This window comes from Elgaria multicarinata, chromosome 2 (genome assembly GCF_023053635.1).
Source record: "Elgaria multicarinata webbii isolate HBS135686 ecotype San Diego chromosome 2, rElgMul1.1.pri, whole genome shotgun sequence".
In the NCBI taxonomy this organism is placed as follows: Eukaryota; Metazoa; Chordata; class Lepidosauria; order Squamata; family Anguidae; genus Elgaria; species Elgaria multicarinata.
The window spans coordinates 77,906,590-78,047,343 of NC_086172.1; the positions used below are offsets into that span (position 1 = coordinate 77,906,590).

General features: G+C 46.9%; 7 protein-coding genes across 8 annotated transcripts in view; 4 read left to right on the top strand and 3 right to left on the bottom strand.

The window, feature by feature from the left end:
• The first annotated feature begins 2,566 nt into the window (after positions 1-2,566).
• Positions 2,567-33,030, top strand: TCIRG1 (T cell immune regulator 1, ATPase H+ transporting V0 subunit a3). 2 transcript variants are annotated; one of them, XM_063116848.1, is made up of 21 exons: positions 2,567-2,646; positions 5,575-5,965; positions 6,429-6,549; positions 7,489-7,567; positions 10,168-10,397; positions 13,356-13,453; positions 13,870-13,996; positions 14,251-14,333; positions 15,241-15,334; positions 17,983-18,195; positions 19,418-19,568; positions 20,557-20,696; positions 21,159-21,316; positions 21,419-21,509; positions 23,763-23,881; positions 24,310-24,523; positions 25,050-25,163; positions 25,786-25,902; positions 28,485-28,602; positions 30,820-30,991; positions 31,838-33,030. In XM_063116848.1, the coding sequence occupies exons 3-21, from the start codon at positions 6,433-6,435 to the stop codon at positions 31,917-31,919; spliced, it is 2,517 nt and encodes an 838-aa protein (XP_062972918.1). In that variant the 5' UTR covers positions 2,567-2,646; positions 5,575-5,965; positions 6,429-6,432; the 3' UTR covers positions 31,920-33,030. The 2 variants fall into 2 exon arrangements, with proteins under 2 accessions (XP_062972918.1, XP_062972919.1); XM_063116849.1 differs by lacking the exon at positions 2,567-2,646 and having other exon boundaries at positions 5,306-5,965; positions 13,359-13,453.
• An 899-nt stretch (positions 33,031-33,929) lies between these two features.
• Positions 33,930-64,164, bottom strand: TBX10 (T-box transcription factor 10). Its single transcript, XM_063118342.1, has 8 exons — positions 64,131-64,164; positions 43,860-44,121; positions 42,344-42,445; positions 38,330-38,501; positions 37,182-37,337; positions 36,538-36,605; positions 35,334-35,422; positions 33,930-34,218 (listed from the first exon to the last, which is right to left on the bottom strand). The coding sequence occupies exons 1-8, from the start codon at positions 64,162-64,164 to the stop codon at positions 33,941-33,943; spliced, it is 1,161 nt and encodes a 386-aa protein (XP_062974412.1). The 3' UTR covers positions 33,930-33,940.
• Positions 62,857-77,580, top strand: ACY3 (aminoacylase 3). The gene is made up of 7 exons (XM_063118683.1): positions 62,857-62,959; positions 72,599-72,848; positions 73,537-73,726; positions 73,812-73,908; positions 75,005-75,112; positions 76,569-76,678; positions 77,270-77,580. Exons 2-7 carry the CDS (start codon positions 72,616-72,618, stop codon positions 77,462-77,464), a joined length of 933 nt encoding a protein of 310 aa, XP_062974753.1. The 5' UTR covers positions 62,857-62,959; positions 72,599-72,615; the 3' UTR covers positions 77,465-77,580.
• Positions 77,581-79,857: 2,277 nt separating this feature from the next.
• Positions 79,858-93,495, bottom strand: CABP4 (calcium binding protein 4). The gene is made up of 6 exons (XM_063118343.1): positions 93,262-93,495; positions 85,854-85,884; positions 84,184-84,327; positions 80,934-81,043; positions 80,471-80,618; positions 79,858-79,886 (listed from the first exon to the last, which is right to left on the bottom strand). The coding sequence occupies exons 1-6, from the start codon at positions 93,493-93,495 to the stop codon at positions 79,858-79,860; spliced, it is 696 nt and encodes a 231-aa protein (XP_062974413.1).
• Positions 93,496-101,334: 7,839 nt separating this feature from the next.
• CORO1B (coronin 1B) lies at positions 101,335-118,214 on the top strand. Its single transcript, XM_063116850.1, has 11 exons — positions 101,335-101,481; positions 104,683-104,885; positions 105,557-105,679; positions 106,429-106,558; positions 106,728-106,909; positions 110,419-110,538; positions 111,647-111,751; positions 113,050-113,195; positions 113,332-113,389; positions 116,015-116,296; positions 117,287-118,214. The coding sequence occupies exons 2-11, from the start codon at positions 104,685-104,687 to the stop codon at positions 117,413-117,415; spliced, it is 1,476 nt and encodes a 491-aa protein (XP_062972920.1). The 5' UTR covers positions 101,335-101,481; positions 104,683-104,684; the 3' UTR covers positions 117,416-118,214.
• Positions 118,215-125,094: 6,880 nt separating this feature from the next.
• Positions 125,095-130,242, top strand: PTPRCAP (protein tyrosine phosphatase receptor type C associated protein). Its single transcript, XM_063116852.1, has 2 exons — positions 125,095-125,141; positions 129,370-130,242. Exons 1-2 carry the CDS (start codon positions 125,136-125,138, stop codon positions 129,970-129,972), a joined length of 609 nt encoding a protein of 202 aa, XP_062972922.1. The 5' UTR covers positions 125,095-125,135; the 3' UTR covers positions 129,973-130,242.
• The window catches only part of RPS6KB2 (ribosomal protein S6 kinase B2), a 15,547-nt gene continuing 4,990 nt past the window's right edge, over positions 130,198-140,754 (bottom strand). The window contains exons 4-15 of the mRNA XM_063116851.1: positions 139,471-139,539; positions 139,247-139,394; positions 139,038-139,095; positions 137,116-137,216; positions 136,893-136,983; positions 136,671-136,761; positions 136,010-136,117; positions 134,925-134,987; positions 133,990-134,067; positions 132,983-133,090; positions 131,510-131,622; positions 130,198-131,259 (exon numbers count right to left, since the gene is read on the bottom strand). Of these exons, the coding sequence (XP_062972921.1) occupies positions 131,088-131,259; positions 131,510-131,622; positions 132,983-133,090; positions 133,990-134,067; positions 134,925-134,987; positions 136,010-136,117; positions 136,671-136,761; positions 136,893-136,983; positions 137,116-137,216; positions 139,038-139,095; positions 139,247-139,394; positions 139,471-139,539 (1,200 nt within the window). The 3' untranslated portion in view covers positions 130,198-131,087. The remainder of the gene's footprint in view (positions 131,260-131,509; positions 131,623-132,982; positions 133,091-133,989; positions 134,068-134,924; positions 134,988-136,009; positions 136,118-136,670; positions 136,762-136,892; positions 136,984-137,115; positions 137,217-139,037; positions 139,096-139,246; positions 139,395-139,470; positions 139,540-140,754) is intronic.

Here is a 140,754-nt window from a genome sequence, read left to right on the forward strand (position 1 = left end):
GTTCATATAGGTTAATACTGCCATCAAAGCACTTTTGTGGCCTACCTATCAAATTTGTTTCCAGAGATAGTCTTGTCACACTGGTATTCTCCATTTTATGTCCATTAAATCTATATTCTCTTTTGAAACCAAGCATTTCAACTTCTCCATCTTGTCTTGGAGGCTTCTAGCATTAGCACAGAAACGCATAAACATGCTATCCTTCTCCAAATGTCTTTGGGGTGTACACTTTCCTGCAATAGCTGGAACTGATCCCAAGGGAACAAGATAGAGCATTGGACACCAACAGGACCTGTAATAATAGTACTGTTAAAATCTTTACGAAAGCAAGTATTCCCACCCCCCACCACCTCAAAGTGCCTTGCAAAATTGTTACAGTGGGCCTCGAACATAACACCATTCACAGGGTAATTGTTAATAATCCCCAAACCACCTGGAATAACTGATGGGCAGCTACTCAAAGATGTAAGCTTATTTTGCTGCCCCCACTGCCACAAGGCAGGTGTGATTATGCACTCTTGTGTTCAACCAGCTTTTCAGCAAGTCTTACACCACTAGCATTCTAGCAGTAGTCCAGCCTGTTTCATTGCTTTGAGTTCTGAAAACCAAGTGGCCACCTGAATTCCACAGTGTCAGGGAAGGCACTTAGGAGCATCTCCTCAATCTAACAGTCAACAGCTCTAGTTACTGTAAAATCCCCCAGAGCATTCAGGAATCTATGAAGATTCCACAAGTCACAGAGAGTGGACCATTTCAGTGGGTCTCCTACTTCTGCAGGGAGGAACAAATGCCATGAGACCAAACTGTCACAATGTGGTTATTACTACCCTTCCTAAATCCAGACACACACCCCAGCCTTGGGCAAAGACCAAGTTGAGGATATGTCTTGTTCATGGGTGTCTACAGGAAGGCGCAAAGGGATGCATTTGCCTGCCCATCACTGGATGAGCCATAATCTCCAGATTCCTAGCTCTTGTTTTTTCAAAAAACAAGTCTCTAGCCCTTACAGAACCCAAAATATGAGGCAAAAATGTGCAGCTGCTCCCATTCATTTGTGAGGAACTAGCCTGCCTCTGCCTTTCAGTGTTTTTAGTCAATGAATGAAGTCATAGCAATGGTTAACACACCCACTATCTGGGTATGTTAATCTTTCTGGGTGTCTTCCCTGTTAGGAAATAATTGCAGCCTCATAAAGAACAATTTAGAAATTCAGGTAGTCTACTGAGTATGGGCAGTAGTCTACCCAAAAACAAAATGTAGCAGCAATCAAGTTCATGTTCTTTCTAATTCAGGTCTACAGTGTGTATACATGTTTTTTAAAAATGCCCTGACAATATGTACAGCTAAGGTTCATCATTATTATATCCCTATTGTAAGAGGCAGGGCTGTGGCTGAGAAAGTGTGGGTTTCACCAGTCTTGCAAACCCGTGGTGTTGTTGTTCTCATTTTGTGGGAGTGGTGCGGGGGTTAGAGTAATGTAAGACAGTTTGCAGTGTAGTCCAGTATTATCCAGACTTCTGGTTTGGTGTTTTGGGGAAATGCAGATGGGCTTGTGAAGTTGATTGTAGCAGCAGTACATTGTATCACATAGCTTTAAAGAGAGACTGACATTTTTAGTTCTTTGCAGTAACTTTGCAGCGCCTACTAGGCAGACAGAAAAGCCTATAGGCCTCACATGATGCCAGTCAAGCCTGCAAGCACTCCAGTCCTGGCAGGCCACACATTTCTGCTGCCTGCATCCATTGTAGTAGCGGTGCTGCAGACTGACCATCCCTGGGGCATGGTAACCTAATCAGTAGAGACTGGTGGTGCCCAATGGGGCAGAGGGCAGGGCTAGTACTCAATTCTACTGAGATTGTCAGAGGAAGACAGAAAAAGATCATGCGTGGCAATCAGCAGCTGCATGCCATGCATGGGAACAAATGAATCTGAGGTGGGATTTCTCTGTTACAGGTGGGTGGGGAAGAAGCAGAGGGTCGCAGCTCCATTCATTCCAAATATAGAGCCACCTCTGAACCGAACCAAACCCGTGGCAAAGAGTGGGCATCCCACTTTGGTGCCATATTAATCCCATGCGTGGGGTGGCATCCTAGTCAGACCATCTCCCACCCCCAAACGCTGTACTTCCTTATATTGTAACGACATCCTGATGGTATTGCTTGTCCAGCCAAGGAAAGCTCATGATCCGTTGGGAACCACCCTGAAAACTTACTCGGGAGTAAAACGGGCCTTCCATCCCGACCAAGCATGTATAGGTTCGCGCCGTACGTGGGACAACTAATGGAAGAGGGAAGACCAGCCTGCATTCTGTGAAAAGGTAGCGAATAGGTTGTATCCAATGTTAATCCTACTTTGAAAAAACCCATTGAAACGGATGGGACTGAAGTTCGACCAACTCTGGACACGTTTCCCTCCGTCTCTGACCAGGCAGGTAAGATCCCCGGGGCCTCTCCCACTGTCGCTCTCCCAGCCGCCGGCCTCGCTGGGACGAGCAGGAAGTGCCTCGGAGCGGCGCGCGGGGAATTCTCTCGGGGCGGGACAGCTCAGCCCTCTTTTCGACTAGGCTCTTCCTGGCAAAGAGGAAGCCACTGCTCTGCGCTCAGAGCCCCGCGCCGAGACAGGCGCCGGCTGCGGCGGTATCGCAAGGTCGGTACACGTTTCACCCGCCCGCGCCCTCATTCCGCCATCCGTCCGAGCCCCAGCCTCGGCGCCCTCCGCTTTGGCGCCGGCTCCTCCCAAGATCCCCAGTCCTCTTTTCCTTTTTGCGGCACTCTGCACTTCGCTGCGGGGCTCGGCTCTTCGCTTTTCTCTTCGCGTCCAGGCTCCGCGCTTCCCTCCCTCCTCGCAAGGCACCTGAGAACTGGCGGCCGGACCCCCTCGTCTGCTGCTCTAGTTGCGCCTCCTTTCCCCGCGGCTAACCCCTCCTCCCTGCGTTAGGCGAAAGCGGGTGGCCGGGAAGGAACGCTCTGTTTGGGGGGGGCTTCCCTGCATGGATCCGACTCGTGCACCCCGAGCCCGGATCTGGAGCTAATGGCGCTGCAGTCTGCTCGCTTGTTTGCAGTGATTGCAGAGCGGAGAGGGGCGCGTGTCCATTGGTTGTTGCTGTTGATACCGGGGTGGGGGATGGGGGACGGGGAGGGTTGCTGCTGCAAAGCGAGTTTATGGATGCTGCTGGAGGCGATCGCTTGGCCTGCTCCTGCGATGCTTTGAACGAGTTCCGGGGGGGCCGTTTTCTTTCTGCTTCCTGGAGCGTAATTGTGGCGCTCGTTTTACAGCCGGGCTTTCCCGGACGCCCCACGTGCCTTTACACTTCTGGACAGGAGACGGTGCTCTTCCCGGAATGCAGTCTTGCCTTCAGAATAATGGCCGTACTTGAGAGGCTGCGTTAAACGTGTGGAGGCATGGGTGCTGCTCACATGAGCGGTGGTGGGCGATCCCCTCTGCCACTTACTTGTAAATAAAAGGACTGCTGTCGCTGCATTGAGGAGCTTCCAGGCCCTCTCCCCCACCCGTTCCTTAGCGCTCGAGATTGAACCTGGAGTGTAATCTACGGTGATATTGGTTGGCTGGATCAGCTCGGTGGAGATTAGAAGCACAACTCAGAGGTGTCAGACAGCAAGACATCCCCGCCCTCCCCATGCAACCATGACCGCTACAACCACCTCCCCCACAAGGAGTAGGTAAAGGGTGCATGGGAGAACGTTGTAGGACTTTTTTCTGTCTAAACATACGCAGGATTGTGCCCGAGGTGTCTTTTATTTAGACTAATTTCTGCTGGTGCTAAGGGTGTGTTAACATTCCACTTAGCAACGGTGATAGAGTCTTACTCCGTTTTATGGAACACACTCTCCCAGGAGGAAGATCATAATAAAGATATGACCAAAAAAGATTGCTGCTATTTTAATCCCTTCCCCTCTTTTTTCCCCTGGTGCCGGTAGAACTTTTAATGTACTTACTACTTGGAGAAAAACCTTGTCCACTTCCATATTAGTCTAATAAAATACATCATTTTTGTTGTATCTGAAGGTTTGGTTTGGTAGTCGTATCTGCTGTGATGTCCCCTCACTTTATCCCCTTCATACAGGAGACACACTATTAATTAAACTGACAGGATGCTGGCTTTTTTTCCTTTTCAGGACAACTGGGAAAAGTTTTTTAACACTTAAAATGTGCACCACCATTTTGAGGGTGGAACAGGTAGGGATTTATAGCTCCCCTCTTTCTCAGTCACTGATCAGTATCATGGCTGAACACTTGGCTAAGTGCCAAGCAAACCTCTCTAGGGAGCTCTTTCCATAGCCTGGGTGCCACAGCAGAAAAGGCCCTCCTCCTGGTAGCCTCCAGGTGTGTTGGGCTGCAGATATGTTGGACTTCAACTTTCAGCATCCCAGCTGGCATAGCCATTGGCCATACTGGTTGGGGATAATGGGAGTTGTCGTACAACACATCTGGAGGCCAACAGATTGGGGAAGGCTGCATTACAACATTGATCTTGGTGCTTTCTGCATACTCATGATGATGCATATCCAGAGTCTGTCTTAGTAGACAATTTTGGTTTGAGTTATTTTTCTCATTGAAAATCTTGGGGTTTGGGAGTTCCATTGAATTTACCTTACTCGAGTGTTGCCTATTTTCAGACTGTCAGTAAGAGAAATGTTTTGTAGGCAGGGAAGGAATCAACAATCTGAGATCTCCTATTAGGATTTTAGCGAAGCCATTTGGCTTTTGCGGACTAAAATTCCATTATTTTAACTCGTGATTTGTGCCACAGTGTTGCATTTCTGTTTTTCAGCACAGTGTGAGATCCCAGTGTTCGCATTAAGAGAGACAAAAGTGTTCTTTGGACAGTTCTGGGCATTCAGTACAAGACCTCAGGGCCCATTCCACAGCAGGAAAGTGTTCAGCTACTCTGCCAGTGTATTAATTGATCCCCTGTGGGACAGGAGTTTTGTCATTTTGACAGCTCTGAAGCAAGGCATCAGGTGTGTTCTCCATTGTCACTCCAGAATTGTGATGAGAGAAGTGCACCTATGGCACTTCAACCTCGTTCAGTCCTTGTCAAGGAACAGAAGCCCTGTTCTGAATGGGATATGGCAAGCCCTAATCTAGGGTGTCTCCGCTTTGGCATCTGCCCAGGAATCACATCAGGGTGATCCTTGAAGTAGCAGCTGTGTGCTTGGAGCTAGACCTGCACACGTTGGAGGCGGTCTTTTGATAGGGTGGCAGGGTGTCCTTCTCCTCATGTGTAATTTCTGCAACAGAAAATGGCCTGCAGAGCTATGGTAATCTGGAAAATCAGGTGTTATCTGTAAGAGTCAACTTGCAGCCATGCCTGTCTAGTCCAGATTCATGACTTTGTTTGTGTGATCTCTGTGGTTCTTGTGGCTGTTTCTAAGATGCGGAGGTTTTCCCAGTCTAGCAGAGAGCTGTGAGAGGGGCCCCTCTTGAGCTATTCATGCCTCTTTGCCCCTGGATCTCTACCACTGAGTTGCAAGTAAGGCACCTTTTGCATTGTGGAGGGGAGTGATTTGGGAGAGGAAGTAGATCTGAGAATTTGTTTTCTGTTTTTGACAGATTGCTGGGCCTTGCCTGTCTCTCTCCTTGGTCTGCTTCCTCTTAACCTGACGAGCTGAGGGCCGCAAGAACCTCTTCGTTGCTGGGTCCGACCCGGGTCTTCCAATCTGCCACCTCAGGACATTTTTTTAAATCCCATGGCGAGCGACAAGGAGCCCTGAGTCAGGCGCATGTTGTGAAACGGGTGGTCGTGGCTCAGCCTGGAAACTCTGTTGCAATCCCAGAGCTAAGGGGGGAAAAAACCCTACCCCACGTGAGTCAGCAGAGCCTGAGCACCAGTTGTGGGAAGCTGTTAGAGCAGCACAGACGCTGCTTTGGGGCTGCGTCTTGGCCAGCACCTGCAAGATAAAGCCCTCCTTCCTGCTTCCTTGCACTTTGAGGGGCACCAGAGGTAAGTGTGAACCTCCTTTGATAACTAGACCTAACGGGCCAGTGCAGCCACTAAATCTCAAGTTGATGCAACGTTAAAGTGATGTGTAGCATTCCTGTTTTGGGGATGTCCCAGTCCTCTTTGCCCAGGGATTTTTCTTAGCAATGAGTCTTCCAAAGTTAGCAGGAACATACACAGAAGACCTGTTTGCTCTTCCTTTCAGCCTATTGCTGCCCCTCCAATGGGCAGTCTGTCCCCTGCCTCTGCATGTTGCCACTTATTTTCTCTGCATATCCCAGTTCCTGATGGAGATCAGGAACAGATTCATCATCTTCCTCATGTCGGATTGTCTTAGCAGGACAGCAGTCAGCAAAAAACACCTCCTCCCTGCCCCATATGAATTATTGCTGGCCTGTCGTTGAGTTGTTGCATACTTGGGGCTCCCCAACCTCCCCAACTGATTCTCTCTCTTTGTCTCCACTAGCAACATGGGTTCCTTGTTCCGCAGCGAAGAGATTTGCCTGGCCCAACTCTTCATGCAGACAGCTTCAGCCTACGCTTGTGTCAGCGAATTAGGCGAGCGGGCACTTGTGGAGTTCCGTGATGTACGTGCAGTGGGGGCATGGGGGGAACCACTCTGCGGGGAGACCAAAACAAGCCTGTTGTGGTGGCTGTGTATCTTTGCATAGGACAAGACCTTGCCCAAAGATACGCAGAAGATGTGATTTTATATGTGGTGGTGATTTGGTAGGTGAGCGGCTATAACTGATGGCTGTAGCTGTTCTCTTCCTCATACGATTGCCCTCTATTTTAAACGTTAAGTATATCATTCCACTACAACCATGAGGACTAGCAACTTGAACAAAATTTGCCTACTGTATATTGTATAAGGATTTGTGTATGCAGGGGCAGAAAAGAATGGCTAATTATAGGGCCACTGTAATGGCTCTATGTTAAGGGCAAGTCAGCTGAATCAGAATTATGACCAGAATTCCAGGTGTGGGGGAAGGGGGGAGTGGGTTCTATAGTGTATAGTGAAAAAAATGGCTCAAGAAACTGATCTGAAACTTGGCAGTCTAGGCGAAGTGGGTTTGAGGATGGTCCATGCCAATTTTGAGGAAGAAAGGGCAAGGAATTACTTTTTTGATGAGTGCCCACCAGCAGTTTGACAGGTATTGTCTTTTTTCCTCATAGATATTTTCATATGCTTGAGTACAAAGAACATTTCTGACTATAGAGATGATTTCCCCCCTGACCACCACACACCACCATGTTTTGAAAAAAGTTTGGTGTGGAACAACACTTATGCCTCATTTATATTAGGCCCTGGCAAAATGAGCAAGGACGTTCAGAGGAGAGGATAGCATTGGGTGAGGTACAAAAGCTGGTGTCTTATTCCTGCAGAATGGGCCACCCTAAAAGGAAAAGGGTATGGGGTGAACAAGCAGTGGGGAGTGCCGGGTTTCCAGGGTGAAAGCAGGGCAGTATTATCTGTTCCATCCTTGGTAGGCCCTTCACTAGCCATGTGCTCCTTTTACTTTCAGTTGAACCCCCATGTCAATGCCTTCCAACGACGTTTTGTGGGGGAGGTGCGACGATGTGAAGATATGGAGAAGACCTTCAGTGAGTGGCACTTGTGCATGGGGGAAGTGGGCGGAGGAGGGGCGCTGCCCTTCTGCCATGGTGATTTGAATGTTGGGATTCCCATGGGGTTGGCAATTAAACCTCCTGAGCTCAGCATACTGGCCCTGTTACCATAACCTGTTTTGAACATCCAAGAGCAGTTAGAAGGCCATGCAAGATTTCCAGACTCCAACTGTTTGAAATTTGGAGTCAGGCCCTCCCTCATAACAAAACTGCATTAGTAAATCGTGAGACTTTTTTTTTTTAATGAACAATGCCACATTTTAGAGTCTTGATGAAATTTTTGGTTTATGGCTAATGGTAGTTGCACTTCCTCACACAGCCTGCTTTTTATTGTCCTTCAAAATGAAGCATCTCAATAAATGTGGAAGGGGTTAGGCAATTGGTACATTAGCCATCGAAGTTGCTGGCTGCTGTAATTAATACTTCCTGTCTTGAAGTTTCTTGTTTCCTCTTCCCTTATCATTCAACTGTAATTTTTAAGGATATCTTCAGAGTGCACATTTTCTTGGCGGCGGGGGGTGGGGGGTGGAATCTAGTGCCTTGAGTTCTTTGAATCTCGTTTAGCATGCTTGGGATCTCATTTAGCATGTGACGTATATTTGGTTATTGAAACCTTTTCTTTTATAAAAACTGCTGTGTTACTTTGACTTGATGACTCAAGTTTTTCAAATAGTCAAAAGAAGTTGCCATGACATATTTGATTAGGACAGCCTTCCCGTACCCTGCAGATGTTTTGGACTACTATTATCTCAGACCACTGACCATGTTGACCATATAATAATAATAATAATAATAATAATAATAATAATAATAATAATAATAATTCCTTTTGTATGGCACTTTCAAGTGTTCAAAGGACCTCAAATGCACCATCTAGCTGTAATTCCGACAACAACCCTGTAAATCCCAGTAAGTATTATCCCTCACTTTTGCAGTTGAAAGGACTGAGGCTGAGAGAGTAGCTAAGCCACTTAGTGAGTTCATAACAGAGGCAAGATTCAAGTTGGGAACTTTCTGATTTGGACCTCAGTCCCTTTGCTGCTGTGCTACACCAGCTGCAGTGTAGTTTAAATATATTGAAACAACTCCAAACTTTACCTAGGAATTATTTTATTGGAAAATCAAGTCTTACAGCACCTTAAAGCGGGTGGGCAGAAAGTGGAATGTCAGATGTTTTGGGCTTCAACTAGCATCGTTGACCATTGGCCATGTGTCAAGGGCTTCTGGGAGTTGAAATCCAAAACATCTGGAGATTTACCTTCTGCCTCGCCCTGCCTTAAAGATGAACACATGTCTTATGACATAAGCTTTTATGGACTACTGAAGTCCATGAAAGTTTACGCAACAATAATTTGCTAGTCGTTGTTGTTTTTGCTGCACAAACTAATGCAGCTACCTCTCTGGAATCTGATGAAGATGATTCTAGTCCATAAAAATGTATGTTGTTATAAATGTGTTAGTATTTAAAGTGCTGCCATGCTCTCGTTTTTTTTTCTGCAACAGACTAACACACCTACCTCTCTATAAATTATTTTTATTGGAATACTTGTAAGTATATTAAGACATGACAAGTTAATAGCACCCACTTCCCTACATTGGAATTTAAGGTGATGCAACCTATGATCAGTGTTTCAGGGATAGTAATTAAATTACAACTTTTGAAACTGGCAATTTGGCCTGGTATTGTATCTATTTATTCTGTTACTTACTGTTTTGGCAATCTGTTTTTAGCTATTCCTTTTTAGCAATGAAAATCTACTAGTGGAAACATTTTTCTTTTGCAAAAACATTTGGCCCCACACCACTGAGTAGAGAATACTGTACTTGTTCTTTGTAGTGTTAAAAGTAGATGCTCTGGTCCCCTGCAGAGGTTCCTAGATTCAGTTACAGCCAACAGAAAGGATAGTGATTCTTTCTGAACTTTGCTACTCAATTTAGAAGAGGTAGAAATGGACTACTTTCTTGCAAAGGGAAGCTTTCATAATTTCGTAATGTTGTAATTCTTGGAATTTTTAGAAGCTTTTAAGAAATCCTTAACTTTCACAATCCTTGCAAAAGCCTAAGAATATTTTCTGTTGTGACTTTGACAGGCCTGTCTATCCTCCTGTTTGCTGCTGAAATTCAGCAAACTGCTTTGTAGTGCTTGGTAGCACTAAAAGGGTTAAATGTAGCCAGTCTGCAAGCTAAATTTGACCCTTTTAGCTTCCATAGAGGCTGTGGAGGACTACAATGGACAAATGTATCCTGAAAACAAATAAAATTTGACCCTCTTAGAATTCCCATGCCACTGTAGAGTGCCATTTTGTTTGTTTTTTATTTTAAAAAAATCAGTACGGGGGCACATGCAGCCCACACACAATTTATGAAGTTTAGCTTCCTGGATGCCCAACAAGGTCCCCCTGTTTGTGCAGTCCCATGCAGTCAGCAAGAATGGGAGGTTTGCAAAGCCTCTTTGGGGCTGCCATACGTGCCCGGTGAGCTTGCTGAATGGCAAATGATGTGACCCTGATCTTCTGTGACCTTCAAAGGAGGCGGCAATCTCAGGTGCTCCTCACTGCTCACTTCTCCCTCTTCAGCTTACTTGGCACAGGAAGTGCGGAAGGCCGGACTTTCGCTGACGCCCCCCCAGGAGAACCTGCCAGCTCCACAGTCCCGCGATGCCCTGCGTATCCAGGATGAGTCGGAGACGCTGGCGCAGGAGCTGCGGGAGGTGAGCCACAACCGGGAGAAGCTGGTTGGTCGGCTGCAGGAGATGCGGGAGCATATTCAGGTGTTGCAGCAGGGGCAGCACTTCACTGGGCAACTGGTAAGTGACCCCACAACCCGCCCCATTTCTGATTTCTTGTCCAATTCTCTGGCTGTCCAGAGTCGTCGTCATGCTTGGGGGAGAAAGGGATTTAACTGTGGCTCTGGGTGAAGCAGAAGCATCTACTTCAAAGAGCGACCTTGAAAGCTTTGAGGGTAGAAAGCATTCTGCCACTGAGTGCCCAGGGAGGCTTGGTATAGAGGGGAAGAAGTCCTATGTAACATGGTGAAAGAGGGCACTGCAGGGGTGGCGGTGAAGGAGGATAAGAGCACTATGAAGAAGAACCATGCAAGAAAGGGCAACTAAAATGATCAAGGCCTGGGGCATCTCCCCTATGAAGGAAGGTTACAATAGCTGGGATTGTTTAGCTTGGAAAAAAGGAGGCTAAAGGGAGACATGTTAGAAGTGTACAAAATTAAGCATGGTGTGGAGAATGGGTTTAGGGAGACATTTTTCTCCCTCTTCCATAACACTAGAACCCAGGGTCATCCCATGAAACTAATTGGTGGGAGATTCAGGACAGATAAAAGGAAGTACCTTCTCAAAATCCAAAAGCTTGTTTGAATAAAAATGTATTTGTCTGTTGGCAGATGGACAATAGCGATGCAGCTAACTTGGCCTCCCCCAGTAGGGAGTTCCAGAGCCTGGGGGAAAAGGAAAGGAACCTCTCGTGCAAGCACTGAGTCATTACTGACTCTTGGAGGGATGCCAGCTTTCGCTGACGTTTTCTTGGCAGGCCTTATAGTGGGGTGGTTTGCCATTGCCTTCCCCAGTCGCAGTTACCTTTCCGCCAGCTAGCTGGGTACTCATTTTACCAACCTCGGAAGGATGGAAGGCTGGGTCGACCCGAGCTGGCTGCCTGAAACCAGCTTCCGCTGGGATTGAACTCAGGCCATGGGGAGAGTTTTGGCTGCAGTAACTGCTGCTTTACCGCTCTGCGCCACACGAGTCCAGAGCCTGAGAGCAACTACCAAAAAGTTCCTCTCTTGCATTCCTGTCAGATGTCAGAAGAATGAGCCACAGCAAACCTTGGGCTCAAGTACTTTCCCACTTCCACTTTCCTCCAGCACAGCCATGTGAAGAAGACAGGAAGCATTTGCTTCTGATTTCAATTAACCGTAGTATAGTATGTTGTCCAAACAAGCCAGTTTTGTAATCCATGGTTTGAAGTTCACTTGTTCCAAACAACCCATAGTTAAGATAACCAGACTTTGTCAGGTTTGGATGACATGATAATCCATGGTTAATCAAAGCCATTTATTTATTAATAATATTTATATACAGCCTTATTTGCTAAAAAGCCATCAAGGTGGTTCACAGCAACTTAAAACAGAAAAACAGAACACAATAAAAATAACACCAAAAATAAATAAGCGAAAGCTTCTGGATAGCTTCTCGTGGCCATGCTGCAGCTTGTTCTTTTCACAATAAACTGGTTTAGTGCAATTTCTGAACACAGCCAGGGTGTTGTGATGAATCTTAAAAGTAAACATTAAGTATGTCAAGGGCAGCTGGGTTTGTTTGTGTATCTTCCCAGTTCATATCTTAAAGCAAAGTGTATGGGAATCTTATTTTGCAACAAAAAGTGTGCATCGGTGAGGGGAATGGAACGCTATTTGGGGTTGGCACACTGGTCAATTAACGGGTCAGATGTTATCAACTGATTGCCTGTTACTTTGACCGCAGTCAAATATTGTCAGATATTCCAAGAATGCCACTGTGTAGGTGTGAGCATATCATTTTTATTTCATTATAGTGGCATTTCTTAGGAAGGACAGGAATGAGGGCAGGTTGTCCCCAGCCCTGCAGTATTCAGGGGCTAATAAGGAGCATGGCAAAACTGCTTCCCTTGAAGATACCTGAAATTGTAGCAGGTGCTCAACAAGAACACAAGTAGTTCTCAGTGGCAACGTGGATAGAGTGTTGTAGGATGAGGGAGGCCGTGGGTTCAAATACTCAGCCTTGAAGTTTGTTAAGTGTATGTTAGACTAGTTGCACACTGCACCAGTTTGCATGACCAAAATAAGCTATCTTTGTTTGCCTCTCCAACAAGCTAGGCCACGTAGGTTCGGAAGACATAACCAGCTGCACCCGGGTGCTGATTATTCAAATTGCGCCTTGCACAGACCACAATTTAAATAAGCCTTGAGCTTCTTGGGGGCGGCGTAGAATAAAAATGAAAGCAAAAATTAATTACAGTCGACAGCTGCCCTTAATGAAAGAAAAAGTTTATTACAGTACAGCTGTAATTGGCACTGTAATTATCACTTGCAGTTGATACCTGTGCTGATAACAGTTGTTGTGATTGGCATAGGTATCAAACCTGGGGTTTATTACCTAAGGGTTGGATTCAGTGTCTGTCTTGCACAAGAGGAAGCTCATGGAAGGTGCCCTCCCCCAATTTTTAGGGGTTTCCCCCTCCCTGCAACACTACAGCTCACTCAGCAGCTTCTCCTGACCCTCTGTGTGGCATTGGGGGGGGGGGGCAGAGTGGCTGCTGTAGGAAGAAAGGGATGAGGAAGTCCACTTCCACTAGGGTGGTTGATTCAGCATAAACCTGGATCCAACCTTTTTTATTGTTCTCCTAATGTTAAAGCTTTCAGCAGTTTTCTCCCAGCTTAGATCTGGTAACAAGAGCTGAACTAAAAAATGTTTGAAGTGTGGTTCGATACAGCTGGGGAGCAGAGGCAAATCCTTCGGCTCCTGTCAGCTGCATGAACATTTTCTTGCAAAAATTAGACTCCTCCACCCCGCCATCAGTGGCGGAGACACATGAACAGCAAATCTCACTGCCCCTGCGACATCTGAGTTGACCCTAGGAAATTCTTTCCCCCTGACGTTTTCCTATTGCAGGCTGCCAGCTGTAAGCAAAAGATGATGATGAATGAAGGTAGGGGGCCCTGGGACTTGGAAGTGGGAATTCCTGAGTCCTTCTCTGACCGACTCTCTTCCTGCCAGCAGGTGCCGTTAGGATCGCCCGCCCGCCCACGGGCCTTCTCTGACAGAGAACCCCTGCTTGACCCATCCATGGCACAGAGACTGGACCTCAAAATAAAGTGAGCTGTGAGGAAGTGCACATTGGAGTAGGCAGGGTAATGTTTCTGTGGGAGATACAAAGCTTGCAGGGCAAACCAAAGCCACTGCCCCTGGATGGGAGGTGGTATAGCCTAGTGGTTAAGCACGGGAGGTGAGGAATCTGCAGTTCATCTCTCTCCTCAGCCATGAACTCTCTATGTGGCTTTAGGAAAGCCACTACTCTTCCAGCCCCCATCAGCTATGTGGGGATCATGCTTGCCTACCGTCATAAGGGTTACTGTAGTAATGTATGTGACAGCCATTTGTACACTTAAAATGTACTGTATACCTGCTAAGTGTTGGCTTCGTTGCCATAGGCTACGGTGTACCCAGCCTGCCTTGTGCAGTCTCAATGTACATTTTGTGTTTTTCTCCCCTACACCCTCCCCTCCCCAAGCTTTGTGGCTGGTGTGATCCACCCGTCTCGGGTGAATTCCTTTGAACGGCTGCTGTGGCGCGCGTGCCGTGGCTATCTTGTGGCCCACTTCATAGAGATGGCAGAGCCGATGGAAAACCCGTCCACGGTGAGATGGAATAAAGAAGATACATAGGGGGCAGGGAGGGAAGATGAGGGGTTATAGGGTGAGGGGTGGCAGACAGCACAGAGGGCCTGGCTGAGGGTGGGATTCAAGACTGTGTGTGGATGGAGCAGGGTGAGATGCAGCTCAGGAGGCTGCAAGGATCTTCTTTGGTCTGGCTCAGGAAGAAGGCCCCAAGGCTGCTTCTCCTGTACCTCTCAATGCAGAGGCCTCTGGGCAACCTCTCCTTTCCTCTGTAGGGTGAGAGTGTCACCTGGGTCATCTTCCTCATCTCCTACTGGGGTGAACAGATTGGGCAGAAAATCCGCAAGATTGCCAACTGGTGAGTGTTGTGGGTACTGCATCTTCCCTCTGATGTCTGTTGACATTGAACATTGCCCTCCTCTCTTGCTGTGGTCTCCTTTGGCACTGTGCTTCTCTTTCTGTGCAAGGTGCTTCTCCTCCTGTGGTGCTGTCCCCAGCCCAAAGACAACTCCCCTCCCTCACCCTACTCATGAGTCCTTCACGCTCACTTTTCCCCTTGTTTGACACATGAGGTGCCTTCTTTCCTACTCAAGGGGCCCCAGTCTCAAGTAGTTCCTGTGGTGTGCTGCTCCATTGATATGTGACAAGGGCTCGGGTGGTAGTGCAACACTAACTCTCTTCCATAAAGTTCACATCAGCTTCTCCCATCTTCATACAACTGGCCAAGCTAGTGGCTCTTCTTCAAGAAAATGCCCTGTCTGGGCCTCTGCCTTCTCCTTCCCCATCTTTACTTTGTGACTGGGTTTGTACAACATGCTAATCCACACTCAGTGGTTGAGAGTGGGTTGTTTATTGAACTGCAGTTTAGCGTGTTGTCTGAACCCAGGACATTTTCCACCGGGTGGCTTGTTGACCATGCAGTGTGGTTTATTTTTCTTGATCAAACCACCTTGCTGTTGTTGTTCAGGGTGGTTAATAGGCCGCACCACATGGTTAACAAGACACCCTACGGAAAATGTCCTAGGTTCAGACACGGCTAACCCACAGTTCAACAACAGCTCCCACTCCACCATTGAGTGTGGGCTAGCGTGTTGTGTAAACAGCCCCTGTATGAACAGCTCCTGCAGAAAATGTCCTAGGTTCAGACAACACGCTAACCCATGGTTCAACAGTGCCCACTCAACCGTTGAGTGTGAGTTGCTGTGTTGTGTGAATAGCCCCTGTGTGGTGCATCGGTGTTCATTCTGTGTTGTGTCCCTCCCCAGCTTTCACTGCCACCTGTATCCATATGCCGATTCAGAGGCTGAGCGCGGGGAGACACTGCATAAGCTGGGCACTCAGATTGAAGATCTGACCACGGTAAGAGAATGGGATCTGCTTGGGGTTGTGCGCTGTAGAAATTTAGAGTAAAGGGAAACTCAGCCTATCCCCTTCCAGATGTGTTGGAATGCAACTCATGTCATTCCCAGCCAACATGGGAGTTGCAGCCCAACACATCTCCGGGGCTGCGATGTAAGGTAACCCGTGTTACCTGAGCCCCCCTGCAATCCCAGTGCACCAGCATCCGTCCTGCCGAGGAAGGAAGGGGGTGAAGATTCCGAGGGAGCTGGTGGAGGAAGAGAGTTCCGTGGGAGTGAAAAGTAACAAGCATCGTTACACGGATGGGGGATTAACGTTGTATATGGTTGTAAATGTTGCATTTTTCTTTGGTTGGTGTTGCCTTGAGAATCTCGACCTTCCATCCAACCCCAGATCCTGTGTCCCCCAGGGTCTGAGCTGGTGGGGCCCAGTGTCTCTTCCCTTGCCAAGGATATTTTATTTTATTTTATTACATTTATATACCGCCCCACAGCCGTAGCTCCCTGGGCGGTTTACAACAATTAAAAATAGTAAACATTAAAAGTATACAAAAATTTAAAAAACATAAAAACAATATAAAAACAACAGTATCCATTAAAAAACAACAATTCTGGGGTCCATTAAAAACAAACTTAACGTTGTTAAATGCTGTTAAAATGCCTGGGAGAAGAGAAAAGTCTTGACCTGGCGCCAAAAAGATAACAATGTTGGTGCCAGGCGAGCCTCATCGGGGAGATCATTCCACAGTTGGGGGGCCACCACTGAAAAGGCCCTCTCCCTTGTTGCCACACTCCGAGCTTCCCTTGGAGTAGGCACTCGGAGGAGGACCTTAGATGTTGAGCGTAGTGTACGGGTAGGTTCATGTCGGGAGAGGCATTCCATCAGGTATTGTGGTCCCAAGCCATGTAGGGCTTTATAGGTTAAGACCAGCACCTTGAATTGGGCTCGGAAACATATAGGCAGCCAATGCAAGCAGGCCAGAATCGGTGTTATATGCTCAAACCTCCCTGTTCCAGCTATCAATCTGGCCGCTGCATTTTGCACAAGCTGCAGCTTCCGGACCGTCTTCAAAGGCTGCCCCATGTAGAGGGCATTGCAGTAATCTAATTTGGAAGTTACCAGAGTATGGACAACTGAAGCTAGGTTATCCCTGTCCAGATAGGGGCGTAGCTGGGCCACCAACCGAAGTTGGTAGAAAGCACTCCGTGCCACCGAGGCCACCTGAGCCTCAAGTGACAAAGATGGTTCTAGGAGAACCCCCAAGCTATGAACCTGCTCCTTCAGGGAGAGTGCAACCCCATTCAGAACCGGTTGAACACCCCCCATCCAATCAGAGGAACCACCCACCAACAGCATCTCAGTCTTGTCTGGATTGAGTTTCAGTTTATTAGCCCTCATCCAGTCCATTGTCGCAGCCAAGCACCAGTTCAGCACATCCAGAGCCACACCTGATGAGGATGAAAAGGAGCAGTAGAGCTGCGTGTCGTCAGCGTACTGATGACAGCGCACTCCAAAACTCTGGATGACTGCACCCAACGGTTTCATGTACATGTTAAACAGCATGGGGGGACAAGACTGACCCCTGCAGAACCCCATACTGGAGAGTCCACGGGGCCGAGCAATGTCCCCCAAGCACCACCTTCTGGAGCCATCCTGCTAAGTAGGAGCGGAACCACTGCAATGCAGTGCCCCCCACTCCCAACTCAGCCAGACGTTCCAGAAGGATACCATGGTCGATGGTATCGAAAGCCGCTGAGAGATCAAGGAGAATCAACAGAGTCACACTCCCCGTGTCTTTCTCCCGACATAGGTCATCATACAGGGCGACCAAGGCTGTTTCCGTGCCAAAACCAGGCCTGAAACCCAACTGAAATGGATCCAGATAATCAGTCTCATCCAAGAGTGTCTGGAGCTGGCCCGCCACCACCCGCTCAAGGACCTTGCCCAGGAATGGAACATTTGCTACCGGCCTGTAGTTACTAAGATTTTCCGGGTTCAAGGAAGTTTTCTTCAGGAGTGGTCTCACTACTGCCTCTTTCAGACGGTCTGGGACCACTCCCTCTCATAGAGAGGCATTAATCACCTCCTTGGCCCAGCCGGCTGTTCCATCCCTACTAGCTTTTATTAGCCAAGAGGGGCAAGGATCCAGTACGGAGGTGGTCGCGCGGACCTGTCCAAGCACCTTGTCCACATCCTCGAGCTGTACCAACTGATATCCTTGTGCGTGTTCTTTTGACATGCAGAGAAAGCACTTAGGACATTTTCAAGGGGAAGAGTTACCCACCCACCCCACACCCTGTGCTTCTGACTTATGTGGAAGAAAAGGAGGAGGTGTCAGTGAGAAAAAACACCCTTTTGATGCCATGATCGAAAATATTTTGCTGCAAGTCTTCCCCACCTCAATGCTTTTTAAAATTGTAATTATACAAAAACAAAAACTCAGGTTTTTTTAGAACTACACCCTCTGTGCATGTTCTGTGACCCCAGGCCCAGCCATATCCACAGACCTATTTGAGAACCATTCTTAGCACCTCGTTCCATTGCTAAGCTGCTCTTTTTATAGCAAGAAATTGTATAACCCTAAATCTCCCTTTTTCTTGATGTCCTTGATCTCACTCCGTTCTGTCCCAAATCCCTCCTGCACATAGGTATTAGGCAAGACGGAGCAATATCTGAACCAGGTGCTGCAAAAAGTGCTGATGGTGTTGCCTGCTTGGCAAGTGCGGATACAGAAGATGAAGGCCATCTTCTTCATCCTCAACCAGTGCAGCTTCAACATCACGGACAAGTGCCTCATTGGTGAAGTCTGGTGCCCTGTCCGCGATCTTCCTGCTGTGCAGCAGGCCCTGCGCGAGGGATCGGTAGGTGCCACAGAATCGCTCCCCTTCACCCCGTAACTCCTTATTCAGCACTGCCCGTCTCTCTGACTAAAGGATGACTGGCTTTGGATTACAGATTGACAAGCAGGACCTGCAACAGAATGTTGCAGTGGGAGAGGTCCTGTTCATGGCTGGCTGGAACTCTGTCCTCTTTCAGGAAATTCCCTACCACCACCACCACCACCAGTCAGTATTCCACGACCTCTGGGCATGCTCAGTCATTAGGGTGTTTCAGAGGGGTGTTGGTGTTGTCTCCATGAGGGTTTTTTCCTAAAGATTTTTTGTACTTCTGCAAACCTTTGGGATCCCCCCCCCCCCCGAGCTGGCTGATAGCTCCCTCTTGTGTGTGGAGGGTGCCACTTTGGATATATAAGGACTGGCACTTGAATAATGGAGTTCACCTTATCTCAGGGATAGGCAGCCTGGTGCCCTCCAGATGTTGTGGACTGCAACTAGGGATGTCTGCTGCTGGGAAATCCTGCCCTTTTGGGGTTCAGCGGACTTCGGTGGCGTGGCTGACTTCTGCGGCGTGCCTGGCTGGGCTCGCGTTGGCGAGCTGAGCCATGTGTTTTCCCCCAAATCCAGGGACTTTTAATATTTTAAAAAAATAATTGGAGAAATATATATATATATGTTCAAATTGTCATCGGAATTTGCATAATTATGCAGTTTGCAACCACAATTTGCACAGCAAATAGTAATAATGGAAGGATAGAGCTGTGCAGGGCTTTGTAATGCCGTTCCCGGCAACTGGAATTTTTTTGGTTTGTGAGACTTCAACAGGCATATCCTGCCCATTTCTCTTTGTAATCATGGAGATTAGAAATTCTGTTTTAAAAGACCTAAGGCTGAGCTAGAAGCTTCTAAAAAGAGGGAGCTGATTTCATATGGTGTCATGTCAGTCTTGCAGGTCTGGGATCGCACCCTTTCATTATCCAAGGCTTGTAGTTTACTATTTGCCTATCCGCCTGGGGCGGGTAGCCATTGCCCATGGGCGAGTACTTGAATGGAAAACTGCACTGCATTCTGGGAGCTGAGAGGCTCCCATAGCCTGCTAGGCACCTCTGAGAGTGGAAGAGAGAAAAATACCCCGTGCCATGTCAGACTGGAATGTGTGTCTGTGTGTCTTTTTAAGGGCTACTGGGCTTATCAGGGGGCTTCAAGCTCCTAAACGGCCCGGCCCGATCCCCTTTTGCCCTTGTAGCACCGCAGTGGTTCTGCAGTGGAGTGCTTTGCCCATCGGATCTCCTGCACTGAGCCCCCACCCACCCTCATCCGCACCAACAAGTTCACTGCCGGCTTCCAGAACATTGTCGATGCCTACGGGGTGGCCAGCTACCAGGAGGTGAACCCAGGTGAGGAGAGTCGTAGCGCTGACTTCTTGACTTCCCCTCAGAGGCCAGCCTGATGGCACAGGGGAATATCCTTGTCATGACGAGGGGAGTGCATGGAAGAGAAGGCCGTAGGTGGCTATTAGTCATGATGGCTATATATTACCTCCAGCATGGGAGGCAGTCTGCCTCTCAATGCCAGTTGCTGGGGAACACAAGTGGGAAGGTGCTGTTGAGCTCACGTCCTGCTTGTGCGCTTCCCATAGGTATCTGCTTGGCCAGCATGAGCAGTGGTGCAGAGAGGTAACTTTAGACCCCAGACTTGATCTTATGGGGTGTCCCCCCTTTTGATGGCCATGTGTATTACTGCTGTGATGAAGCACCCACATTTCTCTCCTGACACGTCCCACCCCACTGCAGTTGCTACTCCGTGCTTTACAGCTGCTTCTATATTCCTGATACGTTAGAACAATAACAACACCAAAACTGTTTGCCGAGCCTTAACAAGAATAAATAAATACCTGGGCAAGTGCAGTTTTGCATTTTGGGACTCCCTTAAGTCGAAGCAGCAGCATGGCTGCAGGAGTAAAGTCGAGGTCACTTCTGCTGCCCTCATCTCCAAATTATCACCTCATGCCCCTCTCTGGGTGATAATTTGGAGGACCCAGGGCTGCCAGAGTTCAGCCCCCAGGTCTAAGCATAGCTGCACCACTGAGCATGCGGACAGGATGTTGGGACTGGGGAGGCCCTTGGTCTGATCTAGCTGGGCTCAGAGACAGAGGAGAAAGTAGAGGAAAACTGGGATGGCTATTTTAGGTGGCATTATGTTTGCTACGAGCTAAGCAGAGAGGAGATGTGACCTGGTAGTCCATTGGAATTATATCCTACCTGATCTCCAGATCCTTTACAGTTCCAAAGAAAGGGAAAGGTGGGGTTGAAGTGGGTCTCGGTGAGGTGAAAGGGCGGGGTCGTTTCCCTGGGCTCCCTGCCTGAGGCTAGCTCTGTTTTGCAGCTCCCTACACCATCATCACCTTCCCATTCCTCTTTGCCGTCATGTTTGGGGATGTGGGCCATGGACTGCTGATGTTCCTCTTCGCCCTTTGGATGGTGCTGGCTGAGAACCGCCCGGCCATGAAGAAGGTGGAAAACGAGGTGAGCCCCAGGTGGAGGAAGGGGCCCTTCCAGAGGAGTGGGGAAGGAGGATCCCCTACCTCTGCAGCCTCCCTTGAGATCACATAGAACAGAGGTGTGGGGAAACATGTGGCCCTCCAGATGTGGTTGAACTGGAACTCCCATCAGCCCTAGCCGCATAGCCGATGGGGAGGAAAGATGGGGGTTGTAGTCCAACAACATCTAGAGGGCCATATGTTTGGGATATGTTCCTCCAAGGATATGTTCCTCCAACTCCACCTTATCCTCACAAGAACCTTGTAAGATGTGTTAGGCTGAGAGGCGGTGAATGGCCCCATATCATTTTGAGCTTCAAGACTGAGTGGAGATTCCAGGTCTCAATCAGACCCTCTAACCACTCCATCATGCTGACTCTCAGAGATCTTGCACACAGACACCCCACAGACACATTTGTATTCATTTCTTGCTCCCCCGTCCCCGCAGATCTGGCAGACTTTCTTTGAGGGCCGCTACCTCATCCTCCTGATGGGTGCCTTCTCGATATACACCGGCTTCATCTACAACGAATGCTTCAGCAAGGCCACCAACATCTTCCCATCTGCCTGGAGCGTCGCCGCCATGGCCAACTCCTCTGAATGGAGGTACTAACCAGCCCAACGCCCCAAACCAGGGCCGGCCTCTTCTTCCTTTCTGCCCTCGTCCTGTGCTGCATTCATACACTGAAGCCCTCCTTCTTCTTACAGCCCGGAGGATATAAATCATAACCCTGTTCTCACCATGAACCCCAACATCACAGGAGTCTTTAAGGGCCCCTACCCTTTTGGGATCGACCCGGTAAGTGCTGAAGGAACAAATCAGTGCTGAAATAAGCTAATTTAATAGTTTGAGGAACCTTGGTCATTGCTGTGAGATGTGCAAGTGATGTATAAGGCTAAGATGAGTCATTCTGAGCAAAAATGCAGTTCTTTCTATTTCTTGTGGGAAGCCATTGCCTTTCAACTGGCTTAAAAGCAGCAATTCAGAAAAGTTTGGACTGGGAAAAACTTTTGATGTGCCAAATAGAGCATGATCTATTTTACAGTGTTCATTTAGCCTATATTTAATAAACAATGCTTAAAAAATCAATCATTCAGGTAACGTATGTTATGTCCCAAAAGCCTTTGAAGGGAAATATTTGCTTGGGGAAAATATTAAATAAAGCAAACAGTGTGGTTTAAAGTTGCATTCAAACAAATTCAAAATACTATGTGGACATGTTCTTGTTCTTTTTTTTTTTTGCTTTTAATGCTCGTTTAAAAATAAATGACAATAGCATATCGTTCCTTTATGTTGTTAGTTTAAATTTAAGAAAAATGAAGGCACTGAAGACTGTTGACATGGTAATTCTGGCACACCCAAAGAACTGTGCATGCTGAGATGGCACTGCTGTCCACTCACTGCTTTCAACAGAGTTGAACTCACTTCCATTAAGATAATTGGGGCACCTCCAGTTTCACTGTCACTGTCTGTTAAACCACTTGCACTGCTTCTTTGATCCATTTCAGATTGAGGCGGATCTGATTCACAACCAGGGCCATTTCCTTGGTTTCCTCCTCAGCTAGGGGGACTGTGCATGGAGTGGTGAGCGAGTGCATGCTCTGAGGGGTTTTCAGAGTGAGGCATTGGCCTGCCTGGTGCTTCAGAGAGCTGAGCCAAGCACTCTCCTGCTGGACAATGCCTGGCACAATGCTCTGGAGCACCACCAGCGTCCTCCCTAACTCTTGAGAATCCCTCAGTGTGAGACATGGTGGGATAGGCTCTCTGGGAAGTCCAACCAGCTGCTTCCCTGCTGAGGCAAATTCTGTAGCAGAAAAGCGGTTCGCGAGGTTCTTCAAAAGCCCACTTGGTGGCAGCAGCCCAAATGCCTCACTGTGAGGGGTCCTTCCTCATAGTGAGGCATTGAAATGGCCTTGGAGATTGCCTGTGCCATGGCTAACAAACAGACTCCAGGGCCACCTCACCCAGAATTCCTTGTTAGGAAGGACCATTCACAGTGAGTGAGACAGTAGGTGGCAGTGGCTGGGGGGGGGGGGGTGAGTGGAAAAGCTGAGGACGGTTGTTGCCAAAGCAGATGGGGAGAAAGGAAAGAAACGAAGAGGAGGAGGCCAAGGGGTAGGTGGGTGGGTGGTGGCAGCAGCTGGTGGGGAGAAGGGAGAAGGGTAGTGGTGGCGGCAGTGGTGGCAGCTGCACTAAGGGAGGTGGGGGAGAAAAACAGAAGATACTACCTTGCCCAGGGTGCCAAAATACATTGAGATGGTACATTGTTCAGAACTACCTGAACCTATTACCCTTTGCTAAAGGACAGTTTCGTCATTGAATCTATGGCCAAGTGCAACTTATCACATTTAATCTTTTCACTTATTGTGCTTGCAACTCATTCTCTAGAAAAGGGGTGAGCTACTTCTAGTCCTCCCGATGTTTTTGCCTACAACTCCCATCAGCCCTAGCCAGCATAGCCAGTGGTGAGGGATCATGGGAGTTGTATGCCCAAAAAAAATCTGGCAGGCTGCAAGTTGCCCACGCCTGTTCTAGAAACAAGAGATTTGAGAAATAGGAATAAGTCTAGTGGTGCATTCATTTGTTTATCTATTGTGTCCACCTGAAAAACATGAATTGTAGATAATATGGTATTGTATCTGTTCGTTGTTACTAATGAATTTTATGGACCAGGTTTTTTTAGAAAATTTTCTGCGGGAAAGTAAAGCACCAGAAAAGAAATCCATTTTGGAAAATGTTCTGCCCCGCTTCACTTTTTAAAGCAGCCTTTCCCAACCTGGTGCCTTCCAGATATGTTGGACTGGGGATTTATAGGAGTTGTAGTCCAACACTTCTGGAGAGCACCCAGTTGGAAAAAGCTGCCTTAAAAATACAGGCGTGTAGATGTGTTCAGATGTGTTTTAGGACAAGGCTCCTCTCATCTTATCAGGTTTAAAGCATGTGGGTTTCCCTCTTGCTTGCGTTTTTGTTCTCTTCCTCCTCCGCTTCCGAAAGAGTTTCACACTCTTGCCTATTTTATGTGTGTCATTCCTCTCCACTCTTGTGAGTCAGATCTGGAGCCTGGCCGTCAACCATCTCACCTTCTTAAACTCCTTCAAGATGAAGATGTCTGTGATCTTGGGCATTGTGCACATGAGCATTGGCGTGTGCCTTGGCATCTTCAACCACATGTAAGTGCCCAGCTCATCCCCCGCCTGCTGTTCCTGTGGAAGGGGTGGTGGTGGTGGCTAGAGAACCCCCTGGCTCCACTCCAGCCTGGTTATACGCTACTGGGAGAATCCCATCTCTCTTAGAGTCTTTATAGTGGGCTTTAAAAGGGGATTGAATAAATTCGGGGAGGATCAAGCTGTCAATGGCTGCTAGTCATGATGGCTATTTATTACCTCCAGGATCAAAGGATCTCAACACCAGTTGCTGGGATACACCAGCAGAAGAGAGCTATTGCTTCCCAAGGGGCATCTGGTTGTCCCTTATGGGAAAACAGATGCTGGACTAGAGAGGCCTTTGGTCTGATCCAGCAGGGCTCTTTTTATGTTCCTGATGGTTCTCTAGATCCTCTCCTGTTGCTGATGGCTACTCTCCTCTGTCTGACTTGCAGCCACTTCAGGCAGCGTTACAAGCTTCTACTGGTTTTCCTTCCGGAGATCACCTTCCTGCTGGCACTTTTTGGCTACCTTGTGGTCTTGATCTTTTACAAATGGGTGATGTACGACGCTGCTCGTTCCCGGTGGGCACCCAGTATCCTCATCCACTTCATTAATATGTTCCTGTTCTCAGAGACTGAGGGTAACCTCCCACTCTTTGAACAGCAGGTAACTAACTGCTTGTGGCATTGTACCCTGTCTGCTCAACTCCCTACCTAGCAAACACTCACTCCTCCAACTCCCCAGCTGTTCCTTCCCTTCTGCCCCATCCCAAGTTGCAGTATTGCTGGTCCTGGCATCTTATTTGGGGTGGGTGGTGGGAAAGGTGACACCTTGGGGGTCCATACTGGGTTTGCCCCCTTGGTTTCCTCTAGCTAGCAAGACGCTCGGGGGTGTAACATGTTGTTTTGTTCAATTGTAACTTTATGGGGATGCAGGAAGGACCCACGCCATCCATGCCCCACAGGCTAGGGGTTGATGTAGAGCATGAGATGGAGGGAGGAGAGGACATTGCACTCAGACCTATGCCCAATTGTCTTGTTAAAGATCAAGCCTTCATTATTTCCTTTTTGTCGTGGGAGAACTCTTGGCAGCAGCCAGCCACTCCATCCTACCTTGGCTCTGGCCGCCTTGAGTTAGGACTAAAGAGATTGCATCATCATCATCATCTCTCTCTCTCTCTCTCTCTCTGCAGGACATAGTGCAGAAGGTGCTGGTGGTGGTGGCCCTGATCTCTGTACCTGTCCTGTTACTGGGGTCGCCCTTGTACCTCTGGTGCCAGCGTCCGCGCCGGGCCTCTCGGCCCAGGGTAAGACACACACACACCCCTGTGCCTGAGCCTGGGGCTTCTGTCCAAACCTGGCTCTCTACCCCTCCACCTTGGCAGGTTGGGGTCAGTGCAGCTGCATGGATTTCCTGGCGTGGAGCCATTGAGACTGAGGCAGGATCTACACTACTGCTTTATAATGGTACTGAAGTGCACTGACAACTGTTGGGGCCCAAGACACGTTGCCTATACCGTTTTCAAACCACTTTCATAGTGTTATATCCTGCTTGGTGTAGATCTGGCCTGAGTCTAGGAGTGGTCTCTATGGCCATCTAGTGACCGAAGTGAAGGCATATGTCAGGGCTGGGGACTAATTTAATTTCAGAGAAGCTCTCGTGTGCTGCATTCCAGTGGTGGGCAGAGTGAAAGGGGCAGGTCCTAAAGTTAAAAGAATGTCAGCATGTTGTGGATTAACGCTCTTACTTCCAGTAACTAAGCCTTATAAACTTTTCGAATGGGAGGGGGGGAACCCCTGCATGGAAGCCTGGAAACCACCCAAAGATCAGTGGTTGAGGAAAAGGGGCCAGAGACAGGGGGACTTTTCTGTGCTGGTGTGTGTTGTCCCTTCCTCCCTGATGGGTGATGTGTACTGGGATGCTTGCAGCTCAACCCCTCCAGCGCAGAGGAGCGCCAGCCTCTGCTGAACTCACAGGAGCCGAGCAGATCCGTGAACGTCGCAGAGGATGATGTGGATCGTGCTAATTCCAAACAGGAGTTGGAGGTAAGACCTCGGCCCCGGAGGGATGCAGTTGGTCAGAATGGTGGGATTCACCCAAATCCTCCTGATTCGAATGTCAAAATAAATTATACCGGTTGGCCACTTAGTTTGAATGTTTCCTTTTTGCTTTGTTTTGAAGCATTTGTCAAAGACTGGCCTGGGTAAAGAAGGCCGGTTGAAATGTGTGGAATAACTGAGGCAATACGCATGTTGTGCTGGAGCTGTGTGCGTAAGAACATAGGAAGAGCCGTGCTGGATCAGGCCGAGGATCCATCTAGTCCAGCACTCCATTCACACAGGGGCCAACCAGCTGTCAACATGGAAGCCCACAAGCAGGACATGAGTGCAACAGCATCCTCCTACCTGTGTTTCCCAGCAACTAGTTTATATAGGCTTACTGCTTCTAAAAATTTTTTAAGATGTTTAATTTAATTTAAAAAATTAATTTCTAAAAAGAGAGCGGCAGGGTTTTACAAGTACCTAGAGGCTGTGCCTCCTGATCTGAAAGCCTTGCTCCCTATTTCCCAGATGTATGAGAGATGGCTGTAATTAGTTAGTGATGAGAAAATTACACTCTTCACATGATCAGGAGCCCTTCCCTCCTTTTTAATCGTTCCACAGCCTTTGAGGACTGACAGTGGAAAAAATAAAAGCCCTGCCGGGAAAGGACTAAAGGTGCAAGCCTATGCATTTTGAAACAGAAAAAAATCCTACAACTCCCAGCATGCTGGGAATTGTAGTATTTTTCCCTGTCTTAACATACATAAAATTGTGCCCTAAAAGGAAATAGTTCTGGTCCTTTCTAAGAGGTCTATCCAGATCTCCTTCTGAATTTCCAGCTGCAGCCAAGGTTGGAATGAGGGCTTGAAATGTTCCAAGACTTAAAATCTTGTGGTTCCACAAGAGCTACTCACGAGAAGCCATGTCATTATACATTCTTAGCTCCTCTTATTGGGAGAGACTGCATAGTGCTAAAGCAGATTACCGGAGCTTGGATTGTGTGCTATAGGGATGAGCAGCCTGAAGGCTTCTGAAGATGTTGTTGGACTGTGCAGCTCCCATCATCCCTGGTGTCTGGCTATGCTGATTTGGGCTGATGGTGCCCAACATGTGATGGGCCAGAGGTTGCCCAGCCCTAGTGGGCCAAGACAGCTGCTGGAGGTTAGCCTCTTAGTGGGGCCGTGAGCAAATAGGGCAGGTTGTATGATTTCTGCTCCTTTACTTGCTGTTTCTAAGATGCTGAATAACTAAATGCAGCTGAAGACGTCCAGCATTTTATTGCGTCAGAGATTCCCATCAGTCAGAAGTGCCTTTAAGTTCATCAGCACTTCTCTAGAATTGGGAAGCTCGGATGAAATAGAAGGGATAGAGCTCCCCATTTGGGGAGCTGTTTTGGGGGGGGGCTCTTTTGAGTGTATAGAGAAGGCACAAGGTGGCACAGGCTGCTGTGCAAAAAAGTAAAAATAATGTCTTCAAAGGATAGCCTCATGATCTGGCTTTATTGGTCTTCTGCATGGTTCTGTCTTCCATACAGATATGTTTGTGCAGGAAGACTCCTCTCCTTTTCTTAGGGACATCATATGCTCTCCGCTTGCCCCAAGCCCTTTAGCTTAGATCCTGGTAGCAGCTTCAGGGGACTTTCTTTTGGTTTCCCTGACCAGAGCTTCATCACACCTACCTGTTTTTCCTCGAATTATCGCACTTCGTCTCCATAGCGTCTGAAAGCTGCTATTGTTGTTAAGAGCTCCATCACACCTGCCTTAGACCATCTCCGCACTTTCAACAACCAGGGCAAACTCTACAGAACTTTCCCCAATTCCTGCGCTTGTCATGCGCTCTACTCTCCTGCTATGAAGCCTCCGTGCTCCGGGAAGGGCAGGTGTGGGTGGGCAGGCAGGCGGGTGGGGAAGGCAACACCTCCAGAAAGTAGTAGTAGCAGCAGTAGTAGTCGCCGCCGCCGCCACCGCCACCATGCCAGGCACTGTGAGGGCGGAGAGTTCCCCGCCACTTTTACCCCACCCACCCTTAAGGAACAAAACAGGTCCTCTCCTAGAAATAGTTTCCCTTTGTTCGTGCTCCTTGCCTCGGCTTCAGGCTCTGCAGTGCTCTCTCCCACCCCTGCCCCCTTCCAGCTTCTCAGCAGGAAGGGGGGAGAGAAAAGGGAGGATGAGAATGGGGGGGGGCGTTCAATCCTGCCCAGGCCTTGCGCGGCGAGAGAGCCTGGCTGTGAGCTGTCAGTCCTTGCCTCGTGGGGAAGCGGGGGCTGCTCCTCATCATGAGGCTCGTGCCTCCACCAGCTCTGAAAGCCCTGAGCCCCCAGTGGCCGTTCGGAGTCCCAGAAGAACCAGACTTTCCGTGGTTCTTCTGGGGGCACGTTTTCGGCGGGAAAAAGCGTAATCAGGGCAGGACATGGGCGACGTCATTCGAGTCCATCGTCGCAATAGCAGACTATGAAGTGGCCATCATGGGAGTCTTTTGCATGGATTGCGCCATGATAGCAGGCGTGATGGAGCTCCACGTCTCGTTCCCACAACAGTGGTTCAGAGTGTTGTACTAATCTGATTCTTTGTCCGACTCTCCTTCAGTTTGACTTCTCCGAGGTGTTCATGCATCAGGCCATCCACACCATCGAGTACTGCCTGGGCTGCATCTCGAACACAGCCTCCTACCTGCGCCTGTGGGCTCTCAGCTTGGCCCACGCACGTGAGTTTAAATTTCCAGAGGTGGGAGGTGAAGGGCGGGGAATATGAGGCGGGGTGAGGGCTTTGGGACACTCTGTGGGCGAGTGGGAGGCAGGCATTTTGGCTGTTGGGTGCCTCTGAAGCCTTTGGGAAAGGCTGTATGAGAAAGTGCCTTCACTTCAGTGCCAGGTCTCTGACTGGTTCCTGGCTCCTGAGCAGGAGAGGAGGGGAAAGGCTGTCCAATTGCTCCACTAGTCCCTAATAAGTGCACTTACTCTTCCCTACCTAGACATGGACAAAATTTTGAAGCCATTGTGGGGGGAGGGGGATTTTTTCCAGGTTTTTTGGGGGAGAAATGGAAAAATAAGCAATATATTTTATAGCATACTTTACAGATCTAAACTCACTTTGTTGCTTTAGGCTAGCCTTCCCCAACCTGCTGCTGTCCAGATATTTTGAACTTCAGCTCCCATTGGCCTCAAGCAGCAGGGCCAAAGGTCAGGTTTGGATGACAGTGCCCACTGTCATCCAAAACATCTGGAGGGCGCCAGGTTGAGGATGGATGCCTTAGGAAGATATGTATAACTTGGTTTGCTCATAACATTATCATTACAGTTTAAAAGTTTTAAAAATAAACTCAGTAAATTTCTAATTATTGTCTGAATAAACTGTCCTTTTGAATTTAATATACCAGGCACGATAATTTTATGAGTAAACCAAGTTATACATAACATATTTTAGGTTCCTATTTTATATCTGACCAGAGGGAACTTCAACAAGTAGTCCCTGAAACATTTGGATCATCCTAAATGCCAGAAGAAGCAGGAAGAACTGGAGGCAGAGGAAGATTGGTTTGCTGCATCTGTTACTCTTTGTGAGGAAGTTTAAGCAACTTTCTAAACCTGTTCCTGTTTGTTCTGATGGCAGCAGTTAACAGTTTTATAACTGAGGCAGTAACAATGAGGTCTAACTGGGAATTTTATTAAAAACTTTGGCAGTGAGTTCCATAGACCCAAGCTTCAAAGTTAATTAAAAATAAGAAAAACATAGGTGGGATAACCCATATGCTGTTCTATGACATCTGATGACAGCAGCGGGATAACCTACAGTTTTTCTCCCCCACACCCCACATGTGGGTTTTCAATTAGGACTACATTAATTGACTGCTACAGCATCTATCCAGAACCATAGGACCCTGTAGAACAAAGCACAAATTATCAAGAATGCACATTACCTTCCATATTATGATATGGTGGTTCTACTGACATGTTGGAAAACTGAGCATTGCTTGGAGGGTCCCTAAATGTCTATCAGTAAAAGATCAATAATTTCTAATAAGGAATGGAAGAAATAACTTCATTGGGAATCTTATAAAAGAATTTTAAAAAAAACCAATTTCCCCCCATGGCTTCATTATTTCCAGATGTTTTGCATCTTTAGTCTTTCTATAAAAGTCTTCAATTTCCATAGTTTTTAGAAATCATTTGTGGGAGTAATGATTGCATAACAATGTATAAACTAGTGCTGTGGTGAAAATTTCTATTATTCCATTTTTGGTATTTCGTGGGTGGCGGAAAAACGAAAACTCTGGAAAAATTGGCTGAGAGAGGTGAGAATTTTGGCGAATTTTTCTCCTTGGGGATGGGGACAGGGTTTCCACATACCTTTTTAAATGTAGGCAGTTGGTGAGGGGTCTTCTTTCTATTTTTTATTTTTTAAAAAACACCCCAGGCACTTGCAGGAGCCCAGTTCTTCTTGAATGCCTGGTTGGAGAGGGCAAGGTCACACGGTCTCAAATAGGCATACAGGAAGAACTGCCGGGCTCCTCTAAGTGCTGGGGTATTTTGTTCTGTTTTTTAAAAAAAGAAATAGAAAGAAGACCCCCTCAACAACTGGCTACACTTTAAAAAGGTATGTGGAAATCCTGTCCCCCTCCCCAAGGGGAAAACTCTCCCCCTCCCTGTGAAAGAGGAAGAAGAAACAAAGCCTCTTTCGCAGGGAAAGAAAATGTTCCCATAAATAGGAGGCAGCATTTGGCCCAGCACTAATATAAACACCATGTCTTCAGTTCTGAAAGAAAATATTCCACAATCCAAAACTACATTTTTTCAATTTTTATGAACAACAACAACAACAACAACAATAAAGGTCCTTGAGGGGAAAGCCCAGTTTTTTTCTGTCCCCCCTGCTTCCCGGTCCCCCTCCCCCAGTATCTTGACATCTCTATCCCTACCCGCAGAGCTCTCAGAGGTCCTGTGGACCATGGTGATGAGGAATGGCTTCCACATGCAAGGCTACCGGGGTGGGGTATTCCTTGTGCCGGTCTTCGCCTTCTTCGCAGTATTGACGGTGGCAATCCTGCTGGTGATGGAGGGACTTTCGGCTTTCTTGCACGCCCTGCGTCTGCACTGGTGAGGCACTGTTTCTGTCGGCGAGGCAGGAGCCTCTCCCGCGTGAGAGCAACTGCCTCGCTTGGCTTGGTTGGCCGGGTGCCTCTGTTCTGTGGACTGAGGCCCAGCTGGAGTTGGGGAGGCGGGGCACAAGAGAAGTGCTCCTCAGAAGGCCAGGACTGCTATTTTGGGGGAGGCAGAAGGGCCTTGAATAGCAGAGTGGGTTGGGACTAGGGATGGCTGTTTTGCGGAAATCCGGCCCGTTTTGGACTCGCCAGATTTCCTTGGAACCCCCGGCTTGGCTTGCATTTGCGAGCCAAGTTGCAGGCTTTTCCCTGAAATCTGGGAACTTCCCTGGTTTTCTTTCTTTCTTTCTTTCTTTCTTTCTTTCTTTCTTTCTTTCTTTCTTTCTTTCTTTCGTCACAATTTTTGCAAATTGCAGCTGCAATTTGTGTAATTTGCACAAATTGCAGCTATAATGTGTGTAATTTTGTGCAAATTGCAGCTGTAATGTGCATAAATAGTGATTTAAGGGATAAAAATCTTGTATACACCACTCCAAAATTTTCAATGGGGAGTGGTATATAAATATTGTAAATAATAAATAAATAAATAACACACCCCAAAATCTGCACGCTGGCCCAACCGATTGAGTTGGGTAAGTGAGCTGGAGTCTGGGGGTGGGGACGAGCTGCTGAAAGCTCAGCAAAAGCTTCACCCTGCATCCCCAGACAGATCCCTCTGACATGTCTAGTTGGGACGTGCCTGTTTCAGGGGCTGTGTGATCATCGAGGCAGGGCTAGTAGGGAGTTGCAAGCTGAGAGCCGTTCCTGCGAGACCTGAAACAACCACTCTTACATCTTTCAGGGTGGAATTTCAGAACAAGTTCTATGCCGGTGCCGGGTACCGGTTCAACCCCTTCAGCTTCATTACCCACGTCTGGGACTAAGAGAAAGAGGACTTCTCTTCTGAGAGCAGATGCGCTGTGCGCCCTCTTGAGCCAATGGGGAACTGGATTGGCTGATGCTGCATTTTCTTACTCGAGCCGCTGACTCTTGCTTCTTCCCCCTTTCTGCCAGTCGTGCCTCCTGTCCCCCCAGAAGGTGTGACAGAGCTTCTTAACCTCCATCCCTCTCTTGGGGAAGGAAACCACTTGCGTTCTCCCCTCTGCCATGCTTCAGGTGAGGTCCTATGCCTCGTTGTTGGAATAACAGTATTTGCGAAGAAATTCTGGAGTTAAGGAAAGAGTTTACAGAACCCGTGTCCTGTGCTGTGACACCTTCCTTCTAGCCCTTGATCCACAGGACTTGCAGCTGAACCAACCTGCCTTGTGATGCTGCTGGGAAGGAATGGAAAGGACACCAGAATAGGGATAGGTCCATATGTAGGTTTTTGCAGATGGCAACTTCCGTCTTTATTGCTCATTCCTGTCTGTGAAGATGCAGCTTTGCTTATTCACATCTAAGGACAAGGGAGAGACCAGGGAGGAAGCTGCCCACATTTTGAAAGCCTGCACTAGATTTTTAATGGGTGCTAATTTCTACATCTGTATGCCTCTCTCAAAGAGCTTTGTTTCCCTGGTAAGGAGCCTGGGGTTGAGACCCTGCATCAGGCTGGGCATCCTATGTTGCTGCAGGTGAGTTTCAAGCCCTCTCCTCTCGCCTGATTTGAAGGAACATCTGCTTGTGCTAGTGAAGTGGCCGACATCCTGGTGCAGAAAGATCTGGAAGGGGGTTGATGTGGCCGTGCCTGCCCTTTCCGTAGGTCCTGGGTGTGGGGGAGGGCAAATAATAGCAGTCCTGTACAGGTCAGACTTGCAGACAAACGTTGCCAAGGGCAAGAGAGCCACTCCTGCCCTGAATTGCAGAACAAACTTCATCTTGAGGGCAAGAAGGTCATAGCAGCACCCCTGGCTCCCCCTGAGGAGTCCCGTGTTTTAACGAGAGGGCAATGTGACATAAGCAGATTGCTTAGAATTCGGTGTTTTAAAAGCCACTCACTCTCTTATCACTGTAACCACTAAATTCTGAAATAAAAGCATAACCCTTGCTGCATTTTTATATTTGCCTCTCGGGTTTATTTTGATGCAAAGCCCGTTTGAGGCTTCTGCTTTGCAAAGTTGGGTTTAGGGTGGACACGCGTATGCCAGTTGTGCGAATGGAGTTGGATTCCTTTAAAACTGTGTAGAGCAGAGGTAGGCAACGTGGCACCCATGGGCACCAATGCACCTCCAGACACCTTTCATGGCACACACCAAAGTACCCACTCTTTAAAACGACGACGACGACGACAACAACATGTTTTCTTATCGGCAGCTGGGATTTCTGTTGATGCTGAAAACTGTGGGTTCAAAGGGGTTGTTTAGTGTCTTGGGGCTCAGACTGCAGCTCTGCCTCGTACTCAGTCTTTTGCGCAGCTTACTTGTCCTTTGCCACACCTCCCACAGCAGCCGTTTTGTGGTAGTGCCCAGGACAGTTTCTCAAATGGCCAAATGTACCCCCAAGCGCAAAAAGGTTACCTGCCCCTGCTGTAGTGTATTTCAAAGAGACAAAAAGTGGTCTTTGTCAGGAACTGGAGGACAGCGCCTTAACGAAGTATGCTTCTTGCTCCCTGCGTGCCTTAGCTTGGGCTCTCTCACACCTCAGAAATGAGACTGACTCTGGACTAGGCCCTGTACAGTGTTTAATGTCCATACGCAAGGGAACAATGAGGAAGAAAGTAACTATTTGTCCTGGGAGGGACAGAGGGTGCCTGTGTCAGCTTGGCTTGAAGGTACCTTCCACAGAGTGTCTTCAGTGGAAAGCAAGTTGTGGAATAGGTGGACCTCCTTAGCAGGCAGTGCAATGATATATACAGCAGGAGGGCCTAGGGAGTGGGCCTGGGATGACACCTTTCAGTAAGCCCAGTTTAGGAGGGAAGGGAGGGGCAAGCGCAGGGAAGTCTCCGGTGTGCCCACCACATCTCTGTCCTTCATTGTTCATAGCCACCAGCTGTGTAGATGTTGAGAGCGTGGAAGCTGGTGCCTCGGCCGCTGGGGAGGGCATACGGTGCTGCCCGTGACCGGGCTCCCACATAGATACTGTGATAGGAAAGGTGCTTGTAGGGCAGGGCCCCCGATGCTTCACTCAAGGGCCGTCGGGCAATGCACATATCTGGGAGGCTGGCTGGTGTCACCATGGGCAGGTGCTGGAGCTGGGAGGCGTCTTTGAGGAGGGAAGGAGGGAGATTATGGCTGCTGCTGGAAAACCCTAGAAAGACAGAAGCAGCTGTAGAGAGCTGAGGCTCTTACCCAAGCTCATCCCTATGCATCATGATTTCCTTCAGAATTCTCTCTCTCTTCTGATCCAGCCTGTTCTTCCATGGATAATGCCCCTACTGAATGGAGTAGTGAAGGTGAGACACTCAACCCCTGAGAAATCTTGTCTAAGCTTGCACTTGGGAGTTAATCTCCCTGTGATCTCACTAAGCCTCAGGATCTCAGAAGACCATGACCTGATTTGCACTTGACCACACTGGCTGTTGAACAAACACGTTTAGGGGGTTGCAGCTCCACATTGCAGTAGTAACCGATGTATGTACCAGTCGTGCATCAATGGAGGCCACAATGTATGCACAACAGATTGTACATACTAGTGGCCTCTGGAAATGCAGGGCTGGGGTAGAATGAAATCATGCAATCTGGGTGAATGACGTGATTGCTAGCGTGGCATGTTTTACTGCTGTGCCACAGAGGCCTACATGGATCACAATGGCAGGTTCCATGTCATGGCATCACGAATCGGGCCTATGAGCTCACTTGCACCCTTCAAAAGCATCACATAAATACAGGCAGGGTTGTTTACACTGCAGTTTGAAAAAAATGAAAAATCAAACTACATCAAGAAAAGCCAAATTATGTAAATCTACCTAAATTATACTAATCATAGGGTAGGCTAACGAGATAAGCAGGACATAAAGATGCTGCTCCTTAGTTATTTTTGCATCCATAATGGCCCAAAACTTGCCAAAAAGTAAAACAAGCTTCTCAACTAAATTCTGCATCCAATACTAAATTTTATGCTTGAGCAATTATCTGGAATACACACAGACGCGATTATGACTAAACCTGAGAAACGAGACTGCACTAGATTTTAGCAAGAATCTGGTGATGGACCACATCTTACCTCTAGTGCAACACACACAGAGAGAGAAGCCCAACACAGCCTCGGTTCAGTTGATTAAGTTCCTATTCAGATAGGTGTAGACCCTCCAGCATATCCATAGCACTGGATTGATGGTTCTTCCATCATGCATTCAGTTAAGGACTGAGTCTTCCAGTGCAGTTGTGCGTGGGCAAGGCTTATCGTTTGCATCTCCATCTTACCTTTCTCTGGCATTTCCTGCAGTTGGGCTAAGGTAGCCGGACCCCCATTCCGAGATAAGCAGCCTAACAGTTGCCCTGGCGACCCCGGCCTACACAAGAAAGAGGGGCAGAATAAAGACTCCAGCTTGACGGGTGATGGCCTTTGGGAAGAAAAACGGGTGTGTGTGTGTTCTCAAGCAGTGCTGTAGGGCAACTTGTGCCTCCTCCAGAGGTTTTGGCCTAGAAGTCCCATCAACCCTAACAAGCATAGCCAATGGTGAGGGGAGCTTTAGGCCAAAACATCTGGATGGCCCCAAGTTGACCAACCCTACTGTAGAGCAGGAGTAGGCAGAAAGTAGATCTCCAGATGTTTTGCACTTCCAACTTCCAGCATTCCTGATAATCGGCTATGCTGGCAGGGGCTTCTGGGAGATGAAATCCAAAACATCTAGAGAGCTGCTGCCCTATTTTCTGCCCACCCCTGCTGTAGAGGAAGCTGCCTAGACCCTGCTCCTTCTGTTCCTATTAAAACCACTGTTGCTCCTGAGTCCACCTGTTCTGCTTAGCTACTAGGATGGTACAGAGGTTGCTGACAGAACCCCTTCCCAACACAAATTGGCAAAACAAGGTGTTGTAACATTAAACGTTACAAATGAAAGGCTCAGAATTGCCAGACAGTGGATAAAGATGGTTGGCAATATGAACATTCCATTGTTGGTGTTATTGGGACAGAGGGAAGGAAATGCTAAGCCTATGCGGCAGGGTCTTGCTATTTACTGTTTTACTCTGTACAGCACCATGTACATTGATGGTGCTATATAAATAAAATAATAATAATAATAATAATAATAATAATAATAATAATAATAATAATAATAATAGAGAGAGGAGAGCTGGACACTTGGGAGTCCTGGCTTTGAGCAGAGATGGATGTGAGATGCCCAGGCCATCAGGATAAAGCAAAAGAATTCAGGGTTGTCCAGATGCAGCTTCACCAGTGCCTTGTACCATCCTTCCCTGTCCCTCAGTACATGTAAAAAGTACAATCCTATACTCCGGTTTACCTGAGGGTAACTCCCATTGAACTCAGTGGTGTTTGCTCCTGAGTAGACATTCCTAGGATTGCACTGTGAGGACTGTGTTTGACTTATTTGCAGCCATATCACAGGAGAGGCTTCCCCTTCCACCCACATTTGCGAGGGCAGTGATTTGTCAGCACACTTACCAGTCTTCTGGCTCACATTCCCGGAACCCTTTTGCAAATGGGTTGCTAGCAATTTTCAGCTGTGTGATCTGCCAAGAGAGTGAGGGATTCGTTAAGTACACGGCATCTTCCCGGCTGGCCCTTCCCTTGCTGTGCTGGATAGGTTGCTTTCACTACCCCCTGAGGAGGTAACGCCAGTTGTGGAACACATCAGTCAATGCCACAATGTTATGATGCTAGAGCACACTGCTCCAAGCTCTTTGAAAGCAGGGCAGGGCACCCACTTAACAGCTATCTATTTAGCAGAGGTGTAGCTCACTTTTTCTCAAAGGAGCTTAGGTGACATGCATAGGTGTTATACCATTCTACACTTGCAACAGTTCTGTGAAGTAGATCAGGCCACCACCACCTAGTCCATGTTGATCTCTATCCATTGCACTGCATTAAAAAAACACACCCCTAAAAGCTAAACCTAGTTGTTGTTACAGTCAGCAGAGCACCATGACAAATGCATTAGGAACACTGCACCGCTTGGATTGTCATAGCAGAGGGTATGATCATGTGGCTCAATCTGCCAGTCTCCAGTCACACACTGTACCGCACCAATCCCGAGGACCCTCTCCTGTGTGATATTGACCCACACCCTTGGAGTGTGGTGCACTCACCCGGTGGTTCTGATAGGCTGTCACTGCCATGAACTGCGTCTCGGTGAAGATAAATGATTTGAAATTCTCCTGGGCGTAACGCTCACTGTCCGGACGTGGATCTACCACCACCACGTGGAAACGGGGCTGGTATCTGTGCATGGAGTTTAGGATGATCTAGACGATCAGGAGAAGATGTCTTTCAGCCAGGCGTAAGTACATTGGCACCCATTTAACATTTTTCGTTTATTCATCTGGCAGCATCAAGCCACCTTTACCCTTCACTGTACCACATGTCAATGTATCCCCTATGAGGGTTAAGAATCTGCTGTGGGCTGGGCCCACAGATCAGTGAGAAACCCTTATACATATACTTAAGTTGTTTTCATTGTATGTGTTATGTAACTACATGTGAAAAAAAAGTTGTATAAAACCACCGGACTAAATGTATTATATTTCAAATAATGCATCTGTTGACTAGTTTACTGAAGAACTCATCAACTCAGGCTCTCTCCATATGTCATGACTGCAGTCTATGGATATTAAAGGTTGGATTTCTAGGCCAGGGCTGTGTTGACAGTCCAACCTTGCTAGTCATTTAAGGCACAATCCTATGCATGTTTAGACAGAAGAAAAGTCCTACAACTCACAACATTCCTCCAGCCAGCCATAGTGGCTGGGGAATGCTGGGAAATGTAGGATTTCCCCCCTGTCTATACATGCATAGGATTGCACCCCTATTCTGGCCTCTTTAGCCAGCCAAAAATGAGGGATGTTAGGAATGTCATCCCATTGAAGAACTTGATGGCACTATATAAATAAATATTAATAATAAAATTAATAATAATGGTCTTCTCCTCTGAATCTACCAATGAGGTGGGAGAGTTGCATGTCAGCAGGACAGTTTGACATGAGTTTGCTATTTTTGTTTAAAATGGTTGCATTTTCATACTTTAAGCTGTCCAGGCTCCTTATTTCTCCATAACATTAACCCTTGTTGGCTGTTGTCTTGGAAGACTTCTAGACAACAACTTCATGTGTCTCTTAAAGAAGAACAGAAGAACAGTAACAAAACTCGGGACTTCCACCTGATACAAAGAATTCCAGTGCCACCTAGTGACTAAACTGTATAATGACACTATCCACACAGTAGTCCCCAACTAACTTACATGGCCGTTGTCATCCATCAAGTTGTTGGTGAGCTTGAGCTTGTCGAAGGAGACGATTTGCCTCATCCACTGGCCTCCCTTGGCTGGGGAGTCAGGGTGGAAGTGAACCCGGCCCGGTGTAGCAGGGTCTGCCTTGCCAGCTACCAGCCAAGCAGAGCTATGGAATGCATATCTGTATGGGAGAAATACTATGTTGAGCCAAGCCCTTCCCGATCCCGGCTTGACAGAGGATGTGTGAGAGCATGGATTTTGAATGAATCCATTATGCTTGCTTTTGCTGTGCAGTCCCACCATCTCCTGCATCCCAGGAGGAACATCATGGCAAGGGGAAGACTGGTAAAGGAATAAATGCAGGGCACTTGCTTCACCCTGCCAGAAAGAACATTCAGCTCCAAGTGCCACAAGGGAGGTCAGGCACAATCATCCCCCACCCATCGGGCAGAGGTCAATTTATCCTGGATTGGGTGGGTTCTGGATTTGCATAAGTGTGTGTTATTACAATCTCTTGTAAGCTGAGCTGAGGATCATTGGATCGAAAGCCTTCCATATAAATCTTCTAAATACATTAATGCATTTATTTTGAAAACTCTCTTTGGCTTCCTCTTCTATATAGAATTCAAACATATTTTACAGGGCTATCAACTATAAGATCAAAACAGAGGCAGGAATTCATGCACAGCAAACAATGTAACATTGGCAGAATGCCACAATTGACAGGGCAAAGGGGGGTGAGGTGGGGGACAAAGCTGTATGGTCCTCATCCCAAAATATCTTGATGCCAACTCTTACTGTCACATTTGCTACTCTTACACACACACTATCCCTCTGGGGCTAGCAATTGGGCCATCCAGATTTGAACCAGGAGTTGCCAGTTACTGACCCCGTGCTATACACACTAATACAGTGATTTCATGTGTAATATTTGTACACCGGTCCTTTCCTTGTACGCTTTCTGTGTTTCCCATGCCCTCCTACAATCCTAAGCAGCGCAGAAAAGTGCTGTGATGTTTTTATCCTCAGAAATACATGGGTGGAACGGTCACCCCCTGGGCTATATCCCATTATTAGGCTCCTCTCCACCCCCTTGAAAAGAGCCTAAATAGGACTTGCTTTCCTTCAAGGATAATAGATAGCTTGTAACATAACTACTACTTGAGCCCCACTAGGAAGCATTTCCCCAAAACTCAGAAGCCTTGACCCTGATCCCAAAGAAATGGGCCTGGGCTCTGGTTACTCAGTGATGGGGGGGGGGGCTGCTTTCCACTCAAGATCAAAAAGACTATTTTCCCCCATTATTGCTACATTCCATCTTCCACACCTGAGAACTGAAACTAGATTCTGATACAGTAGCCCAGCTCAAATTCAGGTAATCCTTTTAGCAAGTGGTCACAGGTTTTCAAGGTACTTCAGTTCACCATTATCATATTGTTATGGATTTGGAGTTGGTTTCAGTACCCCTTTAGGGGTCCCTTACAGCCTCTGATTTCAAAAGGATTCAGGATTTTAGTGGGAAACCTCTTCCCCACGTCCCCTAAGGAATGTTCTTTGGCTGCATCTTTCCGGAGAGTTATCATAATGGAAGATGACTCATCCTATAGATCTACAAGGGCCTAACTTCCCCTCTGCAAGAAATCCTATGGTACTATGATGCCTTAGCTAGACCTAAGGTTTATCCTGGGATCGTCCTGGTTCATGTAAATGACACACAGGATATCCCGGGAGCAGGCAGGGACGGCCCCAGGACGATCCCAGGATAAACCTTAGGTCTAGTCTCCTTGAAATCTGATGGGGAGCAAGAATCAGTTGGGGTATTAATGCTGTGACACATACCCCCCCCATTTTATGCTCAGCCTATATCCTATTATTAGCAATACATATATGTATAGAAATAAACCTTATGTCACAGAAATGCTCTCATCATGCCTCCAGTGACCTACTTCCAAGGAAACCAAATTTAGGGGAAATAATCTGCACTCTGGGAGTTCTCAGCCACTCCAAGGATTGGTGTGCAGAGGTAGGGTGGCCATATGGAAAGGACTGGCCCTCAAAGAGTGGCGATCGCTCAATATATACTGTGTTACACCCCTCTTCATCGGGTGACCATATGGAAAGGAGGACAGGGCTCCTGTATCTTTAACAGTTGTCTAGAAAGGGGGATTTCAGCAGGTGTCATTTCTATGCATGCAGCACCTGGTGAAATTCCCTCTTCGTCACAACAGCTAAAGCTGCAGGAGCCCTGCCCCTTTTGTATTTGGTCAAGAGGGCAGGGCTCCTGCAGTTTTCAGTTGTCATGAAGAGGGGATTTCACCATGCGCTGCATGCATAGAAATGACACCTGGTGAATTTCCCCTTTCTATATAACTGTTAAAGATACAAGAGCCCTGTCCTCCTTTCCATATGGTCACCCGATGAAGAGGGGCGTAACACAGTATAAACTGAGCGATCGCCACTCTTTGAGGGCCAGTCCTTATGTAACCCAAATGGGCACCTGTGCACAAGAGGGAGTCATCACATGAGTTGGAGGAACCCTAGGCTTTGCAGAAGGATCTCTGCACATGTTTGCTGACTTTTATCTTGGTTTTTGCTTTGGTCCCGTTCTTTTTTAAATGTAAGGATTTTATATTTTACTATATTATTGTATGTTATGATTTTAAGTTTTGTTTTTGTGAACTGCTCAGAGACCTTTGGCTAATGGGCAGTACAGAAATGCAATCAATCAATCAATGAGCCCAAATGAGAACTGAACATGCTCAAAAAGGCCAAGAATGTTGACTATTGAGAAGGGGGGAGGACAAAACAAGGGGGAATAGAATGGAGGGGCTGGAATCCTGAACAGCACAAACCAATGCTGCAACATTTCTCACTTGTGATCACTGAGCTCTGCTAGAAGTTACAGATCGGGTACTTCCAGTCAGAGGGCTTCTAGAGCCACCACTTAAAAGACATTGTGCAGCTATTCCAGTCTTTCCTCCTTAATGGATTTTCTGCAGAGGGGAAAGCATGGGAGGGTTACAAATGAAAGATGGCCATCCTTTGGGGACACACACGCACAAGGTAATGTTCTGTGACTGGGACAGGACATTTGTAGGAGAAAAGCCTCCTCTGGGAGCACCCATGCTCTTCCACTACCATTCAGCAGCAGACCCAGCTGCCCTTCTGTCCTGCCTGGCCTTCTGAGTAGGGTGGTGTAGGAAATGAAAGGGTTAATTGAGTTTTAAGATGCCCTTTGTGCTTTCTGTAGACCCTGCAAGAGGAAGTAGCTGACTCACACATCCCAGAGAGATGTGGAATGGCAGGGAAGGGGGATGGGACTAGGTAAAGGTATCCTGTTTAGAAATGTATCCCACTCCTCTCGTACACAGGTTGTGTAAATGTATCCCACCCCCCTTCATCCCACTCCCCTTTTTCATTGTCAGCTGACCCTATGTGAATAAAAGTGGTGTGCAAGCTCCGATCGGGGTCCGACCCTGTTCGAGTCGCACCTCAGTATACTGATACGTGGTGTCCTCTGCAGTGTTTTTCTATGCTCGTCTTTCGTACCTGAGGTCAGGGACAAGAACCTGCCATATTTCTAACAGGTGGCCACTTACATATAGGCAAGAAAGAGGACACAAATGTGCATGACATTTGCATATGCTAATTAACATGTATCGACACAACTTTAGAAATAATAACTATAATTTAAATAGAAATACAATACATGGCACCAGAGTGGGGAAAATTGTGACCGGCTGTGTTGTCTGCCTTTTTAGTCTGCTGTCCAGGGGCTACTGATGGGCTATTTCAAGGCCCTGCTTCCCCATTCCGACGGTTCTTTATTACCTTTAATCTGAACTTTGACAGGACAGCCCTTCAAAGAGAGGATGGTCCTCTGGCAGCCTTTCAAATAGAGGACTACTCTCTGTAAAGGAGGACACCTGGCCACCCTAGTTCTGAGACTTGCTCGCTCTCGCTGGCTAACTGATGGTTGGCACAAACAGCTCCAAACTCACTGTCCCAGAGTCGGGCCCATACCGGTATCTCTTGTCATCCAAAGGCACAAAGTCCATGAGCAGCACATAGTCAGCCAAGGGGTCCATGCCTGATATCTTCACCTGGAAGGTGGGAAACATCCTCCTGCCACAGGGAGAAAGGAGTTTGCAAGATGATTCTGCTTTCCTATGCCCCCACATTACACGGGGAAGGGACTTGGGCCTTCCCCCAACAAGCTATGGGAGCCTAGCTAGGCAAGGAAAGGGGTGGGCTGCAGCTCTCAGAAGGATGGCTCATAGCTGGCACTGGCAGTCAGAAAGCTCAGGCCACTTGGCCTCAGCTCCTTGGAAAGGGTTTCCTGAGCTGAGCTCCGGACTTGTCCCAACAACCCATTTATTTATTTACAATATTTATATACTGCTCCCCATTCTAAATTTTGGAGTGGTGCACAAGATAAAATAAAATAAAGACAGAATAAAACACTTTAAAATAGATTTTTAAAAAAGCAAAATGAAAAGTGAACCGTGGCTGGTCATTAGAGAAAACCTTCCCGGAACAATGACGTTTTCAGGAGGCGCCAAAAGGAATATAAAGTTGCTACCTGCCTGACTTCCAGAGGCAGTGAATTTCATAGGAGGGGGATTACCACGCTGAAGGCTCTTCCCCTGGTGGACTCCAATCGGAGGATGGGTCTATGTGGAACCAGCAGGGGCATGCCCTCGGATGACCTCAGTGACCGTGCAGGTTGGTAGGGGAGAAGACGCTCTCTCAGGTACTGTATCTTCACCAGTCTTGGTGCTCAGAAAGCCAGCACCATGACCAGATTAAGGATCACAGAATGGAATGAGCATCAAGCTCTTGCCAGGGAAGAGGCAGGTCTCTTGCCCACTGTGGTAGACAGCCCACTTCACGTCTTGCCCTACCGCCCAGAGAGCTTCGGCTATTGGGTGGTATAAAAATGCCATAAATAAATACATAAATAAATAAATAAATAAAAGGGGGCCTGCCCACCCCTGGAACATTTCCCCCATTGCACACAAGGAGCTGTGGGACATGGGCATTTAGGAGATGTAGCATAAGGCCTAGCTTGGTCCATAGAAAGAACCCTGTGTTCCCTCTGGCATGCCACCCATGCCAGGCAGACACACATACACAGACGTACATTGCTGCATCGGTCCCCAGCATGGGGCCTTTGAGATGTTCTGGACTGCCACTCCTGCCATCCCTGACCATTGGCCATGCTGGCTGGGGCTGGTGGGAGCTGTAGTCCAAAACATCTGGAGGGCATCACGTTGGGGAAGGCTGCTCTGCCGGAATTGTGTCAGGCTCTATTGCCCCGCGGTGGTAGTTGCCTGCCTCCCCAGTGCCTCAATATGGGGGCAGCTATTAACATTATTCAGAGCATTGGAATTTGGTGTTAATCCCTAATCTTCACTTGGGGCTTGTTAGACTGGGAGAGGCTCACGGTGCTTCCGGTTCAGTCACTCTCTGGGTTATTGTGTTTTCCAGCCCTCCTGGCTTTCTTGTCTGTTTTGGGGCCAAAGAACATGATACCTACCGGCCTGCCTTGGTGACGATCATCTCGGTGCCCAGGCAGTTGAACTCCTCCCAGAGGTTCCTCATCTCCAGTTGCACGGTGACCCCAGACACACACTGGTTTTTCCTGGCCATCAGGGAGCTGCCTCCTTGCTTCACTCCTCCCTCCGCTTCATACTGTTCAAACTCTGGGGTTGCCCCCAGCAGACACGGCGCCCCCACCGGGCTGGGCGAGAAGGGGCAGCCATCGGACGTCAGCACACTCAGGCTGGCTGCAATGAATGCTAAGAAAGGAGAGAAGAAGAACCACCCTCATCAGCCCCAGCCATGCCAAGCAGGGACCAGCATTCCTGGGACAGCAAATCTGGATAGATGGGATTAGGAGAGAGGCCTTGTTGTTGAATAAATTGCAAAATGCCTGCTTGAATTAGCTAAGACCCGGTATACACAGCCGCGCCTAAGGTAGTAGGCCGGGAGCAAAGTTTTGTGTTCTGAGTGCAAAGAATGGTCATGTAAGGACTGTCAGCTCTGGCGTAAGGAGTGAAAAAACAGTGGGCAGGGCACAAACTTTGGGTGCCGAGTGCAAACTCTGCCCAGCAACAGCGATGTGGCGTTTAAACGCGTGACTCTGAAGTAACCTCACATGATTGTGACTCATCTCCATTGTTTGTATGCTAATACAAGGAAATACCTTTAGATTGTTCGGGGCCAGATCCTGCAGGGCGTTAGCTTGCTGGTTTCTTGCCTTTCTTGAGAAATAAAAACTGGGTTGTATCCGCCGAAGGTCTGCGCGTCTGATTCTACTCTGAAGGATAAATTGGCACGGTCCTCCAGGGAATGAACCCCCTTGCCACTTGGGCAACAATTCTGGCGAGCCAGCCAGGAGCCCCAGTCCTGGACCACCTGCGCTCTCAAGAACGCCCGATTCTACGCTCGGAAGTGATCACCGGGTCCATTTGGAGCCACCGGCCAGTCTTGTGGACGTGAGAGAAGCCAGAGGCTAAGGGACGTGTGCTCCAGAGAAGGGAGAATCAGACCAGACCTAGCAGACTGGGAGCCATCGGACGCAACTGGCCGGAGTAAGTATTCTCTTATCTACGTGCCTGTACCGGTTGAAAATGGGGAGTGGCCCCTCAACTGAAATAGAAAGGGAAGAAACTCCGTTAGGATGGGTGTTAAGGAACTGGGCAAGGTTTAAAATGGATTTTGGGGTTAAAATGACCAAGAACAAGTTAATTGTATTGTGTCAACGGGAGTGGCCCATGTGTTGGAACCTCTATGGCCCAGGGAAGGGAATTATGACGTCAGGATGGTGAGAAAAGTGCACACTAAGGTTACTTTAGGAGGACATTACGATCAAATCCCCTACATAGACCCATCGTTGAATTGGACTAATTTAGGGTGACCATATTTGGGAAACAAAAAAAGAGGACACCTAGTGTGTGTGTGGGGGGGAAGCAACTTTCTGAGTCCTGCAGAAAGTACGTTATTCCCCCGCCACCTTAAAGAACCCGATTGGAGTGGAGGAGGGGAAAGGATTTCATTCTGCACCACCACCATCCACTCCAATTGGGGCCTTTTCTATAATGTCCACGAATGACCCACTTTCCCCTTTAAGACCTCAATTGGAGCTCAGGGTGGGGGAATGATGTGCCTCAAGAAAGTATGTCACTCCCTCCTGCCATGCTAATGGCAGCCTTAAAGAGGAAGGTGTGTCATTCCAGGACATTATTGAAAATTATAGAAAATCCCCCCTGACACCATGGAAAGAACAAAAACCAGGACAAATCCGGGGAAATCCTGACAGTTGGTCACCCTAGACTAATTTGAATCCCCCTTGGTTGGTAAAATGTAAAGGTCAGATGTGTAAAATAATGCTCGCGAGCGCAAAAAAGGGACTCCAGTTGCGTCAGGAGGAGAAATCAGTTGTCTTCCTCCCACCACCGTGACCTGATGGAATTTGTATCCATCAGTTGGCCTAGGGCTCCCCTACTCACCGCAGGAGGAGCGTCGGGCCAGGGAGGAGGAAGCAGAATGCCAATGCCTCCACTTTTGAGCCCAATCTACCCATCCCTAACAAAAAGTAAGGGTACAGGAGCCAGATCAATCCGTAATACCTTCAGCCCCTCTGTTTAATAAGGCAATCCAGAGGTTAGGAAAAAAGGGGGGGAAACCCTACACTCCCTTGAGTAAACTTGTGAGAGTAAAAAATCAGCCCTCTACAATGTGATCACTCTTTCATTATGTCTAAAGCCCTGTAAACTTTGTGTGAAGAGTTGTTACCAAAACTAAATGTAAATATATAATGTAGTATTGGTAGTGTTTATGTGTTTATATCTGTTACAAATTGTTAGTTTTATGGGTGAATATGAAGAAAATTTGCCTCCAGAAACTGCAGCAGGGGCCATCTGTGTACTGAGCAGAAGATTCTGAGCAAATAAGGCTTTTAAAGTCTGTGGTCCGTGCAGATATGGCTCCCCTAAGTAACACAGTCACCAATCCCAAGAAAAGCCCCAGAAGAAATTGTACGGACAAAACTTGATTCCCAAATCTGGGAGCAAGTTAAAAGCCTCCAGACCGTAGCTGCAGCAGTACTGATAATAGAGAAAGTACGGGACATTGTGTTAGGTTATCCTCTTCAATTATGAATACCCCATGCAGTTGCGGTTTTACTCACTCAGAAGAACACTCAACATTTTACCAATGCCAGATATATCAAGTATGAAACTGTGTTAATGCAAAGACCAAAATTGACTATTTTGAGATGTGTTAAACCCTGTTGCCTTGTTATCAGAACAGGATGATGAACTGCCTCATGATTGTGAATCTCTTATTAGAAAAGTTCAAATACCTCGAGATGACTTGAGAGACATTCCTTTACCTGATTCCGGACTCATCTGGTTTGTGGATAAGTCTTCTAAGACGGTTGAGGGAACCCGGAAGACTGGTTTTGCTGTTGTTTCATTAACTAGAGTTATTGTTTCAGAGTTATTGAGCTGGTTGCTCTCACTCAAGCTTATCTCCATGCCAAAGACAGGTCCCTCACAGCAGACATGCCTCTTGGAGTGTGTCACTTTGGAAAGAGCATGGCATAATCACAGCTGCTTGAAAACTGATTATTGATGTTGCCTCTGAGCTGACCAAACTCCAATCGTGGTGGGACTTGGCCCCTCCAGCAGAGAGAAAGATATGAAAGCAAGCCGGTGCAGAGTGGTATATTGATGAAAGTAGGCGATGCCGGATGAGAGATTGCTGCTGCCTAAGAATCGTTGTGCAACAACATCCTTTACAGGTTATGTGGGGGCTATGGGGCGGGCATGAACAATTGCAAGAAAGTGGTTTGTCCTAAGTGTTCACCAGATAGTTAAACACATTGTACAGTTGTGCGAGCACTGCATAAAAGAACATGCAAAACTCTAAGTTCCCAAGCCATGAGTTCAGCTCTCTTTTGAATCTGTTAAAAAGAAGTTTAATTAAGATTTGTAAGTCAACCAACCTGAGTTGGCCTACTGCCTGGCCTTTAGTCTTCCAATCTATTAGGACAACTCCCAGGCAGCCTTTAAGCCTATTTCCTTATGAAATTTTGTTTGGTAGCCCCACCCCCCAGTAAGAAGAGAATACGCAAGGCCCTATGTGGCTCTGATGGGGATGGGGGGATGAAGATCTAAGTTTATGTTATCAAGTTCCAGGTGCAATACCAGAAAATCCAGAGGTACGTCGGAGACACTCAAGCCTTACTCCTTGATGTTACTGCACATTCTTTTCAACCCAGAGATGGTTTATATAAAGAATCCTACTGCTGAGAAACCCCAAGACCAGTGGATCAGACCTCATCAGGTGCTGCTGACCACCCACACTGCCCTGAAAGTAGAAAGAGGGGGGATGAAACTGAGGACTTCTCGCCACCAAGGCACCGCTAAGCCCTTCTACGGACCCCACGGACGAAGCAGGGCCAGAAAAATAAGCAGAGAAGGAACAGGTTCTTCCCCACAACTGTAACCAAGACTTTAGTGATTTCTCAAAATTGCATAATTTGTTTGAATAGTGGAATAGGATCAACAATCCGAACTGTGCTGATGAAGCCTTTAATAGTTGGCCAGACTTTATGAAAGTGGGTTATTACAAACTAGCTCCACAGTGTGAGGTGGAATATGTCCATCAAATTGATCCACTAAAGTTGAAATTTAAGAAGAAAAGTGATTGTAACTTGCTAACTTGTTAACTTGTCTTTGTATCTTCCAGACTACTCTGATAAGTGTGGGCACGTCTAATTCTAGGGAAATGGTGGGGAAATTCCCAAAAAGAACTTACTATTCCGGAAATCCTTGTACTGTGAATTAGCAACTTTTTGGAAGCCCCAGAGTTTAAGAAGTCATGAAAAAGTTCCAGGGCATATTTGTGGCTGGCATTTACCTGCTAGCCATATGCCTGTGTCTAACCGGCCCTATCAGACGGCCTGCAGCTTTCAAAGCAGTATAAATATGAGATCTTCTGTTTGCCATGAAATCTGGAGCACACAACTTATAGCCCCACAAGAAGGAACATAGAATTGTGATAATTACACTGCTGTATCTTAAGATTGATGCAGTACCAGCAAAATCTTCGTACCTGGGAAAAAGAATAGAATAAATCTGAAAAGCAGTCTGAGCAGTATCACTTTAGTTACAATGATTGCTCAGCTTCATAGAACCCAGGATTTTTATGGTGGGTATGTAGGCAATATGCTTATAAAGTTTTGCCAGCGGACTGGACTGGTTGTTGTTATCTAAGTACTTTACTTCCACCGATGTAGGTGATGTCTTTGCCCTCCAAATGTGTCAAAAGAAGAATTGGGATCAGCTCTTTCAGTATGGGGACCAAGAAGTCATTGTAAGGCCATACTCAGAATGTGGAGAAGTGATTACACCTGGAAATCGACGGTACTATTGGATCTCTGATGAGAGACCTTGGTCTACTAGTTGCTGGATCCCCATACCTGAATTTGAGCTATATGATCCCCCATGTAACCTGCTTTGTTCAAAGTGTGCTTCATTTTAAAAATGCTTTTGAGGAGGGAAATTGTTGAATAAATTGCAAAATGCCTGCTTGAATTAGCTAAGACCCTGTATACACAGCCGCGCCTAAGGTTAAATGCCTACTGGCTGGGAGCAAAGTTTTGTGTTCTGAGTGCAAAGAATGGCCATATAAGGACTGTCAGCTCCGGCGTAAGGAGTGAAAAAACAGTGGGCAGGGTGCAAACTTTGGATGCCGAATGCAAACTCTGCCCAGCAACAGCGATGTGGCGTTTAAACGCGTGACTCTGAAGTAACCTCACATGATTGTGACTCATCTCCATTGTTTGTATGCTAATATAAGGAAATACCTTTAGATTGTTCAGGCACAGATCCTGCAGGGCGTTAGCTTGCTGGTTTCTTGCCTTTCTCAAGAAATAAAAACTGGGTTGTATCCGCCGAAGGTCTGCGCGTCTGATTCTACTCTGAAGGATAAATTGGCATGGTCCTCCAGGGAACGAACCCCCTTGCCACTAGGGCAACATTGTGATATGGGGAGGTCAAGGTCACATTCTGAACATGCTACCCCCACATGGTCTACACACCAGTTAAATGTGGGCTTCTATTAAACCAACAGCCCGTAATAGGGGCCCCTTTCATGTACTGCCCCACATAACTGATGAAGAGATCATTTTCTACATGAGGTATTTCTCAGGAACTTGTCAGTCTGTACTCATGATTGTTTACAGGTTCTTTAGACAACAACATGGCCCCTCCAGTTCCATTTCTGTGTCCATCCACTTATATTTTTTAGGGCAGGGGAAAATGAGGCATTTAATTGTGAAAGCGAAAGAAAGCGTGATTTCCTCTTGTGTATTTGTGCTATTCTGCTATATCTCAGTGCCACCTAGAGGTTATGTAATGGAAAACTAGGAAAAGAAATGCTCTTCGTGTAGTGCTCAGATCTCAATTCTGCCACGAAACTGAAAACAGATACATTGGATTAATAGCCTCTTGTAGAAAAGCTCGTAGAGGGTCTGCCTACCTTTGTGGATCCCCAAGTTACTCAAAACTGTAAATTAACTTTGCAGAATGAGGGAGGGGTTTCATGTTTCATCCTTCTGATCCCTGCAGGCAGAATGAGTGCATTGGCTGAGACTGTGCCTCCGTAACATGTGCAAAGCTAACTCAGATTCTCTCCAAACTGATGCCCTCTCCCTGTATGCTCTCTTATATGTGAAAGAACAATAAAAGATATTTCTCCAAATTATCATGTCACTTCTTCAAAGGATGATGAAACAAACCAATTGTAAAAGAAGGGTTTCACCACACCAAGCTGAAATCCTGCATCCTCACTGGGGCTTTCTGTTTCCAGTTTCTTTGCAGGATTACGATGGGCTACTTTAAATAGCGGACATGAGATTTGGATTGAAAACTTTTTTTCTTGGCAACGTTTCGGTTAATTTGAGTATACAGTGCCATCTAGTGGCTGTATTACAGTATAGCACAAGGTCATCCAGTACAAGCTGGAGTGTGTTCAGAGGAGAGCAACCAGGATGATCAGGGGTTTGGAAACAAAGCCCTATGAAGAGAGACTGAAAGAACTGGGCATGTTTAGCCTGGAGAAGAGAAGATTGAGGGGAGACATGATAGCACTCTTCAAATACTTGAAAGGTTGTCACACAAAGGAGGGCCAGGATCATTTCTCGAGCCTCCCAGAGTGCAGGATGTGGAATAATGGGCTCAAGTTAAAGGAAGCCAGATTCCAGCTGGACATCAGGAAAAACTTCCTGACTGTTAGAGCAGTACGACAATATAATCAGTTACCTAGGGAGGTTGTAGGCTCTCCCACAATAGAGGCATTCAAGAGGCAGCTGGACAACCATCTGTCAGGGGTGCTTTAGGGTGGATTCCTGCATTGAGCAGGGGGTTGGACTCGATGGCCTTTTAGACCCCTTCCAACTCTGCTATTCTATGATTCTATCTCACATTAACATTTGTTTTTCATCTTATTTCTGATCTTTTAAAATGTAGGATAAAACTATTTATTTATGTTTATTGCATTTATATCCCACCTTATTTCCTCCTTAAGGAACCCAAGGCGGCATACATAATCCTCCTCCTCTCCATTTTATCTTCACAATAACAGCCCTGTGAAGTAGGTTGGGCTGAGAGTCTGTGATTGGCCCAAAGTCACCCAGCAGGCTTCCATGGCCGAGTGGGGACTAGAACCTGGATCTCCCAGTCCAACACTCTAACCACTACACCACACTCAAAAAGTCCAGGAAAAGCTCTGGAAGCTGACGATGTCATGTAAAGGACCCACAAACCTCTGTGACCGAATAATCACGAGCATGCAATAAAAGCCTCCTGTAGAAATGCTCGAAGACCGCTTCATTATGCTACGGAACAGCCTGCTCTTGGCTTAGAGCCAGAAAAGCAAAGATCACTGGGAGGTTTCACCCCCTGCTCCCAGGCAGGATATCATCGTGATGGGGAATCCCCACCCATCAGCCGCCAATACTTGCTTTCCTCCACATTACTTTTTTCCTTTTGCATTGTATCTGTAAGCCTCCGAGCCATGGGGAACAGACCCAGACCCTGGCCTAGCAACAGCCCTCTAGCCAGGGCTGGTGCTACCATAGAGGCCACTCAGGCAGCCGCCTAGAGCGGCAAGGTAAGAGGGGTGCCGGGCGCAGTGCAGCACTCACGTGCGTTGGCTGGGAGCTGGGCGGGCAAGATGGCACCCTGTGCTCGCCCAGCCGAAGCTAAGCCAGGGATGCTGGGGTGGGGGTGGGGCGGCTCCACATTCGGACTTCCGGAACGCGCCCGGAAGGGAGAGAGAATGTAGAGGTGCATAGGGTGCATGGGGTCTTTGAGTGAATGCATGTGTTCATGCGTGTATTTGTTTGGAGTGAGTGATGCTGAGTGTGTGTGTGTGCAACGTGTAAGTTGGGGGGGGGATGATTTGGAGGTGATATTCCTATTAAATAATGCATTTTAGACCCATAGACGTTCCTTTCCAATTTGTTTGCTATAATTGGCATGACGTATTTCTTGCACTTTAAAATAAATTTAGCAGTTTCAAGTTTTGTGCTTCTTATTTTTTCCAGGAAACATTTGTTCTTAAAAATCAAAGTTGGCATTTTTTGGGAGGGGGTGAAAGTAGCTCACCTTGCCTAGGGCACAAAATAGTCTGGCACCGGCCCTGCCTCTAGCCCTGGTTACTTGTGGGGAATTCAGGTGTGTTGGGCACAGAGGGTTTACAAGAGAGTCACGGAACAGAATGGGAGCAAACTTTGATTCAAAAAGCAAGCCTGCCTTTTTTTCAGGGTGGAGATCTCACTCTGCTTGGAGGCTGACATGCAGGAAAAAGACAGTTACACTGGCACAGCTTCTGTCAAGCCATGACAAAACAGAGTAGTGGGAGAAGAAGTTGCAAGGTTTGTTACTCCCTGAGGCTGACAACACCATGAGCCCAGTATCTCCCCTGTACCCGGATAAGACCTAGTGTTATGTCAACACCCCCTCAAACAATGGGAAATGCTTTGTAGTGTTCTGTTCCTTGATTTTTTATTCAATGGCTAAGACAGAACTTAATTTGAATTGAGAAAAGTGGGCAGAAAGGCACCTCAGTACTGAAGCTCACTTTTTCTACTTTATTCAATTTCACTCTGCATAGCTCTACTTTTGCTAGTATCTTTTTGCTTATTTGGGGCTTTTTTGGATCCTAGCTTGTTTTTTGCCTCCTCTTTGAGAGAAGAATGGATTTCTTCCTCTGAACATGTTCCTACTTCACTCTTGAGGCCATTCTTGGCTGATTTTCCTGAGCTAGTTTTTCAGGACTGGATACTTGGCATCTTGAACAGCTTGGAATAGATTCAGATTTTCTCCAGGCTTTCTCTCCCCTCCCCCCTTTTATAAAGTCATTTTACTTTATTTTTATTTTATCTTTTTTTAAAAAAAAATCCACTTCTTGGTGGGGCTCAGACATCACGACTTTATTTTTAAACATTTTCCTTTCAACTTCCATTTGGATTAATTTTCTATCTGGACTTTCCTGGATGCTGCCCTTGGATTGATTTCCTCAACTTTCATCTGACCTCCCAGCACTGTCTGTCCTTTGGATTTCTGCTGTTGACTAGGTAGCTATAAGGTTCCTCTCTCTCTCTTCTCCTTAATCTAGGAGGTCCATTTAATTAGTCAGGCTGGTGGAAGGTTAGGTAAGGCCAAAGAAGAGTGCAATCCCAGGTGAGGTGAGGGATGTGTCAGGGGGAGAAACGCTGTTCCACCAAGGGTGAGCAATTCCACCTGCCCTTCCCACCCACCCCACCTGGAGACTTTAAAAGCAAGGCTGGAGCTGAAGTTTGGGAGGTGTTGCTTCAGGGGAGAAACATTCCAACCAAGTTTCCCCACCCCCCTTATCTGGGGGGATTCCACATGCCGTACTGAGGCCGCTTCCATGCGGCCCCAGTGCGACCCCAAAGCAATCGTGTAACTTGCCTGGAGAAGCGACGAGGAAGAGGCGTCCTTGCCGCCGCCGCCACCCACCTACCTCCAATCCAGCCAGGTTGGAGAACTCGGCGGAAGAAGGCGGGGTGGAGAGCAAGGGAATTAGAGACCCTTGGGCAGGTGAGTAACATGGCATCAGAGGAGCGAAGAGCACGAGCGGGGCAATAGTGTGAGATGAGAGAGGAGAGATAGGAAGGAGCTAGACCGTGAAAAGCTTTGAAGGTCAACAGGAGAAGTTTATATTGGATTCTGAAGTGAATTGGAAGCCAATGAAGAGATTTCAGCAGTGGAGTAACATGGTCAGAGCGGCGAGCCAAGAAGATGATCTTAGCAGCAGAGTGGTGAACAGAAACCAACGGACTGATGTGAGAAGAAGGCTGCAGTAGTCCAACCGAGAAATAACCAATGCATGAACAAGAGTCTTGGCAGAAGAGACAGACAAAAATGATCGAATCCTGGCAATATTATACAGGAAAAAATGACAGGATTTAGCTACTGCCTCAATATGAGGAATAAAGGAGAGCGAGGAATCAAATATAAAGCCAAGACTACGAGCTTCCTTGACTGGAGTAAGTGTAACATCATTGACAGTAAGAGAGAATGAGAGATGAGGAGAAGGTTTAGGAGGAAAAACAAGCAATTCAGTCTTTGCCATATTAAGTTTCAAACGACGATGAAGCAACCAAGCTGAGATATCTGAAAGACATGCCGAGATACGATCGTGAACATCAGGAGAAAGATCCAGAGAAGAAAGATATAATTGTGTATCATCTGCATACAGATGATATTGGAGGCCATGAGATTGAATAAGATTACCCAAGGGCAACATGTATAAAGAAAACAACAGCGGACCAAGCACCGAGCCTTGGGGAACCCCTACAGAAAGGGGAAAAGAAGAAGACGAGCTGCCATTAGCCAACACGCTGAAAGAGCGACCCGCTAGATAGGAGGCAAACCAGTTATAGACGGAGCCACAAAATCCAAGGTCATGAAGGGAATCTAAAAGAAGATCATGATCAACCGTTTCAAAGGCTGAAGTTAGATCAAGGAGAATAAGAACGGATGTTAACTCTACATTCTGAAATGTATAAGAATGTTAACTCTACATTCTGAAATTTCCATAATGCACACTTCTTTAAAAGAAGTTCTATTTTCAGGCACATGACTAAGCTCTAAAAATGATACTTTAATCCATGAAAAATGCCAATGAACATTTTATTGCAATTTTAATTAGAAAGAGAAGATCTGTTGGACAAATATTATAATATCTTTAGATCAAGCAACTTGGTTCTTTTTCCAAGATTGGAAAAAGAATCCAAATGTGATTTTCTAGGCAACTGACCCTTTACTGAACTTTTTAAAAAATGGGATTAACAGAGCAATGGCCTAGCAAAGACCATATTAGAACTAATAGACAAAATATAAATTAGGAAAAGATAGGTTGCAGTAAATTGCGCTCATTAAAATCCACCAAAGATTTCATTTGTCTTATTTTCTCATGTCATTCCATTTCATTCTATTCACAGCTACATCAATATATCCAGTTTTCAAAAGCCCAACACTGAGGCCTTAGCTAGACCTAAGGTCCATCCCAGGATTGTTCCTGCCTGTTCCCGGGATATCCTATGTGTCATTTACATGAACAGGGATGACCCAGGGATAATCCCGGGATAAACCCTAGGTCTAGCTAAGGCCTAAACTTCTAGATGGACCATTCAATCCTGAATATTGAAATGCAGCACTATTAGGACAACAGCTCCCTCGTTGACAAACAGCAAACATGATCTGATTTTCTGAACAGAAAGCCCAATCTAGAGTAATGTATGCATACTTAGATATAAGCAGTATTCCTGGGTGCACTGGATTTCCCATTCCATTGTGCAGTTCCATCAGTGCAAAAGCATGAGTTTCTCTTGAGAAAGATGAGGAAGGTCTTCTGAACAGGATCTCAGGAGAAATACACATTTCACTGCAGTGACATAGGGACCTACTTTCCTGTAGCTTAATCCCACACAACTCTAGAAATCTGTCCATGCATATGAAAAAAAAACCCCTGGTTGGGATGAATGATCCTTCCTATGCAAATATCACTGCTCCTAGGAGTACTCTCGCAGCTTCATGGAAAAGCCCCGCAGTGGCTGCAAATCTGTGGCTACGTCATATAACTGACGCAGTGCAGATTCACAGCCATTGTGGGGCTTTGAACACATTTAAACAGCCCCATAGTCACCATATTCCAAATTACCCCTTTTTACACACTGTACATCACTAAGAACTAATTCCCCAATATAGCCATCTCTTTAATAGCATCCCTGTCTTGCTACAGGCCCAAAGTAAGGATTCTTTTATTATTCTTACCAAAGTAAGAGCTTTACAGTGGTCTATCTCTTTCTCGATTTGCTTGAATACGGGTTGGATCCAGTCTCTGCCTTCCCTGGGTGGAAGGGCTCCACTCATGGTTGGTGCCTCCACCCAATTTTGAAGGGTCCCATTTACCCCCGCACCACAGCTCACCCCATTCTCCAGGGTCCCTGACCTTCTGTGCAGCAGGCTCAGGGGGCTGGAGGGACTGCTGTAGAGAGGATGTGGGAAGGAGGTCTGCTTCAGCCAGCCCAGTTCAATGCCCCGTATATCTGGATCCAACCTGATATGTTTCCTTCTTCTTTCCAAGCAAAAGTATGGGCAATAAATCAACCCTGTTCGTCCCACCAAGAGCAAGGCAGGATTGGGTCAGGGTGGAAGTCCCATGATGTTCCACTGATTTATTCCAGGTTAGGGTGCATAAGAATGCAGTTTGAAGAAGAGCTGGTAAGTTGGATGCCACTGCTGGAGGGCTCTCCTTCCAACAGGGATGTCCAGTGCCCCCTCACCCTCCTTCTCGGGCAGAAGTATTTCCTAATAAAAGCATTAGGTGTGTGTTCACCTGCCTCCCTCTCCAGGTATAGCTTTAGACAGCTTTAGTGGATCCCAACCTAAGTAAGCCAAACATCAGGAGATGGCAGCACCCCAGGACTACTTTCTAGGCATTACGAGATTTGTATTTATTTATGATACATGTAATACAGTTAAGAACATATAATTAATTGATACAATTTATTAGTTAATAATTGTGTGTCCCCCAATTGTTTCCCCCCTCTATGGGTCAATGACCCTTGTTATAAAAAAAGATTTCCCACCCCTGCCATACATAGTCCATCTGGCTCAATGTCTCATTTCCCATAGTAGTAGCATCACAACAAGATACTCATGAGGAATGAATGAAATCTCTGCACCGGGCAATAAATTCTCTATCAAGCTCAGCCTATAAAGACGTTGTTGGTGTGCAGCACATGGGATGTTAGCTGGGGAAGGGTGCAGCTCTCAGGGTCTACTCAGCAGTTACCCTTGAATGCCAAGGCAAAACCAGGAGGTCATGGATGTAAAACAGCATGGAATGGAGTGAACATAAGGAGACCCATGTTGGATAAAACCAAGGGTCCATTTAGTCCAGCAGTTTGTTCACACAGTGGCCAAATAGCTGACCACGGGAAAGCCGCAAGCAAGACATGAGTGCAACAGCACCGCCCTGCCCATGTTCCCCACCAATTGGTGTACATAGGCATAATGCCTCTGATACTGGACATAGCACGTAGCCATCAGGGCTAGTGGCAATTGATAGCTTTCTCCTCCAGGAATTTATCCAACCCACTTTTAAAGCCATCCAAATTATTGGTCATCACTACGGCTTGTGGTAGTGAATTATATAGCTTAACTATGTGCTGTGTGAAGAAGTCCTTCCTTTTATCCTCCTGAATCTCCCATGGGATGACCCCGGGTTCTAGTATTATGGGAGAAGAAGAGAAATGTCTCCCTGTCCACATTCTCCACACCATGCATAATTTTGTCCACCTCTATCATGTCTCCCCCGTATACCTATTTAGAAGAAATAAGATGCCTGAAGAGAAAACTGCCAGGGTCCAGAGCACTGATGAGCGCATACCTGGCTCCTGTAGTCCCCAGTAGGCTTTACCTGACATGGTAGGCAGCAGAAAGGCACTGGGATGACTCCGGCTTGTTCAGTTCGGCTCCCGTCTCAGTCTTGCCACATCCCCTTCTGAAATGTTCTGAACTGGATCTCTGGGATGGTGTGAACGATTATATTTTTCTTCATAGGGTTTGGGGGGTGGGTGGGCAGGAGGTGGACCCATATCAGGAGAGACTTCTGCTCCCTCCAATGAGACACAAGACAGGGAAACAGGGGAATCGGGAAGACACTTGGTTGGGTGATATGGTGAGATCATCAGTGCACGGTGCTGGAGCCATTTGGGCATACACATATATGCAGCAAATACACTGCAATTAATGAGTAGGATGAGCAGGTGGCCAGGGGCAGCAGCCCTGAGACCACATCTGGGTCCGAGACAATATTGCTAAAGCCGGAGGGCTAAGAACTCCCTTCAAGGGATAGTGGGTGCAGTAGCTTTAATTTGTTGTTGGTACTTCTTGGTGATCCCTATAGAGACAGTGGTGGCGGCCTTGACAGAAGACGGCAAGTCTGTGGCATAGAGATGAGAGAAGACAGGGCTCCAGGTCAACGTTTGACTTCTGAAGGCCATTCTATGTAATGTAGACGAGCACATTTTGGCAAGGGCAGCTTTTCTTACCTGCTGCAGCTTTTAAATAATGTGGTGAATTCCATGCAAAGTCCCTCTTCCACACAGCTAACTATTAAAAGGCACCTGATCTCATCCTAGCAGAAGGGTGTTTAAGCCAATCTCTCTTCCAAGTGCACTATGAAAGGAAGGGGCTTTGGCGTAGTGTTCTTTTTTGTTGCCTGGGGCATCTAACAACAACACACACACACACAGAGCACCTAACAACAACCCCAATGATCTGTGTGATTGCTGGGAAGTGCAGTGACACCATAGAAATGTAAAGCTCTTCCAGACAAAAGGGAGAGCACCCCCATCCCACTGAAGGCTCGCATATTTACAAGCCTCTCTTAAAACAAAGGGAGCTACAATTACCCTGATTCACGGTCTCAAGTTCTGCACGGCTGGGTTTCCTTTTCCTCCTTCATGCCCTTCAACATATATCTACATTAGTACACTGGTTTTACATGCCATTAATAGGGATCTGATATTATGACACACAGTAAATCGAATAAGTGAGCCATTTTCACAGTGCCTGATGATATACATCCCACTGAAATGTTGACATTTCCCTGAAATGAAAATACACTTTTAGATGGCCATAAATATGTATGTTTTATTATTGGCCTGCATCATCTCCCCCGCATTCAGAAGTTTCTTTTCAAAATTAAATTCATGCGTGGAACGTTACATGAGGTCCATTTTCTTGGTCCAGAAGCACGCGTCCTTCAGGCTCCACAATCCGGAGCTGGGTGCAATGTATTAATTAGGAGGAGGGAAGTGCCAGATACAAAATGGCAACTGAAAGCTTCTCTACATGAGCGCTCATGATTGGCCACTCACAGACGTTTGTGGGTGCTTTACAAGACGCTGTCAACCTCCAGGACATTTGCTGCACCTCCGCCCGGAAAGCTTATTTTAACAAAGATCAGAGAGTATGCACTATTTAAAATTATCATGGGATATAGCCCTGCTTCATTTAACTTTATGGAGCATTGCCAAGAGGGGAAGTTTTCAATTAGGCTGGATAAAGGAGCTGTAGTCAATGCATAGTCAAAATGGTACGGGTGCGCAGGTTTTCCCTTAATGTAGAGACGCTTTGAGCCAGTAACTTCCCCAATGAGCCATACTCTGGTATGACCTGCACATACAAGCACTTCCAGAGCTCTCTGCCCCCTCCTCTTTAGCATTGCTGCCTGTTTGTCTTCCTTATAAGTAGCTACAAGAGCAAGAAGAAAGAGTGGCAGCAACATTGGATGTGGTGCGGTTTGGGCCGAGTGGGAGATAAGTGAATGGGCCATGTTGACAGTGGCAAGGAGAGGGGCTCACTCAGGGACAGGGTCCCACTGAGGCCCATATATACCTGAAGATCTGCCAAGGAGTTCTCTGCCTCCCACTGTTGAGAGCTGAACATTATGTGGCGATGAGAGAGACAGAGAAAGAGAGATGACCTTCTTGGTTGTGGCACCCCCATTATGGAATGCCCTCCTCTCAGAGGCCCAGAAGGTGCCGACACTGGTTTCATTTCAGTGCCAAGTGAAGATCTGGCTATTTACCCAAGTCTTTGGGCCTTGTTGACTGCAGCTCAGTTTTGATTTGGTTGCTTGCGTTATTAATGCTGATTTTATATCGTTGTGGTTTTATGTTGAATTGGTTGTCATCATCATCATCCTGCTCTGAGACCTATTGATACAGGGCAGGTTAGATTTTTTAAAATAAATATATAAATAAATAAAATGTTGCCCGAGGGCCCACCATCCACATCTGGAGTTGACACTAGGTGAACCCACACATGCATGCAACATCACAGGTTGGCTTGCATGTGTGAAACAGCCTTTCCAAATCAAGTGCACCACTAATAACATGAGGAGTGCAGGAGCCATCTTGCCTCCCTTTCTTCTGCTCCGCGCTCAGCCCGTAAGCTCCAGGGCATGGCTTTTCTTGCCTCTCCATCCATCTTCTTCCTGCCAAGCCAGTGACAGTTGCGACTTGCGCTTTCTCACACCTCCTCATCTTGCCGCTCAATACCTGCCTGGGAGTTATTAGAGCTGCCACTGCTGGTGACAGAAGGAGATAAATGGGCAGCAGAGAAGGATGCCCCCACGGCAATGGGAAGGTTAGGTCTGGCATGGGAGCGAGGAGCTGGTGCTATCAGCAGGAGTGGGGGGACGACGACCATTACCAGTGGAAGCAGGAAAGAGAACAAATCACTGGGAGTCACTAAGTCAAAAAGAAGCCCTTGTGGAGGTATTTTACAAGGAGCTGGAGAGAGAAACAAACACAAAAGTCTGAATGGATTATATGCATCACAGACCCAAAAGATGGTTTCTCCTGGGTTCGTATCATATCCTGTGAAGTATTGTGCAGAACTGCGCCATGGTCTACCAGTGTTAGAGCTAATCGACTGCTTTTGAATACCATCTGTCACCTCTGGTCAATTTAGGCTGTAATCCCATGCTGTATAGTATACGCACTTCCCTGGGAGGAAGGTATACTGAATTCACTAGGGCTTACGTCGAAGTAGACATGAACAGTATGACACTGTTCATCTGCATAGATTTAAACCAAACATCTACAACTGGGCAGTACCCAGGTTAAGGTGTGCTATTTCAGGTTTCATGATCAGGGGAGGGAGGAATTTCACGAGTGGGGGGACAAGATTCACAGCATGATTCAACTCACTGGTATATTTCAGCTTAACTGGCACATTCCCCTCAGGGTGACTGTGCAGCCTCTTTTACAGAGGAGAGTCCTCTGTTCGAAGGGCTGACAGTTTGGACGGCATGCTAATCAACTGTAATAGGAACAGATCAGCATCTGAATTCAATTTTAAAATAAAGATTTTCTGTGCAATCCTAAAAATATTGATACAGTGCTTGTAATAAATTAATTCCAAGTGAGGGCAAGTATTCTAAAGAACAATTGGTGGTGGGATGATGGTAAGTATCATTTTGCTGTTTTGTGCTGGCAGGGGGAACAGAAGGAGACATGTGGATGTCAGACTGAAAAGGAATGGGATTATTTATTTATTACATTTATACTCTGTGTTTCATTTAAGGCACTCAGGGCAACCTACATAGTCTCCCCCTCCATTGTATCTGCACAACAACCCTCAGTAGTTGGTTAAGGTAAGAGATAGTGGTTGAGTTCGGACAACACGCTAATCAACGGTTGTTTCCCATTCTGTTCCTATTACCCCCCCCCCAGTTGATTAGCATGTCGTCCAAACTCAGCCAGTGACTGACTGGCTCATGGTCACCCAATGAGCTTCATGGCTAAATGGCTTGGGTCTCAACAGTCCTAATCCAACACTCTCACCATTACAGCAGACTAGCTCTCTCCCACATTGCACTGTTACCCTACATGGTTAGCTCCTACTACATAATTTTGTGCTCCCACTTCCACCAAATGGAAACAACAGTGAGTAGAGACTGTGTACAATAAATGCCCCAAGTAAAAAAAAGCCTGGTATCGCCTGGTATTCTCACCGCGGCTGGCAGACCATTCTTTTGCTAGTGAGATTGTGTTGTTTAGTAGCTCAGGATAGTTGGGTGATGTTTCTTCAATGCAGGGGTGGGGAACATGTGATACTCCAGGCATTGGTGGGCTGCAACTACAGTCAACCCTAGTCAATATAGACAAGGATGAGGGATGATTGGAGCTGTGTTCCATCAACATCTGCAGGGCCACACATTCATCATCTCTGACTCAATGGGATCTTAGGGGTTGGATTGAGCTTCTTTTTCACTGGCAGGAACTTTCTTCGAGTAACAATGAAGCATCTCAGCATTAGTGACAAAGCATCAAGGTAAAAAGAAGTGAAATGCACATGTGAATTAAGCACCCATGCAAGGTGAAGGTGAGTGCTACCCATTTATTGATTTAATTCCCTTAGGTCATCATTTAATTTATAAATGACCAGCTGAAGCCAAAACCAAGGCCCCAGAAAAAGCGAAATCCCTGAAGGGGTAACCCTTTAAAATTTACAGTCCAGGAGCTAAATCCCAGGGGAGAAAATCCTGCAGAAACTGATAGTTGTTGTAGCCTTGCTGTAGCAGAGAAGCCTGAATGACTGCAGAAAACCTCAATCAGATACATGGAGTGTAATAAGTTAGGGGCTCGATGTAGGAACAGCTTCTCTCAGTCTGCCCCCCAGCTCCATGGATTATCTCCAAACTCCCTTCCCTATATTTCCTGTAAGGATGGGCCTCTAAATTATATCAATCACTACATAGGGTACTACCAGATGGAGGCATCCTAGCATGAACAGTCTGCAGGCAGGTGAATGTAATATATTCCAGGGTTCTCTGCCCATTAGAACCTATCACTTTTCTAGTTTTCTGTCTATGTTCTTGGAGGATCAGAAGTGGAACACAGGCATTCAGATGTCTGATTCAGCTAGGCAAGAAATGAAGAGTAATAATTGCTAGGGGTTCAGTATGGAACCCCCCTCCCTGCTGTCCACACCAAGTAGTGGTATTCACTCTTCAGCTGACTGGTGTATCCCCTTTGCTGAAGTATAGGACATAATAGTAAACAAAGCTGCTACAGCAGAATTCCAAGACAGGAGAACTGCCTAGATACATAAAGGGGAGAAGAGGACAAAGTGTGCTTTGACTATATGGGAGGATGTTGTGATAAACCTAAATGTCAATAGATACAGACTCCCTTGCATGACTTTAATGTCGTTTATATGTTGCTCTTCCTCTTCAGGATGTGATCTATTTATGTCCTCTCCTTAATCCTAGCCACTTTAAGCTCAGTCAGAGCCCTGCTAAGACATGGCAGTATTTTGGTACAGATCCAGTATGGTCCATAGGTCATTGGGGAATTGCAACAAGAAAATCATTCACCAAACTCCAGACAGCAAGAGGTAAAGGTTAAACGTCCACTTTCCAGATTTTGTGGTTTTGTTTCTCTAGTGCTCTGAGCTGGCAGACGGGATCCCAATTTGAACCCCCTTCAAAGGCAGCTGGAGGTTCTGACTGGTAAGTGTTCCCACTCTCTGCGCATTGCCATGCCACTGAATGTCATAGGGGTCAAGAGTTTATTCTGGATGGCAGGACTGTGTTCATTTATGTTTGTCCTAAACTTTGGTAAACCCAATCTTCATCTATACAGGGGAATGAATGTTTCCTGTTCCTCTCTCATCATAAGCACTTGTTCCTGATATCCCTGCAGGTCCTTAGAACTGCCCTTTCTCCAGCTACAGATATGTAGAGTCTCCACAAGCTATGTGCAAATAGTGGGACTCTCCAGCAGTGAGTATGTGTACAAACGGCAGCCAAACAACTGGCTGGTTAGTTCAAATCAATCATTCAGCCCCTGCCCCTAGTCCTGCTTTGTAGTGCTTGTTTCAGGGATAGCTGAAGCCATAACTGGCAGAGTTGCTTTTCTATGTAATTCTTAGAGTATAGCAGCCTTGACCACTCTGGACTTGATTCCTGACACTCCTGTGCCTCCTTGGCTTCTGGATCCACAGTTCCAGTCTGCAAAGCCGCCTTGCTTGCCTACTTCCTACCCGCCAACAATGCACTGCCCTTGTTATTGGTAGATCCTATGCATAGCTTTGCTCCTGCTTTTCAGGTAACAGCCTGTTTTGTTCCATTTCCTTTAGTTCAGAGGTGAGCAACTTGAGGCTTTCCAAATGTTTTGGCCACAAGTTAAAGCTGCAGGAGCCCTGCCCTCTTTTGTATCTGGTCAAGAGGGCAGGGTTCCTGCAGTTTTAACTGCTGTGATGAAGAGGGAATTTCACCAGGTGCTGCCTGCATACAAATGGCACCTGTTGAAATTTCTTTTCAGTGCAACTGTTAAAGATGCAGAATCTCTGTCCTCCTTTCCATATGGTCACCCTAACTCTGTCAGTCCTAGCTAACATAGCCAATAGTGAAGGATGATGGGAGTTGTAGGCCAAAACATTTGGTTGCCTACCTCTGCTTTAATCATGCTGCCATGTGACCAGCCTCCTTTGTATTTTCTTCCCCCACTTATAACATAAAACCTCCCCTGATAAGCAGAGTGTCATTTCTTCAGAGCCCCATTTCTGATTAGTCGCTCTTTGCACCAGTTTCCTCTCTCCTCTGTCTTTTCCTCAAATCTCATTCATTGCCTAATCTTCCTTCAGATTCCTCTTTCTCAGGCCATTGCCCACTCTGTTACCGTCCTTCAGGCTCTTTGCCTCTGGGCAGTCCATGTCCCTTGGTTTCTCTACCTGTAGGGACCACTTCTCAGGCCAGGCTTCAACCTACTAATCCCAGCCAAATGGACAACGTAACCTTCCCTCAGAGAAACTAGACTGCCAGCAGCTTTGTTCTGTGGACAAGAAAAGATTCTGAACTATTGCATCTCCTCAGCCAATCAGTTTCAGAGACTTCACCATCACAACATAAATGATGACGCAGATGGTGGAGCAAATTTGTTTTCTGTTATTCTAAAAGGGAGAACCAGAACCAATGAGTTACAATTACAAGATTGGCATTATAGGCATTAGAGTGATATTATTGCAAGCAAGAGATGCCCCAATGCCAACACAAATTTTGGCTTAATTTTCTTTTAATTTTTGTAGGGCTTCTCCAGTGGGACACTTCTTAACTCTATTGCATGAGTACACATGTAGCCTTTTAAAACAGGGATGGGGAACCTTTGGTCTGCGGCCTGCATACAAGCAAAAGGGGCTCCCTATCCAGCAGAACAGCTTATTTCGCAGGCCCCTCTTCCCTGCAGGGAAAAGCTTCTATATCTGATCAACAGGTGATCAGAGATTTTCCCTGCTATGCAGTGAGAAAAAGAGCTTTTGCCACTGTGCAGCAGGGGAAAGCTCTTATCTCTGTTGAACGGACATAAGAGCCTTTCTGTGCAATGGTGTCAGGACAGGGGCTGGGAAGAAAGCTGCTGAGTGATTCAGTCCTGTGTACTTCTGTGGCTTGTCCTGCTTACTTGTGGGTAGACATAGTGCTCATGCTTACTTCTGAGTAGACATGCAGAGGCTTGGTATTTGGGATGCTATTGAAGTGTTGCTGAGTGATTCAGTCTCGTTTGCTTTTGAGTAGACATGCAGAAGTCTTATCTTGTTTATTTCTGAGTAGTCTTGTAATCATATTTGGCCACACCCGCTTTGACTTTGGCCCCATGCCTACAGATGGAATGCAGCCCCCAAGACCTTTCCCAGATTGGGATTTGGCTCTTGGACTGAAAAAGGTTCCCCACCCCTATTTTAAAATAAAATTAAAACAGGATGACAACATGAACAAGGTTTAACTTCCTCTCCTGCAGAAATGTGCCACCACCACTTCAGGGCATTTAGAGTGTCTTGTGAGAGAGAAGCAGGAGGCAAATCAACAGTAGGGAAACGCATTTCCACCCCCGTCTGAAAACCCTCTTAAGGTCTGTAGAAGATCTGCAGCACCTCAGTGATCTACTTTTTGCATTCTGCAGTGCTCCTGTTTCCCAGCCAGATCTACACTGAGCAGGATATAACACTTTGAAAACGGTATATGTAATGTGTCCTGGCCTGGAGTGACCTCGCTCCCACCAAAAACATTGGACTAAGTCCCTGACTGTTTTAGTGTGCAGCTTTATGGGAAAGCCCCATGGTGGCTGCAAATCTGCAGCTGTGTTATATAACTGATGCAGCACAGATTTGCAGCCACTGCAGGGCTTTGAGTGTGTATAGACAGCCCCATGGTCACAGTCTTCCACACAATGGTGAGATGTACTGAATTTCTGTTGAAATTGCTTAATTCCCTCTTTTTTTTGGTAATGCATAACTTATGTTTTGGCGAGTTTAATTGGTCCCCCTACCACACTTGCCAGCACAACATGAACAAGATTTAAGTTCCTCTCCTGCAGAAATGCGCCACCAGTACATGGCATTTGGAGCATCTGTAGACGAGAGTTTTATCGCACACTCCCGGATTTTTGCGGGTCAATTTGATGACACAACAATCCTCCTGAGCATCTCCCGCTTCATCTGCTGTTTTTCACGCTACAAACTGTGACCCAGAAAATCCATTTCTTCTTTGCTTTGACAATAATAGGCGCTATTTCTTGCTGTGTGCGGGAAAAACTGCGCTATAAAAATGCCCACTGAATTGCTTCCTCTTTCTTCCCCGTGTGAAGAAAAAAGGAAGCAACTCGTCCCTATTGTGGGAGAGAAGCAGGAGGCAAAGTGACGGTAGGGAAATGCGATTTCTGCCCCTGTCTGAAAAAGCTCTAAATTACTGTAGAAGATCTGCAGCACCTCATCAGTGATCCACTTTTTGCATTCTGCAGTGCTCCTGTTTCCTATTCGAGTGTCCTCTGCTCTTCCATGCCTTCAGAGCAGAGAATGCCTTGTGTCCTCCTCCTCAGGCTTATCCTGTTAGCCAAGAGACCTGCCCTGCACCCTTCTTTTCATTGTTGATGTAACTGGCAGAGCTCTGGTCTTGTGACCACTGATGCCACCTGCTGGGACAAGCTTGAGGGGAAACAACTCCAGCCAGAAACTTCCAAACCAACAATGAGCTGGAATCCAGACAAGCCAGAAATGTTCTTCTTTATTTGACTTCTCCAGGACAAAATACATGCAGTTGCACGTCTCTTTTTCCCAACAGCGTTTTTTTGTTTTGTTTTTTGGAACTGAAAGGCAGTTTGGAAACTGCTGCTAAGAGTGGTGGAGTTGCAGAGTGGAGGGATTGCTTCACCCCTACCCTTTCAATCATTTGTCCATTCAAAATCACCCACCCGCCAAGCTGCTTTTCTCCCTGCAGGGAAAAAGAGCTTCCCCCCATGGGTGGTGAAACAGCTTGGAGGCGAGAAGGCAAGGCAGGAAGCAACCCCTCCTCCCGATGGCGCTTTCCCTCTTAGCTGCAGCCTTCAAAGCTCAGCAATGCTACTATATTTTGCGTTCCATCATCATCCTGTGATACTTCTTGACCTGGGGAAGATTATTTCATAGGGTGCTTCCAGATGGATGGCTCCTATCATTACCAGTCAAAAGGTAGCATGCAGCTATACTATCTCTTTCCTGCATGACAGATTTATTTTTTTCTGTTAAGAAAAAAGACCAAGGAAGTGGTGAGAAAACATGGGAGGGTTACAAGTGGAATTTTACCTCCATGTAAAATCCTGTGTTTAAGGCAAGGCGATTGCACAATAATAGCCTCCTCTGGAAACACCCATATTCTCCTTCAAATCTCTAGGCTAAGTTTTGCTCCATCTGAGTCTGAAGCTGTGCTTTGCTTTGCATGATCTTGGCATAAGGCACAGGGTAGCTTCTACTTCTCTACTAGCCGGTGTTAAACTTGCCAGGCACTCTCTTAAGAGAAACATTTTAGGTTGATTCCTCTTCTATGGGTAGCAATAGTATCAAAGCTTGTGCTAGCAGGAGAGACTTTGAGAAAACAGTTGAATGGTGGGCAGGCTGCCTGGGTTTTTCAGTGAAACAGAACTGGCATTTGTAAGTACCTGCTAAAGCTTTTGACTGTGTTTTTATGGTGTAACTTAGCGTTTAGTGTGACTTCATGGAATGTTAAGAGGTTGTGGAATTTAAATATGCAGGAAAGAGGAAGTTCTAAGTTAAAAGAGCTTAATGTTGACCTGCCCCCCCCCCCTTTTTACAAGAAACCCATCTGATGGCTGCAGATGAATATTTGTCAAGAAAAGACTAAGACTGGGTTGGTGAGGTTTATGTAACAAACACTTCTACTTGGTGTTATGGGGTTGTGATTCTGATTTGAAAACGACTCACCAATTGAACAGGTGGTTATTGATCCTGATGGATGTTTTTTTGATTCTCTTTCGGAAATACATGGATGAAGTTTGTGCTATGATAAATTTATATGGGCCGAATAATGATTTCTCAGCTGTGTTTCACAAATGTTTTAGAAAACTGGTTGATATTGTCTATGATTATTTGATTGTGGTTGGAGATTTTCATGAGGCTTTGGTCCTGCAGCATCTGCCTCTAAGAGCCAAATGGCTGTGAGATCTAGGGACATCCTTGATGGAGCTGTGTTGGCTCTGTGTTCCACCTAAGCTCCACACTTTTGCTACTGTGGGGTAGCACTGGGTGATCCCCATGGCAAGGAGGGTGCGCGGGGTTTCCAACTGTCATCTAGGTACTAGAGAATGCCTTCAGCCAGTGAATGCCTTCACAGCAAAGCTGGAGAGGTTAGACAGCAGAAGGGCCTTATTCACCTTGCTCCTGCCAAAATAGTCAGGGTAAGTTCCCAACTTTTTTTATTCGCAGCTTTGCGGGAAAGCCCCGGTGTGGTTGCGAGGTGGATGCTGCATCGTATAACCGACACAGCGCCACTGTGCAGCCACCGCAGGGCATTTAAAATGTATTGACAGCCCCTTCAAGCTTATATGGTTGAATTTCGTTTGATTGATGCTTGGAAAATTTTGCATCCCAATGATAGAGAATATACTTTTATTTCACCAGTTCATCATAACTGCTTTTGACCAGACTTTTTTTTTGGTTTCTACATCATTGCTGCATCAAATAAAAGTGTGTAAAGATTGACATATTGGCAGTGTCAGACCACACCCCAATATGCTTGGAGTTGCAATTTTCAGATATGCAAAGGCCTCTTGGTCTCTGGCTCCTTAATGTTCTTCTTTTTAATTATGGGATGTTTAAAACTCAGATTTATGCTGAATTACTTGAATTTTAAAATCAATGGGGGCACATCTGGTTCTCACACCAATGAGTGGGAGGGCCAGTAAAGCTTTTACACAGGCACAAATTATAGCCTACATTTCCTATGAGATTTTTTTTAATGCAACATATGTCTTCAAGTAGGAAGTTAAAATCTCTTATAACTCAGTTGCTATTTCCCCCAATGCACAACTTTATTGGGAGTACAGAATGTTAAAAATGAGTTGAATAATATTCTTCCACAGCAGGCTGAAATTTCCTTGACCTGTTTATGACAGGCATACTGGGAAAATGGTGAACATCCCAGTAAGATCCTGGCACATCGCCTTAAACAGCAAAAACATTGAAATGTTATTTCAGCTATTAGAGATGAGAATGATAGATTACACACCTCTACAACACATATAAAGTTACAATTTTTAAAGTTTTACATGGATTTGAATGGTGCCAGAGGTTAAATATCAGACCAGGATACAGAATCCATTTTTCCTATGTTAATCTCCCATGTTTAGAGTCTACACAACAACAGCTTTTCCTGGCTCCTTTGCACCTGGAGGAAATTTTGAAAATTAATGCAAAAATGAATACTGAGAAATCCCCTGGCTGGATGAGTTTCCAATTGAGTTTGGAATAATTCTTTTGGTGAATTTTCCGGCTATTTGATTAATTGCCCAAAGTCTGAACTTATGCTGGAGATATTGTATATCCTAGTGCATTAGTTAACTGACAATTTTGATTGTGCCCAGCTTTTATTATCTATTTGGGAATAAGTATTCCCAGAGACATATCTCAAAGGATTAAATTATACATAATCAAATCGATTAATGAGATTTCACAGGTTATAGATACATGGACAGCCTTAAAGTTGAGTTTGTGGGGCAAGGTTAATACATTTAAGATAAATATTATACCATGGATTGTTTATTTCAAGAAACATTTCAAGAAATTTTATGATTTTTTGGTAAATTTGGGGTGGGTGGGTTTCCTCCTTACCATGAATATCTTTAAAAAGGCTGCAACTTCCAATTAAAGAAGGTGGATTTGGCTTTCTGGACCTTGCTATATATCACCTGGCCTATTTGTTGATCAGTACTAAATGTTGGTCTTTTCTAGTTAGACTAGGTTTTTCTACCTTGGTCAGTCTTGGAATCTTCCTGCCTGGAACCTCTCCAAATGCATGGCACTAAATTTCCAGCATATTAGAACGAATATGGTTCCTCCCACAATTTCGGAGGTTAGAAACATTTGGTGTATAATGTCATGTCAATTACAGTTTGATTTATTTTCTTATGCTAAATTGACTTTATGGGGAAAGCTAAATTTAAATATTGGAAAGAAAATGTTTTTGTGGTGGACTTGTATAGATAAGTGTTTTTTGTTTTTGTTTACTTTGGATCAGTTACTGAGTGATGACGATGAATTTTTGTTATTTTCAGCTTTGCAAGACAAATATAGGTCTGCCTGCTACAGCTGAATGGTAATGTTTGCAGATGCAGTACTTGCAAGTATCATTCCTGCTGCTTTTACAGCTTCAGAGTCCCCTGTGATATTGGAAACACTTATCGAAGCTGATCAGTTATATTGATCCACTGTTTGAATTTATAAATACTTATTTATCAATAAAAAAATAAGACACATAGGGTATTAGGCAGGAATGAAATGGGGAATTAGATTGTCCTATTTTACCTGATCAATGGATTGTGGTATTAGCATTTGTATCCAAGGTGTCTATGGCTCTAAGACCTATGGAACTGTGGTCTTATTCAGCAAAATCGTCTGTTTTGGGTCTATTGGATGCAACAGTGTCGCTTTCATAAAGTTTTGTCCAGCTCAGCTAATTGTTAGAGGTGTAATACAGCTAGTGCCTCTTATAACCATATGTTTTGGAAATGTCCAGTAGCAGGCTTTTTTTTTTTGGAAGAAAGTTATTATGCGGATAAACTTTATATTGGAACACTCTTTAATATTTACTGATGTACACATTCTTTAAAATTATTTACCTGCTTCTTGGAAGTTAACAAATGATTAGCACAAATAATTTTTCATGCCCATTTGACAGCCAAAAGTCTGATATTACAACACTGGAAGGATCAATGCTCATGTCCTTTAATGCAACGGATTGAGGACCTAACAATATTATTAACATTTGAAAGGATGGCATGTAGGTGCCACTCGTGAATGGCTAACAGATTCCCAAAGAGAACTCTTGCACCCTAAGCTACTTCATTATCAACCAGGTCATAGCTCCAGATATTCCCTTTGGGTGTTTCTGATCCTTTCTCAGCTGAATCTGGAAAACTGATGCCAAATGGTTTCTCTGCCCTCCCCTTAGTTATGAGACATGTCACCTGCCCAAATGCTAATGGGTATTGCATTCCAAATGCTGCAGATTCCCAGCTATCATAATCTCCAATCATTATCATATTCACAAAAGATTCTTTTGTGAATATGATAAAACTGGCAGTACATCAGTTGGCCATTACCTATTCCCCATGATCCAGTTGCTCAAATTCATAACATTCAAGACTAAACTTGAATGCAAAGTGTTTTAAGAGCATGTTGTGCTTACTTTCCATTATTTTATTTTTATATATCTCATAATAATTAGAGCAATGCACCGGCTACAGTGTTACCCCTTCTGCCATTTTTATTTTTCTTATTTCTTTTAAACCAAAAGGATTTATACCTTTAGCGGGCTTATCAACAACATCAAACCATTTCATGGTTTATATAGTTTTGCTCTGAATGTAAAACTGGCTAATCCTGAGGGATGGTTATGATGGAGGGCACTGCCTCCCCCACCATATTCTCTGCAAATGGCTGCTAGGCTTACAGGTAATGCCAGCAGGACAAGGGTGAGGGGAGATGCCAAGGCATGAGCAGAGAAATGGAAGCTGGGAGAGTATAGACACTGGTGTTATTATTATTATTATTATTTATTTATATAGCACCATCAATGTACATGGTGCTGTACAGATAACACAGTAAATAGCAAGACCCTGCCGCATAGGCTTACAATCTAATAAAGTTGTAGTAAACAATAAGGAGGGAAAGAGAATGCAAACAGGCACAGGGAAGTGTAAACAGGCACCGGGAAGGGTGAAGCTAACAGTATAGAGTCAGAACAAACTCAAAGTTTAAAAGCTATAGGGAAAAGAAAAGTTTTTAGCTGTGTTTTAAAAGCTGTGATTGAGTTGGTAGTTCTCAGGTGTTCTGGAAGAGCATTCCAGGCATGAGGGGCAGCAGAGGAAAATGGACGAAGCCGAGCAAGGGAAGTAGAGACCCTTGGGCAGGCAAGAAGCATGGCATCAGAGGAGCGAAGAGCACGAGCGGGGCAATAGTGTGAGATGAGAGAGGAGAGATAGGCAGGAGCTAGACCGTGAAAAGCTTTGAAGGTCAACAGGAGAAGTTTATATTGGATTCTGGAATGAATTGGGAGCCAATGAAGAGATTTCAGAAGCGGAGTGACATGGTCAGAGCGGCGGGCCAGGAAGATGATCTTAGCGGCAGAGTGGTGGACAGAGACCAGCGGACTGATGTGAGATGAGGGGAGGCCAGAGAGGAGGAGGTTGCAGTAGTCCAACCGAGAGATAACCAGTGCGTGAACGAGAGTCTTGGCAGAAGAGACAGACAAAAATGGTCGAATCCTGGCAATATTATACAGGAAGAAACGACAAGATTTAGCTACTGCCTCGATATGAGGAATAAAGGAAAGCGAGGAATCAAATATAAAGCCAAGGCTACGAGTTTCCTTGACCGGAGTAAGCGTGACATCGTTGACAGTAAGAGAGAATGAGAGAGTTGAGGTCCAAAAACATATGAATAACCACAGGTTCCTGAGCCCGGCATTAAAGGCTTTGCAGAAGTGGATATTGAGGAGGAATGCAGAGGTGATGAAAATGCTTTGGCCAGAGGAGCGGCAGATGGGGACATTCCTCTCTCCAGTGTTTCTAGAAGGGTCGCTGACAGTCCTCCTTTCTCCTAACAGGGGCTGAAACACTCACGATGACACAGCCACAGCGCCTTCCCTCCCTGAGACGTGTTGCAGTATGTGGGGGCACCCACGGGAACGAGATGTCTGGAGTTTACCTGGTCAGGCACTGGCTACGGGACCCCTCCGAGTTGCAGCGTGGCACCTTCCATGCCACACCCTTCCTAGGCAACCCACGTGCCATTGAGCAGTGCACACGCTACATTGGCAGGGATCTTAATCGCACATTAACTGCTGATTTTCTCAAGTGAGTACCACACTGTATACCACACTGCAGAGGTTTTGCAGGGAGGGAAAAGCTTCACTTCTCCAGCAGCTGCCGGAGCTTGCATTTCCCTGCACTAGCACTGAGGATGCATAGCTGCACTAACCTTGCTGTGTAAGGCTATAGACCAGGGATACAGAATCATGCTTGGATGGGGAGCCAAATTGCACCTCCTGGGCCCTATGCTGGCTGGATGACATCAGCGTGCTTAGCTGCTCCCAGACATCATTCCCCACCCCTTTGCCTTTCTCCGAGTTCTCTGCCTCTCTCAGCAAAGAGAAAGGGACTCACCAACTGAGTTCCTGGGATTGCGTGTTGTGCGTTATCCCCATGGGGTTGGCATGAAGGACTCACCGGTGCTGGGAAGAGCAGCTGGTCCCCCTGTGCTGGCCACTCGCTACTCACATTTACACCGTTATTGCCAAGCTGAGATCAGAGATAACAGTGGGAACTGAACACCAAGCCTCACCCCCTGGAGAAAACCAAGGAGGCTCCTCAGGCCGGATGTGGAATCTCCTGGCCTGGAGATTCCAGACCCCTGCTATAGATCCATGGCATCTTAAGTGGCCTCCATAGCACAATGTGATCTCAGTCTCTCCTGTCCTGGAATCTGTGCGCTGTGTGAGCCTCTGAGTCTGCACCATCTTTGCTACATGTGTCTATTTCTCAGCTCCAAGAATACAAACCTGTATGAAGTTCAACGAGCTCAGGAAATCAATCAGACCTTTGGCCCGAAAGGTTCATCTCAAGCCTATGACCTTATAGTTGACCTGCACAACACCACAGCCAACATGGGTTCCTGCCTCATCGTGGACTCTGAACACAGCCTCTTGTCCATGCATATTTGTGACTACATTCAGGTGAGGCCATGCTCCAAGGAGTTCCCAAAAACCTATGGCTGGGATTCCCCCTTAAAGGCAATCTCCTTTCTTCTTGCCTCCACAGAAACATTCAAGAATAAGACGTTGTCCCATCCTTTTCTATCAGCAGCAGCCGGAAGAAGAGACCTATTCTGTCTGTTCAGTGTCCAAAGCTGGGTTAGGTAAGGGCTACTTTTCAGCCTGGCTATTCCTGATGGCAGAAATCTTTCTGCTCTTTGCTATGTCCAATGTTTGGTGTGATTTTGGTTGGTGTGTGCATGGGTTTGAGGTGGGTGGGTTGAGTTGGAGTACTGTGTCTTTGCCTGGTTTTTGGTGTGTTTGTGTGTATTTTGCCTGAGTTGCTTTGGTGCATAGTGCTTGTTTGTGTGTGGGGTGTGTGTGTGTGTGTGTGTGTGCATGTTTTGCCTCTTTGGAGAGTGGTTTGGTGTGGCTGTGTGGTGCAGGTGGGTGCCCTACCTGTGTGTGTGTGTTTCTTGTTTGAGTGTGTGTGTTTCTCTGAGCATCACTGGTTGGCCTTCTAGGAAACAGGTATTTTCTGGTGCTTTGTGGGAACAAACATGTGATTTGGCATTCTTGGCTCAGTACCCAGCTCTGCCTTGTACTCAGTTTCTTCACCAAGTTACTAGTCTCTGACCCTCATCAGTTTCATTTCTGTTAAATGGGTGTTGTGGGTTCAAAACAGTGTTTTGTTTTGTTTTAAATTTTGGAGCACAGATCCTACTTCTGCCTTGTACATAGGTTCTTGGGCATTGGGTTACTTTTCTTTAAGCCTCACCAATTTGCCTTCTGGGAAATGGGTGTTTTGTGATGAGCCATGCCCACCATGGCAGCCATTTTGTGAGAGTGCCCATGACACTCTCAAAATTTCACCAGCTGAAAAAAGCTGCAGACCCCTGCAATAAGGTCTGCGGTGAGGATTTGAACCCAGGTCTCCCCACTTAAAATCCAGCACTTGTAAGTACACGACACCACACTTGTTACCAGGTGTGGGTGGATGAAGGAAATATGGTTCAGATGGACCAGGAAGTGCTCAGCCCAAAGATCTGGGGAAAGCTATTGGATGACATGCTATACCAGAAGAATTCCCCAGGCAATGGTGCAAAATGCACGTGATCAAACCCTTCTTGTGCCAGTTATGATTTATTATGTAAGAGACTCTCAGGAAGCAAGTGGTTTATGTAATATAGACGAAGGCTGTGCAAGATGATGCCAACAATGATATAACCAACATATCCCTCTTCATGTGACCCTCTACAGCGTTGGAGCTGGGTCCACAGCCCCAGGGAGTAGCACGAGCTGACCTGCTTGCTCACATGAGATCCATCATGGCCTGTGCTTTGGATTTCATTGAACTGTTTAACAAAGGTGACCTATCCCATCATACCTCATTCTGGGACTGCTTCATGGGACTGGGAGTTGGGCTAAGGAATGTGACCTAGATACATTGATTAGCAGAACAAAACTGGGGATCGCTGACACTGCTTTTGTAGTTTTGGTGGTGAATGTTGACAACCTTCAATTTGTTGACATACATCAGGGTTGAAGAACCTTTTTCATCCCAAGGGCCAAATTCCATTTCAGAAAAGCTTCTGAGGGCCACAGTGGTAGGTGGGGCTAAAGACAAAGTGGGTGGGGCTAAAATTCCCAAAATACCAGTGAATCTTATATTAAAGCGCATACTGCCAGTCGCTAAGCCTTAGCAAGAGCATTTCAGCCACTCTGAATGGGGAAAAAACTACAAAAGCCTGGAAGCCACCAAATGACCAGTGGTTGGGGGAGAAGGGGAGTCGGGAAGAGGGCATGGCTATCTGGGGGGTGGTAGAGGGCCAGATTTGGTTCCCCCCTCCCTGACATTAATATAAGAGAGAGACCTACCAACCAACATCGTACATCACTCAGGGGTGTCTTGATGACATCATTTTACCTTCCCTCAAAACCCCATGGCATCGCAGCTGCAGGGTAGGAGCGGTAAATCTCCACACAGGAGGGTAGACATTCAGCTCATTGAGCCCACCACCTGCCCTCTGTCCAGCCTATCTGCGCATCCCCTGACTTACCCTGGGCCTTGATCCACCCCTGGAACGCCCCCAGCCTCAATTCGAGACGAGGTCACCACCGAGAGACAAAGCAAAGAAGGTGGTGACCCCAGAGTAAAGGAAAAAGTAGCAGTAAGTCAGCGACTTTTAAAAAGCGCAGTTTCGGGGGGGGGGAGCCCATGGTGGCTGCGAGTTGGCAGCTGCATCATATAAACAAAGCAGCGCCAACTCTCAGCCACCGCAGACTAAACAGGGCATATAGACAAGCCCTCAGTGAATCTGGGGATATATTATTTATTTATTTATATAGCACCATCAGTGTACATGGTGCTGTACAGAATAAAACAATAAAATAGCAAAACCCTGCCACATAGGCTTACATTCTAATAGAATCATAATAAAACAATAAAAAGGGGAAGAGAATGCACCAAACAGGCACAGGGTAGAGTAAAACTAACAGTATAAAAGTAAGATCAAAATCAAGTTTTAAAAGCTTAAGAAAAAAGAAAAAGAAAAATCCTGTTCCATCCTACATGCCTTTGTCCAGCACACGATCTGTGCTGCTGTACCCCCCTATAGCAAGGTCAGGGTTTGGTATGAACTTTAGTATGAACCCTTGATGAATACTCACACTTGGTGAATACTCACACACCATTTGACATAAGCCCCCCGCAGTGATTGTCATTGGCAGGAGTGTGGGGGTTGCCTTTCCTTCTGGTGGATTTCTAACTATGAAATTTGAAGGTAAACTGGGAACTGGTTGTCCCTCCAACCCCATTTCGCAGGCACATTGTTTCCAGCTTTTGAGACTGAAGCATATAAGGTGGTTGGACCTGTGGACTTTCCCCGCTATCCTAATGGTGAGATTTCTGCTGTGATACATCCAAATCTGCAGGTGAGTGTGGAGGGAAGGAGGGAAAGAATTGAAGATATGTGTATGTGTGTGTAGAGAAACCTAGTATGTAATCTTTCTAGTATGCATCTTTGCAGCTGCTGCCCAATATATAAGAGTTTAGGGCTCCTATAGCTTCAATAATAAAAATGAGAATTTGAGTAGGTGCATCTTGAACCATAGAGTTGCAATGGAGAGGAAAGTTGCACCTACCAAAATTCCCTTGCATACAATTATTAAAGCTACATCAGTTCTCATCCTTTTGCAATCTTAGGTCCCCATATGGTGCTGGACTTCCAGTACCGCTAACCATTGGCCATGCTGGCTAAGGATGATAGGAGTGGTAGACCAACAACATCTGGGGCCCCAAGGTTGGGAAAGGCTGCTTCTCATCACCCAGCACTCTGCTGACTGTGGTATTGATAACTGCAGTGGTGGGTTAACTCATGTTATGCTACTACCGGCTTCTGTCGGTGGGCCTCTTGTCTCTTCAATCTCTCCAGAAGATGCTACAGAGAAAGGATTGGAAGGCAGGCTGTAGGTGGGGCGTCTAGCTATTCCATACCTAGCTCTAACCAAACCGTCCCCTCTTAGGATAAAGATTTCCAGCCCCTGAAGCCTGGGGATCCCATTTTCCAGACGCTCAGTGGGGAGGATATTCTATATGATGGTGATGACGTCACCTACCCAGTCTTCATCAATGAGGCAGCCTACTATGAGAAGAAAGTGGCCTTTATTAAGACAGAGAAACGCACATTCTCCCAACCTGCACTGCAGAAGATGTTTTAAATGAGTCCTGTTTTATCAGCGGGAACCAGACCAACAACACATCACAAGAAGACAATTGAAACCCAGGTTTTTAATGTATTCTAAAAAGTCACTGTTGTGCGGCTTATCCCCTGAATGTTGCTCTTGCAAATAAATAAATAAATAGTATTAATTCTTCCATAGTTTATTGTTAGAGATGGACTTATCCCATGTTTGTGCAAAATGATACATTATTCTCTAGAACGGTAGTAGTCTGAAGTCTCCATCCAAAGAATTTGTACCGCAATGGTCCTCAGCATGTTTTAAGGTTTGCCTTTTGATACCTGTGGGATGAAACTGTTGTTTGGGTAAGCCAGTGTGCTTTGGTAGCATGAACGTTGAGTGTGCGGACCTAGGTTCAAATCCTGAAATCCAGCCATGGATTACTTGAACCATTTTTCTTTAGCCTCAATTCCTCCCTCCATCAACACCCAAAATGTCTCCCTCACAGGGCTAGGACAGGACTGTTGGGAATGATCAGTGAAATAAGATGATCATGCTATCTGCTCTTTATGTGAGTGAGTGAGTGAATTCTTTCTCAGTTCTAAAGTAGCTGTATATTCTTGTCAGGGTCTAAGGTTCCTCAGACTACTCACTTGCTTATGATTCTGGATGTCTCATTGCTATCTGCTCTGGGCCCATCCCCTCTGTTTGTGCAGACCAAGCTTGGGGCTTGGATCCACCAGCACCAAGACTCAAAAGAGATCATTAGGTATTTTTAAACTTTAGCACTGGGGTGTGGAAGAATGTGTAGTCCTCCAGATGTTGTTAGACTACAATTTCCATCAGCCCTAGGCCCAACACCATCTGGAGTACCACATGTTTCTTATCCCTTCTTTTAGCAGAACAAGCCACCTGGCACTGTGTGAACTCCTCCTTTTTTGTGTTCTTAATCTGTGCCCGGCTGTCTTGTGAACAGGAAGAATATACACAGCAACACAGTGTTCTTCTGGCACGGAACACTGACTATGGTAGTGCCTGTGAAGCTTAGCATGAGCTGGATTCCAGAGCCTGATAACATGCCCCACCTTTGCTTTCGCCCAAAGTTTTCTTCAACTGCCAAGGAAGAAAGATGACAAGGCAGGATTATTTTGGAGGATTGTTCTTTGTGGCAGAACAGCTCACAGCTTGAAGGCTATAGAACAAGGCTGGCTAACCTGTGGCCTTCTAGAAGATTTTGATTACAGTGCCCATCATCTCTGACCATTGATCATGCTGGCTGGGGCTGATTGGACTTGTAGTACAAAAGATCTGGAGTTCCAAGTTGAGGAAGGCTACTGTAGAGCATAAGAGACACGCTATATAGACAGAGATGCTCCTGTTTGGCCAAGAGATGGACTCTGGCCTGGGGGATTCAGCCACTTTCTTCTTTGAAGAAACAGATTCACAGGGATGGTGGGGTGAGCAGTAGCCCTGGGTTCGGTTTTGCTCCTGGATGCTGAATAGAGGTGCAAAGGGTGTAGCTGTGGCCAGGGGTGCTTGCCCAGCTTAGGCTGGTGCACCAGCTGCACCCTTTTCTAAGGAGATCTGACCTGATGATGGAGATGCATGCCTTACATATGTCTCGATTGGATTATTGCAATGTGCTCTACCACTGGGAGTGTCTTCTGAAACTTTGGTCCAGAACAGCCTTCTCCAACCGCCCTCCAGATGTCTTGCACTACAACTCCAAGGAGGCCCCCAGCCAGCTGTGAGATTGTAGTTCAATACATCTGGATGGCACCAGGTTGGGCAAGCCTGGTCCAGAATGCAGCAGCAATGATATTAACAGGCGCTCACCCATGGAATCATATGACACCTATCCTGCAACATTTGCAGGGGTTGTCAATCGGCTTCTGGGCACCATTCAAAGTGTGGGTGTTCACTTTGAAAGCCCTAATGGATTGGGTCCAGGGTACCTAAGAGACTGCTTCTTCCCATAACAGCCTCATTGCTTGCTAAAATCCATTCATTGATCAAATTTGCCCCAGAGAGATACATATTTCACCATTCAGTTCAGGAGCATATTGACATCCCTGGAAGGCGAGAAATATTAACTTTTGCACTGATTCTAGTGGTGTTCTTTATGGCTAGCCCAGCCAATTTGCCTCAGGGCAGAGTAAGTTCCCCTTGGACAGAGCTGGCAGCTCCACACCTCCCCAGAGATACCTTGTACCACATGGAGGTGGAAGTAAAGATGTAGATGTTTTTTCATGATGTTCAGTGAAGTCTGTGAAGGATCCGGACTTGAGGAAGAGAATTCATCCTTCTGTGGGTGATGTCCCACTATCTTCAGGAAGTGAAGAGCCATCAAAGGGCAGCCCATTCCCTTTGGCTACTGAAAAAGGACAGTAATGCTGGAAGTGATGAGGCAGCCCCCGCCCCTCCGGATCTGGTTACCTGGATGACAGCATCATCACAAATTCTGAAAGAGGTGGAAAGAGAAGAATCAGTGCCCAAGCTGGAGTAGGCATGGGGAAAAGGTGTTTGATTTGCATTTAAATACGAACCAACCTAATTTGTACATGCATATACACTAATTTGCACTTCCCAAACTAATACACAAACCGGAACACAATTTTTCACACTTCTCCAAATGTTGCGATACAGTTTTTAGTCCAGAAAATGTGTACATACATGTGCACATCAGAGAGAACTGCTAGAAAACACACACACATGTTCATTTGTACAAAAATGTGAATTTTCATGTGGAATTTGAAAAAAGAAACATCTGCAAGCTGATGGGGAAACAGGACTGAACTAACTTGTGCTTGAAAAAATGCAAACATTAGAGGAAGCAAAACGGACAGTGCTCTGAACAGTCAGCAGACATGGGCCTGCAGCGGAGGGTGATGGAAAAGTAGATTTGTGTGCGTATAAAGGAGGTCCGATGTGTGGAGAATAAATCCCTAGTCCTCGAAGAGTGGAGGCAGGATGCTGTAGTCAGGGGTAGGTATATGCAGGATTTAGGGAAAGAGGGAGAACAGGTAATGTGCTGCGTTCTCTCACCATCGAAGTCCACGCTGCCATCCCCATTGAGATCAACGTCATGCAGGATCTCATCCACTTCATGGGCCTTGAGTTCCTCCCCTAGGAGGACGTTCACAGCCTGGCGAAGCTCTGCCTGGCTAATCGCCCCGTCCCCGTCTGTGTCAAACTTCAGAGAGAAGGAAGTATGTGAGGGCCTGGCTCTACAGCTTCCACTCCAATTTCTAGCTTTCTTTTCCAGTCACCATTTTCCTTCCCCATTCTCCAGGCTCCCGCCCCCCACCTCTTCTTCTCCTGCCCACCCACACTCTCCAGTCAACCCACTCCCTCTCTGCTCTTCTGGACCAAATTGTGTCTTACAACTCAGTTCAGTAGTGGTGATTATTGAACTATGACGTGCAGATGTAAATTAATGACATAAAATATCATTTGAGGAATATCACAAATCCCTTGCTTCCTCCCATCCATTTTCACCCCACCATACCTCACGGAAAGCGATTTTCAGCTCTCTCACGCCCACCATGTGAGCTGTCTCCTCACGCAGCTTTGGACCCATCATCTCCACAAAGTCCTCAAAGTCTACACGCCCACCCACTATGAGGTAAGAGAACAAGAAAGGATCAGTTTCCCAAAGAATGGGAAGAGAAAGTAGTCAGACTGATAGTACAATCCTAGATGCGTCTATTCAGCAGTAAGTCCCAATGAATAGGAGTCTGAGGCCACAGCTAGACCTAAGGTTTATCCTGGGATCATCCAGGATTCGACCCTGCCTGAGCACTGGATCCCCTGTGTGTCACCTAGATGAACAGGTTTGACCCCTGGATGATCCAGAGATAAACCTTAGGTCTAGCTATGGCCTTAGAAGCACCTTTGGGTGAAATTTATTTATTTATGTATTTTATTTATTTATTACATGTCTACTGGCCAATAGCCAAAGCTCTCTGGGCAGTTCACAATAATTAAAACCACATAAAATCATCATCATCATAAATAAAAATGTTACTTTTCCACAAAGTAATCAAGTGGCTTCATGGATATATGGTAGGAGGAAAGAGCTCTGAATCTAGTTTCATGCTCTCTAAAATGTCATAGATGGTTGTAGGGATACTCTTATGTAATTTTCATTTCACTGCGTGAACAGCCTATCCCTCACACTATTCCACATTGCTGAAAGAACTTCTCCTAGCCTAGCCTGTACTGGCTTCTTCTGAATCATGGGGGCAGGGCTTAATGAATTTAGCACAATAATTTACTTTTAAGAAAGAAATTTAAGGAAATTTAACAGAATTTTTATGGAAAGTCTGCGCAGCATCTACACTACTGCTTTATAATGGTATTGACAACTGTTGGGGCCCAGGACATATTCCATATGCCATTTTCAAACCGCTTTCAAAGTGTTATATCCTGCTTGGTGTAGATCTGGCCCTGGTTGCATTATCATAGAATAGTAGAGTTGGAAGGGGCCTCTAAGGCCATCAAGTCCAACCCCCTGCTCAATGCAGGAATCCACCTTAAAGCATACCCGAGAGATGGCTGTTCAGCTGCATCTTGAAGGCCTCTAGTGTGGGAGAGCCCATGACCTCCATAGCTAATTGGTTCTGTTGTCATACTGCTCTTATAGTCAGGAAGTTTTTCCTGATGTTCAGCTGGAATCTGGCTTCCTGTTATGTATAGAATGACTGCAACTCAAACACTTTCAGGGCACAATCCTATGCATGTTTAGGCAGAAAAAAAAATCTTACAAGCATTCCCCAGCCAGCCATGCTGGTTGGGAAATGCTGGGAGTTGTAGGACTTTTTTCCATCTAAACATGCATAGGAATGCTCTCCCTCAGTAACTTTTATCGTCTATAAGTGCTTACAGGAATGAAGCAGAGCACCGACATCCTGTATTCAGACAAACTCCAAAGAAAGAATCAATAGCATGAGTCTGATCATATCATTCAAAAGCTAAGTGCATGTTTGTTCTTTTGGTTATTTTATGTCTTTATTTTATATAGCCAAATATGTCTTTATTGGTTTATAAATATGTCTTTATAAATCAATTCTTTGGGTTAAATATGTTACAGAATGGCTTTGTTGGCCATTCCATGATGAACGGAACGTCACTACATAACGGGCTCCATCACACCAGCGATTTATCGCACACTCACCATGCCTGGTATGCGGTTTTGCAGCCAGGTACTCACATGACATCGTTCCTGTCCTGCACTCATTTTCCTTCTTTCCCTCTATGTTTCATTTCTTTTTGGAACAGGGAAAGTCTGTTTTCCCCCCTCCATGTGAAATAAATGAGCTCCTCCCTCCTGTGTATTGCTGTTGTTGCATTCTATCTGAACATCGCGTTCTTTGGGGGCATGTGTGTCTAAGGGTGGTCTTGCTAACAAAAGAGGGTGGTGCGATTCTCCACTGAACTGTGAAGGGGGAGGGAGAGAGGTCCCATTTAACTCTATGTTCTTACTCATGAGTAGGCATGACCAGGGGTACATTTTCACCTTAAAAGAAATGTGGAAAATGCACCGGGATGGGGTGGTGGTGGTGGTTCACCCTTGTGCTTCCCAAGAACTGAAAAGCTTCACAGTTAAGACTTGTGGTTTTTTTTAGAAATGGAGTGAAGCACCAGCATGGTACCTGAGCTGCAGTACATGTTCGCTCCTCCTCCCCTGTAAACCTTTCCCAAGCCAAGCGGCAGCAACAGTCTCGGCCCATGCACTCCCTCCTGCTTACTACAAACGGCCTCCCTTCCTTCTCTCACCGGAATTTGTTTAATATGATCTTAGGAAAAGTATAATGTATTATTTTACCGTAATTGCGCAACTTCAGACTGCTGTACTATTGTATTTGCGCAGAAATCAAAAAATATTTTTTTAAAAATAAAAAATTAACTGCAGGGGAAAGGAGAACGTAGAGGGCGGGCTGGGAGATTTCACTGGCATAGTAGTGCTCCAGGTGAAAAGATACAGGAGCTGAAAGAGCGCAACAATGCCCAGACATGGAAGTGCCCAGCACTCGACTCACTAAGGAAACGGAGGGGGAAACCATGGATGAAAAACAGATTTAAAAAGTAGGTGTGATGGAGCGTAACATCTAAAAAGCAGGGCCTTCTCATAGTGGTGTCCACCCTCTGAAATATCCTCCTGCATACGGGCTTGGGAGGCAGGAAGTGTGGTGTGCTTGCTTGCTTGCTTGCTTCTTTCTGCCTGCCTGCCTGCCTGCCTGCCATTTTTATTCTGCCCAATAGCCGAGGCTCTCCAGGCAGTGCACAATTATTAAATACCTCCTGCAAATGTCCTTGCTTACATGAGCTTTCCTTGGCTTATAATTATCATGCTGCTGCGCCATTTTATTGTCTCTTTTATTGTTTCTCTTGATCTTACACTTGTTGAAAACTGAAATGTTTTAGCATTGTATTATATATACGTATTTTTAACTTTGATTTTAATTTTTGTATGTAAACCGCTTAGAGGAGGAAGGGACAGGGAATTCTGCTTCCGCCAGCCCGACTGCATGCACCTAAATCTGTATACAAACCAAACTCAATATCAGAAAACAGATGATTCCTGCTAAATAGGGACCATGGAAAACAATGCAGTTCTGGGAAAACGGAACACAATTAAGCCCAAAGCCTTTGGGTTATGAATGATCTGGTGATACTTCCTGAGACTGGCTTTAGGTATGAGTCTTGGGGGAGGGAGTTTGGCGGAAGAGAAAAGAGAACATAAACACCCAACTCACTGCGCATTTTGATGTGTTGGGAGATCTCAATCAGTTCCATCTCGGTGGGCATGTAGCCCATGGTCCGCATGCACTCTCCCAGGTCCTTGTAACTGATGTAGCCGTCTTGGTCAGTGTCAAACTCCTTGAAGGCATCTAGCAATTCTGCCAGGAAAGTCCCAAATACAGGTTATAGTTGCGAGACAAAGATTCCTGCCTTGACTTCCGTTCTCAAATTGAGTGAGGGGAGGAGGAGACTTAGGAAAGGTGCATAGTATTGGAAGGGACAACTGGGACAAAAAGAAGAACAAGTATGACCCCTGTTGAATGGCCAGGTGTGCTACTTTAAAGAAGACAGTCCTCTATTTTTGAGAGTGGTCAGAGCACAGTCTTTTATTTTGAAGGTGTCCTCTGTCTGAAAAGATGTCCAGTCCATGGCTGGTTTAAAGTCAAAGAACCAGGGGAGAACAGGGCTCCTGAAGTTGCCCTTCCACAGATAGCACCTGGACAGCAGACTGTGCAGACACACAGCTCACCTTCTCAATCTTCTCCACTATGGTGAGATATATTGCATTTCTATTTAAAGTATATTATTTCTAAATTTGAACCTATACATATACAGTTACATATGCAAATTGGAATCCTCTTTTTTGGTGACACATTTCCTCTTTTCGGCGATGTGTGAGTGGCCACCCTACCCATGAGGAGGTTCGCTGTAGTCACGGTTCTATAACAGCCATTTTAGCATTGGTAGCCTGTTTTCCAACTCTTGGTGATCTTAATTATTAAGGCTGTAATCCTAGGGATTGCATCCTCGCGAGATGGAACTCTCTGAACCTGGAGGCTTCTGTGTATCCAATACCGTGTTTCCCTGCCACTTGTTCCATCTGTATGGAAAATCCATGAAGGAGAAAAAGCTGAAATTGCTGCAAAAGGCCTTCTGCTTGGTAGCGCTTGGAGTCCTCCATCTGGAAGCTTCCCTACTTTGGGGGCACCAAAAAGTGATAACAACAATCATTTACCGAGCCAGCATCTTGCTACCCTTGCTTGACAGCAAAGAATTGAGCGGTGAGATAAAAGGGAAAAAAAAATGTCTGTGGCATTGACCTTCTTAATTGGATATTCAGTCAAGAAGGTCAATATTTCATAGGTAGACCTACTTTGCATAGCCTTGGTGCAAGATTGAGAAATGAAGGAGTCGGTAAGAAGTAACTGAGCGAAATGCCTCTTACACCTATTGCCCTAACACATCTTTCTTGTCGTAATCATAATGAAGGTGAAGCTCTCAGTAATAAATCAGGGGTAATATAAATAACTCAGAGCAAACCACATCCATGTAATTTTTGTAGAGGTTCATGAGGTGTGTGTAGTTTAAGAAAACGAACAAATAAGCAAACAATTCTTTGACTGAATAACAAATATGGAAAATTGCTTGTTGCTGCTCTAAAATAAATCCATTTGAGCCTCTTCGGAATTGGAGACTGAAAAGCCGCCTGAGGGAAAAGGAGATGAGAGCAGTGCAAAGCCCCCTAATGGAGAAACTGAGTACTGCATTTCCCCCTGCACAGCCCCATGAAGCCAGGAGGACCCAAATTCCCCACCACCATCTTCCCACAACAAGGCCAACTGCCCAGAGAGCTTCGGCTATGGGGCAGTATATAAATGCAATAAATAAATAAATAAAAACTCACCATCCAGCTCCACTGGGGAAAGCTCCCTCTCCTGGCAAAACGGAGGAAAAAGGAGAAGAGTGAGTCAGAGCCCAGGTTCTTGTCACGGGGCTTCTGCTTACCATATCCAGAACTACCACATGAGCAGAGTTAAGCTGATGCATGAAACTATGGAAGGGGGACCTCCTAAGAGACATTTCTTTCTTATCACTTTGGGAAGATGACCAGATTCAATGTGTTAGAGGGGGTTAGATCAAGAGGTTGGAGCAACACCACTGTAAGAAGAGGGTTACAACGGCTGGGATTATTTAGCTTTGAAAAAAGGAGGCTAAGGGAAGACACGATAGTGGTGAACAAAATTATGCGGGGTGTGGATAGGGGGACATTTTTATCCCTCTTTCATAATACTAGAACCCAGGGTCATCCCATGAAGCTGATTGATAAGATAAAAGCAAGCACTTCTTCACACAGCACAGAGTTAGACCATGGAATTCTCTACCACAAGAGATAGCTACCAAGTTGGATGGCTTTAAAAGACAAATGGATAAATTCCTGTCGGAGAAAGCTGTCAATGGCTACTAGTCCTGATTCCTATGTGCTACCTCCAGTAGCGGAGACACCAGTTGCTGGGGAACATGAGCAGGAGGGTGCTGTTGCACTCATGTCCTGCTTGTGGGTTCCTGCATTGAGCAGGGTGTTGGACTCGATGGCCTTGTAGGCCCCTTCCAACTCTGCTATTCTATGATTCGGTGGGCCACTGTGTGAACAGAACGCCGGACCAGATGGAGCTGTGGTCTGATGAAGCAGGGCTCTTATGATTAGGGAGAGATGCCCTTTCACCAGCCGCCATTGCTGGTGGTGGGGAGGTTCCATCACTGTGCCTGCAGAGGGTGCTGGGGACAGAAAGCTACCAGCAGCAGTGCTACTGCCAGTGGAACCAAGGGCCAGGCATTACGGGGGTGGGGCAGGGGTAGGTTGGAGTTGACTTTGGATCTGTCTGGAGCTGGTATATGTAATCCCCCATTGCTTTCAGTGGTGGCAAGAATCTAAAATAACCTTCCAATCTGGCTAGAGTGAGGTGGCAGGGCTTGGGGTGAAGCAGCTGAACCATTACTTCACTCCTCTCTGACCACATTTAGGGTTGCACTGGCAGCTACCTGACCCTACAGCACAAAGTGTGGGTGAGGAGAATTGAATGAATTCATATCCCGCCTTTCCACCCACAAATGGTGTTCAAGGCAGCTCGCAATAAAATCCAGATTAAGAACGAAATCTTAATTCAAACATAAAACCAAATATGTTTAAAATACAATCAAAAGCTTAAAAATAAAAGAAATAAACAGCCCCAAACAGCTAAAAAACCTTTCAGAAACAAACCAGCTTACATGCCAAGCAAAAGCCTGCCTGGATAAAAACATCATTTTGGCTACCCAAAGGACAACAGAGAGGAAGACTCTCTAGCCCCCCTGAGCAGGGAGTTCCACCACTGGTGGTGTCTGATGGAGACGGGACTGAGAGAAGGGCCTCCCCTGAAGATCTGGAACCCTGCGCAGGCTAATATGGGAGAAGGTGGTATTTTTTTTCCTACAGGAAAGGTTTTGGTCCTCGGGTTTGTTGGGCACAGTTTCTCAGCTCAGACAGTGGTAGTAGCAATTTGTTTATTTATTTTATTACCTTTATATCCCGCCCACATGGCCCACCTCCTCTCCATGTTATCCTCACAGGGTTGTTAAGCTAAGAGTCAAGTGACTGGCCCAACATCACCCACTGAGTTTCATGGCTGAGTGGGGACTAGAACCTGGATCTCCCAAGTCCCAGGCTAAAACTCTAACCACTACACCACACTGGTCCTCTGTGAAATGTAAATAGTGTCTCAAGACAAGCTCAAATGTTAACAGATTTCCCACATTTTAAATGTTCGCATTTGATTTTTTTAAAAAAAGAAGTCAGCTTAGTGGTGGTGGTGGGGACCCCATACACCTGAAATTCACGGTGTCCATGATTTTGGACTTCATCAGCACAAGATGAAAAACCATGACCGACTTCAGCTACTTTGAACCTAGAAGAAAAAACCCTTGCCCCACTGCACCTTTCCAGGGTCAACTAGAGGATGGATCTGAGCCAACCATCACCAGCCCCAGGGGAAAAGAAAACTAATACATATTTATGTATATAGTGCTGTTCATCAGCATTTCTCAGCATTCCTTAAAACACCTTAAAATGACTAACAAAGCCAATGTCAGAGAAAAATTACAATACTTCTGTCTAAAATAAATAGGTTTTGATATGTATTTTAATACACTGGGAACCCATTGGATATAAAGCAGTATTGCTGAGGGTTCCTACTAAGCCAACTAGACCCTACTGGTCAATATCTATTCTTAGAATCTTAATCTTTCTAATATTGAACTCAGGTGTTGTCCCAACAAAAATGGAGCCAAAACAGGGCGAGAGGGAGGTTTCAGTATCCTTGGAGAACCCCAAGGTTACAAGACTCCTTCTAAAAAAAAAATTAGGAGGGGGAAAGAACTCCTCAAAAGAGCTATTGTGCATGTTCATTGAGTGTCAATTCAGGAAAAAAAATGGGGTGACAGAGGGAGGGAGGATAGAAGGGAATGAAGTATTCTAGAGAAGGGCATGGCTTGCTGGCTGGCACCCTGAACAGGAACACTCGTTTCAGAAGGTGAAGACCTTACTTGCCTTACTGTGAAAGGCATAATTATCTGACAGTGTCCTCAGAGAAGTCCCATCTCTCTGTAGGAAGCTGATTAAGATGGAGGCAAGCTTGCATAATGAGCTGAGAGCTCAGAATAACCCTCTCCACTTCCACCCCAGTGAGAAATCTCTTCCCAAATTAACCTGCTGAAGGTTGGATTAAATGGATTGGAGGTCAAGCAGAGCTCTGCAAGCCCTTTCTCAACAATCCCTGTGTGAACAGACACAGGCTACTCACAGGGATCTTAATGAAAACTGGAAGGTGCTAGTCCTGTTGTGGTGCTGCCTGCCTAGCAAGCACCCCCCTGGAGGCATCTGGAAGCCCCTCCCAGGCAGGAGGGAGCCTTGAGAACCCCCCAGGGTCTACTGTTTCTCCAGCCTTTCTCCCCTACTTCTCTGGCTAATAGGATTTCCTGGCCTCCCAACAGGGCAACAGACCTGGGCTATTTATATGAGTTAATCAAGCAGGGTCCCGGAAGGATGTCATGGAGGGCTGGTGATGTTCACCTCCATGGGCAATGGGCCATCCCTCTCCTACTTTGGGTCCAAGTGGACCCTACAGCCACCATCACTCCCATTCCCACTCCAGTTCCTGGAGCCCAGTTGGCCTTTGTCCCAATGCTGCTGATGACTTCTTGCCTCCATGGAATTATCAGGTTGCCTTTCGACAGCTCTGCCTACAGCAGGGGTGCAGAACCTCAGGTCTGGGGTCCCAATCCAGCCCTCCAGGGTTCCCCAGCTGGTTCCACCCCCTTGCCCCTTGCCCCTTCCCCCTGACAACCAATCATTTGGTAGTTTTCTAGCTTTTCTGCAGCCCATCCCCACACACATTCTCAAAGGTTGAAATGCTTCTCTTAAGGCAGGACTGGCTCAAGAGATTTTGCTTCCTAAAGCAAAGAACAAGATGGCACTCCCTCCCACCAATGTACAAAAGCTGACCAGACTGGCAGTGATGGTACAGAGTCCCCTTCCACACATGAAGGCAGCAGGCTAACGAAGGCGGACCAGGGCACACAGTTCTCTCCTCCAAACACCTTGCTGCCACCTCCCAGCATCTGCAGCCTGAGGCAATCGCCTCAGTCTGCTTAATGGTAGGGCCAGCCCTGCTTAAGTCTTAGTTATTGGCAATAAAAGCTAAAACATGCAGCTATTTTACCCCTGTCCCTTTTGCCTCTGGCCTGGCTCACCACAGGAATGTGGCCCGACAACTTCTCTGAAATGGAATTCAGCCCTCGAGCTGAAAGAGATTCAATTCCCCTGGCATAGGACATAGGCACATTGGAGCTATATAATCAATGGGCAAGGCAGAGAAGCGGAAGTAAGGCCCCAAGGGGCTTTGTGGGTCCTAGTGGGCTGATAGGCCGGTTATAAAGATAAATTTTAATAATGCGCTGCTTTTTAATAATGTATTAGTTTTATATATTTTAATCAATTATAAGTATTTTATGGTGTTTTGTATTTGTATTGTACCCCACCTCAATCCAGAGGGAGAGGTGGGTAATAAATAAATAAATGTATTATTATTATAAATGAAAACAAACAAACAAATTAAAATACAAATTAGCCCAGATTCCCATTCCCTTGGTGGTCTCTCTCTCTGTGTCTCTCTGTGTGTGATGCTCCAGCTTTGTCTGTCCAGGAGGGAATCTACACGTCGTGCTGAAGGCATTTGCATGCGCCTCCAGTACGCCCCCAAAACGATGGTGTAGATTCCCTAGCCTACCTGCCCAGAAGAGACGGAGGAGGAGGTGGCTGAGAAATCCGGCCGCATCCTTGCTGCCGCCTCCTCCTCCCCACCGGCCTCCTGCTGCCGGGGTAAGAGCGACCCGGGTCGGAGAGCTCGGCTTCCGCTTCCGCCAAGCTCTCCAACCTGGGTGGCTCTTACCCCGGCAGCAGGAGGCTGGCGGCGGCAAGGACATGGCCGGTTCCCCAGACGCCGCCTCCTCCGCCTCTTCCTGCGCCTCGGAAGGTATGATCTACACAAGCGTTTTCAGGGCGCACTGAAGGCGCTTGTGTGCACCTTCAGTACGCTGTGTAGATTCCCTCCAGATCCTTTTTCTTTTGGGCACCTTTCAGAGCTTGTGCTTTTGTTTTTTTATTTTGGAAGGGGAGCTGCCCCCTCTATAATGGGGGATTGAGGGAAGGAAACTGCCAGGTGCAGCATAGATGAAGGAGGGGGCTGATGTAGGGTTGTCACCCAACACAGAAAGTGGCCTTACATCAGGTCAGGTTATATTTGCTCATCTAGCTCAGAGGCTCAGCACTGTCTGTTGTGATGGGCAGTAGCAACTCAAGCCCCCCTGGCAGGCGGAGGGCTTTCCCACTGCCGGCTACTTGATCCTTTTAACTAGAGATGCCAAGGACTGAACCTGAGGCCTTGTGCATGCAAAGTCACCACTCTGAGCCTTGTGCATGCCCCCCCCCCGACAAACATACTGTGTATTCATGGCTTTTTTTTTAAAAAAAAAAGAGACTGCATATAGGAAAGGCACCAATTTCCCAGCAATGAGACGCTACTTTGGAAAAAGCAGGGTTCAGGCTGCAATCTCAGCAACAGATCTCTGGGTTCAAACATGTGTCAGATTCCACTTCGTCTCGTCCTGCTGTGTAGGCATTGCATCTGCAGCTTGACCCTGGGAATGCAGCCCTTGCGATCAGAAGATAACGAACTCACTTAAGGCAGGGCAATGGTGGGGATGGTAGGGGCTCTTTTTCTGTCTGAACATGCATAGGACTGAACTCTTAATAAACCCATGAGTGCTATGCTGACTCTTCATGCAGATAGCAGGCCCCAGTCTTGATGGCAATGCTTTTGTGCCGCGAGGCACCGGGCTCCTGCACTTGCATTCCTTCCCGGCATCTGCATGGGAAGGAACGCAAGTGTGAACTTTCCCCACTCTGTACAAATATTTTTAAAAAAAAATGTGGGGGGGGGGAGGAGAGGACAGGGGCTGTTCTCCCCCCCCTTTTTAAATTTCATTATCTGTATCTGCGCAGCTGCACAGATACAGATAATTTTTTTAAAAAAAAAAATAGTGTGGGAGAAGGAACGAGGCAGCCAGAGGAGGACGTGAGGAGAAGGATGCCGGGTGAACAACCTCTGACCTCCCTCTGGCTGCCTGTTCCTCCCCTCCCTCTGGTTGTGCAGATACTGATAATAAAATTTAAAAGGGGGGGGGAATGGCCCCATTCCTCTCCTCCCCCCTTTTTAATTTTTACAGAGGTGCGGGGCTGCCCCCTTCCCTGTCCAGCCCAATCAGGGGACATCATGGGCTGTGACAAGCCTCCACTGCCAAAAAAGTCGGGGTAAGTGCCCGACTTTTTTTCAGCGGAGTTTCTGGTGCTTGCCTGAAATGACCTGTCGCTACTGCAAATCCATCCCGGGGCAAACTCTTCGTGTAGATGTGCCCCACGTCTTTGAAGCAGCAAGGCTGCTCTAGAAGTGCATTCAAGCTACCTTCTGCTCAAACAAACCATTTCCTTTCCAGGATCAAAAAGCGAAGTGGAAACTGGTCCTGCAGGTTTGCAGCAAAAGCCAGCAGCTGCGCACAGCAAAGGATTGGCTGGGGTTTGTGATGTCTCAAGCCCAGTAGCCCATTATCCCTTGAAATAACTGTTTGTGCTTATAAAAAAGGAAGAAAAAGATGATAAACATATGGTGCTTAAAAGAATAATAATTAGGAGCGCCTGCCTGAAGCACAGTAGGAGAGGGGACCAGATTGAATACTGAACTAGTGTTCAGGTTGCTAGCATGTATGCCAGTCATTGACATTACGTAGGTGGGTGGAAACCATGTTCATCGCCCAAGAGACAAATCTGATGCGACACCTGTTTTAATGTTATATTTGTACACAGCCCAAGCTTAGAGAGGACAGTGAGTGAACAGCATCCATTTCCCCCCACCCCCGGAAATCTGCACAATACTTTGCTGGCATTAAGGATTTTTAAAAATTAATTTACATTTTCAAATGTGGGATTTAATTCATTTATGGTACTCCACACCCATCCATGCTTGCCCTGTTTCACCTCTGCCTTTCCTTAGCCTGCCAGCTCACTTACTTCCCCACTCAACCCATTCCCTTTCAGATATTCCACAAGTGGAATCCGCAACAAAATGTTGCAGTGTGGAGAGCCCAGGTCCATGATTCTCACTGGTTGTGCTCTTTTCCAGGATACTCCATTCTATTCTGTTCCCACCTCCACCCGTTGGGTTTCTGCTTCCCCTCCCTCTTGATGGCACGGCAGCATTCTGCGGCTACTGACCACGTTCAACCCTTTGTTTCCTAACCTTAGTTTGTGCTTCTGCCCTTGGGGGCAGTCTTAATTCCTGCTGATACCACCCTCAGCCCCATCCCCCCCTAACATTTTAAGAAAAATAGCGGTGTGGATGCTGCTGTTTTGGCTACATATGGATCCACACTAGAGACAAGTTCACTATTAGCATACAGCATTGAAGGCTGGTGGCTCCGATGTCAGTGGGGTGGTAAATCCACTCTAAGTTTCAGCCAGAAGCAGCCAGAACTCTAAAGGAGCTATGCAACCTTGGATAGCTCCTTTAGAGTTCTGATTGGTTCTAACTGAAACCCAGAGTGGGTTCACCTCCCCAGTGACATTAGAGCCACCAGTCTTCACTGGTATACAGGACATTTTACTTCCTCAGCCCCACTGTTCCCCTCTGCTCCCTCCTTCCCTCCCACTACAGATATAGTCTCACCTTGCCAAAGACAGTGTTGAGGAAAGGCGAGTAGGCCTTGATGGCAGCTGCATGGGGGTCGGCTTGATGCTTTTTACTGTGCTTGCGCCCGTGGCCAGACTGGGAGCTTCGTCGCGATTCAGAGCCAGGACTTTTGCTGCCCTTGGGCTCGCCTTCTTCCTTGGGGGGCTGCTCTCCTTCCTCTGCTTTGCCCTTGGCTGGGCCCTCTGCCTCCCCAGACTGCTTGCGTGGCATGGGACAGGTGTGCCTCTTGGAGATGGGCACCACTTGAAGACTCAGAATGTGGGGACTTACGAAGAAGTCAAGAAATCCTCTTATACTCCACCGCCAGGGAGGAGGAGGAGGGTGGGGTGGGGGAAGAAAGCCAATTAGTGGGGATTATTATGGAGATACTAGTGCTGGCTTTAGCCCCTTAGAGCTGTCCTCAGCCATGGCTTCTGCCACAAAGCTCCTGCCTCTCTATAGGGAGGGGAGGGGCTGCAGCCCCTCCCATGTGGGAGGGGCTGCAGTCCAGTGTCAAAGCATGTGTTTTGACAGGCACATTGCTTCAGGCATGACATGAGCCAGTCAGCACCAGTTAAGCGTTGTCAAGCAGCCTAAGGCAGGCAGACACCTTTGGCCAAGATGAGGGAATAATTAGACTCAAGATGACTGCCTGTCAGGGAAAACAATGCTGGGACAGATGAGATGCATATGCCATGGGACGGCCAGTGTAATATGACTCCTCACTCTGCCCAGAATGATTCTGTGCCCTGTTTCTTTCACATGTGGTGTGGTCTAGTGGTTAGAATGTTAGACTGGGAGTTGGGAGATCTGGGTTCTAGTCCTCACTTGGCCACTGGATGACTTTGGGCCAGTCAGAGTTGTTGTTGTGAGGATAAAATGGAGAGGAGGAGGACCATGTAAGCCACCTGGGTTCCTTGCAAGAGAGAAAAAAGGTGGAATATAAATATATTAAAAATAATAAATATGCTTTGCCCCATAGCTGATCTTTTACACAATCCCTCCTCCCAAAAAACTTCACATTTCATGAATATATCTATGTTTTTGTTTTGCTCAGTTCTTGCCTTACTTCTAACATGTTCCAATGTATAACTTGAATTTCTGAGGTTTATTTTTTTATGAAAAACTAACAATACAATATAAATACAATTTGAACAAAGCCAATAATTAAAGTTCAAACTTTTACAACAGATAAATAAGTAAATCATAGAGGAAAAGACACATGGTAAATTTCTATCATGATAGTTATTATTCCAAGAGTTTATGAAGAGAGACCATTTTTGTATGAATTTAATCGTTTGTGGATCTTGTTGACTCCTTAGGAAATAAGCCATTTTAATCAATAAAGATGTTTCCCAGATTTTCCTTAACCCATCAGATAACGATGAGGTTTGAGAAGACATCCAGTAAAAAACAATGCAAGTATTTTTCGCTATAGTCCAGCCTTCCCCAGTTTAGTGTCCCCAAGTGTGTTGGATTACAACTCATAGGCAGGTATAAAGAGGGAACGGCACTGTAAACTGGCAACAAAAGAGAAGGCAAACCCCAGTGCTCAAAAGAAAAGAAAAGAAAAATGTATTGTGCCCAAAGCATTTTGGAGATGTCTCCTTCTTCAGGAGCTGAATATAGTTACTCAATTCCTTAATTCCAAGACTGGCAATTATTCCTTCCTTAAGGTGCTCGTACTCAGTTTTTCAGAGCATTTAACTCTCATTAATCCTGCCTTACTTCTAAATTGCTCCATCATATATTAAAACCTCAGAAAACTGCAAATTATATAAGACTAAGGTATGAGCGCATTTTCCCCCCAAAATGAAAGGCTGATATCAGCAGCTTGTGGATTTTGGATGTTGTGCTCACCACCGTCTTAAATACACTAATAGAGTGGTAGGGTGTTTTTGGAGGGTGGTGATCCTCTGAATATTCAGGGCATCCCTAAAACATTTGAAACATCTTCTCAGCCAGGAAGGTTCATGTATCCTTTTTTTGATTCACCGGAAAAGTGAGTTGTGCCCGCTCCCCCCACCAAAATGTCTGAAAAATATTGCCCAGTAGATACATGTAACCCTTCCTGATTGGCAGTCCCTCCTCACAATCCTGTGCCTCTAGCTCCACACAGTGGCTGATTTTTCAATCCAGGATCCTGTGTTTACACAGAAGTCAGCCCCACTGCTGACTTCTAGCCTATCAGGGTTATGTGCTGGCAGTGGGTGGAGCCATCTTTCTCTCTGTCTCTGTCACTCTCCCTCCCAGGGGGCTACCAGGGGAGGGACAGATCACTTTTGCCAGAGGTCTGAACTGGAACATAGAAAGCTGCCTTATACTGAGTCAGACAATGAGTTCATCTAACACAGTATGGTCTACACTGACAGCGTCTCTCCAGAATTTTAATCAGGAGTTTTTCTAGCCCTACCTAGAGATGTTGGGGATTGAACCCAGGATCTTCTGCATGCAAAGCAGTTGCTCTACCCCTGAGCTACAGCCCTTCCCGCTGATTGCTTGCAGACGGCTTTGGAAATTAGGTTGAGCAAGCCCCCCACCCCACCCCATTCTAGTAAGTGTACATAGAATTGCAGCCAGAGGGGGACTTGCAGGGGGCGGGGATCCCACCCCCTTGTATGAACGGTGGCTAGGATAATCTCACAAAAAACAAGGATATAATGTTATATGGCCACCTTCTCCAACCTGTTTCCCTCTAGATGCACTGGACTACAACTCCCACTATCCACAGCCAGAATGACCATAGATTATGGGAGCTGTAGTCCAGCACAACTTTGCAATAAAATAAACCATGCTTCTGTGGATGATGGGAGTTGCAACCCAGCACATTCGGAGGGTACGAGGTTGGGGAAGAGTGTTATATGGCAATTTCCATCTAAATGGTGATGCTTCCTATCACTTCACTGAAGTTGCCAGTGACTCTTGGTCATTGAAGGGACAGCACTGTGTGTGCCCTCTAGAACAACTGGAGCCTATGTACACCAGCATTTTATCCTGGTACTGTAATGTCTGGCTCACACACTTGGCATACAATGCACTGCCCAACCCATTGTTCTGTTTCCTGCCTTCTGTCAATATTGTTTTTTCCCCCAAACTACTTTTATGGTGACTTTTTTACGCTTATAGCTTCTATCCACCACAAATTCATGTGTTTTCCAGTCTAGCAGTATTATATCTTCTAATGGGTAGGGTTGGCTTTAAAGCTGTAAAACCTTTTGGCAACATATCTTCTCACCTTCTTCACCATGCCTTTCTCCTTCTCCTTTCCTTCCTTGCTTTTTCCACACACTGATTTTGAAGGGATTTACAGGCAGGAAATCTGTGAATTTTTGTATGTGTGGCTATTTTTCACTCTGCAGCTGGGGATAGCTATGCAATTTATTTTTAAATCTACATTCCTACACATCTATAAAGGTGCACATGCAGTCAGTGGCTTTTTAATAAACAATTCAAACTGAAATAGCAGCATGGCCTCCCATTTATCCCATAATTGTAGTACTATACACACGTGGCTTGTGGCATGTGCTATAAATAAATGATAAAACAAACCTGACCTTTCAAACTCCACTTCTCCCATAATTACAACACTATGTATTGTAATGTGGCACTGGACTGCATTGTAAACACAGCAGATACTGTGCTATATCCATTAATGTGTGCCCTCAGCAGCAATTATATTTCAAAAAATTACGGGCACAGTGGTACCTCACAAATGAAAGTGACTCCAGTTTAGAGCCTATCCTGGACTCAAAAGGGGAATCAGAGTATATGAAAACAAAGCAGGGAAATCATTTTATTTAAATGGATCAGTATCACTTTGTGTAAGAGCATGCAAGTTTTTGATTTGTGTACAATTCAATCTCAGTTAAGTTTACTGCTTTATTGTTAAACTATCAAGGTCATCGCAAAACTCACCAGGGCAGAAGTCGACAGCTAATATCAAAAGTGAAACCAGTTTCAGAAAGGCAAGATATAAAAGATAGTATATATGACTATCTTTACAATGTACTATGCTTTGCTTTGACAAAGCACACGTCCTACATTTCGGAGCAGTCGCTGCAAATTTTGCAACTTTCTCTGTAAGATATTACTCTTGGTTAGATAGGAAGCAGACCGTTTTAAATAGGTCATCAGCATTTCGCAACCTGTTGGTCTCATTAAAATTGCTTTCCAGGACCAGCATATATGGCACAACATAAAACATAATGACATATATTTGAAACTGACCAACGTCCACAAATAGCCATTCTATTGAAATGTTATGGTAATAGCCCTTAAGATATTGAGAGAGCTTTGTACAGTTTTTATGCCAAAAAAAATAAATGTACTGGCTTTATGCCAGAGAGAGAGAGAAGAAAAGATCGGGTGGAGGAAGACATTTTTAAAAATGAAGAGGCTACAATCTTATGCACAGTTACTTGGGAGTAAGTCCTGGTGACTGCAACGAAACTTACTTCTGCTTCTCTCATTGCACGGCATCTCTTGCATCTGTGCTCCACTGCTTATTGTAAAATATATAAATGTAACTACAATAAACTCTGTATCACATGCATACATTTCCTCAATCTATTTCATTATGCTTTAGCAGCTGTTCTAAACTTCAGTCCCTGCATTTTAGTTTCCATTTGGTGTCATTTTTGGAAGCCTAATTGCCTCCATTCTAGTCTGTTCAAAATGTATTATTATTATTATTATTATTATTATTATTATTTATTTATATAGCACCAACAATGTACTTGCTGCTGTACAAAATATACAAATAAAACAGCGATACTCTGCCTAGAGGCTTACAATTGAAATTATAAAGGTTGTCATAACAATGAAATCCTACACATGTCTATTCAGAAATAAGTCCTATTGAGTTCAATCGGGCTTACTCCCTGGCTTAATGGGCATTGATCCCACTTATCAATGCTCATCCTCACATTTACAGTGACCTAGTTCACACATAGGAATTTCCCTGTGGGGCCTAGTTGTGGCAGACACCATGCCACCATTTTGAATATTTGAGCCACGGCAGGGGCGTGCCATAGCTTATTATTATGTGCGAGGGTGGGTTGTTCGGGTGGTTGACAAGTGACCCAGAACCATGATCTGTTTTAGGTTTGCTGGTGGCATGTCAACAACCCACCCTCACTGGGTTCAAACGAAAAGAAAAACTACAGTGTGTCTTTAGTGCAGCTTGAATATTCAAAATAGCCACTACCACCACAATGAGAGAAGTCCTGTGTGGGAGAATTCTCATTACATGCAAACTGAGCCAACAACTTTGTTAATTTTTAAGGTGTCACAAGACAACAGCTCCATTTTGTATCATCATGGTACACTAAACAACCCACAGTGGCTAGGTTCAGACAACACAACCAATGGTTAAACAACAACCCTTGAGTATGCATTATTCTGTTGTCTGAACCCAGCCTTTATTATTTTTGCTGTGATTTATCTACTGCTCTGGAAACTTTCCCATTCTGAACTGTTTAAGGGGTTGGCTATACCTAGTGATATCAAAATATATGCTTTCTACCTCAGCCATCACTGTCAGCTATTAGCATTACATAAAGCTGTAATCCTACAAGCATTTATATGGGAGTAAGCCCCACTGAATTTATTGAGTAGACAAGTATAGGATTGCAGCCTTAGGCAATCTTCTTAAGAATGTAGATTTCTTATCCCTTTAACACACAACTGGAGTGATTAAAGCATGTTGGAAATGATTTATCTCAAGATTTTGAGATAATTGTCAGTATCCCATATTACCCATACTGCTTATCGTAGATTAATGAATAACCAAGAATATTATATGGCACTACTGCAATCAAGAATCAACTTTATACCATTTATGATCACATATTTTATGACTCACATACTTTATGGTTCTAGGCTCAAAAACACAAATGTGAATTTAAATCAATGAATCAACCACAAACTTCACAGGTTTCCCTTTCATGAACAGAGAGACAATGTGCCATAGTGGTCATTGAGTTGATAATAATGTAGGATAAAGCACACTAAGAGATCACGAATCCATCTTAACCGGTTGTCTGGACACCCCCTTTCCTAAATCTATCTTTGGAAAGCCACATGCCTCAGGGTTATGTCATGAAGTTCACTACAAGTTTAAAATGATAAACATCCATTTATATTCACATTCATTCAGTTTCTACCACAGACAGGCATTTATCAACCACTTGGAAACTTACTGTTGTGTTCACATAACTGTCAGGAGTTGAAGAGCACACATTTTGCACTCAGAAGGTCTGTTTTAATCCCAGATAGCTTGGGCTAAAGGACTTCAGGAAGCAGGGCTGGGAATCACCATTTCTTGAGACCTTATGGATGCTCTCCTATGCATGTTTAGACTGAAAAAAGTCTTAGGTCTCCAAGCATTCTCCAGCCAGCATGGCTTGGGAGTTGTAGGACTCCCTCCACCCGTCTAAACATGTATAGGATTGTAACCTAAAAGAGCCAATTAGCCTTCCCCAACCTGGTGCCCTCCAATTGTGTCGGCCTTCATTCCCCATCATGCTTATGGGCTAGAACTCTCACCATCCCCAGCCAGCATGCTGACTTGGGATGATGGGAGTCGTAGCCCAACACTTCTGGAGAAGGAGGGACCAAGTGTTCTGACTATATAGGCAGCTATAAATGAGAACGTCTTTTAAAAACAAGTGTGAGAAACTTCTTCTCTCTAATGCCTTGCCAAGTAGCAAAGAGTACTTGACCCCTCCCCAAGGCTTCTTTTTCGCCGAGGAAGCTTCTTTTCATTATGTGGCCAGATGTCCGGATTCCTACATGCACGCCATGGCTGTTGTTTATATCCACCCATTCAGTTCTTTCTCCCATTCTTTCAAAAGCATGTTTCCAGTGATCAGTCTGTGCGGTGTAATCCACAGGGGGGAGTACTACTTTTTCTGAACTAAATTATCACGGAGGAGCAGAAGCGTGTGAACGTGATGCTACTGAGCCAATCCGCTAGCGAGTAGTATCTTCTTCTGTGCCACTCAGTTGTGTAGGTGCTACTAGAAATTCCTACATTGCGGTTACTTTTGCCACTCCCGATCTGTCTCCCCTCTCGAAATTTAGAATCTAAATTCTTTGGGACAGGGAATTTACTCCCACCCACCCCACCAGGCTGGTTGGGGAATGCTGGGAATTGTAGGACATTTTCCTGTCTAAATATGCACAGGACTGCACTCTTAATTGATGGGGCTCTATAATGAATGATTAGCCGTAATGGCGGAAGCAACTGCCTGGTTCTAGACTAGTCTAAACGCGGCCAGATTAGACCAAGGTTCAGACAGTCTCTCCCGCCCCGGCTGACGGATACTTTTCTCGCGCAAGCCAAGGCAAAAGGCAGGTTTTCAACCCGCGCCCCGGTGCTGGAGGGCGCGGTGTGTGAAGGAAACTCTGTATTACGCCATCTACGCTAATGACGCATTACGAAGAATGAGAAAACAGGGCCCTGCCCCGCGGGGCTTGCGACGTTGACCCATCTCCAAGCCTGCTCCAGGGTAACTTTACCATAATTAGGGGAAACTGTTGGGGTACCACCCCACTCCCGCCAGAGCTTTATATGTAAGGGCAGAAGGCTCCAAGCTCAAGATTCTTGCAAACGGCCGCGTTTCTCCTCTGGGAGCTTCCTGCCTCTCCTTAGCATTACGCGGGAGGGAGGGAAATGCACTTGGCGCATGCTTAGAGGCTCTCTTCTTGAGGACGACGACTAACACGGCCACGGCTGCGGGGCTGTCCTGCCACTGAAAACCGGGTTACGGCCTGAACGCCGCTCAGGGTCTCTTGCCCCGTCGTTGCAGCCTTCGAATTATACGCCACGACAAGCTACTGTATCTCCTCCCAGGGCGGCAGCTCCTGCTACTACCGCGGCAGCATTTTCTGCCTCCCCCTCCTCCTCCTCGCCGTTTCTGGTTAGGCTTGCCCGGGCAGGCAGCACTTGGCGTGCGGCATTTGCCGTGGCCGGCTCCTGACCCCGGGGGCGGGCCTTCTCGCTTCCTCTGCTCGCCCGCCGCTCCCGCAAAGCAGGTAACCTCGGAGCAGGGAGAGGGGAGGAAAAGCTTCCTCCGTCGGCCTCGCTGCCTCTGTCACTTCCTGTAGCGGCCGGGAGCCCAGCCCAGTCCGGGTCCTGCGTCCCTCCCTCCAGCCAGCGCTTGCACCGCCCTGGGCAGCGCGCAAGGGAGAGGCTGCTGCGTTCCTCCCCAGCCGGTGAGTGGAGGTGGGCGGCGGAGACCGAATCGCGATGGGGAGGGAGGGAGAAGCGGCGGGGGGCCCCGGGCTGCTTCCCGGGCGGGAAAAGCCGGGAGGCTGGCTAGAAGAATGGCTTTGGCGAGATCCAGTTCAGTCTCCCTTCCGCTGCCCCCCCCCCTTCTCCCCACGAGTGGACAAGAGCCCCGCCCTGCTGCGCCTTTTCCTTTCTGGTTTGGGAAAGGGAGCAACACTCTTGTATTGCAAGGCTTCGCTAATTTCCCTTCTAAACCTAGAAGTGTCGAGCCTCTAAGCCCTCATTTAGCAGTGGTTTCTGGTGGCAAGGGAGAAAGCACTTTGCACGTGCCCAGAGGCTCCCTTTTGCTGTTACTATGTTAGCGGGACGGATCTCCCCCCCAGCATTCAAAAGATTTGGGGGCTTTACTTCAGTAACCACTTTATTCCCTATTGAAGGGGTGGAGGAGGTTATGTAATGCGTTGGCCCCCAAAAAAGAGATGCTGAGGTTTGGAGAAGGGTAAGTGAAATGCCAGAGGTGCTTCCAGAGGGAGGAGGAGTCCTAGCACTGCCACTGAGGCCTTGTGCAGCTATTCCGCCTTGATAGATTTTCCTAAGTAATAAGAAAATATGATGGAAGAACAGTGGGAAAACATGGGAAGGTGATCAGTGGAAGGTTCTGTGGTCTGAACACACACACACACACCAGTAAAATTCCATGATTGAGGCTGGATGATAACAAGTGGTGAAAAACTTTATTATTCATGTGTTATATTTTTAACCTACCCAATAAACAATGTTCTGTGATCTGATGACAAACAATTAAAAGACTTAGATGCCTAGAAGCACTCCTGGGTCCAGATCTGCCTGGCTGAGATTTTTCTGACACCTTTTGGGTCCAACCAGAACTGCTGGACTTTGGTTGCAAAATTTCCCCTTTACATCCGGCAGCTGCTGCAATGGAGTAATTGTGTGTTTTGATTTATGCATTTTCCCCATGGGACTTTTCCTTGCAGGAAAACGGTTCCAGAAACTAGTTCCTTTCTAAACAGCAACAACAAAAAAGGAACAATTGCCTGAGTTTCTGCTCTGCTTAGTTCCCCACCTGCTGCCCTGCATGATCTCAACTCTAAAATAGGAAAGAGTTCTAGGCTTGGAGTTTTGATTTGCTGGCACATGGGGGTAAGGTTGGGGCTGGTTCTTCTATGCCCTCCTCGTCCTCCTTCAAAGTTTCCTAGTTGTGCGGAAGAATTAATATGCTTGCTTGTTCTCCTGTGTGATGGGCCATTCCAACAGGAAGTACCCAAAGGAGACTTCTATAGTCCCAGTCACACCTGGTGGCGGCTGAAAGGAGGGTGGGGCTGCAGAACAGGAGGCTGAAGACGGAAGCTGTAGGAGGACCTGACTCTTTGCCCAACTCCCTCAAAGTCTTTTGACCACATGCAGAAAAGGATTGAATACCTTGTGTGGTGGTTGGGTTTTCAAGTGCTTTCCTCTAGCCTGAAAGGTTTCTATTTGGGGATTTGGGCTGGTTTCTGGCTCTGATCAGGTGATCCTGGTCTTGGGTAGTTAAAGCATTAGGCCTTAGTTTGTTTTTGGTGGCTGTTTACTTCAGTGGTCGGCTGGGGATAGTTCAGAGCAGCTGTCTTCTCTTGAAGCTGACTGTTGACTTCCCCTCCCACAAATAGTCTGCCTGGATGAATCTTGCACCTTCTCTTTATTACTCTTGCTTGTGTCTTTTTTAAAATAAAATAAAAAATCTTGCAGGGGCAACGGGTTCAGGAGGGATATTTTTGTGGTCTTGTGAGTGTATTTTCAATCCTGATATTTCACGTTTACTCAAAGAAATAAGATAATCAGGTCTGTGTGCCAGATTCTGTAGTAGGCCACCATAATTTCCATGCTGGTATATGTGGCCCTCTATGAAGGAATGGACTGAGCCAATATTTGGAATGAAGCTGAGTTGTGCTGTAGGGCTTGCTAGAGAGAAGGGTACAGAGGCAGCTCTATATTGGGGGTAAATGGGGTAGTGACTCATCTGTCCACCGCCCAAGTGTGGCAGAGAGATCCCCACACAACAAGGTACATTTGCTCCAATGCACAGCATGCAACTTTCGAGTGCCATGCATGTGCATCTTCTGTTATCCTCCAGCAATTGAGCATCTGCCCTGCCCTCTGCTCCACTGATCCAAATGGGCACCAGCAGCCACTGGAAGGGTACCAGTTCCCTCTTTTGCTGTATGATTTCCCCCCACTTCCACAGAGCAGAAGTGTGAAAGAGAGGCATCCATAATAAAGAGGTCAGATATAGGGACAGGAGGTGCGAAAGTTGTTATATCAAGTTCTTAATGAGAATTTAGCAAATTTTCACCTCCGGAACAAATACGGAAGTGAGATAGTTGGGTCCTGAAATCTGCACTTTTTGGAGCTTGGAGAAGCAGCTTGTTGAGGATAAGGGGAAGTATCGACAAAATGTACATGTTTGAGAAAGGTATGCACAAAATTGCAGTAGATTAATGAAAAGGACTTGAGGGCAGGGTGGAATGCACACAAAAATGTGTACATTTGGAAAAATATGTGCAAAAAATGCAAACTTACATGTGGACTTAAAAACTTCCGCACTGACGTGGAAACGGAATGAAATGAATGTAATCCTGGAAATCTTGCAATGTCTGTGAGAATGAGATTGTCAGATCCGCCCATCTCTAGCCAGATATTGGCTAAGAAGCTTACAGCGGTTGAGAGTGAATGCAGCAACTGGCAAAAAGTCCAACTGTGGACTAATTAAGTCTGTGCACACACGTGGTGCACACTGAAGCAAATGTGGAGGAAATGCTAGTTTTCCGTTATAAAATAAAGTGGGAAACTGGATGCACACAAAATTGTGTGTAGAGGCCAAAAAATATAGTATGTAGAACTGCTCAGAACTGTACTGCAGAGAAGCATTTGGGTTATCCGAGGAGGAGAGATGCCAAATAAATTTGATCAAGAGTGCTTGGGGCAAGGAGGGCTTGCAACATCTTCAGTCAGCTGCAGCCTTTCAGTGAATACCTTTGATCCCTTCTCCACATTTCTGAATAACCTTATTAGAATCCTACTCGAAACCAAAATGCATTGGTGCATTGCTTGAAGGAGCATTATATATTCTATACCAGCCTGCAAATTAGAGGCGTGTGACCTTGTTTTTCTCCTGTGTGTATCCCCAGTCATGTCATTCCGGAAGGTCGTGCGCCAGAGCAAATTCCGCCATGTCTTTGGGCAGCCCGTCAAGAACGACCAGTGCTACGATGACATCCGGGTGTCGCGGGTCACTTGGGACAGCACCTTTTGTGCTGTCAACCCCAAGTTTGTGGCTGTGATTATAGAGGCCAGTGGAGGAGGGGCCTTCATGGTGCTCCCGCTACAGAAGGTGAGGGACGAAGCACCCTGGAGTTGTGGCTAGAGATGCAGGAGTGGGGAAGACTCACATAGGGCTGACAGTTCCCTGACCCAAGGAATTCCTGAACTCCTATCACACTGCATTCCTTTCTTCTTCTTGCATCCTCTGTTATGTGTTAGTGAGCACCGTGGTGTAGTGGTAAATTTTGAAATGCAGGCACTCATCATGACACTCAACAAACCAGTTTTAGCTGTTTTCATCTCCAGGAGGAGCAGGTCTTTTGTAAAGCCAACGGGCTTCTTCTAGGTTACACCACCCCAAAATACTTTACATTACAACAGGGTACAATATATTGTTCCTGGGAAAATCCATTCCCCCCCCCCCCCCCCGTCCAGTTGTGGGGAGTGCAGCTAAGGTCAGTGGGAACAAGGAAGTCTAAGGGGGATGGCAGATGACATCAGTGTCCCTGCTAATAAAAAAGTGCCATTGCTGCGTCCCTGTGAACCCTGGTTCCACTACACCACTGAGTGAACACATTTTGTATGGATAATCAAGGATGGCACACGGGTTATCTTGGGAATGGTAATAAACTTGTGAAGCAAATGGGAAATGCTGGGATAGGGACTCTGGCTTTGAAGAGATTGGGAAGGGCTTTCACTTTAACTAAGTCTTGACTCTTCTCCTTTGTTTCCTACCTCCAGACTGGGCGCATTGATAAGTCCTATCCTACAGTATGTGGGCACACGGGACCAGTTTTGGACATCGACTGGTGTCCACACAATGATCAGATTATTGCCAGTGGCTCTGAGGATTGCACTATTATGGTGAGGGGGAGATGGGAAAGGGCATGGGTGGGGTTCCTCTGCAGCCAAGCTATCATGAGGGAGACAGCTGTGATCAAGCAATCTGACATGCTGAGAACATCAAAATTCTATTTTTAAGCACACACAGATGGAATGTAGTCCCCAAGACCTTTGCCAGGTTGGAATTTGGCCACTGAAAACGGTTCCCCATCCCTGACATACAAGCTAAAATGACCAAGGGTGTGTGTGTGTGTGCATGATTTTGATTGCCCCCTCATTCCGGTGTGTGCACAATTCTGTATAAAGAAAAATGGAAGCAATACGCAGTGGAACTGACATTTCTGGAGGTGGAGGAGGTGTAAAGTGGAATGCTTTGCTGCATCCTCCTCCAACCTGGAGCCCTCCAGATGTTTTGGACTTCAGCTCCCATCAACCCCCTGCCAGCATGGCCAATGCTCAGGGATGCTGGGAGTTGTAGTCCAAAATACCTGGAGGGTGTGAGGGTGGAGAAAGCTGCTCTACTGGGAGGTGGAGAAGACTATGGAAGGTAGGAGGCTACCTGGTAGAATGAGGGATACTGGGCTAGTATCAGGAGAGGGTAAGCTCTAAAGTATGGAGCAGAGTAAGCTAGAGTGTCCGTCCCCCCATGGTGGTTGATTGTGATTAGATGTTTTATGATGGGAAATTGTCTGTGTGTGATAGGATGTGGCACTGGAGGGAGGATCAGAGTGGCTGGGTGTTATGTCATTCTACTCCACCTTTCTCCTCAGGTATGGCAGATCCCAGAGAATGGACTGGCAATGCCCCTGACTGAGCCAGTGGTTGTCCTAGAAGGGCACTCAAAGCGTGTGGGTATCATCACTTGGCATCCGACTGCCCGCAACGTCCTTCTTAGTGCAGGTACCATCTGTGGTGGTGGGTGGAGGAAGAGGAGGAGGAAGCAAAGTTGAGGAGCTTTGGCTGCAAGCCTTGTGTGTGGGGTAGGGTGATGCGGAGACCTAGAGCTATGAGGTGCCTGAGACAAGACTCCAGTGACAATCCTGTTCTTTTGCGCATCGTTTCTTTCCAGGCTGTGATAATGTCGTCATCGTGTGGAATGTGGGCACAACTGAAGAGCTTTACCGCCTCGACGACCTGCATCCTGACCTCATTTATAATGTCAGCTGGAACCGTGACGGCAGCCTCTTCTGCTCTAGCTGCAAGGACAAGAGTGTGCGCGTCATTGACCCTCGTCGTGGGCAGGTTGTAGCGGTACGTTGCTTCCTCTTTTGAGTCTTTCGGGATGTGGTCATTCTTCACCCAGTGGGTGTTTATGTAAGAGTTCCCTCCCTGTTACCGTTGTTCCTTCTTGCCATTTTGACAAGGCCATTCTGATCCTGGAAGTCAGGGAGATTTTGCTTTGTGTTTTAGGATGCTGCAATAGGAATATATTGGGGCCTCATGGAGTCTTCCTCATCTTGTTATTTGAGCAGCCGCAACATCTCTCTGTGATTTGTGCCTTCCCATTTCTAACTTCGTCAGGGTTGGGAGTTGCCAGATCTGGATCTACTGATAGATTTCCAGGCAATTTGCAATCAGTCACCAAGGATTTGTCTTCTAAGTAGATAATAACAAAAACTTCCTCCCAAAATTCGGCTGCTGACATTACAAAAGCTTGTGAGGGAAAACCAGGAATGGATTATTATGTGTGCAATTCTGGGCCTGAAAGCAAATTCTTGGGCTGAGATGCACCCAGGGGTGCCCAGTTACTTAATTCTCTGCCTGCCCCCCTCTCTCTGAGCCATTATTTTGCATGTGGGTCTAGTTGTTCATTCTTGAGATTCTAGGAAAAAGCAAAGTATATCCCATAAGCTTGAGATCTGCCTATCCCCGCACCAGGATATGGATCTTGTCTGTAGTCAAACTTGCTCTACTTTAAGCTTGCAGATTGAAGTTCATACTTTGCCTCTTGTGATAAGGACCTCTGTGCAGTGCTGATGTTTACGTAGCTGACATGTTGGTGGGTTGTTCAGAGAGCTAAACAATAAGATTGGCTTTGATGCGTGGCAGTGTTTACCTTATTTTTGGTTTAGCTTGTAGGGATAGTGCTCGGAGAGGCCTAGTTCTAATCAGAGCCTGGGGGACTGAAGAATGTATGTGGAGTGTGCTTTATTAGGCAGAAGTGCTGACTTGCAGCAAACCAACCGTCAGATTTTTCAATTTGATTTTGAGCACAATAAATAATGCATGTGTTCAAAAAAGTGTAATAGCATGTGTGTGCGTACATACACACACACACCTATGTATTGGCAAGAGTTCAAGGTAATGTTATCAGTGCTATGCTGGGTATTTATTTATTTTTATTTATTTATTTATTACATTTTTATACCGCCCAATAGCCGAAGCTCTCTGGGTGGTTCACAAAAATTAAAACCATCATAAAACAACCAACAGGTTAAAAACACAAATAAAAAATACAGTATAAAAAGCATGTTATACTAATGGCAAAATATGTAAGAAGGAAGGAGGCATGAAGTTTGTATGATGCCTGTAAGTAAGGGAGTTGAAGTGGAGATCTATGCAGAGGGATAAGAAGCTATGAATTCTTCTGTGTCTTTTGCAATACTGTTTCCGCCTGCCTCCCCCCCTCCCTCCATAAAGCTTTTCCAGAGACCTATTAAGGGCTAGGTTATGCAGCAACACTTCCCAGGTGAGTTTCTATCATCATTTTGAGACGCTGACCCTGTTCAGATGATCCACTTAGCCACAGCGGCGAAGCGTTCTGAGCGAAACATTATGGCTTAGCGTGTCATGTGAACCATTCCTAGCCATCATGGCTACATAACCACAGTTTAAACACACTCACTAACCATTTGCTGCAAAAGGGTTAGCAGCCTAACCATGGCTTAGCATGTTGTCTGAACAGGCCCATTGACTCCCAAATGCTTCCAGCGAAGCCCACGGTTTTCATATGTGACTGTTTATAATGCAGCCCAACTGTGTAGGAATGGCTCGTTTATTTCCTATTGAATCCTGTTATCTGAAACAGTGAGGCTGGTTGGCTTTCCTAGGCTTCGTCTGAGGCTTCTAGCTGTGCCTGTCAAAGTGTTTCACAAGTCAAAGTGTTTCAATCTTCAAGGCTGAGCCTCTTGCTCCCCCCCCCCCCCTCTGCTGAGTGGATTCCTTAAGAAACTGGAGAAGGAAGGCTGAAAAAGTGTTGGTTTAGGCCTCCGTGAGGTTTTTGCATGCGTGTGTGTTGGTGATGTCAGGAAGCTATCAGTGGTGATAGGGTATGTATTGGCTTGCCAGTTCTTGATCCTTTGTGGGAGGGGCTCCTATGTTTTTTAATAACTATACAGCAGAAAGTTGTTTAGCAGGTGTAGGCTCTTTTATTGTTGCAGCACTAGGCTGAAAGAAGTTACACCTGCCAGATTTCTCAGGCCTGTGCAGCTGTGGAAAGGTACAAGAGTTCCCTTCAGGCTGAGTGCCTAAATTGTGGCCTTGGGTATCTACGGTAATGTTCTCAAATTGTCATACAGGACTGCCCTGCCCCACTTTCTTACTGCTCCCTGGTGGCCACCAGTATCCCAGCCTCAGCTCCTATCTTCCCTGCAGGATTAGAAACTCTATTCCAATAAAATAGTTGCTTTAAAACAGCCATTTTAAATATTTCACAATCCGACAACATGCTCATATCAAACTATTTTAAACAACTTAAGAGAAAATAATTTGTTAAAAAGTAGCAATAATAAACTGAAATTCAGTTGAGCATTTCAGCTACAGACAGCTTGAAGTAAATGGGTTTTCAAGGCTCACAAGTCATTACTGATGGAGACAATGATATATCCCTTGGGGCCATTCCTGAAAAGACCCTGCCTCTAGTGGAGGGATGAGCAATGAGATGCTTTGACCTACGGCTCCGGTCATTCCTCATGATTTGCTATGCTGGCAAGGGCCAATGGGAGTTTTAGGCCAAAACGTTTTTCAAATTTTACAAATTTTTCAATGGGGAGCGGTATATAAATATTCTAAATAAATAAATAAAACATCTGGAGGGCCACAAGGTGACCACTTTCTTTTAGTGCCTGCCAGTGTGACTGATCTTCAAGGTGGGAAGTGCAGAAGGAGAGGCTAAGTGGGGTCCGACATGGCACAGGGGCTAATTGCTCAGAGACAGTAACCGTATTATATTGTATAATTCTGAGGTGTATGTGTGGAATTGTATTGCGTGTTTTTATTGTTAACCATCCTGAGTGATGCTTAAGCACCAGAAGGGCAGTATATATAATTTTTGTATTGTATAAATAATAATAAAGGATAAAATATAAATAGAAAAGGTTGATGGGCACAATCCTGTCAGTCTGGAGTGCAAGGTAATGAGGAGGACTCAGGACAGATACAAGGAAGGACTTCTTCACACAGCACATAGTTAAACTACGGAATTCACTACCCCACGATGTAGCGATGGCCACCAATTTGGATGGCTTTTAAAGGGGTTTGGATAAATTCTTGGAGGAGAAGGCTGTCAATGGCTACTAGCCCTGATGGTTAAGTGCTACCTCCGGTAGCAGAGGCACTATGCCTATGTACACCAATTGCCGGGGAACATGGGCGGGAGAGTGCTGTTGCACTCATGTCCTTCTTGTGGGTTTCCCATGGGCAACTGCTTGGCCACTGTGTGAGCAGAGTGCTGGTCTGAGCCTGGCTGGCGCATTTCTGCTGGCTAAGGGGGTATTGTGGCGCCCGCTGCTTCAGCTGTTGCTTGTCCTTTTGCTCCGCAGGAGAGGGAGAAAGCCCACGAGGGGGCACGTCCAATGCGGGCCATTTTTTTGTCCGACGGGAAGATCTTCACTACAGGCTTCAGTCGCATGAGTGAGCGGCAGCTGGCACTCTGGGACCCAGTGAGTGGGAATGTGGGCTGGGAGCTGGGGTGGTGGAGAGATGTACTTTATTCCGCAGGGGTGGGGGGCGGGAGGAGGAAGAGGTATGGGGAAGACTTTCTCCCTGCAATGGAACCTTCCTGCCATCCCAGCCTGAGAAGGCAGTGTGGTGTAGGGATTAGTGCAAGGGGGGGGCAACCTCTGGCCCATGAAGGGGCCCAGTCTGGCCTGTGTAGGGTTGAGCCCTTCCCTCTGCCCTCCCTAAGCCCCACCCTTGGTGGGAGAGGAATCCCTGGTGCAAAGGGAAATCCTTTTCCTACCTCCGATCGAGATAAGCACGGGATCCCCCCTCACCCCTCAGCTAGGGCTTTCAGGAGGCGGCTTCTGCAAGTGCAGGCTGAGTCCCTTCCTCCAGCTTGCACCATGATTGGGATGCAAGGGGAAAAGGGGAGGGGTGGGTGATGTCATAGGAAGGGGGTGGGCCCTTCCCCCTGGATGTCATGCAGACCATTGGCTAGGTCTGGGGGTGTAGCCTGGCCCCAGATCAAAAGCCGTTGTCTTCCCCTCAGAGTGTTGGACTAGGCTTGAGAGACCTGGGTTCAAATCCCCACTCGGCCATGAAGCTTTGCACTAGGTACCAACTCCCAGCCTAGCCTACCTCACAGGGTTGTTGTGAGGATAAAATGGAGAGTAGAAGGGGGATCATGGGCACTTCCTTGGGCTCCTTGGATATAAATTTAAGAAACAAATAAAAGGAAGAGGCCCCATTTCCTCTTCTTTTGCTCCTCTGAGTGGGATGGTTTTCTTTGCACCTGTACCAGAACAAAATGGGTATTGCTTAAAGATTGAATCCCATTTGAGGGCAGGGCTGGATTTCCTGGCACTGCCCACACTGCCACATCGCTGCCCACCTATCCATGCATTGTGGGAGTGGGGATGTCTAAGGAGGAGATCCTGCCCTACATATGTAGGCACCTCCTGTGGTCCAGAAACCTGGACGGTGGGGAGATGTGGCCAGCAGGCACACAGTCCTGCTCTCTTCCTCCACGTGGTTATGATTGCGTGGAGGGTAATGCCTGAGGGGGGCTGTAATGATGTGTACATCTGTGTGTGTGTGTGTGATTTGCAGGAGAACCTGGAGGAGCCCATGGCATTGCAGGAGCTGGACTCGAGCAATGGGGCCCTTCTGCCTTTCTATGACCCTGACACCAACGTGATCTACGTCTGTGGCAAGGTAAGCTTTTTCACGGAGTGGGGGGAGTGGCCGGAGGGGGGGGGCTCCATTTGCTGTCATTGGTCCCACATCTCTACCCCCATCTGAAACTGGCTGCTCACCCTTATTCCCTTCCACTTCCCGTGGCTCCCTTCCTGAGCAGAAATTGATGACACTGAGGTAATTGTTCGTTGGCATGTTCTCCGTGTTGCTTGGTTTGATCATAGCTAGGCCCAAAATCTAAGGGAACTGACCAGTCTTTATGTACTTTTCAGCATCTCTCTTTGAGGCTGCTCTACAGCCCACCTCTACAAACCAAGTCCTCATTTTACTGCTGTCCCCTTAAATGCACTACAGTATCTCTTTGGTTCTGTCGTCCTATTCTGTTCCCAGATGGGATGTACTCTGGAAGCACAATTGCAGCTGTCTTGCCAAAACTGATACAGTTTGACTGTTCATATTACATGGAATCCGTCTTTACAGTGTTTCATGTTGGTTTCCCTTTCTATAGTAGCTTGCATTGTAACTCAGTGGTCACATTACACAGAAAACCAGAGCTTGCAATTCTTATCAAATAAAACTAGGTTTCTGTACCGAAATGTTTGTTGTTCCATAACACCTCAGAGTTTTCTGCGTGAATTTTGTTACCCCCAATGGTATCCTTGTGTCTAAGCGTTGGGCCAGAAATGGACAGCATGTTAGTGTTTTCGGTGTCCTGGGGCCTGACCCACCTGCAGCATCAAGTGGGGACTGGCTTGCGTGAATGAGCTGTTATGGACCAAACTCCACAGGCAGAACTTCTATGTTGCCTCAAACACCATGTTGTTCGAGGATGTTGATTCACACACATAGCTGCAAGCCATTGAGCGATATACATGTATATTACGACTGTTTCTTAGATATGTTATGGGCAAGATTGCTTTCTCTTTGAGAGTCCAGAACTCCGGTTTTCCAGTTCCTCACTGGCCCCATTCAGAAGACACCTTAAACCATGGCTTTAACCACAGTGACTAAGGCAAGAAGCCTTATTCACTGTGGTTAAAGCCGTGGTTTAAGGTGTCTTCTGAATGGGCTCTTTCCCTCTTCCACCCTCCTAAGAGGGAGTTAATTCTTCCCGAGGCAGGGAGGCATTCTCTTGGCCTCCTCCTCCTCCTTTTTCCCCAATCACCTGGCCCCATTTCTGTGAAAATGAAGTGCTCAGGAGGGCTGGAGATTCCTAAGGGATTTGTTAAGATGAGGCAATTTCTTAACCAATGATAGACTTCGGAGCTAACGTTGTGTGTATCCTTCTGTCCTGTTTCTGTCCCCTTCCCTTCCAGGGAGACTCGAGCATCCGATACTTTGAGATCACAGCAGAAGCACCCTACATCCACTTCCTGAACACGTTCACTAGCAAAGAGCCTCAGCGCGGCATGGGATGGATGCCCAAGCGGGCTCTGGATGTCAACAAGTGTGAGATTGCCAGGTAGTCAGAATACGCTGGGGATGACAAAAGGGCTCGCAGTTACGGGGCAAGTAATTTTAATGCAGCATCCATGGGTCACAGGCTTTCTGTTCCTCCTGCCCTGCTAACCCAGTTGCTTGCCTCTCTGTTTCTGCAGGTTTTACAAACTCCATGAGCGCAAGTGTGAACCCATTATCATGACAGTGCCAAGGAAGGTGGGTGCTTGATAAGAGGGATTTGCCTACATTACAAGGAGCTCCTGTTTCAGCCTCTCATTCTCCCTTTGCTGCTGTTTGGGAGCAGCCACATACAACTGGTTACAACCTGTAAAGCCCTATACGGCTCGGGTCCAGGTTATCTGAAAAACAGTATTCTCCCTTATGAGCCTGCCCGTCCTCTGAGATCTTCAGGGGAGGCCCTTCTCTCAGTTCCACCACCATCTCTGGCATGCCTGGTGGGAATGCAGGACAGGGCCTTCTCGGTGGCTGCTCTGAGGCTCTGGAGCTCCCTTTCCAGGGAAGCTAGATTGGCTCCTCCCTGGTGTGTTTCCGGAGGCGGGCTAGAACTTTCTTGTTTCAGCTGGCCTTTGGGGAGTAGTCTGGACCTGTTTATGTGTTGTTTATATAATGGATTATTATTTTTTACAATTACTCATATTTTAAATGTTTTTAAATGTTTTAATATTGTAGTATGTTTAATATTTTTTTAAATTTTCGTATCACACTATCTGTTTTAACTGTACATGTTTTAATCTGTAAAGCTGCCTTGAGTCCTAGTAATGGGGGAAAAGGCAGGAAATAATAATAATCATAATAAATGATTATGATAATAATGCATAATAATTGGCTAACTTATTTTGGGGGCTGGACTGACAGTTTTACGTTAGAACCTGGAGACACTAACCATGGAGAAAAAGCCATTGTTGCTGCTCTGTTTAGGTAGTGCTTTGGTAGGATGTCTGACCACATATACCCTACAAGCCCAGGAAGATCATGAGCACTTTGCTTCTGGCTCTCAGGAGAAGCTGCGATGCCTCTCTTAAGGAGTAGTTTGGCATTCCCACCCAGCGTCTGTCCGTCCGTCCCACCCACCCCAGTTTCCAGTTGGTCAGCAGGATCCCTGGGTTATATGCCAGCATCTTGATGTCCTAGCCCTGCTCCTTTGCTGTGTGTGTGTGTGCATGTGCTCTATTGGCTTTTATATGGAGCTGGAATTATTTTAGCAAAATACATCCCCTCCACACACACACACACACACTATTCAGGTCTCAAGCTTTATACGTATATCTGTTTTCATCATATTCTGAATCAGGATTGTAGCTCTCCAGGTAACTATGTGGCTTTAATTATAATAATACTTGGCAGTTACATCGCATATTAAAGTGCTTCATGTCAGAGTTAATGTACATTGTTAAAACAGTTTTGTAAGATAGGCCAGTCTTATTATCTCTATACTGCAGATGGGAAAATGAGACTTGGAAGTCCTCTGTTCAAATCTTCCTGCAACCATGAATCTGTTGGCTGTCTTGCCTCACGCCATGTAATAAATTCTTGGTTGTGGCAAGATTTGAACTAGTGATGACTAAGCTCTTTGCTACTGTGGGAGAGAGAGAGAGAGAAAAGCAACAAATTTGATTTTTTTTTAAAGTTAATCACAGATCTAGCACCAGCCTACCTTGCAGGGTTGTTGTGAGGGTGAGAGAGGTAAAAAAGATACAAATTTAATTCACTTAAAAGTTAACTCACAGGCCTAGCACCTCCCTGCTACTTTAAGATGATTACCTCACAGACATATATCTTAGGAGGCCTGAGCAACGCTGGGTATATTAGCTAGTGTACTACTAAAGTATGGCATACAGTAGGCTTTGCTTCAGATGCTGAAGCATTAAGCTATTTTGCATCTTTACTGCACCCGCCCCCCTGAAAATAAGTGCAGGAGTTAAGGTTTGGTTTGAACTTGATACATAGAAATGTTTCCTGCTTCTCAATTTTGCCAGCTCCCCCCCCCCCCATCCCCTGCTCTGCCCCTCTCTCCTTCTCGGTCATACCACCAATCAAGCTCAGCTACTCCTGCATCACCAGGATACAGGGGTTCCCTCCCCCATCTCCCCCAAAGATGCGCACCAGCTTTCATTCAGATATTTAATTCTTCAAAGAAGATATTGGTCTGTGTTGTCTGTCACAGCTTTTCTGTCCTTCCTGGAAATGGGTGTGTTGAATTATTTTCCACCACCCCCTTTTTAAAACAGGTATCACTGGGATTTGAACTTGAAATGTAGAATTGTGTCTTGACTGTGTGTATCAAATTTTATTTTAACATAATGGCTCAGCATTCAAGAGTTATTCTGTGTGATGAAGTAGGAAGAAGTATGGATGAGCTAAAGGCTTCACTTTCTTTGGCTAACCAGGGTCTCATCGATGAAGCAAGCCTTCCCTGCCTCAGTCTTCGTAGCTTCCCATGAGCACTAGTACCACTATGAAGCAATTCCACCATCTTACGATATTTCAGTTCAGCTTGAGTAAAAAATAAATAAAACAATGCAATAGAATCAGCTAATTCTCTCCCTTCGTTATGAATTTGTGCCAATACTAACATTTCTGAACTGCAAAGGAACAGCAAAACTCCTTCCTCTGAACTGGTCGCCTTGCATAAAATGGAAGGGCGCGTCTGTTTCAAAATCCCGTTCCTTCTGAGATCACAGAAATGACGACCTTTCTCACTGTACTGAGAAATGCAAACTTCCAAACCTCAGAACAGATAGTGGTTCTAAGGTGATTTCCCGGGGTTGGATTTTCAATAGCCACGTGCAGGCCAGTGCTAACGCTACCTTCTCCTTGCAGTCAGATCTGTTCCAAGATGACCTGTACCCAGACACAGCTGGGCCGGAAGCTGCCATGGAAGCCGAGGATTGGGTGGCGGGCAAGACGGCAGCGCCTATCCTGATCTCGCTGCGCGAAGCCTACGTGCCCACGAAGCAGCGGGACTTCAAGGTCAACCGAAGGAGCTTGTTGCCCGAGAGCCGCCCTGCCGCTGCCCCCAGCTCCGGGCTGAGTGCCACACACCCCAGTGCCATGTCTCCGTCTGCTGCCACGCCTGCCACTGGCGTCAGCGCTGCCAGTGGGGTAAGTACAGGGGAGCAGGATTGGGGGATTCCAAGGACAGCCTCTGTGTGTGTGTGTGTGTGTGTGTGTGTGTGTGTGTGTGTGTGTGTGTGTGGAATTGGCGCTTCCCTGTCTTTCCTAACAAGATTGCAGAGGGATGGGGTCGGAGGTTGGGGGCAGAAGTCGGTAAGAACCAAGCACAAGGAGTCGGGGGTCAGAGAGAGTTCCGATGTCTTATAAGAGGCATCTTCGAGGGCAGGGCTGTGTGTATTCTGCCTGTCTGGTGTTTGCTTGGTGTCGAAACTTTCCAGCTCTCTCTCTCTCTCTCTCTTTTTAGAAAAGCCAGTATCTAGACCTTCCGTAAGCTATGGAGAAGTGATGACATTCCAAATATTTGAGAAGGGCTGGGTAGGGCTTCTGTGGGCAGAGTGGGCCTCTAGTGTCCTTGGCACCTACAGAAAGTTCATCTTGAGCGCTCTAGTTCTTTGGCACCCAATTCTTCAGTGCCTTGTTCACCAGGCTCTTGGAAGCAGCATGGATCATGTGAAGCAAGCAAGTCTGCCCAGGACTTCTTTGCTTGGAGGTATATTAATAGCCTGCTTTCTTCCTGTGGCTTTCGTAAGTCTGAGGTAGGCTATGGTGTGCATGGCTGCGTTGACCAGATTTGGAAGTATTTACCAGTATCACTTTCCTTCTTCAGTTCTCTCAACCCAAATGTGTGTATGCACAACCAGGTCTAGCTATCCTTTTAATAGAGCGACTCCCAAAATAGAGAAATTGAAATCTTAAAGCAAAACATTTCAGTTCTCGCTTCCTCCGCTGCTCTGATGTGAATCCATATTTCTTATCCTATAGCGTGTCAGAGCAGCTTAAGAAAGCAGAAAGTGAAATGTTTTGCTTTAGGGTTTCATTTCCCCCTGTTTGGTTAGCCCCTGGTGAGGCGTGAGCCGAGCAGCTGGCATCGTGGGGGCTGCCGGCAGTGCGCTGAGACACCGTTTCCCCCACTTACAGGAAGGCGGGCAGATTACCGAAGAGGTGCTGCGTGAGGTGGCATCGCTGCGGGCACTTGTGGCTGCACAGGGCGAGCGCATTGCGCGGCTGGAGGAGCAGCTGAGCCGCCTTGAGAACGGCGACATCTAGGGCCTTTGCCCCACTGAGGAGACCTCACCGACCTGGATCTTCTTACACGCTTCACCTTTTTTGAGCTGCCAGCAATCCCTTTACACTGCCTCATCCCTGCCCGGTGGTGTGAGTCAGGGACTTGCCCTCTCTTGCTGCTACCGAGGAGGTTTCCTGTGTTTCGTCTTGGACCAAAACTCCAATTATTTCTACACCCCCTTATGATTTCAGGGGCAATGTGTTGGTCTTCCCACATCTGCCCCTTTGCCTTACGCTGGTCAGGGCCCCTGCACCCTCCTGTCTCATTCCCATGGCTGGGGCTGGCCCGTGTGTCCCCCCTGTCGGGGGATCGGGACTGGCTGACGGCCCAGTCTGGTATGCCCATGCCCTCCACTGGGGAGAAGCCGGGGCTTTCCCTTCCCAATCTCTCATGGCAGGTGGGTTTGGTTTGGTTATTAGAAGCTAGTGCCTCCTATGATTCAGTGCTGGGGGTGGCCATGCCTCTTCCCTCTCCTCCCCCCCCTCCCACTTTCCCTGCTAGGACCACTGAGATCCTGTTGCGGAGTCTTCTGCTTCATTGCCTGAACTTATTTTACTTTTGCAAAGAGACCGTGGAGATGACCAACGGGGGCCAGACTGTGAAAGAAACCTGCCATCCAGTCACGGCCCTAAGCCTGTTGTCTCTGGGAACACTCTTCTCTCCAGCCCTCAAAGGCAAAGCAGGTTCTGATGAAATAAAGAAGGGCGGGGGAGAGGGGGAGGAACCGGTTCAGGGTCGATATCTATATTTTCATTCCAAATAAAAGTCTTTATAAAGCCACAGCTCTGTGCGGAAGTCTGTTGCTGCTGCCGCCTCCCTTCTTCCTACAGGCGTGGAGATGAATTCAAGGTAAGTGCCAGCTCTTTCGTGGAAGAGTTGCCTCCTTCAGGCCGTTGATGGTGGTACCACCTCCTTCCAGGGTGGGGAACCTCCTTCAGCCCGAGGGGCAGATGCGATTTCAGAGGAGCCCTCAGGGCTGCATCACAGTGGTGGGCGTGGCTGAAGGCAAAAGGGGCGGGGCCAAAATACCAGCATATTTTAGCTCAAAGCTCTTACTGCCTGTAAGGATGCCCCTGGGAGGGGAATTTCAGCCTTGTAGCATGGGGAAAAAACATTGCACAGAGGCTGGGAAAGCACCAAATGGTTGAGTGAAAAGGAGCATACCAGTTTGGAGAACTCCAGAGAGCCTGATTAGGACCTCAGGAATCTGGATTTGGTCTCCAGGCCTGAGGTTGCCCAGCCTATGTTATAAAAACATGACAAAACACCGTGCAATGGTTTCTGCTTTTCAGCTTAACTAGAATTGCCCAAAGAAACCATTTCCCTCCCACCTCAGCAGGTACATAGTCATGTTGGATGTTTGCAGGAAATACTCCTTGGAATTTTAATTTTGAACTTTAGATAAAAGGCAGAAAGAGTGTGTGTGTATATGTGTGTGTAATTAGTGGGGATAAATTCAAGGTTTTATGTGGAAACTTCATAGAATCATAGAATAGCAGAGTTGGAAGGGGCCTACAAGGCCATCGAGTCCAACCCCCTGCTCAATGCAGGAATCCACCCTAAAGCATCCCCGACAGATGCTTGTCCAGCTGCCTCTTGAAGGCCTCTAGTGTGGGAGAGCCCACAACCTCCCTAGGTAACTGATTCCATTGTCGCACTGCTCTAACAGTCAGGAAGTTTTTCCTGATGTCCAGCTGGAATCTGGCTTCCTTTAACTTGATTCCATTATTCCGTGCCCTGCACTCTGGGAGGATCGAGAAGAGATCCTGGCCCTCCTCTGTGTGACAACCTTTTAAATATTTGAAGAGTGCTATCATGTCTCCCCTCAATCTTCTCTTCTCCAGGCTAAACATGCCCAGTTCCTTCAGTCTCTATTCATGGGGCTTTGTTTCCAGACCCCTGATCATCCTGGTTGCCCTCCTCTGAACACGCTCCAGCTTGTCTGCGTCCTTCTTGAATTGTGGAGCCCAGAACTGGACGCAATACTCCAGATGAGGCCTAACCAGGGCCGAATAGAGAGGAACCAGTACCTCACGTGATTTGGAAGCTATACTTCTATTAATGCAGCCCAAAATAGCATTGGCCTTTCTTGCAGCCATATCACACTGTTGGCTCATATTCAGCTTGCAATCTACAACAATTCCAAGATCCTTCTTGTTTGTAGTATTTCTGAGCCAAGTATCCCCCATCTTGTAACTGTGCCTTTAGTTTCTATTTCCTAAATGTAGAACTTGGCATTTATCCCTATTAAATTTCATCCTGTTGTTTTCAGCCCAGCACTCCAGCCTATCAAGATCACTTTGAAGTTTGTTTCTGTCTTCCAGGGTATTCGCTATCCCCTCCAATTTTGTCTCACACACTTAATGGTGTGTGTAAAATATATAATTGTTCTCTGATCTGACCTTCTAACGTTCACTTCCTTCGTTGGAAGATTGCTTGGTTAGCTCTAGTTTTATGTTCTGTTTCATAGTGGCTTGCATTTTCTGAAAATGAGTCAATATTCAGCCTTGTCCCAGTGGCTGGTCTGTTTTTGTTTCTCGGTGATAAGGTAAACCTATTTCTTGTTAGTTTTAAACTGAATTTAAGCAAGTTTTTTTAAAAAAACTTGCTTTTTTGAATGGATCAGGGGCAGTTCTACAACTTAATGTGTGTCCCTGGCAAAAGGACAATGTCAACTTTTGTTTTCAAGGGCAAGCTTTTCTAAATGGGGGAGGGGGTAAGGTGAGAGGTGTATGCCCTAGAGGCTGTGGATTTGAATTGACGTGGCCATACTCAGCTGGAAGGTAAAGGAATGTAAGTAAAACTATGCCTCCCCTTGGAACAAGCATCTTGGTCCAACCATCTCATAATCTGCTAAATCCTACTTGGTGAGGTCCTTGTTAAAGGAGGAATAAGTGTTTCTCCAGCTAACGGACTTGGTTAGTCAAGTTGCCTTCGGAACATAGGAAGCTCCCTTATGCGGAGTCACCTTTGGTCCATCTAGCCTAGTATTGTTGACATTAACTGGCAGCGGCTCTCCAGCATTTCAGGCAGGAATTTTTCTTGACCTACCTGGTGATGCCAGGGATTGAACCTGGGACGTCTGCATGTAAAGCACTGAGCTACAGCCTGGTCAAGCTTGTCGTAGTTTCTTCCACTTCCCAGTATGATTGTCCCTGGGCCAAGTACAATCAGGGTTTTATTTTGGCCATGTCGGGAAGGTCCATAGATCTGATACCCTTGGATTCCAGAATCTTTCCGATCCTAACTACTTGTATTGGGAAAATTGGGTCCCAAAAGGAGGATTCTCCATCACTGTCCACTAGAGGGTGCTGGTTTACAGGACCTCAAGCCTTCTAAACTCACAAGGAGGCTTCATGGGGTCTCTTCCAACTCCCATTGCCTGTCATTTACCACTCCCACCTTTTGATTTGGCATCTGCGTGGGCTGTTGTCCAGAGCCAGGGCTCTTAAGAGCTGAGAGAACAGTGCTTTCTTCAGTCCTGGTAGCAGACCCTCCCTTTGAGATCCCCTGAATGTAGTCCAACCATGCTTGGAGCCATGTGCAAGTGAAGAAGACCATGCTGTGTGTATGCGTGCACACATGTGCTTGTACCTACAGACATAGATAAGTGCATGTGCTCTTGAGTGTAGTATACACTCAGTGTGGTGTAGTGGCTAAGGTGTTGGACTGGGAGTTGGGAGATCTGGGTTCTAGTCCCCACTCGGCCATGGAACCCCACTGGGTGACTTTGGGCCAGTCACAGACTCTCAGCCCAACCTACCTCACAGTGTTGTTGTTTTGAGGATAAAATGGAGAGGTGGAGGATTATGTACACCACCTTGGGTTCCTTGGAGGAAAAAAGGTGGGATATAAATGTAATAAATAAATAAATACTTGTCAGAGCTCAATTTTTGATTTATTTATTACATTTATATCCTGCCTTTTTCCCTTCGTGTAAAGAACCCAAAGTGGCTCACATGATCCTCCTCTCCATTCTAATCCTCGCAACAAATCTGAGGTAGCTTAGTTGAGAGTCAGTGATGGGCCCAAAGTGACACAGTGAGCTTCATGGCCGAATTAGGGTTAGAGCCTAGATCCCCCGGAATCCCTGTCAAATACTCTAACCACTTTACCACATTGGCTTTCATGTGTGACTGGTACCGGTACTGATGGAGTGAGTGTTGTGGAGCAAGATGTGTGCTGAATCTGACGGAGCACTGGCTAGAGAGCGCCTACTCTGTGGCTGTGATGGTGAGGAAGAAATTGTATTCCTTTGCTACCACTGTGTGTTCTGGAGAGCTTTTCAGAATGGCAAGATCGATGCCGATTATATCTTGGCCCTTCTAGAGCTAGGGATGAGCCCTCGGCGGCCTGCTGGGACCAGTTTGTGAAACAATTTGCAGATAAAAACACCTGGACTTGTTCCAATTTGGACTCCAAGTTGATTGTGGAATCTGTGAATGTACCTGAGGTTCCTACTTGTCTATGTTTGTGTTTTGTTTTTAAAGTATTGATTCCTTTCCATTTGCACGCCCTGAGGATGTGGGCAACATTCCTGGAACCTTGCCCATCCTGGCTTGATTAAAAAAAACAGCTAGAGGTAGAATGGCCCAAATGGGTGGAAGGAATGTATAATCTCTTCACAGGAAACTGCCCTTACTAGGTCAGAATATTTCGTACATCTATTGTAATATTACTGACTCAGGGCAATGGCTGTCCAGGATATCAGGCAGAGAAGCTTTCCTGATTAAGCGAGCAAATAAATAAATAAATACGATTCTAATAGCTCTAAAGGAGACCATAGTTAGTTCGTTTTGGGGGGAAATGCCCCTTGGATTTTTTCATCCTGGACAGCTACCAGTTGGGAGCCAGTGGTTGGGGTGATGGACTGGGACTTGGGAGATCTGGGTTCTAGTCTCTATTTGGCCATGAAGCTCACTGGGTGACTTTGGGCTAGTCCAACCTACCTCACAGGGTTGTTGGGGGAAGAAAATGGAGAAGGGACAATGAACCCAAGCCACCTTGGGTTCATTGCAGGAGAGTAAAAGGCAAGATATAAATGAATTATAAATAAAATTCCTAGCTAATTCCGATGGTGGTGCTACTGTTCTCCTTTGGCAGGGATAGGCAGACTGGTGCCCTCTAGATGTTTTGGACTACAACTATAATCCCTGGCCATTGGCCATACTAGCTGGGGCTGATGGCAGTTGTAATCTACAACATCTGGAGGGCACTAGGATGCCTTCCTCTGGTCTTCCACAAGGTTCTCTGTAATCTCTGTTTATCGCACATGGGTTCTGGGCTCCTGCTAAGGAGAGGTCGTCAGGAAATGCAGAGTCGCCAGTAAGTGGGTGATGCCTATCTCTTTATATTCCAGTGTCTGGATTTGCTGGAAGCAGGCTAACAAAGTGAGTGCGAGTCCTTCTGGTCAGGAAAACTGATCAGGGTTTGTGGTGCTGGATGAGGCCTTCCCTGGAGAAGGCTGATCTGGCCACTGTTGCTCTTGCCTCAACCACATCCTGCTTTGAGGCCTTCAATGTGCTGTGCCTGGCTGTTGATTGTTGGTTGTTTTATTGGGGTTTTAATTTTTGTGAACCGCCCAGAGAGCTTCGGCTATTGGGTGGTATAGAAATGTAATAAATAAATAAATAGCCTTTGAAGAGTGTTCAGAAACTGCAGCTGGTCCAGGATGCTGATGGGGCGGAGGTTGTTTATGTGGATCATGGCCGTCCTTTGCTGTTAGATCTGCAGCGGCCTCTGGTGTGTTTCAAAGCCCAAGGCAAGGTGCTGGTTCTTGCATTTTCAAAGTCCTCAAATGCTTGGGGCCTAAATGGGTTGGGTTTCGGATATTTAAAGAACTGCTTGTGCCCAGATGCTCCTGCACCCCTTTTTGAGATCTGTTTGGGGGCGGGGGCTCCACTCCACTCCACGTCCCTCCTCCATCTAAAGTACAATTGGTAGGTACACTGGTTATGGCCTTCTCAGTAGTGGCACCCTGACTTTGCAACTCTCTCTCGAGATTCACTTAGCCCCATCTATTGTAACATTTTTAGTAACATTTTTAGCTGACAAAGACCACTTTGTTTAGGTGGGCCTTTAGTTTGATTGAGCTCCAGCTGAATTGATTTGGCTTTTAACTGGTCCCACCATTTACTGTGTTGCATTGCTCTTTTCTCCCTACTGTTTAAAACTACATGATTTGTACACCTTTTGCTGAAATGCAGCTTATAAATTTAAAAGTAAAATAATTTGGCAAGGTTCCATCCTATCCCACATAACTACACCCCACCCCAACCTCCTCTAACAGCTCATGTGCAGAGAGAATGCACGGGGCCTCTGCAGCATCATTTTTAGAGCACACTGCAGGCCCAGCTGAGCATCAGTTTTCTGTGAGAGACCAGTGGGGGTGGGGTGGCAGGTGCATTGCTCTTCCTGTCCTTAGCTGAGCAGCAAGAGCGGTTCTGGGGGTGACAGGAAGCTTGTGGTTGGTACTGTTAAATTGATGTATCTTTGCTGCCTGAGCCTGCAGGAACTAGCAGTGTAGAGCAAATGCAACGTGCGTGCAAAGTCTTCACGTCTCAATCAGGGCTCACGCGTCTAGGGCTTGTAGCGATTTGTGAATGTGAAAGGCGGATGGGATAAAGAAATGGCCAATTGTTTTCTTTTCCTTGTGGTGTGTGTGTGTGAGAGAGAGACAGACCAACCATAAGGACCATGGGGGTGTGGTGTGGTGGAGGGTACTTCAGTGTGTTTATTTACTTATGTATTTACTTACATTTATATACTACTCCACATCTAAACAAATTCCAGAACTTGTCTGGTGTAGGGCTGTTGCTGTATATCTTTGCTTAGCACCATCTGTACACTCTGCCTTTCTGTTACTGGTATACACCTTACATTTGTCCCCTTATGGAACATAGGAAGGACCAGAAGTGTACACTCCTTTTGGTACTGCTGTCAGGTACGATGGCCATCCTAATATTAGGAACCTTTATTTGTTCTATTAGCCCAGAGAAGTAACTGATTTATCTGTTTGTTACATTTATATCCCGTTTTTTCCCCAAGGAGTCCAAGGTGGTGTACATGATCCTCCTCTCGTTTTATCCTTGCAACAACCCTAATGCGTAGGTTAGGCCAAGTGTCAGTGACTGGCCCGAAGTCATCCAGTGAACTCCATGGGCAAGTGGAGAGTAGAACCCAGATCTCCTGACGCCCAGTCTAACTCACTAACCACTACACCACACTGGCTCTACAAACAAATGTAGGAGTTTGCTTTACTGCATAGCATACGTCTAAAACAACGTGGGACAAACATTTGACAGCTGTCCAAAAGGCTTAATTTGGTGCATTTCAAATCTATACCTTTTTGTATTTAAACAGAAGAGGCATTGTTGGGAAAAACAAATTTGTTTAGTAGGGGTTTGACCTGTTTCTGGTTTTCTCTCTTTCCTCCTGCCCCAATAAAGGCCTATCTGCATGAAGTTCATTAGTGAGAAATGGGAAGTCCCCAATATTTTCTGTATTACTCAAAATAGGTAGTCTCTGTGCATATGGTGCTAAGCAAAGCTTTGCAGCAAATCTCCTGGACCACATGACAAGTACAGGCAGGAAGCACTCCCCCCCCATCCCCCCTTATGCGCACACCCTAATGCGGTTGCAATGTTTCATTTGACTTGAGGCTATAGGCAACACAGCAGTGAGAGAAGTGCTCCACTCCTGATGATGGTAAGTGGTCATGTCCGACTGGGTTGGGCCAAGAGATGAAACTGAACGTGGGGAGAGATTCGTAAGTCCAGCTGGGCAGGCAGTGGTGACCAAGACATCTAGAAGAAGAATGTGTCATCCAACAATGAGTAGCTCCATTGAGCCAAAACTGGCAGCTAGCTAAGCTTCTGCGTCTATCATCTGTCCGCCCACAACCTGGCTCTTCCTCTAGCTTCAAGTGGAAGTGTCCAGGCACGGTCTCCTCCTTGGGTAGGTAGAGAATGGTTAAGAAGGACTGTAGTGCAGAAAGAAGGATAAGAGGACTGCTGTTTTCCCTGGCTTATTAATGCTCCTATGGCAGGGGTGGGCGATTTGTGGCCCACCAGATGTTTTAGCCTACAACTCCTACAATCTCTCACCATTGGCTATAGCAGTTAGGACTGATGGAAGTTATAGGCAAAATATCTGGCAGGCCACAAGTTGCCCATGCCTGTCCTAAGGTCTACAAAGGTGGACATGCCCATCCCTGGTTAGTCAGAGTTACTTTCATCCTATTCATTCTCCTGCCACTAGGGGGGAAACGCAGTGGACTTTACACCAGAATCCTGTTGTGCTAAGCATTCTTTTCATAAAAGGGGTGAAGAAAATGGTGCTTTAGGCTAGCACATTCTTAAGTTGAAAGGCAGTATGGAATTTTTTAAAGCTAACTGAGGTGCCACATCCTCTTCTTTCCAGCACTTGGCCTGGTTCACATAATCGTGGCTGGAGAAACAAGCCACACTGCTATTGTAGGGTTCTGGGTAACCTGTTGCAGCAACAAGCCACTCTGGCCAGCTTTGCACAACACGATAAGCAGCGCTGACGAAGGTAGTCATGTAAATGCAACCGGCACGAGCACAGTGGTTAAGAAGCTGCCAAGGCTTATCCGCCCTGTGATCATGCGAACCAGGCCACCAAGTCCACTGGAAGCAGCAAAACTCTTAGAACGCATTGCTGTGCAGCCTGTTTCCGTTTGGGGTTGTATAAAACCAGACACTGCAGCTCTGCTTTCTTCACTGCTTAGACTTTGGTTCCGCAGCCCCTATTTCCACTCACAACTTGGTGTAGGCAATCTGTCCCCATCTCCCTTGATCATGTTTTGCTTTAAGCTACGCTGCTCCTAAGATGACGTTTCCCCTTTTATGCTATGGAACCTCCCAGTGCTGATACCTGCCTTAAGCTATTCTGTTGCTTGCCCCTTTGGTGCCCTTTGTGAGCTACACGGAGTAGCTAGACCAGCCCAGGTGGCCAATTATGGCTTGTTAAGGAAGATCCTACAGCCCTTAGTTTGCAAAGCTGTTCCCTTAATCTGTGGTGGAACCACTGTGGTGGGCTCTTTATGCTCCCCTGGCTTCTCCCTTGTAGGCCTCACACTTTATGCCTTAGGCATCGCAGTTGGCCCAAAGCAGAGACCTAAACCAGCTGTATTGAAAGTGGGTCCCTAAGAGAACTGTTGTCCTTATTAGTGGTCTGTTACAACTCCTAAAGTGGTAATTCTTGAAAATGCTGAAGTGATCTGACAAAGGCTAATATCCAGGGCTACTCAGAATATGTATGTACATGCCCACGGGCCTCAAACATTTTGTTACCTTGCTTTGCACTGGGGTGGAGGGTAGAATCACTGTATAAGAAAGGGTATGAGTTGCAATTTAGCTTAATTTTTAGATGAGCTGGTGCATTAACCGGGGGACATTTTGTACACTCATTTTCTTCCCTTAATTCTCCCTTTGCTGTGCCACCATAGTTACCTTAGAAGGGAGAGCAACTTTGCAGCCGATGGCCAGCTACTTTACAGAGTTGAGAGAATGTATGTGGCTGCAAAATGTGCAAAAGCTCTCGCGCTGCACTACTTGTGGGAACTGACAGCGCCCATGGTTAAAGCTGGTATCTTGCCCAGACCCATTTCTATTTCTAAAGCCCAAAACGGTTGGAACAGATAGTGGGAAATGTAGGTCTCCCTCTTTATGGCAGCCAAACCAAGCTGCCTCCATGGTCATGCCTTAAGCCAAGGTGCAGAATACAGAAATTCCAATAAGCTCGAGCACCAAGCTACGAGACAACATCACACTGGGTCCCTGCGATATTTGTATTTATTAAATTTATATATCGCCACATAGCCAAAGCTCTAGCTGAAGATAAGGAAGTAGTAAAGAGGGGCTATAATAGAGGCAAAGAAAACTGCAAAGCAAGAAAATGCTGGGGAGCTGAACAAGTTAAATAGAGCCTGCCCATGCAGTGCAGCAGGCATGTTAGGGATAGACTATGAACCTCAAAGGCCTTTTCCATGGGCTCCACTGCTGAGTTTAGTGGCTTTTGCTTAGGAAGGATGGAAGGGCAACGATGAAAGGCTAAAGAGAGCCCCGCCCAGCATCTACTCCCTTTGTGCCAGTGTAAGCAGCAGCCCAAGTGTGGTGTAGCGGCTAAGGTGTTCGACTGGGAGTTGGGAGATCTGGGTTCTAGTCCTCACTTGCCCATGAAAACCCACTGGGTGACTTTGGGCCAGTCACAGACTCTCAGCCCAGCCTACCTCACTGGGTTGTTGTTGTGAGGATAACATGGAGAGGAGGATTATGTACGACGCCCTGGGTTCCTTGGAGGGAAAAAAGCAATAAGTCTCCAATGAAAGACCGAGGGGAACTCCTGGCTGAGCCAAGATCCTCTTGCACTCTGCTTTTAGGCCAGCTGGCACTGTTCTCCTTCCTACAGTACCAGCATCTGTCCCTTTGGGACAAGGGGAAAGTGGAGGGTTTGTTCAAGCAGGAACTTCCTGTGCACTGAGCTGAAGCAACAGCACAGGGAATGTCGGGGGTAAAAGCGGAGACCCTCTCACTCCATGACATGCTGAGACTTAAGGTGTCTTGGGAAGGTAGGGATGTGAATGGGACAGACCCTTTCAGTGAGAGGTAGGCGAATCTGTCAGTTTAGCTTTCTTCTGCATTCAGTCCTTTTAAATCTTAAGTTCTTTCCCCCCCAAATATGAAGCACTTGGCAAACTGGTAAATTCTCATCAAAAACAAACAGAAATGAAATTCCCACCCATCTTTACCAGCCCAATGTAATAGATGCAGCTATTCCCAGCATGGAGAGGACCAAGATGAAACTGCTCGCCCTATAGCTGTCAGGAAAAAGAGTGGCAACCCCAACTAAGCACTAACATAGTTGCAAACACGGGGACTCAAACCCAGACTTGTAAGCACTCAAAGCCCTGGACTTGGATGGACAACTTTTGTTTTCCCACTTTCCATTTTTGTAAAGTAAATCTCAATTTCTTTTTGTCCCAAATATAGAGAACTTTGAAAATTTGGGTAAATTCTTATTAAAATTGAACTGAATTTCTTGCCCACCCCTGCTTTCAGACATTGCTGCAGAGTGGCAGATACTAGCAAACCATGCAGCACCCCAGGTTGGGACTTTGTGCTCCGATTCCATGGAGAAGGCAGAAAACCGAAGTGAGAGTGCCTTTGGACACAGAATTCCACTTCCTGAGAATCTCAGCATTTATTTTCAAAAGCACAGTTTTTAGCATCTCTTCCCCCATCAGAACAGTGAGTAAGCATGTGGGCAATGCAGAAGCCAGACCAGCAGCTGAAGTGGGACTTCGAGGCTCTGCTGAGCAACTGGTCTCTCCCTGGGACTAACAAAATTAGAATGTTACGCAAAAATAGCAGGAGAAATATGCAAAAATAAGAATATGCATGTAAATTAACGTTCTCTGCATAATTTATAGTCACAGAACTAAGCTCTTCTTGGCACACTTTTTTTTTCCATTAGTGCAGAGGGCACACGGTGGTGCCTTTATTGTGGGCTATGACTACAACGCTAGAGCTTGTGCCAGGACACAATCACTCTTCCCTTTTGCTCACTCTTAAATTACAGCACGTAGCGTATAGCCCATGGTATAGAGTGATCCTGTAAAGCCTCTAATGTCAGGTTCATAGGAGCATCCAATAAAGGCCCGGAGACTGCAAGAGGCCTTCCCCCCCCCCCCCATGGCTAGCCAGCCCAGCCCCAGCAGCTAGCTGGGGAACAGGTAAGGCCTCGGCCGCTCCCAATCTATTCCTTCTGCCTTCATCCAGGTGCCCGCTTCCAATCTGCATCAGAGCCCTACTAACACTGTACAGAACTCCATGATCCACCCAGCAAAGGTAAAATGCTTGAGGTGTGAAAAGGGGCAAGCCTGTGATTCACCTTGGTTCCTTTCTCTTTGCAGAGGCGTAGGCTCCCCTGGGTGCTCTCTGCCCTGTTCCTGCTGTTTCCGGGGAAAGCCCTGGCAGCGGCTTCAGGGACAAGTGGTGGCAACAGCAGCGACGATGTTGCCGTGAGCCTCCTGGTCTGCCTGCTGCTCCTTCTTATCCTTGCGCTGTTCCTAGCGTGGCGGCGGCTGAACCGTGAGACAGAAGGAAGATACCACCCCTGGCGCCTGATGGAGGACCTGGTCCTCCGCTGGCAGGAGCTTTGGGGGGAGGCACGTGCCGAGGAGCTGTCCCAGGGCTACCAGGATGAAATGCAGAGTGATGAAGAGCTGGGGGAGCAACAGCGGCAGTGTGATGACGATATGGAGGAGGAGGAGGAGCAGCAGCAGCAGCAGAAACAGCAGCAGCTGGCAGGCAGCGAGGAAGAGGAAGAGGAGAGGCAGGTGATAATCCATGAGAGCGTCGACTTTGAGCCTCTCCAAGAGGCAGGGATGCAGGAAGATGGGGCGTCGAGGGCAACGGAGGGCAGTGCAGAAGCCCTCCTTAGCGGGCTGCATTCCTTCTCTGGGACAGCCACCTGGGAAGACAGCAGCAAACAGTTGCACGTCACTGCTCTCTAGGTGCTGCTGGACTCCCCGCAGAGATCATGCTGGACAGAAGCAGTGCTCGGCTGCAGCCTCGTCAGACAACCGCCACAGATTTGAGTCCCACGGACATGGCGGGGGCTGCTCTTGCCTTGCTTTGCCTCGCTCCCCCTTCTTGTTTTCGCTTGTGCCCTTGCTTCTTCTAGCCTCTGTCCAGAAGGGGCAGGCTGATTTTTGTTTCTTCTTTTTTCTTTTTTTAAAAAAGTACCTTCCCTCTGACAATAAAGCAAAGGGGAGACTGGGTGACTGAAGTGTCCGACCGTGCATCATGGCACTCTCACTGTCATTACACTTCTGAGCATCATTCATGCTCCACAGGTATCGTAGCAGCGGTGCTTCCAGGGCACCCGTCGCTCCTTGCCGCAGACGGCCCCTTTGCTGGGCAGGCACCCAAATCATGATTCTGTTTGCTGGGATCCATTCACAGCCAAGGATATGAAGAAGCGAGGCTGGAGAGGGAGCCGCCCTGGGAGAGGAGGGCTTCTCCGGCAACAGCCGCTGCATAGGGAGACGGAAGGGAGGAGCTGCTGCTTTTGGCACTTGGGAAAAGTAGATGGGGAAGCGGCTTCCCGGGAGAGGGCACAACTCCACCCACAAACGGCTGGACCCTTTCCATACTGTCAAACGTTGCTGCCCTTGCTTTACAAGTCCTGAACCGTTAACAGGCACAATGCTGGCAATAGCAGTGAGGGAAGCCAGGCCCTAGGCCAGCCCTGCTCCAGCTCACACTCATAGCAACACACGGCAAAAAAGAAAAGAAGACAGGATGCAGCTCCAGGCAGGAACCTTTGGACTGCTCTTTCCAGCATCCCGAGCTCCTCCTATTCCCAGCTACATGTATACATCTGTGTGTGTGTAATTGAAAGCACCTTGTGGGGGGGATAGTCCCTACACGGGGAAGCACCAACACCATGCAGCCTCTTGCAGCTGGGAGGGGAAGTGGCCTCTTGCAGCGGGGGAAGACATGTGCTTCTGACAGGGCTGGAAGCCCCTGTGGCACAGCTCAAGCCCCCCCCGCCCCCCGCCCCCAGACAGGAGAGCAGCGCCGCTCCGCGAGGCAGACGGTCCAGTCAGCTCCCCGCTGCCCCCGGCTACCGGGCTCGCCCTCGGGCGCCTTTCTTTTTCTTCTTGCTGCCCAATGGGGTCTTGATGGGCAGCGGGGCGGTGACGTCCGGCACAGGCATGAACAGGGGTGCTGGCAGCTCCATCAGTTCCATGGTCGTGCTTGGCTTGAAGGCCTCAAAGGGTGAGAACTTCAATGGGCTGCAAAACACAGGTGCCGTTAAGACAATTGCTCACTGAACCACTGACGCTCCGTCCTCCCCCACCCCAACTCCGTCCTCGCCGTGAAGCCTGGGGCTCTAAGCCCCAGATAGAACAACAAACAGCACAGGAGGTTTCCAGGGCACGGGGGCGTTACCAGAGGCAGCTTTTTGTTTTGCTAAGCAAGAAAGACTCTGTTTTTGCCCCTTCTTAATGCCAATCCCACAAAGTTCCCTCCCACCAGCGTTACCTGACAGGTGTGCGGGGGCTGCTGTTGAGACGCCGCGGGGATCGCAGTTTGGGCTGGAAGGAAAAGCCTTCCTTGATGCTCTCCAACACTGATGGGGCTACATAGGTAAATCCCTGTGGGAGGAAACACCTGATCAGCATTGCTAGGATCCTGGCTACCCTTGCAAGTCGAGATTTGGTTCACTTTCCCCCCGCCTTGTCAGAGGCAGCACCACACTGCAACCTTTCGCAGCTTTCTTCACCAATCTGATGCCCTTCAAAGTTTTGGACTTCAACTGCCATCCGCTCCAACCAGTACGGCCAGTGGCTGGGAATCCTGGGAGTTGTAGTCCAAAACACCTAGAGGGCACAAGATTGGAGAAGGCTTATTTGCATCACAGGTGAACTGCCAGCCAGGTCTGGCCCATGGGACCCACCTAAGCCATACAGCAATTATGCTTCAAATGCCCCCCACCCCCACTACCTGAGATTCAAGATCACAGCTGGGGCCGATCTACACCAAGCAGGATATAGCACTTTTAAAACAGTATGGACACTGTATATGTAATGCGTCCTGGGCCTGAACAGTTGTAAGCCTATGCGGCAGGGTCTTGCTATTTACTGTTTTACTCTGTACAGCACCATGTACATTGATGGTGCTATATAAATAATAATAATAATAATAATAATAATAATAATAATAATAATAATAACCCTTATAAACCGTTATAAGCAATAGTGTAGATCCTGCCCTGGAAAGGGAAGTGTTAACCATCTCCTCCCTGTGTGCTGTGACTTTCGGGAAGATTCTACCGCTGCCATGGCCATCCCCTAGCAATTAGGCATGAAAAAAGCTTTCCAGTGGGAGTCTATTTTCAAGCCTATTTGCTGTGGAAAGTTGCAGGGGGGGGGGCATATATATAGTCTCTCACACACAGAGAGCGAGAGAGAAGTCATCCTCAATTCAAAGAGGATTGGAGAAATGTATGGAGGAGAAGGCTATCAATGGCTAGTCCTGATGGCTATATGTTACCTCCAGTATCAGAGGCAGTATATCTATGTACGCCAGTTTCTGGGGAACATGAGCAGGAGGGTGCTGCTGCACTCATGTCCTGCTTGTGGATGTCCCACAGGCAGCTGGTTGGTTACTGTGGGAACAGAATGCTGGACTAGATAGACCTTTGGTCTGTTCCAGCATGGCTCCTCTTATGCTCTTATGCATGCAGATAGGCCGGGTGTTATAGAAACAAAATGGAAAACAACCGTTGATTAGCATGTCATCTGAAACCGGCCATCATCTCTATTTATCTGAGAGAGAGAGAGAGAAGGTGGTCCTGCCAACTTTTGCTTTGGCCCCATGCACTTCTGGGCCTGGTTCTGCCCACTGTTGGCATGTGGCCCCAGGAAGAACAGCCATGAAGGACGGCATCCCTTGGGCTTAGAAAGCCCCTCCCCCCCTTACACCTCTTCCCTGTCACAGGACCTCCTGCTTTACCAGAAAAGCCTGATTGGCACTCTCACTGAGGGCCCCATCGTCGGGACTGTCCACAGGGGTCTGGCGAGTGAAGCGGGTGTCAAACTGACTGACATCATCTTCTGATTGCTGCGGATGGAAAGAGGGGGAAAAGGAGATCAGCATTGAGTGAGGAAGAGGACCCAAGGAGAGACAGGACACACCACACCTCCCTATAGGCTGCTTAGGCAAGGTGAGCTGGTAAGCAGATACACAAGGGATGGAAAGGTGCCATTTCCCCCACCCACTCCATTTTAGAGGACTGTCTTGAGAAACACATTCCAGATCACTCAGAGAGGAATCATTACCCCATGCTGCCTTTTAACCGCCTTGTCACAGATGAACTGGGGAAAACAGCCCCCTTTAGCAACGACCTACACAACTAGTTTGGCCAAGTAACAATGAACACATGGATGAGTTTTTATTATATGTGGTAACTGAAGCCGCACCATTAGTTAATCAAAGTTAGAGAGAACTGGGCTGGAATTGCCAACCAGGTTTAAACTAACGAAGTGATGAGCTGCTCACAAATACGTCACTGAGAACTGTCACAGAGGAAAGCAACACCGCACCAAAACCAGAGGGGAGCAACTTGTGGCCCTCCAGATGTTTTGGCCTATGACTCCCATCAACTCTAGCCAGCATGGGAGTTGCAGACCTGAAACATCTGGAGGGCCTCAAGCTGCCCACCCCTGGGCTAAACACAGCTAACATGGGCAGGGGGAGGAAGGTACAGGGAGATAACAAAGCACACAGGGAGTGAGCATCCACAGAATGACTTCAAGTCAGTCAAGAAAAGATGTGGATGGTGCAGAAAGCAAGGATGGCCTCAGCTCAGCATTCCTTCGTAAACTCGTTATCCAAGCTACAGAGCAGAACCCATAAAACGGAGGACTGAGAAGCCCCGATATAGTCAGGAGGGGGGCTGAGATGTGGGGTGATGAAAAGACAGGCCAGAGAAAGGAGAGCGAGGGTGTTGGTGGCAGTACCAGGAATGGGCGGAAGGGCGGATCAACTCTCCTGGCCAGTAAGTCATCCCAGTTGATATGTCGGAAGAAAGGGTGCCTCTGAAAGAGAAAAGACAAGATAAGTCAGTGCTACCCAGAACCTCCTGTGGTTCCTGAAACACAGGGGCCCTCATAGCGGAAGCTGCCCTCATACCATCCAGGTGGAAAAGCTGCATTCCACCCAGAGTTTGCAGAAGTGGTCCCTTGGCTCTCCTCGGCCTACTCTGGCTGCTGTGCTTGTGAGGCAGCAGACGACCATGAAGGGTGGCCGTGCTAACCAATGTCACCACGATTGCACCAGTCGCTGGAATGCCACAAGCAGAAGCAGAAAGGTGGCTGGGCCCAGGGCAACTCCATCAGCAACTATTTCACCTTGGTGACCAGTGTAGGCCAAACCAGACCTTTTTAATTTCAGAATTAGGGCCAAGCCTGCACATTTCGAAAAAACAAATGTAGTACAGCTCTTCATGGACTGTGCCACTTCACTATGCCCTCAGATTAGATTGGAAAATCATATACCAGCCTTCCCCAATCTGATGCCCTCCAGATGTGTTTGGATTACAACTCCTACCATCCCCTTGTTGGCTGGGGATGATAGACATCTGGAGGGCACCAAGTTGGGGAAGGCTGCTTTATACTAGGAAAAGTTGAATTCTGCAACTAAGTTGCTTCCTCTTCTGCTTTTACTCATTTCTAGGAGGGACACAACTGTGCAAGGCAGTGAAGCCCCTCCTCTTGAAAAGCATCCGCAGAGGACCACACCCCTCTCCCCCATTTTTGAATGCCCACACACTTTAAAGCCCTGCTCTGTAGCCCTGAGGGATAGAATAATTTTTGCCCTATTTTGTGAACACAATATCTGTCAGGAGCAAACCTTGCCATCACTGCGCACACCCCCTCTCCAAATTCAACGTTACCTGCACATCTGCAGCATCACGTGGCCCACCACCGATCCTCTGACTAGGATTCCTTTTGAGGAACTGGAGAGAGAAAAGAACACAGGGAGGAAAAATACGGTCTCGGGTAAACCTCAAGGGCAAAATCAGATGCTTCACAGTCACAAACTTTCAAATGTGACGTCACGATAACCTTCACGTCATTCTAGGTACGCTTCCCACTGCTGTTGTGACCCTTTTCACATGAACAGGTGCCCACAAAGCCACTCATCGCACACGCTACAGCAGGGGCCCCTTCCCCCCTCCTGCAAGGGAGGCAAGTTACCACCAGTGCTGCTGTGCACTACAAACGGATACATACCAGCACACCTAGGAACACCTGAGCAGAATGCCTTGTGCAGAAGGTCTGGTAGTAGACTATCAGCCAATCCTTTACATGGGACTACCCCAATCCATACAAAGATGGTCCACCTATAGCTTTACAGCAGAACCAAGTTGTGGGGAGTGTGTGTATGTGTCAAACTGCCTGCCTCAGGCCCTCTACAGATGGATGGCAGTGGATTTGATCATACCCACTGACATCATCACTTGACCCAATTTGCCTTTCTCTGTGCCAAGAAAAGTACGGAGTTCCGAGAATCTCTCAGCATGGAGAAAGGGACTCTGCAGGCACTGGGAGGAGGACTGGCTGAGTCCCCGGCCTTAGGTGGCTCATGGTGTCCCTATGCGGGTGTGGGTGCAAAGCCACACAGCCAGTGCCCGCTACTGCCAGTGCCCGCTGAGTCCCCAGCTGCCCACATGCCTCTTGTTATTTCTGATCTGAGGTATCAGCAGGGATTCCCCCTGGATGTCCAATTGGGAGGGCAAGTGGTGAGCAGGGGAATCTCCGCTGTTATCTCCAACCTCAGATTGGAGATAAACAGCAGGGATTATTTCGGGGGAGATTCCTCCAGGGGGCGAACCTCTGTGAGCCAGAGGTTCCACATCCCTGCTTTGCAACAATAGTAAAATACCTTAGGGTGGGCAGGGGGAAGTAGAGTAGAAATATTAGAAACAAGACAGTAAAAAAATCCAGAACTGCAGGCAAATGATGAGCAGGCTTGTACCTTCTTGATCAGGTCACGGGCATCTGGCGTCAAGTAGGGTGGAAACACTAACTTTCCCTTCAGGATCTTGTCAATTGTCTTCTTGCGGTTTTCAGCTGTAAATGGAGGCTGCAAGGAATGGGCACAAAGGGCTCAGCACAGGCGCAGGGGAAGGAAGGATCTGCTTGGAAGCCCAAGCAAATGCAGGCAGCAGGGGCGGGGTGGGAGTAAGGCAGCGAGGGAAAGAGTGCAGCAAAGGGCAATGGGTGGCAAAGTGATAAGGGGTGCAAACAGAACCCTTTGGGAGTAAAGGGTTCAGCCAATGGATGTTGCTGGGCCCAGGGGCAGAGACATTAAGACACACAATCAAAGAAGCAACACCCTGAGGGGCAAAGAACCATTCCTTCAATATTGCCCTCAAAACATCTTGCTAGATCTAGCAGTGAGGTGTTGCCTTGGTTCAGAACTGGTGCAGTTTCTAGATGAGGATGCTAGAAGCGCATTATTCCCATTACCCTGTGATAGCAACCACTTGACTCACACACAAGGCTCTCTGCAATAACTGACTCATTATCATTCCCACCCACCCTCCCTCCCATCACTGTGCGGCTTCACTTCCGCCACACCCTGTGCTCTTATTGCTTCCACCCCTGCCTCCAGACACAGCACAAGCGAGACTTGCCGATCCAGTGAGCATGTCGTACATCAGCGCACCGAGGCTCCACCAGTCCACAGCTCGGTTGTGCCCGCTGCGCATCAATATCTCTGGAGCCCTGGATGTAGAGGGGGAGATAAACAGAGTGATCAAGAGGAGACCTATTGATCCAGACACCCCTCACCCAACTCCAACTAGGACAGAGTTGTGTGGATTTCCTAAAGGTCCCCGGGAGCCCACGCCACCTACATGTACTCTATGGTGCCACAAAAGGTGTGGGTGACAGCACCATCGTGGATGGATTCCTTGCAAAGGCCGAAGTCCGTCAGCTTAATGTGCCCTGCAGAAGAGCAAATCCAAAAAGCAAGATTCTGTTACTGCCCTGGTTCGGGGCACAGTGCTGGAAGGACCAGACTCAGTTCTATGTAGACCACCCACACCCTGGCTCGAAAGGTGGAATGCTGCCTCATACCTTGGCTGTTTAGCATTATGTTCTCCGGCTTGAGATCCCGGTAGATGATGCCATTAGAGTGGAGGTGGCCAAGGGCCAGGGTGATCTCGCTCAGATAGAAACTGGAAGAACAGAAAAAGGATTCAATCAACAACGCAAACACAAGGTTCAGAATGTTAGCAGAACCACCTCCATTTTTAACAGGAAACTGTATAGTATCCATTGCACACCAAGCAAAATGTCATAATGCCCTGTATGAGAATGTCTCCTTGTGTGCGTCCTTGCATCCTTGATTACTAATATAAACAAGAGTCCTGGCTCCAGCTGTCTGTGTCGAAGTTAACTCTCTGTAACTTACTGTCAGGCCAAAGGTATTGTTTACAGGACTGTTTAGCATAATTAGCTATGCCTCAGTGTTATGTTCTGATTGGTTAATGCTGCTACTGGGCCCTGCCCCTTGAAAGTTTTAATACTGTACCATATTCCCTATGTCTTTTGTCTGATTGCTCCCTTTGAAGAGACCAGGCCTTGATTACTAATCAATTAAGCGCTTTTGAACCCTCTGTCGCTGGAATGGTGGAGTCGTGCTTAAGGGCTGTTTGGATCTCGTCCTTGGGTGAAAAGAACATTGATCTAACAAGAATGTGATTGACAGCACTCTATTTGAGGCGCCGCCACTCCAGGACCCCAATAACAGGTGACACAGGTCAATGGGAGAAAGCCACAAGTTCATCAAAAGGGCCCTGGCAGGGGCACTGCAGCCTGCAAGATTCATCCATATCTGTGGGAATGAAGGACCCAGCTGCCAAGAGAGGAGCTGGCTGGCTGGGATCTTGTATCTTCAGGTACAGGTGGGAATGCCGATTTGGTGCAGGTAAGTCAGGGTTAGTTTCTGCTTGGGAAAGAGGAAAGGATGTGATGATTCCTGGAATTTTAACCAGCAGGGGCAAGGCAAGCACTACATGCTCTTTAATCAAGGGCTTGCATTTCCTAAGGTTCTCTTGTGAATGTAATCTAGTCGTGCCTCAAGGACATGTTTTAGCACAGCCTTCACCAACTGATATCCCCCCCCCCCAATGTGTTGGACTACAAAGACACAATGGGGGTTGTAGTCAAACGCATCTGGAGGACGCCAGGTCAGGGAAGGATGATTTAGCAGCAATCCAATATGTTCCGCAAAAGTGTACCACATTACCTCCTGCCCTCCCATTTCTAGCACCAGTTTAAACTCTGCATGGCTCTACAGAAGAGGCTCTACAGAATGAGAACAGCCACATGCATTTATGAGGCTTGGTGCTCCTCCCTGCCAGGCCCAGGAGAGGAGTGACAACATGCCACTGTCCACAAGCACAATGAACTCTTTCATTGGTCTACTATGGGGAAAAGCTGCCTCATTTGCTTCCCCTAATTGCTTTTGAATTTCTGTTGTATCTGCAAGCTGCATTTATCCCGACATGTGCCTTACAGATTTTTAAATAGCAGCTTGCTGATTTCACAGTGCAGCAGGTAGAGATGTAAACACCACGGAACTGTTTTTCAAACGAAGGTACCTCTTAAAATGTAACCATTGTCCCGTGCAAGTTTCCTGTGGGTTGATCCTATGGTACGGAGCCCTATGTTCAAAGGCCTGCAACCAATTAAGAACGGCCAATTGCAAAGGTTGTTAGGACAAAACCACCACCCTGTCCAGGTTTTGCATTATGGACTCATGTGCTTGGTCCTTCCCACAGGGTTGCAGGACTTTGAATGGCAGTTGCTTCAAACTCTGGAGTGTCGCTGCAAATAACAGTGGATATGGTTGCAAGGAGGTGGTCCAGTTATTCTCACCTATCAGGTGGAAGCACTCTAACACTTCCCAGCTGCCCCATTCCCATTTTCCCAGCTATGGCCAGTGCAAGAAACAGGACAGAAAGCCTGCAGGCTACGCTAGCGTTTCCACTGACCAGGCTGTATCCTCCAGGAAGATGCCTTCTCGCTCCAGTTGCATGAAAAGCTCCCCACCTAGGAAGCACAAGAGAAAGAGGAACCATCAGGCTGCTCCAGCGCAGCTTGGCCCTTCCCGCAAATCCACGTGGGCCGGATCCCAGGCTGCTTGACGGGACTGCTGGAATGAGCCGCTCCACAGAGCGAGGCGGAGCTGAGGTTTCCATACCGCTGAGACATTCCAGGATGAGGTAGAGCTTGCCACCGGTCTGGAAGGCATAGATCAGGTCCACAATGAAAGGGTGCTTGATGGCCTCCAGGATATTCCTCTCAGCCTTCGTGTGAGCTGTGTCTTTGGCATCACAGGCAATCTTGGCCTGCAGGAGACACCCATAGAGAATTAAGGACGCGCTAAGCTACGTGGCAGCACAGAGCGGCAAAGGGGCAGCTCACCTTCTTCAGGACTTTCATGGCAAAGATCTTCCCTGCGTTTGTGCCCTGCACCTTCCGTACCTGGAACACCTACAGTGGAAGCAGAAGCAGAAAGAGAGTTCAGGACACAAGGGCAGTTTGGGGGAGAAGGGCCACATAAGACCCATTTTCAGGCTAATACAGAATACATGGCAGCGGCATCCTCTCCACAGGCCAAGGCACCTTCCTGAGGAACAGGGGGTGATCTGGCAGAGCCAGAGAGATAAGAAGTGTGCTGCTCTCTGCCATGGAAGCCAGGAATCACTAGCCCTGAAGCCCCCCATCGTGTATCTGGCTTCCTCAACCTGGTATAGGGGTTGTGTGTATATCAGAGAAAGGCATGGGGAACAAGCAAGGCCATCACGTGGTGTGTTGGCAACAATCCAGAACGGATCAGTATTGCACAGTTCTTGACTACAGAGTCTTGATCTTGTGCACTCCACACACACTTCTTTTAGTGCAGACATCTAATGTGGTTACTGCCAGTAACTCACAGGATTCTGCCCCCGCCCTGCCAAGAGGTATTACAGAATTCTTGGAGCAGGGGTGTTGATGCTCAGGCCCACAGGGGCCAAATGCAGCTCTTGGGGCTTCCCCTAGCTGATCGGGCCTCCTTCCCCTGGCTCCACCCCTTTCTCCCAACTGCTGATTGTTTGGTGGCTTCTTGGCATGCCCCCCACCCACCCCTTCTAAAACGTTGAAATGCATTACAGGCAGTAAGAGCTTTAAGCGAAAAGTTGCTGGCATGTTTGGCCTGCCCCTTTGCCTTTGGCCCCAACCACCGCTGGAATCCACCCCCAGCTTCTCTGAAATTGAATTCGGCCCTCAGGTGGAAAGGTCTGACACCCCTGGAGTAGAGGAAGGGCAATCCTGCCAGGTGCTCAAGAACCCACGGGATACCAAGAGACTTAACTAGAGGACCCAATCCTGCCAATTGCCAAACTAAAAGACCCCTTCCCTTGAATACTCTGCGGTGCAAGAGCCACATCATGAAATGCAATCCCATGTTACAAGCGTGTGTGAGAGAGAGAAGGGTGCAACTGCACTGGCTGTTTGTGTGGGTCTTTTTGGAAAGGAGTTGCTGGTTGTGGACCGGAAGGGGGCCTCTGTCATGACTGGATTCAGCTTCCATCTGGCTGCTCACAGCCAGCCCCCAACCATAGCCAGATACTGAATTACAGGACGTGGAAAACAGAAATAGAGTGGGGTGTGTCATCGGCACACTTCAATGACCCTAACGATCAAACCTAGTGGTTCAGAAGGATG

What these genes read in the sequence shown, in the direction of transcription:
- TCIRG1 (XM_063116848.1), top strand. Translation starts at nt 6,433, where the DNA reads ATGGGTTCCTTGTTCCGCAGCGAAGAGATTTGCCTGGCCCAACTCTTC. An exon ending in CGATGGAAAACCCGTCCACG is followed by an intron (nt 13,997 to 14,250) that starts GTGAGATGGAAT and finishes TTTCCTCTGTAG; the next exon opens with GGTGAGAGTGTCACCTGGGT. An exon ending in CACGCCCTGCGTCTGCACTG is followed by an intron (nt 30,992 to 31,837) that starts GTGAGGCACTGT and finishes TACATCTTTCAG; the next exon opens with GGTGGAATTTCAGAACAAGT.
- TBX10 (XM_063118342.1), bottom strand. Translation starts at nt 64,164, where the DNA reads ATGGACTGCCCAGAGGCAAAGAGCCTGAAGGACG. An exon ending in TTGGATGACAAGAGATACCG is followed by an intron (nt 38,502 to 42,343) that starts GTATGGGCCCGA and finishes TCTCCCATACAG; the next exon opens with ATATGCATTCCATAGCTCTG. An exon ending in CAGCCTATCAGAACCACCGG is followed by an intron (nt 36,606 to 37,181) that starts GTGAGTGCACCA and finishes CTCTCTTGGCAG; the next exon opens with ATCACACAGCTGAAAATTGC.
- ACY3 (XM_063118683.1), top strand. Translation starts at nt 72,616, where the DNA reads ATGACACAGCCACAGCGCCTTCCCTCCCTGAGACGTGTTGCAGTATGT. An exon ending in TTAACTGCTGATTTTCTCAA is followed by an intron (nt 72,849 to 73,536) that starts GTGAGTACCACA and finishes TCTATTTCTCAG; the next exon opens with CTCCAAGAATACAAACCTGT. An exon ending in TGATACATCCAAATCTGCAG is followed by an intron (nt 76,679 to 77,269) that starts GTGAGTGTGGAG and finishes GTCCCCTCTTAG; the next exon opens with GATAAAGATTTCCAGCCCCT.
- CABP4 (XM_063118343.1), bottom strand. Translation starts at nt 93,495, where the DNA reads ATGCCACGCAAGCAGTCTGGGGAGGCAGAGGGCCCAGCCAAGGGCAAA. An exon ending in TCAACACTGTCTTTGGCAAG is followed by an intron (nt 85,885 to 93,261) that starts GTGAGACTATAT and finishes CCGTTTTGCCAG; the next exon opens with GAGAGGGAGCTTTCCCCAGT. An exon ending in TGGCAGCGTGGACTTCGATG is followed by an intron (nt 79,887 to 80,470) that starts GTGAGAGAACGC and finishes CACCTCTTTCAG; the next exon opens with AATTTGTGATGATGCTGTCA.
- CORO1B (XM_063116850.1), top strand. Translation starts at nt 104,685, where the DNA reads ATGTCATTCCGGAAGGTCGTGCGCCAGAGCAAATTCCGCCATGTCTTT. An exon ending in GTCGTGGGCAGGTTGTAGCG is followed by an intron (nt 106,910 to 110,418) that starts GTACGTTGCTTC and finishes TTTGCTCCGCAG; the next exon opens with GAGAGGGAGAAAGCCCACGA. An exon ending in AACAAGTGTGAGATTGCCAG is followed by an intron (nt 113,196 to 113,331) that starts GTAGTCAGAATA and finishes CTGTTTCTGCAG; the next exon opens with GTTTTACAAACTCCATGAGC.